The 136,812-nt window shown below is 32.1% G+C and overlaps 6 protein-coding genes, 1 long non-coding RNA gene and 1 pseudogene across 7 annotated transcripts; 6 read left to right on the top strand and 2 right to left on the bottom strand.

Moving 5' to 3' along the window:
• The first annotated feature begins 5,742 nt into the window (after window positions 1–5,742).
• Window positions 5,743–11,472, top strand: LOC134694307 (uncharacterized). Its single transcript, XM_063555313.1, has 2 exons — window positions 5,743–5,820; window positions 9,876–11,472. Exon 2 carries the CDS (start codon window positions 9,895–9,897, stop codon window positions 11,470–11,472), a length of 1,578 nt encoding a protein of 525 aa, XP_063411383.1. The 5' UTR covers window positions 5,743–5,820; window positions 9,876–9,894.
• An 11,568-nt stretch (window positions 11,473–23,040) lies between these two features.
• Window positions 23,041–23,808, top strand: LOC134694306 (uncharacterized). Its single transcript, XM_063555312.1, has one exon. It carries the CDS (start codon window positions 23,041–23,043, stop codon window positions 23,806–23,808), a length of 768 nt encoding a protein of 255 aa, XP_063411382.1.
• A 43,825-nt stretch (window positions 23,809–67,633) lies between these two features.
• On the top strand, window positions 67,634–70,029 carry LOC134694305 (uncharacterized). Its single transcript, XM_063555311.1, has 2 exons — window positions 67,634–67,710; window positions 68,538–70,029. The coding sequence occupies exon 2, from the start codon at window positions 68,539–68,541 to the stop codon at window positions 70,027–70,029; it is 1,491 nt and encodes a 496-aa protein (XP_063411381.1). The 5' UTR covers window positions 67,634–67,710; window position 68,538.
• Window positions 70,030–75,292: 5,263 nt separating this feature from the next.
• Window positions 75,293–78,424, top strand: LOC134695165 (uncharacterized). Its single transcript, XM_063556368.1, has 2 exons — window positions 75,293–75,338; window positions 77,269–78,424. Exon 2 carries the CDS (start codon window positions 77,289–77,291, stop codon window positions 78,348–78,350), a length of 1,062 nt encoding a protein of 353 aa, XP_063412438.1. The 5' UTR covers window positions 75,293–75,338; window positions 77,269–77,288; the 3' UTR covers window positions 78,351–78,424.
• A 3,521-nt stretch (window positions 78,425–81,945) lies between these two features.
• Window positions 81,946–86,273, top strand: LOC134694304 (zinc finger BED domain-containing protein 4-like; annotated as a pseudogene).
• A 3,126-nt stretch (window positions 86,274–89,399) lies between these two features.
• On the top strand, window positions 89,400–92,389 carry LOC134695024 (uncharacterized). Its single transcript, XM_063556160.1, has 2 exons — window positions 89,400–89,482; window positions 90,812–92,389. Exon 2 carries the CDS (start codon window positions 90,833–90,835, stop codon window positions 92,321–92,323), a length of 1,491 nt encoding a protein of 496 aa, XP_063412230.1. The 5' UTR covers window positions 89,400–89,482; window positions 90,812–90,832; the 3' UTR covers window positions 92,324–92,389.
• Window positions 92,390–94,309: 1,920 nt separating this feature from the next.
• LOC134694303 (uncharacterized) lies at window positions 94,310–98,577 on the bottom strand. Its single transcript, XM_063555310.1, has 6 exons — window positions 98,526–98,577; window positions 97,945–97,947; window positions 96,968–97,055; window positions 96,568–96,638; window positions 95,550–95,661; window positions 94,310–94,411 (listed from the first exon to the last, which is right to left on the bottom strand). The coding sequence occupies exons 1-6, from the start codon at window positions 98,575–98,577 to the stop codon at window positions 94,342–94,344; spliced, it is 396 nt and encodes a 131-aa protein (XP_063411380.1). The 3' UTR covers window positions 94,310–94,341.
• A 5,095-nt stretch (window positions 98,578–103,672) lies between these two features.
• Window positions 103,673–108,118, bottom strand: LOC134694604 (uncharacterized). Its single transcript, XR_010102561.1, has 4 exons — window positions 108,058–108,118; window positions 105,363–105,450; window positions 104,069–104,169; window positions 103,673–103,778 (listed from the first exon to the last, which is right to left on the bottom strand). It is a non-coding gene; the product is annotated as an uncharacterized LOC134694604 (long non-coding RNA).
• Window positions 108,119–136,812: the final 28,694 nt, after the last annotated feature.

The following is a 136,812-nucleotide window of genomic DNA, read 5'->3' as shown; positions in this document are numbered from 1 at the left end:
AAACCTGTCCAATCCGAACTCCCACGGGACTTTGCGTTTTGTTCGGTTTACACAGGTGTTCGGATTGTAAAGGTAAACGGAAGTCGACACCAAAATAATGTTGGCATTTACAATTACTGACAAGGGATAATAGGTGTACCAACAGACGATAGTTTATTTTTGTGTTGATTTAGATGTAAATGTTAAAATAAAAGAAGATAAAGATAGACGTATTGCTACATTTTTTTTTACAAATCAAACGCCACTCCGTCAATCACGCTCGTCGTTGGAAGATGTCCGACGTGGGGCGATTTTGCTTTTTATAATTATTTTCTCATCCGTTAATTCACTGACCAATTCAGATTCACAGTCACTGTCAAATGACGATTCCGTAGTTAAATCGGGAACGTCATTGTACACATGAGTTATCGGACTAAACTGGTCACCCGCTGATTGATACTTCGGCACACGATAACAGTGTAACAAAAGCAGGGGTCCAGTTTATTCTCGGTATTTATCGTTGCTAAATAGCCAACGGAAGTCATCGGGAGCATTCGAATCAAATATATACGGCCTCTAAAGGGAATTTAGCAATCAAAATCCATTGAAGTTGTTGTGTTGCACGACTTCTTAATCCGGTGAAAGGCTTTAAAACTATTATTTAATTAAACAGTTTAGCTACAGAATGGCAGTTACGAGTTTTTGGCCTGAATTATTTGAGTAAAGTGCATTTAATTGATCTGAGGGAAAGTTCCTTTCTTGTCATTATCGGCGATGGGGGTACCTGACCAGTTCAAAGTTTCTTTACCATAAAATCACTTTATACATGGACACAGACATGCTAATTAGTTTGTAATAACAACTCACAAGTTCATTAAACCTGAAATACCCTCGGGAATACTCTGACATCCTGTGTTTGTTTAATTAAATCATACAAATAATTAATAATATTGTTTTGTGTTGATTGGTATTGCTCGATTTTGACAGGTAATTTTTAGATACAAATTTAATAACGAGCCTTCAAAAAGCGTTCGGAGTTCTGTGTTGACAGGATTCGGTTTATTCAGGTTACATTTACGTTAATTGATAGGGAAATTTTGTGGGACGGTTTTTATTAAAGTGGGAAATCAATGTAATTCATTGCAACCAATGTAATAAATAAAGAATACTCGCAATTACTGACAACTTATTCAAAGCATGTAACAACTTATAAAACATGTCATCCAAGACTAAATATCAATCCGTTCACATTCAACATTTATTGCATGAAGCGTAAGGACTCATTAACAATCAGAGAGAAAAAACATGACCTTGTGCAAAGCCAAAAAATATGTACATTTAATACATAGAGAATAATACATGGCAAAATCCGTATCATATGTCGTATCATCCCGAGACATCAATATCAGCCCGAGGGCCTTTAGGCCCGAGGGATGATATTGGTCGAGGGTCGAGGGTCACCACAATAAATTACCTTACAATCTGTTGTTTTGAAAATATTTTGTTTATTATTGTATATATTTAAGTGTTTTGTATTTTTTTATAGTTGCATTGAGTGTGCCAAAAAATATGTTGTAAAAACTTGATGTTCGTGACGTCACATACAATATGAAAACTTGATGTACGTGTCGTTACATACCAAACAATGACGTCATTCCAAAAAATTACCTATTTTTAGAAAAAAAATTCTTAAGCAAAAAAAACCCTAAAAAACTGACTTTAGTTAAAAAAAAAAAAAAAAAAAAAAAAGGTATGCGATACGGGTTTTACCATGCGATACGGGGTATGCGATACGGGTTTAGCCATGCGATACGGGGTATGCGATACAGGGTAGGTGATACAGACTGGAAAAAAGAACCTTTATTAGATATACAAAATAGCTGTATTCTGTACTAAATATATGATAAACAGAAATAATAAACATCATACATTGGTTCATATATTTTATCAATACTATTATTTCTGTTAAAGCAATACAACAATTACAGTGGTTCATAAAACACATAAATATGATAATACCATTATACAGATACAGGTATATTTGCCACTAAAAGCTTGATCAATTTTCTATTGAAACTTGGTGCAAGGAAATCTAGTTGGTGCACAGCAAATAATTTGACCTTATAAAAATCAGAAAGATAAATAAATACTAATAGTTAGATATTTAAAAAAAGCTTCCTATTAAACTAGAACTACTGTTCATCAACGAGTTTCACTTGGTGCTAGCCTTAATATAAACTCAGACTTTGCAATACGGAAGACGACGGAGTTAAAGAGTAATCTCCGAATTATCATGTTTATGACCTGAATTATGTTCGTAAAGTTTGGAATAGACATTTACCAATTTCTGTCCGAAGCTAATAGGTTTTATGTCATATTTCTGAATACACAATCTGTAGCTTAGTGTAATATTATTGTGTTTTACCATACAGAACCAGAAAACGTTTTGCATCGACAAAAAAAGGCTATTTAAACTTTTGGCTCCAACTATAAATGACGTGATACACAAGAAAACTCAAAGAAGCTTAATTTTCAATCTGTTTTTTAAAAGTCTTGGAAACACTTGTATATCATCTAAATAGACAACATAAGTTTTCCAGGTTTATCCTGAATTTGTTTTCACCAAGATTATTTCAAAAATAGAAGGGGCATTTCAAAGTCCAAAAGATAAAACGATAAACTGCCCAAGCCTACTTCCAGGATATAAAGAGGCTGTTTTAGAGCGATCTTCTTGAGTAATGGATACCTGATGATATCCAATCTTTAAATTAAGCTTTGAATACCATTTGAATCCTGCTAGATAATCCAAGGTTTCATCTATGTGAGTTATCAAATGTGAATCTAAAATTGTATAAAGATTATACAGACGATAATCAATATAGAAACGAATAGAAACATATTTCGTACGCTCAGTTACTGATAAGGAACACCAGGGGCTTGTGCTAGGTTCCTAAAATGTTATCGTTTTGTTTTTTTCTTATAATTCAATTCGATAAAACCTCTTAAATAAAGGACAAGTCGTTCTTTGAAATACCTCTGGTTCATAAATTTTCTGTTCAGACACTGTTGACGTTTTACAAAGAATGGGTAGGAGCTGTAAGCATTTCATTACTGAATGAGTCGGAACATGTATATATCCCTTATTCAAGTTTAGTTGATACATTGGTTCTAAGGTTGGGAAAATTGATAATTTCAAAATTTAAACTGTGGTTTTTCATAGATTCCAGTCATGTCAAATTCAAAGTTTCAGTTTAAAATGATGCAGAGGGAGCCGTGTCTGTTGTTTCTTTACTTATAGTTCTGGGAATATATCATTGAACCTAATCAGAAAGTTTTTTTTTGTTTATGGAAAGAACAGCATCAATATATCATCTTTTCTCTAGTCTTCTTTAGTCTTCTTTTTATAACAAATGTCTGAAGGAAGTCCGATTTATTTGAAGAAAAAAAAGAAAATAATAATATGATTCGCCAACGTTTAATCCTTGTCAAAGGATATTTTTGTATGTGAGATTACATGAGTGTTCATTTGTTCGTAGTTCTCTTATACGAGACTTGTTTTAGAGAGGGCGTTGTTATAGAAAAAAATTACGGTTTAATTATATAAAAACTACACTTATTCAAATATCATTACAGAAGTGGAAATTTCAATGAACGAAAGCAAAGAAAAATTCACTCGACTTATGAATAAACGCAGCATAGATCCCTGGATCTGAATTTTTTATATACGCCAGACGCGCGTTTCGTCTACAAAAGACTCATCAGCGACACTCTAATCTATTCCTGAGGTAGTAATGCCTTAGTATTTCAAAATTTCAAAAGTTTTGTAAACAAGTAATCTTTATTTTTGGCCATATCGATGCCAACACAGGTCCACACAGAAGTGCTAACTACTATGCATGTGATACCCTCGGGGAATAAAAACTCCAATAGCATTTGCATCGACCGAGTGCCTATAAATAAACGCATCATACTGCAAATCTTTGCTGCATATTGATAAAAAAATCATGTACATACAAAATCGTAATGTCTTTTGTGTCACCAATTATCTGAGTGTTCAATAAAATCTTAAGCATATTACAATTTCCTAAACTATGCATATTTTTACACACCTAATGTATCGAGCACACCAATCTGCTCCGGGTACATGTTCAAACAATACAATTTTCGTGACTATGAACATTCAAAAGTCTATCTGTGCATGCAAAAAAAATAAAGATAACAATTTTTATAAAGTAGGTTTTGTTCTACTTTATTGTATACAATTGTAAGAGAAGGTAATCTCAAATTTTGTATTTGCATGCTTCTCGATTTATTTACATTCAATGTTTACATCAAGATTAGATCTGTATGATTTTGCTAAGAAACTTAATTTCAAATTTGCCAATCTTTGCTGCATATCAATCGATTCCTTAGGAATTCCCCCCGACTTTCTCTATTCTAGCTGTAGGTATATACGATAATTTAGCATGTTCCTGAGAAGAATACAGACATTAAAAAACAGTTGGTACTATAGGCATTCATTCACATAGAAACTTCCTACCACTTTCACACCACGCTTCTATAGCCTGCTGAATTTGTCATTTGCTGCAACAGGAGAAAATTCTGTGTGTGCTTCAAACATTAAGAAGATATAGTTTCCAATTTAAAAAAAAGGCCGTAAACCTATCTTGTGTTTCAATTTTTGCAATTTTTCAACGAAGTATGGAAAATATAGCTTCTATCTAAAACAGTCGAACATCTATTTGGAAAACTAGTATCATGCAGAGTGACCTATGCATGTATATCTGTCTATAAATAAATATTAAATGTGTGTCACAGTTTATAGAAAAAAAAACTATTTCAGAACGTTTCTGGGTCACCTGAGATCACCCCTAGTTTCTGGTGTGGTTCGTATTATTTATTCTTTAGTTTTCTATGCTCTACTATTGTTTGTCTGTTTGTCCTTTTCATTTTTAACCATGGCATTGTCAGTTTATTGTCGATTTATGAGTTTGACTGTCCCTCTGTTATCTTTTGTCCCTCTTTTATTCTAGTTTCTTACCAGATTGTTTTTCGTACGTCGATTAAAGAGCCATCTCTATGTTCATATCATCAACACACCTAACACTTGTTCTTTTGAACAGAAATAGCTAAATCCAAGGAAACTGTGATAAAATGAAATGTGGGCTAATGAACTCATCATAGATACCAGGATAACAATTGTATGTAAATGGTTTTAAATTAGAATCATACAATGTAGAACACATCTACACGCTGTTGTTATTTGTACTGATTAATTATTATTCGTAAGAAATCAATTTTTGTGGATTTCGTTGGTTCAGGTGAAACACAAAATTAAAAATCCAACAAATCACAAATTTTCATTTAGATTTCCTTTGTATGCAGAATTAATAAAACCATGATAATTGATATCCACGAACATGGAAATTTTGCTTAATCCACGACAATAGTTACCCACGAAATTAAAGAATCCGTAGTATGAATGAAAGAGGTTGTGGGAAGTATGTCAATGAGACAAAAGCGTAGCGATAAAGAATATTACTCCATGGTCTATGATGAACTCTTACACACTAACTGTGTCAATTGTCAATATGGTATTAAACATATTGTGTATCACATCCAAAACATCTGTCGGACATGGTTATCGTGTTTTGATATTCACATAATTTTTAATGAAATAAAATGCCGTTGCAGATGTTTAATAAAACACGTGTTCTATTACATAACGAGCTTAATTGGCAGGAAAAATTATTCGTATAAAACGGAAGATAATGGCTGAAACGGTCGCATAAATTTCTTAGGCTTCCATCGATAGCAACTTGCCACCTTTTTAAAACTCAGGTAAGAAATATTTTTACTTATAAACAGCCTTCAGTATTCTTGATCAAATTAGATAAGTACGATTTCGTCTATCACGCTTTTAAGTATCAAATTGGTATTTTTCGTTAAAAGTGAGTTTTACTTAAAAAAATATTTGTAAAACAGGTAACTCATAAGATTTTTCTAAATAAATTCGTTAAGATTAATCTTTCAAAAATCTTTCTTGGTTTTTTTGTTTCATATTGTCGTGTTAACCAACCATTTTTGTTTTTAATATCAATTGATTAAAGTTTGCTATTATATTCATATATAATTTAAAGTGCATCCTTTTTAATATTTTGTTACAAACATGATGTGTTGACCAACCGATTAATGTTTGTCTTGCATGACATCTAACAGCCAATACTTAGTATTCCTTTATTCAAAAATATTGTTGGACACAATTTTACCTAAATCGGAATACCAGATCGATTCTTTTCATAGAATACACATGTTTCTCGCGTAATACATTCAATATAACCGTTTTTTTGTTAATATGATCTGTACATAGATATAGAAAAATTTTGGTGTGAGTGCAAATCAGACATCCAACTAACAATTTATAAAAGTAAACCATTATAGGTCAATGTACGGCCTTCAACACGGAGCCTTGGCTCACACCGAACAAAAAGCTATAAAGGGCCCGAAATAACAAGTGTAAACCCATTCAAACGGGAAAACCAACTTTCTAATCTATATAAAAAAAAAAGAGAAACAAGAAACACGTATAAATTACATAAACAAACGACAATTACTGTACATCAGATTCCTGACTTAGGACAGGTGCAAACATTTGCAGCGGGATTAAACGTTTTGATGGTACCAAAACTTCTCCCTTTTTTTGAAACAATAGCAAAAAATTGCAGCATAGAAAAATATATTTATAGACCTTAGGTCACGATCTATTACAGTTTTATTACATGCAAAACATTTCTTCTTTTATGGAGCTTGTAAGTCAAATAGAATTTCGTTTATTCAGGTATCAATTCATCATTTGCTAATTCAACCGTTTTGTGTGTGTTTCTCACAATAGTAAGAGTCGCTGCGATATAGCATTTGTGTGCTAATGCGGCGTTAAGCAACCAACAATCAATCAATCAATCACAATAGTAAGTCCAGATGCAAGAATTCAATAAGTGTTAAGGTAGATCACAAGTATATATTTTTTGAGACAGATTTTTTTTATAATTTGCCAAAATGAAGATTTTACTATGCTCTTTTCAAAAAATTAATAAAAAGTATGGGTCACCGTGCTATTTTTCAAGCTACGAGTCGTTGAAAATTGCAAAAATTTGGTTAGTTTGTTCATGAAAATACACATTAGTGTGAATGAAAAAAATTCTATGAGATAGAATTTTGAAAAAAATTGTGAGAAGAAAGGTTTCATAATATGCTTTAAGAAAATAAATAGAAAAAATGGTGTCACCGAACTTGTTTTCTTGCTACAAGTAAAAAAAAAATCCCTATTAGACCAGTATAAATTTTGTACTTAAAGAGTTATCTCCCCTGAAAAGCTCATTAGGAAAAAAATGATTTAAAACCAAACAAATTGGTATTTGTTAAAATATTTTGAATTATTCAATTAATTAACAAGTTTTCTTTAAATAGAAAAACATTTTAACCATTGAATTGCATATTTGTCTCCAAATTTGCAGATTTAGGCATTTAACTAGACCGATTTTGTACTGTGATTGTACAATCCAAGATGACGGTATACCATCAATCTACCTTAAATTCTTTTGTTATTCATATGACCACTTAAACATTTAAAACGCTATATGGTTTGGGTTAGTTGAAAATATATGTGATTTAAGATTAAAACTGCATGCAAACATCAGTTACAATTTTCTATGATTTAAACATAGGATAAATATGAATAAATAACCCTTTCAACATAATATGAATTCTTCAATTATTTTGTACTGCTCCTTTTTGTAAAATTATTTGTATGTAAAAGTGTTGGCCAAAGCGGAAGGGCTTCATTATTGAATTAAGCACACAATCAGTACTTTTTATCCTAGAATGGGAACAAAGGTCAAAATTTTAGTACTGTGTGGCATATTTCGCAATATGTATGTGCCCCAAACTTTAAACTATAAATTAAAACTTATGCTAAAATCGCTACTATTCCAACCTTCACTTTACGTCTTCCTCGGAATACAAGGCCGCAGCTTTTTATGTTCATTCTAACTGGTAAAATTCACAAGTTATCTGGGAACTAGTACGTAAACAAAGATAAATATCTACGAAAATTTTATATCTCCACAAAAAATACGTGGTTTCTGAAACATTTTTCTGCTAGGATCATAAAAACACAATTTCTATCATTTCTTTTTATAATTTACCTGTCCATTTTTTTGTGGCAGCTTGTATCGTCATGAATGTTGAATTTCAGAACGATGCAAAAAAATAATATATTGTAGTGAAGCATAGATGTAATCTAATAATTAGAATATAAAAAAAGAATAACTCTTTATTAATTGCATGCGTCCAATGGTGTTTTTTTTTTAGATTTACCTTTATGAAATATTGCAAGCAAAGGATTTATAAGATATAAAAACGTCAAGAGCTATATTATTAAAAAAGAAAAATCACAAAAATACTGAACTCCGAGGAAAATTCCTAATCAAATGGCAAAATTAAAAGTTCAATTACACCAGAAAAAGTGTCATATATTCCTGACCAGGAACAAGCATTAAAAGATTAAATTCCTAAAAATAAAATATGCCTGTTCCAATAAATTAATATATAGTAACAATAGTTGTTTTTGTTCTAACCATTCAGCAAGGTCATATATATATATATTTCCAGAAAATAGAACATTGCAACATATGTATTTTTTTATTAACTTAAGCATGTAAAAGCAGAACATGTTTCAAGGGAACCTGCACTTTTTAGTAGCTTGGTAGAATGACATTCTAGTCCGCAGTTATGTGGTTTCATTAATATTCGTTGGATACAAGTTCCGTAGATTTTATGGATACAAGTAAAGCACGAAATTAAATGTGCGACGAAAAACATATTTGTTATTTATATGGACATATTGATATTTTCTATATGTCTTGGACTTTGGCATAACCACGAAATAAAATATCCACGAGCAAATAAGTTTTTCTTAATCCACGAAAATTGGTACCCAAGAAAAAAAAATAAATCCATAGTATTTATACTATTAATTTGGTTCCAAATTTAGGTATTTTTTCGATTAGAATGTATTACCATTTTTTATTGACATAAGAGGTTTAAGGCGTGTTATGGCGATTATAATAATGTTATGCTCCATAGAAAATGTGTATTTTTTTACTTATTAAGATAGAGCGTTCATATAGAACAAAAGTCACAATGACAAAAGGACTTATAAAAAGTACTTATGGGAAAGAATTAATGAATGTTTGTCAAGATTAGAAATATATATTTATCACATATTTGTCACGGATACGTCATGTTTTGCATAATATCATAACCTCAAAATTGCCCGATGCAAACAAGGGGTTATTAGTTATTATTCCCTGATTCTAAATGACATGACGTCATTGCATCTTTAATGACACTTTTGTGATAAACTGTTTAAGATTTTTACCTGTTGTGTTTCATTAAAATATTATAATTTTTCCCCCTTTTTCTGCAGAACTTAAATATGTGATAAAAAGATTATTAAGATCGGTTAGTAAAAAAATTTCATTATGACTTTTTTTTTTACAAACAGATCTTTCATATGCATATCATGTTATTTAGAACGTGTCTGAAATTGTATTAATAAGTAAAAACACAAAAATACTGAACTCAGCTCAGAAAAATTCAAAAAGGAAAGTCCAAAATCGAAAAGCAAAATCAAAAGTCCAAACACATCAAACGAATGTAAAACAACTGTCATATTCCTGACTTGGTACATGCATTTTCTAATGTAGAAAATGGTGGATTGAACCTGGTTTTATAGCTAGCTAAACCTTATTTATGTTACACTTATTACTTTTTGAAAAAAACATGTTTGAATTATATATATATTCCGGGTGTAACGAGTACTACATGTTTTTCAGGTTTCGTCGAATCTCAAAGATGGCAACATTTTTCGTGTTTACAACTATAGCCTTATTGGCTGGCATAAATGCCTATGGAATGAAAAAGATGCTACCGTCAATGCAAATGATGGACGGTATGGGCGGTAAAGGTGGCATGATGGACATGATGCCAATGAAACCAAAGATGCCAATGGAAATGATGGGCGGTAAAGGTGGTATGATGGACATGATGCCAATGGAAATGATGGGTGGTATGGGCGGCAAAGGTGGCATGATGGACATGATGCCAATGAAACCTGAGATGCCGATGGAAATGATGGGTGGTATGGGCGGTAAAGGTGGCATGATGGAAATGATGAAAATGATGCCAATGATGGAAATGAAGGGCAAAATGATGGCAATGATGAAAATGAAGGAAATGATGGACATGATGAAAATGAAAGAAATGATGGAGATGAAAGGAAAGATGGAAATGATGGACATGATGAAACCTGGTATGCCAATGCCAATGCCCATGATGGACATGATGAAACCTGATATGCCAATGCCAATGGACATGATGAAGCCTGGTATGCCAATGCCAATGCAAATGATGGACATGATGAAGCCTGGTATGCCAATGCCAATGCCAATGATGGACATGATGAAGCCTGGTATGCCAATGCCAATGCCAATGATGGACATGATGAAGCCTGGTATGCCAATGCCAATGCCAATGATGGACATGATGAAGCCTGGTATGCCAATGCCAATGCCAATGATGGACATGATGAAGCCTGGTATGCCAATGCCAATGCCAATGATGGACATGATGAAGCCTGGTATGCCAATGCCAATGCCAATGATGGACATGATGAAGCCTGGTATGCCAATGCCAATGCCAATGATGGACATGATGAAGCCTGGTATGCCAATGCCAATGCCAATGATGGACATGATGAAGCCTGGTATGCCAATGACAATGCCAATGATGAACATGATGAAGCCTGGTATGCCAATGCCAATGCCAATGATGGACATGATGAAGCCTGGTATGCCAATGCCAATGCCAATGATGGACATGATGAAGCCTGGTATGCCAATGCCAATGCCAATGATGGACATGATGAAGCCTGGTATGCCAATGCCAATGCCAATGATGGACATGATGAAGCCTGGTATGCCAATGCCAATGCCAATGATGGACATGATGAAGCCTGGTATGCCAATGCCAATGCCAATGATGGACATGATGAAGCCTGGTATGCCAATGCCAATGCCAATGATGGACATGATGAAGCCTGGAATGCCAATGCCAATGCCAATGATGGACATGATGAAGCCTGGTATGCCAATGCCAATGCCAATGATGAACATGATGAAGCCTGGTATGCCAATGCCAATGCCAATGATGGACATGATGAAGCCTGGTATGCCAATGCCAATGCCAATGATGGACATGATGAAGCCTGGTATGCCAATGCCAATGCCAATGATGGACATGATGAAGCCTGGTATGCCAATGCCAATGCCAATGATGGACATGATGAAGCCTGGTATGCCAATGCAAATGCCAATGATGGACATGATGAAGCCTGGTATGCCAATGCCCATGCCAATGAAGAAAGTATATTAAACAATCGATTTTTAATACTGATGAATATAAACATGTTATATAAATCTGAAACAGTTGTAGATATCGTGCTAATAAATGTATATATCATTCATACTGAGAATTATTTTATTGTTATCAGTTTCTTATTTGTGAAAGGATGAAAAGGAAAAGTTGCTTATATATGAAAATTGTAATTCAGTTTCCTGTCTGCGTGCGCTTAATTTTTCGTAAACAGCTAGAAGCTGTGGTATGATGGCAATTGAGACAACTATTAACACGGACCACAATCGATTAATGACTTTTAAACAGCGGTTTACTTCTGTTGCCTTTATTTATCAAAGTTTCAATGAAATGGATGGAAGCCATAATAGACAAATGGATGCAAGCCATCAAAGTCAACCGTACAGAGTTCGACAATATGAAAAAACTGTACACACAACTATAAAAGATACCAACATGAAACATATATAGCAGTTTAATTGTAAAAGTTTACGACATAATTTATAACATAAAATGGAACGAGAAAAAAACATAACAAACACGAACCAACAACAAGCACTGAACTATAGGCTCCGAATTGCAAAAGGCAATAACGAATATGACGGGGTAACATATTTGAAGAAACCTATCATCTAGTTAGCTTGGATGGCGGTTATAAAGAAGAAGAACAATAACAATCAGCAGAAAAGGCCTAATTCATCAGATAGTATAAAGCCCTCCCTTCCCCCACCCCCAAAAAAGCATAAACACATCACTGACAACAAAACAAACGTACAAATCTACAAATACTCACAGTTTCTGACCGATAATTCAAAGCCAATAATAACTAAAACAAACAAAAAAATCTGTCATCCAAGACTAAATATCAATCAGTACACTATCAACATCTATTGTATGTTGCGTTATGACGTCATTAACAGTCAGATACAAATAACACGTCCTTGTGCCAACAAATAGGTATCTACAAATATATTGGCTCTCAATAAGAATGACTTCAGTATGACCACTAACGAGATTTATTCTGCCGAACTGACTTTAAATAAATCTATTACTAATAATGAACACTGTCCTTTCCTAGATCTTGATATCTATATCTTAACGGGAAGCCTAATACTAAAATGTATGACAAGATGGATGATTTTTCATGTCATATTGTATATTCCTAATTTTTTTATGATGATCATCTTATGGTTTTGACAAATTTTTCAATGCGCTCGTATTTGTAAAAACGTGTTTTCTTTAATCGAAGGTAATATCTATATTATTGAAAACTTATAAAAACAGGGGTTTTGATATTATAAACTAGATTTTATCATCGGTTCAAGGACATCGTTAGTAAATATAAATCAACATGCAGACATCATTAACATTTAGGTATCTCACATCCAATCTTTTAATGTTTATATTCTTTACAAAGGCATTCACCTGTAAAGCTTACCGAACCTTTAAACAGACTTTTTTTGAACATATCTAGTTACGACAGTGTTTTCAGGTCATTAATGATGGCATATATATGTATTTGTTTTTTTTAATTAAATTGGTTGCAATGAATTGCAATGATTTCCCAGTTAAAAAAACCCCGATAATTTCACATGTGAAATAAACGTGGTTATTTCACTCTCTGACGTCATACAACACTAGGCGTTGTCAAGAGGTTGATAACGGCTGATTAAAACAAATTGCGAATGCGTAGAAAAAAACATATAGTTCCTTGGATGTTTTACATTAATTTCTTTAAAAAAAGCAATTTGCCAATGAAATAATAAGAATAACTAATTAAAGAATTCAAATATCGAAAAATAGTCAAATCATGACCGAACAACAATAATAATTAACACATGCGTGAATTAAAGCATTGTTCGGTCACTCGTTAAATATTTTTCTCTATTTGATATTTTCGATTAGTTATTCTATAATTATTAACCCATAGGGTCTTTGCATCGGAAACCCCCTTCCAAAAACACATTTATTTTAAAACCAGTTGTTGACATGATACGGGTTAGGTTCTTAGCATATATTTTACAATACTAAACCCCTATCGAAAGTGAAAGTGTTTGAATTTTATATGATTAAGGGATCATCTTTCAACTAGTTTAATTAAGGTCTGGAACTGGCATGTCAGTAACTGCTAGAAGTCCTGTATTAATTTATGTATCATTGTTAGTTTGCTTCGTTCATTTGTTACTTATTGTGACATAGGACTTGGACTTGTTTTAAATTGAGTATCACTGCATATTGATGTGTATTTATTTATTCTACATTGGCCACATGAATAGGGGGAAGGCTGATATCTCACAAATTATGTTTTACCCCGCTGCGTTTTTTTGCGCCTGTTCTAAGTCAAGGGTCAATGGCCTTTGTTAGTCTTGTATGTTTTTTAAGTTCATTTATAAATGATGGAGTTAAGTATGACGTTCATTTTCACTGAACGAGTACACATTTTATTTAATGGGCATGCAGATGTCCATCTCCAGGTTTGAATTCTGTCGCTGCGTTGAACACCTTTGCTGGCCTTTGGCTGTTACCTACTCTGGTCAGGTTGTTGTCTATTTAACACATTCACCATTTTCCTTCTCGATTTTATTGTCAATGGTTGCTATCAACAATCTAATATTCAATGTAATATCTACCAAAAACGATACACTTACTATTTTTATTTACACATTTATATAAAATAAAGTTAAGCCGAGTGCGTCGACAAGGTACATATAATCTCTTCTTGTTTTATGATGGCACTTTGTGTTATGCTTGCTTTATGAGATAAATAACAACTGGGGACACGGTGGCGAATATGCAATAAAATAAACGGTTCCAATTTTCTTGCACCAAATGCGCATTTCGACAATACATGTCTCTTCAGTGATGCTCGTGGCCAAGACACAGTTTCACATCTATCTAAAAAATGTTCGAATTAAAATGATGATGGATAAGTTTAAACTAATGACTTGCACTACTAAGGAAAACACCATTTTAAGTAATAAAACTTTTATGCCAACTTTGGTTTGATTTCTTATTCAATACCACATGTTATTTTTCACTGCTTCACATGACGTTATTATTGCATAAGTGAATTCATATTCAGAAAGTAAAATATCAAAAGTACCGACCTCCAAGGAAAACTTAATTCATTAAGTCCCTTGTAAGGGGCAAAATCGAAAGCTTCAACACATCAAACGTAGTGAAAACGGCTGTTTTATTTCTGACTTGGTACATATATTATTTATATAGAATGTGGAAAATAAGACCTACTTTTGCAGCTATCTAAGCCTCTCACTTGTATGACAACAACATAACTGGTGGTAGCAAAAGCCAAACCAAGAAAAAAATATTACCTGAAATGGACTAAACAGTAGGGATTAAAAATTTACAAAGACAAATAAAACACTATTACTATAAGCAGTTATAAAATTTTGATGAAATACATCGTCAGTATCCAGAGTCTATATATAAAGACTATTATGTATTATCCGTGAAGTTGGTACTGAATATTTTCAACAACACCCTGCACATAATGTGTTTTCTGATATTTTTTGTTAAAAAAGACGATACGTTCTTTGACATAATACCGGTTCAACAACTTTCTCCTCAGATACTGGTGACGTTTTATCAAGTCGTTTAAATTGCTTTCCTCCTTGTATATAATATTCCATTTGTACAAACATGTATTAAAAATTAAAGATGTAGATGTTTTTTTTGTATTGAGTGGCTATCAGTGTAGTCTAAAACCTACTAACTTCCTATTTCTTTTTTAAAGTCAGAATAATTTTGTATATCACTTAATCATTCATTATGCCACCTTTTTGCCATTTCATTACTGCGAAAATATACTCGGGATAGATATGATAGATTTAATAAAAACAACTATATTTTATTGTACGGCCTTCAACCTGCAACAAAATCAATAATGTTAGTACGTTTTGCAAAGCACTCGTTGAAGAATTTGAAAATAATTCAATCAGAAAAACAACGGTCTGTTTTATAAAAAAAATACAACACACTTTTATTTGCAAATAGAATTAGCTTGTATCATCAGGTCGAGATGAAGCACAATAGTTATTAAAAAAACAGACCGTTTCCCAAAAGTGTTCATTTTAGACATGGTAGATTATTCACAGTTTTTGAGAACAAGTTTGAACATATTAAAAAAAATTACAACTAGTCATATAATGATGTTTATACTTTTGAGATATTATTCAGTACACCACAAAATGAGTCAGTTTGGAGAAGTCCGAGAAAAACCACGAAAGGGTGCAACGACAACATTTAAGTATTATAGTGCATAAATTCTTCCATAATACACTGGATTAAAAATATAGTTTGCTCGAAATTGAGTGAAAGCAACAGCTTCAATATATCAAATTAGCTTAGTTGTTAACTGTTGCTGTAGGAAAAAGATATTCAATTAGTTACATTTATCCGTTATGATCAGCTTAATTTATATTTGATAACATTACCATATATGTTATCAACTTGTTTAACAAACTATCATTAAATGATGCATAATGAATAATGATAAAGTATTATCTTGATGAGTGTTATCAGAGGTATGCGCACACATTCGTTCAATATTACTTCTATGAAAGTATACAGTTGTAGGTTAGAGTGAAGAGGAGTCACCTGTAAAAACGTTTGAAACCGCTGCATTTTATTTACATGTACTAAGTCAGGAGCCTGTTGTTCAATAGTTGTCGCTTGTTTATTTGGTTCATAGTGTGTTTCTTGTTTATCGTTTTTTAGTTTTAAGATTGGACAGTCTGTTTTTGTTTTTACACTAGTCAATTTTTGGAGATTTTAGCTTGCTTTTCAGTGTCAGCCAATGATTACGTGATTAAGACCGTACTAAGACTTATGATAGTTAACTTTTTTATATTTTATACATTATGAATTTGAAGTAGATTTTTCTCATTGACACTTATATGACATCTTTTAAATTATCATAATGATCTTTTGCAATGAAAACTATAAAATTCGTACAAAGGTAGATTGTTGTTTTATCAGAATCACATTTTTTTTATTCTATTAACTCCAAAATTAAGACGTTTAAGGTCAAGGAACAGTCAATGGGCTATGTCGCAGATTTTGCTCAAATTTTGCTTACAATCTTGGCTCGGTGAACAACAACTGACAATCGAAAAAAATAATGCATTTATCTCTTTTATTATCTGAAATATTGCAGATTGATTTCTTTTAATATGGGTGAATATTTGCATAGAAATCACATACAATCGACGAAAAAAACATACAAAATTTGCCTTAAAATCGCCAAATCTTTTATTCTACTCCATAGATTTTTCTTTAAAAACTGTATGTTGTTGACACATACAATTCCGTTATAATGATGCAAAATAAAGATAGGGTCACCGACTTCGTTTGTTGTCTAAATATCATTTTGTCACCTTGTTGGTAGTGAAAAACGTCAAAAATCAACGTTTTACGGCCTGCAACACGGCGACGTTACGATAATTTCGACGATTATAGGTTTTTTTCACAAAGAACACAACATTGAATGATGTGTACCGAAAAAACGATGTCGGTGACCCTATCTTTATTATATATATCTATATATGAATAAAGTAACACACCGGAAGCGCAGGTAGTGCTCATATGACTTCGAATTATTTTTAATTCATATAATATCCACTACGATCTATTCTTAAGAAACTATATTTGTTTCAACGATGGTTGTACACATTATAGTGGAGCGGAGGAGATGCCAATTTCAGAAATTTAAAGTACCTAAATACCTCATGGGATTTTAATAGCTCACTGGAAAGCTGAAATCGTGTAGTGTTTGACTATTTCGACGTCGGCTGATTCTGCCTGAATATTGTTACAACTACATACCTTTTAACAAAAACATAAATCAGTACAAGAAAGACCCTGGTTCTTGCAAACACATGCTGCCTGGCATGCTTTCCCCCCTTACACGGACAAATTAGATCTTATAGAAAGTCTGATGCCATTTGTCCCTCAAAGAAAACTGACTCTAACTTTTCATTTTGCGCCGTTTTCCAACCAAAAGCACATGTGGAGCCATTTTCATTTTGGGTTGGCTAAATATGTCAAAATGGAGCAAGTTGTTCGGTACATTTACTAGACAATTCATATCCCTCTCTGCATATCATTCTGCGAAGAAATCACAACATATATGGAGTCTGGCCGATCGGATCTTTGCAAGTGTTTAAAAGTTTAAGTGCATTTTGACGTCACCACAGACGCCTCCTATCATATTTTTAGTTTTGTAAAGGGTAGGCACTGCATCAGTGAGGATACCTTTTCGTCATAGACTAATGATTTGTCCTGTTTTCGTTCAAACCGTTGTCTGATACTAAATCCGAGTGTTCCATGTAAAACTGAATTTTGGAGTATAGAACGCGTCATGGAGTGACATGCGTTTTTATCGTCAATCGTTCCGTTATTAATCTCAATATTGTCCACACCTCCTTGGAATAAGAAACCACAGTTACCTATACCGAATGGGTCATAACATCCAACTTTTGATATTACAGCTACACTTTTCAAAAACCTCCGAACCTCGTCATACTTGACACCGAAGCCATGTACATTTAAATATTCAATCACACACTCTGATTCGAACTCATGATACAACTGTACTGCAAGATTGAGACAAAATAAAGTAGTTATGCTATTATAATTTGACACAAAGCACTCTGCGAGAGCAGCACATTTTCTTCAAATTTCATGCGAAATATCCATTGACAATTAAGAAAATATTTCAAAAGACTTTTTGTCAAGAAACCAAGTAAAAAAACCTTATCAAACAGGGTGCCACCATTGCTTTTGAGATTTTCAACGTAATTCTTCATTCTGCAAGATAATAATATAAACATTTTCAATATTTTGTCTTAATATTGAAGCTGCTTTATAACGTACATGCATATCGGTTTGTTCGTTAGTTTTGGTGGAGCTACGTATACTTAAGTAGGCTTTTATCTCAAGCATTTCTAAGTCTGCTTGAATATTATTCGCTGCTTTAACAGCGTCTCCAATGGAAATATCGCTAGGAAATACAATGTTAGATTTACCTTGTCCTAATTGAGCAAAAAAATACAGTGTCATCCCTGTAGTGCTTTTCCAGTTAAGCCTTAGTCTTAGAGGAATTACAGTATTAAGTCTCACTTACTTTTTCAGGTAAAACAGACTTGTACATTGTTTATAATGTAACAGTGATGACAATACAAGAGACTTTTGTCACGAATAAGGTCTCTATCTATAATTTCAGCTACTCTTTCAAATGACAAATCATACACAAATTTATCAGCGTGTTTCGGTTTATATGCCAAGTATGTGGTCATACATGCTGCGTGAAACACTGCGTTATTGAGCAAATCATATTGCTCCATTCGATTTATCAAATCAGCGTCTAACAACAGCATCTTTAAGATTGACTAACCTTTCAGCAGAAGAATTTGTATGTAATGTTTTACCCTTTTATGAGACGTATTTTTGTTGCAAATAATACACTTTGATGTATTGTGAACAGTATTTCCAGGCACCAAAGAATTAAAGATACAACGGAATTTATATCTCGTGTTTCTTTTTAAGCTAAGGAACATGATACTGATTTTAAATTCTGCTTACTTATGTAGCTTTTAAAACATGACATATGATACTTAAATACGGGTAGTCCACTTCCTGTATCATTGAATAATTCATTTAGTTTATTTTCCGATCTATGAGTTTGACTGACCCTTTCACCTTCCTTTGTTTTTCACTCTTTCCGTTGACCGTTAACGTTTAATATTGTCATAATGTTTATATCCTTCAACTATTTTGGATTTCTTTTGAAGTTCAGTATTTTTGTGATAATTTAATACCTACATTCTTTGAGGGCATCCTGTGATCTTATTTCAAGCTTTCGTTGTAAAGAAAGAGCAGTGTTTTATTCGTTTTCTTTCGGTTGTACTATTTTGTTATTTTGATAAGAGTACGCTTTATCGTAATTTCATTATGACTTTGTAGTAGTATGATTTACGTGATACTTAGTTTTATACAAGCAGCTTTATAAACGATACCAAACACCCAGGTTAACTATGCATGGTAACTTTATATCTTCTTACCTCAGACTCGGACTTCTCTTGAATTGCATTTTAAATGTACGTATTGTTTTGCGTTTACTTTTCTACATTGGCTAGAGGTATAGGGGGAGGGTTGAGATCTCATAAACTTCTTTAACCCCGCCGCATTTTTTGCGTCTGTCCCAAATCAATAATAAGTAGTATATATTTGTTTAGAGGCCAGCTGAAGGACGCCTCCGGGTGCGGGAAGTTCTCGTTACATTGAAGACCTGTTGGTGACCTTCTGTTGTTGTGTTTCTCTATGGTCGGGTTGTTGTCTCTTTGATACATTCCCCATTTCGATTCTCAATTTTCTATTGCACATAAAATTAAATGACCGAAAAAAGAAGGTCAAATATAATCTGCTGTGGACATCAAGCTCGAGTTAAATAAACCAATGATGATTTGGATGGAACCACAACTATTCAATATTTGTCAGGAATTTGTAGAACATTGTTAACACTGGCACTTATACCATATCTTTCTATATCAATTCACAAGAAAGTTATTACTCCAACTAGAGATGACTTGAGCATTAAAAAATAACGTTTCTGCTTTTATAATCATTGACCATTTTTTGTAAACCCCTATATGATGGCAATTCATTCAGTGTGTACTGGGTCTAGAAAAGTTTGTCATTAACAAAAAGCAGCATTAAAGCTTGTAGTTGTCGACTTACAACACAGAATATTTGGTATGATTGCCGATGAGAGAACTCTCAATACTCTCAATAAGAGACTTAATGACACAGACTGAAACAACTGTAAGTCAACGCACGGCATTCAACAACAAAAATTGTAATTTCTGGGAAAAAATGTGTGAAACTTTCTGTCGTCGATACTTGCATGCTTTAACTTTTATCTTAGTTTACCTTCATCTTCTCAAAAACCTTTACCCGAAGAGAACTATCTAAAAACATCTATATTTAGTTGAGATGTTTTTTGGCAAAGTATTGAAAATGTAAAAAGCTGTGCTTTTACCTATATAGGGATACAAACTAAACAGATCTCTGTATGTCTTTCTTTGCATATAAAACAAATCAAAATTTTAAGGAAATCTCAAAGAGGTAACGTTTAGCATACCATCATTTTTTTACCACATCTTTCTATTAAAGGACCACATTTGTCTTAATAAAAAAAACCCACAATAATTGCCTCTGACACATGGTTAAATTAGAAATTGGGACTTATTATGATGTAGTCGAATTCCACATGATGTACCTCAATAGTTGTATGTAGATACTTACAATTTAAACACCTTTAAACTATGTATTCATTGACGTTCATTAATAAAGGAATCTATGGGAACATGTAGTAGATGTCAATGAACAAAAATACTCAATGAAAAAACATGTTATATTATGAATCCTAACAAGGTAGTTGTATAAATTAGAGTGTTAGTTTTATGATGTTGAAAAGATGTATTGTATGACAAATGTGTGTCAGACATGGCTATCGTGTAATGGCGATCACACAAATTTGATTAAAATATCTGTCCATGCATAATTTTAATAAAACATATGTTTTATTACGTAATAAGCTTGATGAGCAAAAATTATAGATTGCATAAAAAGGCAAATGATTGTTCAAACAATTGCAGATCTTTCTTTGGCTATCCATCGATACTAACTTGCCACCTAGTTAAACCTCAGGTAAGAAAGAAAATTTTAAGACTTCATTATACCATATTCATTAAAAAGATGCGATTTTCGAATAGAAAGAAAATACATAGTAAGTTGGTAAATTATGATAAAAGTATGTTTTTAAAAAGTAGAACATTTTAGGATTAAAGAACATAAGTACATACTGATAACGAATTTAAATTTCTCAAATATATTCTTTAATGTTGTACATGCCACTACAGCATATACAGGGAGAAAACTCTATAAAATTCAGCTGACCGATTTAATCACGTGCTGTTGTAAAGGAAATATTAAGCTTTCAATTAACAATATTAGTTTTTGATAAACTGCTTTATATCCATTCACATTTCTTGATAAAGTCGACTGTGGTCCACGTTTTTTTGAAAATTGTATCTTTTGGCAATGTCCAAACATTTCTATAAATATTAAACGAGCTTATTTATTAGTCAAGGTACTTGATTCCACCTTAAGTCTAGTAATTTGCTCATATTTCATTAAAGTTTCCAAAAAACTTGTCATTTGTTCATGTACAAATAAAGTATCATCCTATCGTCTTTTCTTTATAAAATGATGTGCTGACCATCAAAATTTCTGTAGACAGTTTTTGGCGTGCTTTAAAATGATATTTGATGCTCAATTTGATTCATTTTTATCTTGATATTTGCATACTAATTATCCAATTAATTTGACTAAAGAGTCATGTTACGCTCGTAAAAATTACAATAAAGCAATTAGTATTTTGTAAGTTACCATAATCGATACATACTTTTACAGACGTTTAGTTCACGATCTACATTTATATTTCATTTAAACGACATATATCTTTACTATCCATTTTGGTCTTATACCAACTGACGTATTCAAGTATGAATTTATTTTTGGTTTGATCGTTCCTGATTAAGATAAATAAAAAAACACGAATGTATTCATCTTTGGGTTTGATCTTTCCTAAATGAGTTTAATAAGGAAGAGCACTTCGGATGTACGACGAATTTGATATGATATAATCATAAATTGCAAAAATGTCGGTCTGTTTATGATTTATTGCACAAAGCTTTGTATTTGATTTTCAAAATGAGTATTTACCTACACAATTTACAATTACCAAATAACGTAAAAACTTAATTAATTGATCACTTCAAAACAGCATGATATTTTTATTTGAATATCAAATGAAATTAACACTTTATTGTGCGTTCCCAACGCTTTTCTGGATTTGTCTTTAAGTTAAAAGCTCAAACCCAAATAAGGTCAATTTTGTTGATCGTCGTCTCATTGGCTTTCATACCACATCTTCTTTTTTATAATACAACCATCTGTTACACAAACATATTTTGGAAAATTACCTCTCTTCATTACAACAATCGGCAATCCACGGGTGACTCCGCTACTCCCTTCGAGGTACGGAATGGCCCGAGTTGTGACGAATGTTCATTACATATCATTAGATAATAGATTGAGAGAAAACATATATCTCAAAGGTTAAGCTTATTGTTTAATAAAGAAAACAATGCATGCATTAATGATATAGTACAGTTATAATAAGTTTTGCTTGTTTTCAGGTTTTCTCGACTCTCAAATATGGCTTCATTTTTCGTGCTAACAACTATAGCCATATTGGCTGGCGTTAATGCCTATGGAATGAAAAAGATGCCACCACCAATGGAAATGATGCCAATGAAGCCTATGATGCCAATGGAAATGATGGGCGGTATGGGCGGTAAAGGTGGTATGATGGACATGATGCCAATGGAAATGATGGGCGGTATGGGCGGTAAAGGTGGCATGATGGACATGATGCCAATGATGGAAATGAAGGGTAAAATGATGGAAATGATGAAAATGAAAGAAATGATGGACATGATGAAAATGAAAGAAATGATGGAGATGAAAGGGAAGATGGAAATGATGGGCATGATGAAACCTGATATGCCAATGCCAATGCCAATGGGAATGATGGACATGATGAAACCTGATATGCCAATGCCAATGCCAATGGGAATGATGGACATGATGAAACCTGATATGCCAATGCCAATGCCAATGGGAATGATGAACATGATGAAACCTGATATGCCAATGCCAATGAAAATGATGAAAATGATGGAAATGATGAAACCAGATATGCCAATGCCAATGGGAATGATGGACATGATGAAACCAGATATGCCAATGCCAATGGGAATGATGGACATGATGAAACCAGATATGCCAATGCCAATGGGAATGATGGACATGATGAAACCAGATATGCCAATGCCAATGGGAATAATGGACATGATGAAACCAGACATGCCAATGCCAATGAAAATGATGAAAATGATGGACATGATGAAACCTGATATGCCAATGCCAATGAAAATGATGAAAATGATGGACATGATGAAACCAGATATGCCAATGCCAATGAAAATGATGAAAATGATGGACATGATGAAACCAGATATGCCAATGCCAATGAAAATGAAAATGATGGCAATGATGAAGCCTGATATGCCTATGCCAATGAAGATGATGAAAATGATGGAAATGATGAAACCCGATATGCCTATGCCAATGCCAATGCCAATGGGTATGATGGACATGATGAAACCTGATATGCCAATGCCAATGTCAATGAAGAAAGGAGTATATTAAACAACGAGCTGCCATACTGATGAATATTTACATATTATATAGATCTTAAACAGTTGTAGATAAGTTGCAAATAAATGTATATATCATTCATAACTAAAAATTGTTTACTGTTAGCAGTTACTAACTTGCAAAAGATTGATAAAATTGGCACAAATGTCCTTAAGGGATTGCGGTGATACAGATGCCTGTCTTCTTTTTCTTCATACTTCGTATAACAAACCTATGAAAATAAGGAAATGTGATATAAATCCCAAATCAGACAACTATCCACCAAAATTTAAATAAAGTGAAAGCTAGTTACGTTAGGCAAACGGTCAACCATCAACAATGAGACAAAAATGATACTGTATTGTCAGCTATAAAAGACCCCGACATGAACAATTAAGTTGAAAAATAATGACATACTATCTAACAATACAATTTACGAAAACAAATTGTAACAATATGGGATACAGCAGTCAACTTTGTTTCTTAATCACAAATGTGTCAACACAGAAAAGTAAAAAAGCATATAGAAAAACATATGAATAAAAACAAAAGACTAGAATGCCAAAAAAAAAAATAATCACAGCACAATGAAACAATGGCAGATTGCATAGATACCGAGGCACGCCAAAAGGATTACACATAAATTGACTAAAAAGTATAGATTATCAATTTAATACAAATAAAAGAACACCATAACAAAAATAATGAAGGTGATAAACAACGACATTACATAAAACTATACCATCATGTCGTATTTGTGAAGTTGAAACGGAATATTTATTAATTATAAAACTTTTTGGTATCTTCCGATAAACTTTTCAGAAAAAAGAAAATTACGTTTTTGACAAAAACCTGGTTCATCAACGTTCTTCTCAATTACAATACTTTTCATAAGTCCGACTAGCTGCTACAAGCTTCAAAACATTAATTCAAACATTATAATTAGTTATCAAAGGTCATAAATGTCAACCTTATTTTATAAGTATTATTAATATTTACCGTGAATATATACATACAAAATGATAGTGAATTCACTTGGCAAATGAACGATATAAGGATAAGGCTAAGAAACGAGAAAATACCAGGCTCTGCCGATTTTTTTCCCAGTTTGGGCCGAATCATTATATCGTTGATATGTCAAGTCAATGCATTATTATTGTCTTTATAATGCAATAAAAAAAATGTTTAATGTGGTAATTTAAAAATTGGGAACTTGCACCATTGATAACAAAGGCCTCATATCATGCAGGCGGAGAAATATACAACACAATTTCCGTCTTTTCATATAATATGACAAAATTTGTATAATTAATGGTTTGTGTCCTTTCAGCTCATGTACAAGTAGATATGTTTTTGTTTTTATTTGCAATCAGAGTAGACTTAAACCATTAAATGTTATATTCTCAGTATAATGTTGTCAGTCGTTCAATTAATCATTATGCCAAAAACAGCGTATTTTGCCATTTAATTACTGAGAACAATTTCACTCTTCATACCTACTATGATGTCTATACCAAATAAAATACTTTCCGTTCAATTCTCTTTATTCAGGTACGAAAAGATTAACTACAAAATAAAAGATGAAAAACACTAGATTTTACTATAAAAACTAACACTTTCTGAACTATAATACAATACAAAAGTGCAGCTTTTATAATATTAACGGTAGTAATATACTCTTGTTCTCTATAAAAAAAAGGTAATATTATGAACATTTACGGTAAATTATCAAAATAATTGCCAAATTAGCAAGGTCAAGTTCTATCAGTTTTACATCATTCAAACTCAAAATTAACTTTTAACATGAAAGATAATTTATCTGAAATAAATAACAGAAACATTTCATATTGGTTGACTCTGGTATTCCTTATTTTCATCATAATCAAATATTTTTTAATTTTTTTTTTAATGTTAAACATATTTTATTAACAATCACCTGTTGCATCAACCCTCAGTATCCCAGGGGAGCAACTAAGGGGCCCCCAATTTTTACAGTCTCATTTGTCGGGGAAAAAGCAAATGAGAAAAGAAACCCCCCACTATTAATTATTAACATCAACCTTAAAGTTTATAAATATTATCTATCCTTGTACAAATGTTCATGTACCTGCAATCATTATCGATCTATATATCTATACCTCTCACCATATATAATTATTTGAATAAAGTATGTTTTTTATCTTTAATTATTTCTCACAAAGGCTTCCTGTATTTATTTAGCAGTTTTGATATTATCGTACCTCAAGTCTTTTGTTATGTTAATTTTAATTATATTTAATTTCTGGGCGAGTGATTATTTACCACGTGCGATTCGTTAAAGGATGTGTAGTTCATTCATAAAAAAAAATTGGATTAATGATTATATTTCCAAAAAAGATTTTTCATCAATCACGTTTCGTGCAAATTCCCTGAAAGGGTTCATTAAAGTAAGGGGAAAGTAACTTATCTTAAAATAAAATATCACTAATTAACACAAAAAAAACCAAAAAAAACCAATAGGAAACAATGTTTTTTTGTTCTCAAATTTGGCCGCTAGTCACTTACAAAAAAGAAGATGTGATAGGATTGCCAATGAGACAACCCTCTCAAAGCACCAAATGACACAGATATTACCAACTGTAGGTCCCCGTACTGCCTAAGACAATTACCGAAACCCATGAGGCATAGTCAGCTATAAAAGGCATAGAAATAAGAAATGTAAAAAAAATCAAACGGGACAACTAAATGCCTGCCATATATGTACACAAAATGAATGAACAACAAATATGAAACTCATCAACAAACGACATCCACTCAGCCTCCTGACTAAGGACAGGCACATACATTCAGAATATGACGGCGTTAAACACGGTAGCGGTATTCAAATCCTCTCCCTAACCTGGGACAGAGGTTTAATAGTACATCATAAGAACACTATAAAACTCAGTTGAAAAAGATTTAACTCATCAGATGGAAACATATATGAAAACTACACCGCGTCGACGTGGCCGGGTACTTGTATATTCAACCAACAAAAATACAAAAAATACAGATAGGAGAGTACTCCAAGTTAGGCTTTAATAACTATAATATATTGTACAACCTTAAATTCGAACAAATTCCATACCGTGAAGCACGCTATCCGGCAGAGTAGAACAATTGTTGAACAACATAACCGGGAAAAACTAATGGTTTGTTTTATAAACAAAATAATAAACGACAATTATGCATGACGTACATCACCTAACAACAACCTCTGAATTACAGGCGGCTGATTTGTGATAGGAATGTGTTAATCGATAACATTACCATTTATTGCATGGATACAAATTGTCTGACAAATTAAATTTTAATTGTACATAATGAATCATGATATTGAACTAATTCTTGATCAACACACTTGGAGTAAATAAGTTAGTAATGAGTTTATTGGATATAACCTCATAATTACTTTCAATACCGTACACTCACAAATTCTTCCAAATTTTATTGTTTTATCCGAAAATATATGGGGATATTACTTGATTTTTTTCTGGGTAATTTCACTCGTATACTAAACAGTCGGGGCACTTAGCGAACTCCATAATATTATGGAATTCCGTAATTTTTGTGGAAAATTAAAGTTGTCTCCCTTTGACTAACAGGCTAAATTTAAGATGGGAGATAACTATATTTTGAAACTGATTCTCTAAAAAAAAAAGGGAGACAAATGAAATATATTTATTGTTTTCTTAAATACAATGGAAAAAAATATATAATAACATGAAGGGATGTTACCTCGGTGAAGAGTACTCGCTCGGTAAAACATTTACAAAATGGAAACACAAAACTACATTGTATATCCATTTTATGTATTGTGGGTCGTTGTCTTTTTCATTGTTTTATATATGTAAACTGTATATTATGTATAATGTTTTAAGCCATTGGCTCATATGGGCGTAAAGTGCTTTTCAATAAAGAATTGAAGGACTTATAAACGTAAAACCCTCAACATTATAACAATGGACTAGATAATATGAATTATATACCATATAAATCATAATTAAAAGCTTATTTTATACATGACATACATGTTCTTATTTTATTATGTAAACTGACAATTATCTAATCCAGTAATTAAGTCATATCTATAGAAAGATTATTACTCAAACAACAGTATTACGGGACCGTAAAAAACACATTTTTAAAATAATCAACAAAGGGGTGATGTTTGAACTAACTGATGATCACTGATGACTTTATTAATTTTCTGAGGATCGACATAAGGTGCATTGAATTTGTCTGATCTAAAAGTAGTAACTTGACAACTGTGCCTGGGATGAGGCTAATTCTCAACTGTATTTGTAACTAACAGTCCTGCTGATGAATATATATGCTCTGACGGTATAAATGGTGAGGGAATGACTTAGATTAGCTTAAAGTGTAAGATTTTGAAAACTGATCTTGTTCATGGCATACCTCTGTTTGGGAGAATTTTAAATGAGAGCTAAGCGGAAATATTCGATTCGTATTTTAATTATCGAAAAATATTAGATAGTATAATTGCAGCACATAAATACAACTATTGAAAAATTGTTGATGCAATCACATTGACGTATGCGTATCTGTTTCCATATGTGTGCTATAAATACATTATAATCTGCAGAGATATATAAACTGTGTAATTATAAATCGTCTAAGCTACAAAATATTGTGTTTTATCAATGAAGTGAAATACGATACTAATACATCTGTGTACTGTAAGCTACAGTAACAAGGTATTTGATTTTTAATGGCTCAAGTGCATCAGGAAACCTCATTATAACTAATGATAGTTCAACGATTAGACATTTCTCGAAACATAGATCCCATTGGTACGCTGATCCCTCAAATTGCACTTGCCACTTTAATATATAATATTTTGTGATAAAAGTTTAGAGATTATTAATTTAATCGCCAACTTTGAAAACAGACAACGCATCATAATACACAAGCGTAGATATTAGTTATAAATTATTATTTTTGTTATAACTTTAATTGTTAATATGCTTCTGAAGGAAAACAAACTAATCGACGACACAAAATAAAATAAAACTAAATTAATCATCTGAAAAAGTCTATATAATAGAAAAACACTCGCAACAAATTTATGAGTTTGTTTGAATGTTAAATTCGTTTGATTTTTTTTTTTTCGTATCTTCTAACTTTCACGGACTTCAACGTGAAAGGTTGCTGGAATTTCAATTAAATTTATAATAAATGCTAAAAGCTTGTGAAACACTAGAACTCTTTTCTTCTCTCGTTTGTTTGAATTATATGACTAATGTTATGGCATATTCAACTAAACTGGGAAGCAGCGCTGTATTTTGTTTACGTGCTAATGTACATGTAGATTTAAATAGTCAACAAAACTAAATATGACTCCGCGAGCACCACAGTCTTTCCTCTGACATATAATACAGGGGCGGATCTAGCCATATTAAAAGGGGGGTCCCAACTCAGGACAAAAGGGGGGGTCCAACTATATGTTCCCATTCAAATGCATTGATCGGCCAAAAAGAGGAGGGTTCAAACACCCGGAACCCCCCCCCCCCCCCCCTGGATCCGCTAATGTAATAGTTCTTATTAATTGCCTCGAAAAATATCACTCATACGAAAGATGTCTATGCCAGCACGAAACTGACGGGTCGGTTTGAACATGACATGACACATTTAATTGTATTGCAATACATGTATTGTAATCTTTCTTTTAACATAAGCAGTATTGTTCATATGTTCAACTAATTTATTAAACTTTTCTAGGAGTTTTTGCTTAATTTTATTCTAATAATACGGTAGAGAATTAATATTTCCTGCAGGAAAAAAAATGAGTAACAAGTCGACCTTCAATATTATTGCATTCATCACACAAAAGAACTACAAACAAGCTGTCCTAAGTCAGGATCATGTAATTCAGTGGTTGTCGTTTGTTGATGTATTGAACATTTGTTTTTCGTTCATTTTTGTACGTAATTTAGGTTTGCATTGTTTTATATTTGTCATTTCGGAACCTATTATAGCTGACTATGTGGTATGGTTTTTGCTCATTGTTGAAGACCGTACGGTGACCTATAATTGTTAGTTTCTATGTCATTTGGTCTCTTGTGGAGAGTTGTCTCATTGGCAATCATACAACATATTTTTTATAAGATAAAGTTTAGTTCATGATTTCTGAAATCTTTCAACATCAAGAATCACTTACACAATGAAAATTGTTTTTCTTGAACTTGAGGTGAGTGATATTTTCCCCATATCGAAGTCCTAACTAATATTTCATGTCGAGTATTTAGCATTGCATACTGAAAGAGAAAAAAAAAGGAATATTGCAGCTAGACAAAGTCTTTCAATTTTATTTATTCATTCATTGTCTGCACTGTAATGAAAAATTCGAATTACCTCTATTTTCACTACTGTCCCGGAATATTGTGCGAGTTAAAACAACACAAAAAAACGCCAGTTTAATAATAACTGGAGGCTCAAAATAGCCTGTGTTGCTCATCTTGGTCTATATTATATTTGACAAAGACACACTTCAACATTGTAGACGAGAAAAGTATTAATGACAAAAACAGATATGTTTTTTTTTATCTTATATTGGCGGTCATTTAAGTCTGTTCAGTTTCTCTCATTTATATCTTATTTAGGACTAAATGCTAAAGTTTCAGAGATATAAATCAAACACTGCATCCCCGCTTATTTACTATTTAGCCATTCTGCCATCTTGGTTGATGTTTGGTCAATGGATACATTTTTTTGAACTAGATACCCTAGGGATTGTTTATGCAAAGTTTGTTTTAATTTGGACAAGTGGTTTCAGAGGAGAATTTTTTGGCAAAGGATTACCGAAATGTAAGACAAATTGTGGGAAATTAACTGTATAAGGCAATAACTACTTTTTGTAGACCTTGTTTTGCTGAAAAAGTTTGCTGTCAACAGTTTTTCTTCATGCATGGTAATATTCAGGATGATAGCCAAAAACTGCAAAATTTTCTTTCAACTATCAGTTCAAGGGGAAACAACACAACAACGGGTTGTCTAATGCATTGGCAGATAACTTTTGACTGAACGAACATAAGATTTGCTATAAATGCTTTAGTTTCAGAGATTTATACGCCAAAAACTGCATTTTACCCTGATGTTCTATGTTTAGCGATGACTGCTATCTCGGTGCACAAGCGTGGTCATATGCATCGGAATTATTTTTTTTATCTACATACCCTACATGTAATAATGATTTAGGCCGAAATTGGTTTTATTTGGCCCAGCAGATTCAGAATGGAATATCTTTGTAAAAGCTATCAGACGACAACGACGGACGAAGGACGACAATTGATGAGAAAAGTTTAATAAATAATCTCACTTTGTCACTTTTGGCCTGGTGAGCTTAAAAGGAGATATTGGCAATTTTTAAATTTTATATACACAGTTATACATATTTTCTTGGATTGAAAAAAAAAACAAACTAATCATAATGCATCTCGTTTGAATTGTTTTATCATTTGTAATTTCTGCTTTCATATAGCAGACTATACTGCACGAATTTTTACTCATAGTTGAAATTCTTATCATGACCTTTATAGATATATGAAGATAACATATGATTGCCAATATGAGACAACTCTCCATTAAAGTCATATTTTTTAAAGATAAACCATTGAAGGTCATAGTACAGTCTTATATGTACCATTTACTAGTTTTCGGGATCTTGAGTTGATTAAGAAAGCATGAAACTAAAAAGAAGACTCAATTTATGTGTCAGTGGCAACTCAGGCGCGGATCCAGAGGGGGGAGGGGGTCCGGGGGTTGGAACCCCCCTTTTTGTTGGACGATCAATGCATTTAAATGGGGACATGTAATTGGACCCCCCCTTTTTGTCCTGGGTTAGGACCCCCTCCCCCTTTTTAAAATGGCTGGATCCGCCCCTGCAACTATTTTATACCCTTTGATAATTTGATTCACTTCATGTCAAACCCCCTTTTAAAAAGTCACACTTACAATTTTGGAATGTCTTGTTATTGCCTGAACGCTGTAGTTTACGTTCGGAGCACTCAGACTCCTACGGATCGGAGAGTTTGGACAAGCACCCCGACAGTTAGGTGCGTCCCTTAACATTCGGGAAGTCTCAATCAATCTTGTCTAGTCGAATTACAATCGTTATTATGTCGTGACAAATTCTCTAGTATCGCGATGATCAAAATCGTAACAATGATCTGTGACTAAGAATTTCATTATCCCAGGAATTGATCACCTTAGCCGTATTTGGCACAACTTTTTGGAATTGTTGGTCCTCAATGCTCTTCTTCTTTGTACTTGTTTGGCTTTATAACTATTTGGAACTGAACGATACTGATCAGTCTTATGTAGACGAAACGCGCGTCTGCCTTAAAAAACTATAATCCTTGTGTCTTTGATAACTATTTTCTGGACAGTGTCATGTGGAACGGGCATGATCTAGAAAGATTTACCATTGCTGTTTTTTTTGCCGATTGAGTCCAGATTGCATCCCGAATGCGAACAGTCCAAGATACGACTGAGTCAAGCATGCCGTCTAATGACGGAAATTGATATATGAGATTTGGAAATTTTCAAAACTTTGTATTACAATGACGCACTGGGTCAGTTTATTAAGCGTGCTAGTTCACAAGGCAAATATAGAAAAAAGAAGAAATGGTATGATTGCCAATGCATCAACTCTTCACAAACGACCAAAATGGCACAGAAATTACCAACTATAGGTCAACATACCGCAAAGTCAGCTATAAAAGACCCCAAAATGATAATGTAAAACAATTTAAACGAGAAAAATAACGGCCTAATTTATGTACCAAAAAATGAAAGAAAAACAAATATGTAACAGAAACAAACGACAGCCACTGAATTACAGGCTCCTGATTTGGGAGAGACACATACATACTGAATGTGGCGGGGTCAAACATGTTTGCGTGATCGCAACCCACTCCATTACATGAAACAGTGGTGTAATAGTACAACATAAGAACGATCTATAAAAATCAGTTGAAATTCTTAACTCGACAGATGATTAAAGATACAAATACTACATGAAAATACATGTGGACGTGTCCGGGTACTTGTACATCCCAAACAAAACCAAATAGACACTAAGTACAAATATGAGAGAACTCACAGTAAGCCTAATAAACTCATCGTAGATACAAGGATTTAAATTTTGTATTTGAGCCAGACGCGCGTTTCGTCTACAAAAGGCTCATCAGTGATGATCGAATAAAGTTCGAAATTGAAGAGTTTCTACTCGAATACATTATTCTGACTCCTGGCAGACAAGATTTTCTTTTACACCTGTCAAGCAGAAAAGCAGCAAATACTGATTTTCAATTGATATGTTTGATCAGGCACAAGTCTTAATTCACGATCTTTTTTTCCCATGAATCTATAACTTTGAGAATAAATCTTGGTAGAGCTAAACAATTAATTTTTTGTGAGAGATGCATTCATCTGTTTACTTTTCTGTTGTTTTTTTTTGTAGGTGTTTTTTTACTCAGTATTTAATGTTGTTTTGTGTACTCTTTGTCTTTTTGTAGTTTTAATACATTTCAGTACTAGGGTTTATGTCCGTTGTCATGGGCAGCCTTTTCGTGGGTGTGTTACATGCGATTCGTTTTTCGTGCAGTTTTGCATCATTCAGACATTTGAATGTGTCCTTGTCGAGCTGAAACAATCACAATAGCCGCCTTTCGAACGTGTCTTAAAATATTCTTGTGTTACCTATTCTAAGATCGGTTCCGGACTTCTTTTTACTTTGCATATTGCTGTGTGTTTGTTGATTCCACATAGGATGGATGTATACATGGAAGGGGGGGTCAGATTTCACTAAACAAGTTATATATAAATTGAGGTCTAGCAGGATGGCAACAGTGCAGGCGATTGGGTGTCCCGGCGAGGGAAGAACAAACAATTTGCGAAAGCAAGTTTACAGATCTAACATTGTTGGGTTGATGTTTAGACGAGTTATATATATATAATTATATATATTTATACGAGTCTAAATTGAAAACTACGTTCAAACCTATGATTGCGTTGGATAAAAACCGCAATTTTTATACTCGTGCATGTAAACCAAATTTCGTTGTAGAAGGGTCTAAACCCAGCACAAACAACATTTTCCAAAAGACCAAAATAGTGAAAAGGTATATTTAAACAAAACTCATTTGACTAACAGGTCGAACAACTGATGTTCTTTAACCCTGCTGACTGCCATTATATATATATACATGCCGCATTTGTGCGGCTATTCTAAGTCGGGATTCTCTGGCCTATGTTAGTTTTTAGTATGGTTTTTTTTTACTACTTATTTTGGTTCCTTTATATGTTTCGGAGATTTTTTTTTTTATTAAATTTCATATTTGCTGAACTTGGATACAAACATACTGTTTAGATGCAAGCAAAACCTCACTTGTGGGATTTCCCCACTGTGTTGAAGACCAATTGGTGCCTGTGCTGTTTTCTGCTCTTTGGACGGGTTACTGTCTCTTTGACACATTCCCAATTTTCATTCCCAATTTTAAGTTCTAAAGTTTCCAATGAGAATAATGTCATGCTTTATACTATTATAATATTGATAGACATTATATTTGTTAATATCTAAATGGTCAGAGTCAGAATTATTTCACAACAATTAAAATCGTGATGTTTAAACTCCATACAGTTGCATAAAGGACCTACATGTTGTACTTATGATTTATCTGTTCTTGTCTTGAACATGTTCGAAATATTTGTGACTGGACGTAAAGAAAATAACAATCAATTACAGCGAATCAGTTAAAAGTAATATGTAGTAATATAATAATGTTTTAGAAAAAAATGTATAAAGCTAGTATACTAAAATGAAACTCGCATTTTATAACGTCCAACACATGCATTTCTTCTTTAGTATAGCGGATAATTATTTCGACAGGAAATCGCAATTGTTGACAGTCTAGTTGGAGCGTTTGTCTGAGATTTATTATCGGAACTCCCAGCCTGTTTATTCTAATTAGCAACAAGCCTAACTTTAACATTCCTATCTTGTTTGATAATCACATTTGATTGTTTCAACAACGCGCCTTTTTCTATCTGCGGTAAATATTGGTGAACTTTGACATATATTTTCAAGGTTGTACAAAATATGTTGTTTTAAAATGCTACACAATAAATTTGCAATGAAACCTAACATGACGTATACTTGAGAGGCGGATCCAGCCATTTAAAAAAAGGGGGGTCCAACATATGTCCCAATTCAAATGCAATAATAGTTTTAAAAAAAGGGGGGTTCAACCCCTAGAACCTCACCCACCTCCACTCCGGAACCCCCAAACTGTAGTAAAATTTTAATTTACAAATCTACAAAAGTTACTTGCCTGAAAATTGTTTTCCATTTTGTTTATAAAACTTGAGGAAGTCATAAAATTGAGAAAGGAAATGGGGAATTTGTCAAAGAGACAACTACCCGACCATAGAAAAGACAACAGCAGAAGGTCACCAACATGTCTTCAACGTAGCGAGAAATTCCCGTACCTGGTCCTGGTCCCTATTAAACAAATATATACTAGTTCAGTGATAATGAACGCCATACTAAACTCCAAATTGTACACAAGAAACTAAAATTAAAAATAATACAAGACTAACAAAGGCCAGAGGCTGCTGACTTGGGACAGGCGCAAAAATGTGCGGGGGTAAACATGTTTATGTTTATAACATACATGTATGTACATGTTTATATAAAATCTGCTATTTTCGGTCGTTAAATTATTTATAAAAGATACGTTTGGCGTTACAGAAAAGAGGGATGATTTCTACCTTCAATTTTCTTAACCCCTATACGAAAATCCGTCAAATCATTTTCACCTTAATATCTCATCTTTTACCTCTTCTCTTCATCCAGTTCCATATCCCTTGACCCCAACTGCCCGCCCGCTAACCCCCGCTTCCCTTCCCATGTTCCTTTACCTCTGTCCGTCTCTCAGGAAATAACGGGTTATGTGGGATCGCTTCATTTTTAAGTGATACATGTATGTGTTTACCATAAATATGTGTCTTTTAAAAGGTGTGTGGGTTCCCTAGATAATTATTTACCAAACTGTAACTTGTACAATGTAAATGTGTTCTTAGTGTAATATTTGTATGTTCCCCTAACAGAACACTTCAATGGTAAAAATTGGCACATTTTACTTAAAAACCATTTAATATAAAATCTTCAAAGAAACATTTTATTCAATGTTAAGTTGATGTGTTTTCCTATATGCAAATTAATATATGTTCCTCCCAATATTGTTTCGCTAAATAATAATTTTATTATGTGTTCCACATGGAATATTTCACTAAATGATGTATTTGTAATTCTTGTTTGATATTTTTTATTCATCTTGTTTTGGTAATCAGTTTTTCTATTTATATAGTATACATATATATATAGGAAGATGTGGCATGTGCTAGTGCCAATGAGACAACTCTCTATCCAAGTATCAATTTATAAAAGTAAACCATTATAGGTCAAGGTACGACCTTCAACACGGAGCCTTAGCTAACACCGGACAACAAGCTACAAAGTGTCCTAAAAATTACTAGTGTTAAACCATACAAACAGGAACGGTCTTGTTTTTTTTTTGTTTTTTTTGGGGGGGAGGGGGGGGGATTGACAGTCAAATGATAAAATCTGAGTCAAAACGTAGCGGAACTTTAGCCTTGTTTTTATTTACTTGATGTATATTCAACCCATTGTCCTTTAACTATCTATTTTCTAGACGAAAAGGTAACATTAAAAAAAAAATGTCACTCTCTCGGCCATGTGATAGATTAAATTAACACCCTCGTATCAGCCATCAAAATATTGCATTTTCGTATGAAGTATAATTCATTTTTTGTCGTTCACCAATTAAATCATAAGTCAGGCTGTTTGTTAACTTGTTTGAATTGTTTTACCTATCATTTCGAGGCTTTGTAACTGATTTTGCAGTTTGGTATATTTTTATTAGTGAAGGCCGTACGGTGACCTTAAGTTGTTAATTTTTGTGTCACTTGGTCTGTTGTGAAAAATTGACTCATTGATTACAATATCACATCTTTCTTTAAATTATGTTAATTACGCGAGCAAAGATTTAATGCATTACACGACGGTTCCCCAATGAATAGCCTTCATCTATAGATATATATATGGTTAGGAATCTGATATGCTACTGTGTAACAGTAATTGTAATATTTTCAAAAGTACACAAAGTCATCATGGTCACATGCAGTTGTTATAATACTAATTTGATTGAAAACCTTATACATATTTTTCTTAAAAAATTACAAGTTTAGAAAATTTAAATAAAAGATGATCTAGTCTTAAGGTGATATTAGTGTCTTCCTCCATCTTGGATTGTAAAAAACAGAGAACCAAAGATCTAGATTTTCCATCAAGATAGCAAAATTTGATGCAGGAATTCAGATATTTAATGTGAATTTTCATTTATAAGAGCCAATTTATAAGAATAGAACTTATAAATATTAATATTTTTGAAAATGTTAACTATTTTGGCTTGTTTTTGGTTTTTTTTAATTGGCATTTTAGGGGGAGGTATCTCTAAAACAGAGCATTTTCTGAAGGATTCATGGAATTTTCCTATTTTGTATTTTAGCCGGAAAAAAGTACGGTGACCCTATCTTGTCTTTTGATATTCTCAAAGCAGTGTCTGAAAACTATATTTTCCTGAAGTATTTAATAATTCTATTGTTTAGTTTCTAATCACAAAATGGTGTTTTTTTCTGTATAATCCATACAAAATGTGTCATTTTTTCCCGTCCTGTAGCTTGAGAAAATGCGCGTTGACTTATCATTTTTATTATATTTTTCGACATGTATCAATAGATACTAAGTTTTGGCAAAGTAACGAACAAATTCTATCATTTCTATTTAGACTCCCATACCACCTTAAGTATTTTCTAGACTGATTTAACTCATTTCTGTACAATAGTTAGTACAATCAGGGAGAATCCATGAAATGTGAAAAGGGAGTGTAAATCCCAAAAAGGCAATTCATACTGGCGAGAGGAGCTAGGTGAAGGACTACTTTATCCTTTAGATACATATAACTGTGAGAACCATACTATTTTCTGTCTATTTCGATGAAAGGAGGGGGTTAAAATCTTGCACACGCCCTATCATAGATCGCCACTGGCAATGACAAGACTCGATTCTTTTATGATTAAGTGGTAAAAGATATGACATGGGTATAATCTGTTCTAATCTTCATAAGTAGAGTTTGAATATTGATTATATTTGTTAGTAAGACTAAACATCGTGGTTTCGTCCTTGAATCAAAGTACCTAGTATGCTTATTTTTAGACTGGACTTTAAGTACACGTATTGACGACTATTAAACCCATGCTGATCTTAAGGTGCACAGTTATCTTTGATTTCAAAACCTTTCTGTTTGAACCCGTCTTTGTTTTCTTGATACATTACACTAACAATAAACGAAATTTAACTTTTCAACTTATTAACCAAAATCGAGTGGTGTTATGGTGGGAGAGGACTGACATGTAAGAATGGTATACCAAAGACTAACATAGATATAAAATAACTACTGAAAGAAGTCCATTATTAATAATAAATTACGTCTTGTGTGCATAGAGGAGCTTTGATACTACAGTTTATAAAAAAAAATATTACATGTAATTAGTCACTTGATATAAACAAGCTTCAATCGATTTATATATACTAGTCAACAAAGGAAACGATTTGATTGGACTCCAGTGGCAAATAGTTCATGAATGGTTCCGGACGAACACAAGAAACAATACAAGGCAATGTATATCATTGAATTGGATACACTGTAATAAGGAAAATAATAGGCCAATTGGTCCTATATTTACAAAGTGTTATGTTCTTATTAAAACTATTGAAGACTAATACGCGATTTCTGTTGTTGCGATAATTGATATTTCAAAAATCTTATTTACACCAAAAAAATTCATGAATCGATTTTGAACTGAAAACTTCAAACTTAATGAAAGTAATGAAGTACTGAACATCGGATGACTCAAGTTCTTGTGGTTGGTCAAAAAAAAAGATCACACCTCTGTACATTTGCTATACCTGAAACTGAGTTTAATGTACAGAGTATATTTTTTTCTGAGACAAGTTCTTGCGCGGATGATGAATACATGACAGGAAATTCAACCGCACCGTAATAACTATGATATTGTTTAGATACAAATCAGTATACCTGGGACTTTTATACTAATATAATAAACGTCACAGAGTATGCACTGGTTTGTTGTTATTTTATTATTAATATAACAGTTACATGTACAGTCCTTGGATGGTGTAAACTTCCCACTAACACCATACACCATACACCATACAGCATTACACCATACACCATACACCTTGTACCATTACACCATACACGTTACACCTTTGCACCATACACCTTACACATTACAGCATGCACCATTCCCCATCATCTATCTACACGATCCGAAATTTCCCATAATGCAATTAAATTTCAAATATTAAGATTATTATTATTGTTTATGTTTACAATTCGAAAAAATAAAATAAAAAGAAATTCGTTTCAACCAATGAGATGTCGTACACCATCATTCACACAATTCCCGATCGCACGTTACACAATCACACCATTCCTCAAACACCATTACACCATTCCCCTTACACCATACACCACAGCACCATACACCTTACACCATTACACCATTACACCAGTACACTATACAATTTTTTTGGAAAGTTTACACCATCCAAGGGCTGTATATATAATTTCCACATTATTTATGTATATGCCTGTCCCAAGTCAGGAGCCTGTAATTCAGTGGTTGTCGTTTGTTCAAGTGTTACAAATTTGTCTTTCGTTCATTTTTTAAACATAAATAAGGCCGTTAGTTTTCTCGTTTGAATTGTTTTACATTGTCTTATCGGGGCCTTTTATAGCTGACTACGCGGTATGGGCTTTGCTCATTGTTGAAGGCCTTACGGTGACCTATAGTTGTTAATGTTTGTGTCATTTTGGTCTTTTGTGGATAGTTGTCTCATTGGCAATCATACCATGCACATCTTCTTTTTTTATATTTCATCCATTTGTATATCAATATATTCTACTATGCTTTTAATAGTGCAGTGTAAGTGCATGGTGGACACTCTTTTGTAAGAAATCGATTTTTCTGAAAGATTAGATATGAGAAGCCATTCATATTTTCCCGCAAAACAATACAGAGTTACCGGTCCTTACCGGGAGTGTCGTAAAACGTTTTTGAGATATTCTTCCGCAAGCTTTAACACAATTTACAACTTCAAAAGTTTAATGTTTTGCATGTTATTTTCTGTAATAAAGCACTAGCATGAATTTTATTAAATGGCGTGCATATATATTTCCAATTTCCTTACTATTTCCTATACATGTCCTAAGATTATAAATATAAGGCGATGTTGTATGATTGTCAATGAGACAACTTTCCACCAAAGTTCATATTAAGTAGATGTTAGCAATAAGAGGTAACGTTACGGTACGACCTTCAACAATGACAAAAGCCGATACCTTAAAGTCGATTATGAAAGGCCACGACATAAATAAAAAGTGAAACAATTAAATTGAGAAAAATAACGGCATAATTCACAAATCAATTGGGAAAAACAAAAATTAATGACATGAACCATTACAACCACTAAATTGCAGGTTCTATACAAAAGACAGGCGCATACATAATGTGGCGGGTTTAAACATGTTTTTAGCGCTCAGCCTTCTAACACATGAACAAACTATAGAAGCCAGTTGAAAATGGCTTATCTCATCAGATCGATACAAACAGAAAAAAAAACTAACTAAAACATAGACCGGACGTGACAGAGTATTTATACATCTCTTACAACAAAATATAAAAAGTAGAGACCTAAGACTATATATATTGATGTTTCAACTCATGATGGGGTTCAACTTGATTTCTTAGACTTAGCCTTTTGAATATATGTTTTGGCTACAACAGTGAACTAATGGAAGAAATAAATGTCTAAAAAAAAAACGAATGATATAAACATACAACAAAAGTGCCTATAAGTTTAACATAGAAAAGTATACGACGTATAATTGATTTTAAGACCTAGAAATATTTTCCAGTTAACAAACACATATACATAAGTACGTGTACGTACAATTGAAATTAAAATGAGATTTAAAGAATAAATTATCGAAGAATCCAAAAAGAAAAATATTCAACGAGTGACCGAACAACACATGAATTTGCTAATGCACGCAGCCTATTTGAAATCTTTGATTAGTTATTCTTTTTATTACATTGGCAAATGGCTTTTGTTAAGTAGAAAGGGTAAGAAACTAACATGTATATATCTAAATGAGATTTAAATTTTACACACATTATTTGATAAGAAGATACCAAGTCAATAGCTGATAAAGAAATTAAAAAAACAAATGGCACACATACAGGTGAACTCGTTTGGACCCTGCAAGATGATTGACCAAAAGGAAAAATGTAAATCCTATAATGCACTGGTCATTAGTCATTTCTTTACATGCATGTCTTCTTTCATAATCATAACAGACTAAATGCACTGATCCAGGGTTTTGTGTTTGAAGGCTCTACCAATGTTAGGAGTTAAAGAACCATATTTTACCCCAAAAAATGGATGTAGTCTAATCTATGAAATATATTCATTTCTTAAAAAAAATGGGGTGGGTAGTAGTATAGTACTTGAACGACTCCAGCGCACCCCCTCCAAAAAAAAAAAAAAATTTGACCCCCAAAAAATTACCCTCATTTCAAGTAAAAGAGCCCTAAATTTTCATAAAAAAGCAAAAAAACACCCCAAAAAACACCAAATTTTCTTACTCCCAAAAAATTTTTTTTTTAACTTTGGAAAAAACGTTATTAAAAACACCCAAAAAACAACAAAAAAATTCCAAAAAAAATAAATAAAAAAAACCGGGAGAACAGGCGAAGAAAGAATTCTGTGGGATTTAAGAGAAAAATAAAATCAATTTTTACTTTTAAAAATGAAAGAAAAGCAAGCGAGCGGAGCGAGATACACTCCGGTTATCCTTAAAAAATGGAAGCGAACTGTTCCCCTTAAAAAATGGAAGCGAACGATTCCCTTTATGAATTACCAAAATATCCCCATTGTGCTATTATATGTGGACAAACAGGATGTGGAAAAACAGAGTTTGTTCTTGATTTATTAGAAGGAGAATATAGTGGAGTTTTCAAATATATAGTCATACTTTGTCCAACCATCCAATGGAACAAAGCATACAAAAATCGTGAATGGATTGATGATGTTAGAAAACCAAAAACAAAAAATCTAATAATTGTTAATCCTATTGTTGAAGTGAGAGAAGCGAACGGTTCCCTTAATGAAGAAGAGAAGCTACAAGAACTACTAAGAATGTTCTTTAAAAAATATGCTGGTCATCCAACATTATATATCATTGATGACTGCAGTGCAACAAAAGAACTAACAAAGAAAAAAGATATGCTGTCCGAGCTTGCATTTTCAGGAAGACATGCGGAACAATCAGTGTGGGTCATTTCACAGAGATACAACTCTGTTTTAAAAGATTTAAGAGAACAAACAAAATGGTTATGCATGTTCTACACAAAAGATAGAGATAGTTTTGATAATTGCCTAAGAGAAAATGATGTTATTCCTACTTTGGAAGAAAGACAAAGAATAAAGGAAGAACTTAAAAAAAAGAAACATCGTAAATTAATATTAAAGACAGATCAACCTACTGATTATTGGTTACTTAATTGATTTTTTTAGCAATTCTCAAGTAATGCTTAAGTAATGCTTAAGTAATGCTTAAGTAATGCTTAAGTAATTCTTAAGTAATTTAACCAAAATAAGTAATTCTTAAGTAATTTAACCAAAATAAGCAAAATAATGCTTAAGTAATTTAACCAAAATAAGCAATAAAAAAAAGCAATGCTGTTGGAAATACTAACAATTGCAACAAACACTGCAGTCTTATCATTAGTTGGATATGTTGTATTTAATTTTTTTAAAGTTAAAAATAAATTATATCCGTTTTTTGAAACGTATAAAATGAATGCTGAAGAATTATTAAGCGAGCAAATTGTGGAAAACATAAATATTGATGATGAAGCGAGCGAAGTGAACGGTTCCCTTCAAGAAAAAAAACGCGAAAGATTATCATCCGTTGTTGCTGGTGGGAGTAGTAAACAATATCTGGGTAAAGAATTACAACTGTCAGATATTGATAAAATGACAACAGAACAAATAAACAAACTATACTGTAAATATGAAGCAAGATTGGGAGCTAGTATGACCAAGACATTAGGAAACTCTTTTATAAATTTATATGTCATGGGTGTATCAAAGTTTTTCAAAGTTGTTAATCCACCAATTTTAATACAAGACTTAAAGGAAGATCCTTTTATCAATAATGCTTTAACTAATACATGTTGTGAACTGTACTATAGATATGGAATGTATCTTGCTCCTTTTACTGCAATATTAACAACAGCAAGACATATTGAACCACTCGCTTCGCTCGATTTCCGAAAAAAAGATGAAAATAATGACATAAAAAATGATGAATGAAAATCCTGAACAAAAAGAAGTATTTAAAAAACCCAAACCAAAAGACCCAAAAAGAGTAGCTGCTGGTAAGAAAGGTGCAGAAGTAAGAATAAGAAATGCAGAATTGAGAAAAAAAGAAGTGGAAAAATTAAAAAAAGAAAATTCAAAAATCAAACAAATAACAAAAGATTCTGATACAGAAACAGATTATGAATCAAACGAACATATCCCTTCTGTCGAGAAACACTCCAGTTCCCTAGTTGATTACAAATTTGTACTTTTTCCTATAAGTATTGTTGGATTGGGATTGTTTTTTTACAACCAAAGTAAGAAACCAGAAAGAATGATTAAAGAAATAACAAAACCAGAAAAACAAAAGAAAGAAATTGATCCTTTTGAATTTAATTAAATTTAGTACATTAAAATGACAACTCAAAAAGACGGAAAACAAATAGCAAATATGTTATATCATGCTGGAGTGGAAACATTGTTAACAGTTGGATATGCAGAAATAGGTAAAAAGGTATTAAGGAGGCCAGCACCAAAAGTGGATTTTAATATAAATGATGTTGTAATGTTATCCATTGATATATTACTTGCGATAGCAACAAAAGATATGTTGATTAAGCAAGGTATTATACCTGCTGATATTATGAAGTAATTTTTGTTTTTATAAAATGGCAAGTGCTTTAACAATGATGCTTGGTGGGGCAATAACAAATGCTTTTGCATTTTCAGGGAGTAATTATTTATTTTCACATATGGGTAGTAATGCAAATGAAGAGAAAATAAGACATGATAAAGCTATAGAAAAATTAGAAAAAGCACAATCCGAATGGAATAAAAAAAGAATACAAAGATTAGATTTTATAAATGAACAATTACAAAAGGAACATCATGCGGTTCAGACTTTTGATGATGTTAACCAGGCAATGAAACTATACTATCGTGTCACGAATAAAAAATTAACTTCATTATCACCTAAACCTACATTAAGTGATTTTTATACTCCATCAGAAGACCAGAAAAATAGAGAGATTGCATTTGTTGTTGGTGGTATGACATTAACTGGTTTTATTGTTTGGAAATTAAAATAAATTAAAATCCAAAAGGTTGAGTATCTATTCCATTATCTAAAATATATCTTTTGTCGTCGAATGAAGACATACTTATTTTATTTACTTCATTAACAAACATTTTGTGTTTGCTCGAGTTCATTGTACACATTTTATTCATTTTGGTTTTATTATTGAACAAACAATCTTTATAATCATCAAATTTAATATCTTTATTTATTGTAGTTTTTCCAATTCCTTTTAATTTTTTTTCTTCACTTAAACACATTGTGTCTGTTAATGTAAAAGAATATGCTTTACTTTTTAAATAAACTATTTCATTCATAATTTTCCCATTAAGTTCATCTTTAAATTTACCAATTACTTTTTTATTTTTTTCTGAATATAAAGGGTGATCTTTTGGATAACCAGACGTATCAAGTTCATCTATCATTTCTTCCATGTCTTTAAAAATATCTTTGGTTTTTACACTCAAAATCATACTATCAGTATCACTTGCAACTAATTCATTCTTTTCCCATAATTCATTAACAACATCATAATAAAAGCTATACATCAATTGTTTTGAGTAATCCAATATAGCTTGTCCTAAATAAATAGGTTTATTAAATTTAACAGAAGCAACATTATTTTCAATTGCAACAAAGTTATCATTAAATATTATTGAGTCTTTAAAATTTGGTTTTTTTATATATTTTTTTACTTCTTCTTTGTTTGTTAATAATTTTATTTCACTTCTTCCTCTGATATTTTCTAATGTTTTACCATAGAAACTATTGTTCATCAGTTTCCAAAGATCTTTTTCAAAATCTGATTTTGCTTTAGTTCTTTGTTCTGTATTGAAATTTATGTATTTTGCTAACCAATTTGATTCTTTAAATGAAATTGTTCTGTAAACTTTTGTTACCTTTATTCCAAGTTTTATATATTCTTTTAAAATGCTATCGTGAATTATATATTTTTTTTTATCTCTCAATGTTAAAAATAATTTTTCTTCATTACCTAATGGTTTGTCTCCCAATAGATTTAATTGGTAATCAGATAATTCTTCTTTTTTTATTTTCATCTTTTCTGGTGCTAAAGGATATTTATATGTTTTCTTTTTACATTTTTCTGTGTATTTTAAATCACATTCAATTAAACATCCTCTTCCTTTTGGAATTTCTTTATAATATTTTAAATCTTTTTCCCATTTAAAATCTCCTGTAGGAAGTTTTTGTGACATAGCCCATCCATATAAATTATTTGCATCTAGATACAACAAATAATTTTTTTCAAAAAATTTATTTAAATCTTTTCCTTCTTTTAATCTTTTTAAACACTCTTTTTTTTCATGTTCATCTATTATTCTATAATCTTTATCATAATTTGAAGTATATTTGTTGAAGGCTTTTACATGTCTAGGACCTAATACTCCAGAAAATCCTCCTCTTATTCCTTTCTCAAACATTTGTAACATATCAACATCAGTTAATAATTCTAGTTTTACTCCAGTAAATTTTAACCCGCATTGCCAAGTCAATCCCGGAGCAGAATAACAATAGCATGGATCTATTTTATGGTTTTCTAAAAAGAAATTTCTAAATTTTTCGAATGCATCGGCTAAGATAAGAACATCAGTTTTTAGATATAAATTATGATAGTCTAATAAAGTTTTACAATTATAATGTTCCCAGACTCTTTGTGCATGTTTGTACTCTTCTTTTGTAATTGTTTCTTTTTTTAATTTAGAATAAAATTTTTCTATTTCAGGAAGTTTTTTATCTTCAAATTTTTTTATAGAATCTATGTATTCATATGGATAGAATCCTTTTTGTTTTAAATGAGCTATATTACCTTTAAACTCTTTTTCTAAAATAGGAAACTCATCCATTGATTTGGCAATATCTGATAAGCCTTTTAACATAAATCTATATGAATCTAGGAATCTTAATTTTTTATAATTTGATCCATAATCTATAGAAATATAATTTTCTGAGTTTTTAGAAAGAAGTTTTACTTTATTATATTCATCTTCATATTTCATTAATTCTTCGATTAAAAAGTGGAAATCATAATTTGATCCATTATGAAAGAACACGGGTATTAATTTTGTTGCTTTACCTTCTTTTGTGTTACACGATTGACACGCTGCTCCTCTATATTTACCTGAAAGATGATTATGTTCTCTTACTTTTTCGCTTTCTTTAAATTCTTCTCCACAAATATAACATCCGGTTGCTTCTTGAAATTCATCTTCTTCATGATTATTTAATATTGGTTTTTTTCTTTTCGTTAAGGTAGATCTTATAAGTTATTTCTTTGTATATCTTCATTACTTTTTCCACATATTTTTCTACTGCATCATCACCAACATAAGAAAAGTATTGTGGTTTATATATTTCTGGATAATCAGAATGAACATAAATACCATAACTATTTATTTCTTGTTTACTTATTGGTTTTATATAAGATTTATTAGGATCTGGAGTACAGGATTGTATAGGAATATTATATGCTTCGAAATCAGAGTAGATAACAAATGGTAATTTATTTTTAAAATGATGATTATTGAATTTAAGAATATTTTTTCCTGGTTTTGGCATTATGGTTTTACAATGTTTGTTATCATAACATATTTTTTTATGTTTTATTAGTGTTTCTTCTCTTTGAAATCCTTGCAAACAGTTTCTACATATAAACGATTTATTTCTATTCTTATCACACATAAAACTATTTAAATTTTTAATTAGACAATAATGAGTATTTTCGTTACTTTCAATGTATAAGAGATCAATTACGTTTTTACTTTCTACATTTGATATATAAACTGGATGTAAAGATTGTTTATTTGTTTGATCCTCTAAAGCAAATACATTTATACTTAGATTATTTTGTTTCTCTACTTTTGGGATATCTTTTATTGAAACAGGATATTCAATTCCTTTCATGTTGATTTCATTTTCATATTCTTTATATTTTGTTACTCTTTGTTTGTCTTTATTGGTTGGAAATAAACTTGCTAATATTGACCAAAGAAAACACTTATTATCCTTTTTATTTTGGACATTAATAATATTACTTGATTTAAATTGAAGGGGAAAATAAGACGAAGCTCTTTGATATTCATATTTATATAGTTTTACTTTTACACTTTTGATACCATCGAAAACAAAACCAGATCCTCTTTCTTGAAATTTATCTACCCAAGCTTTAAATTTATCTAACAAATTATTGTAAAATGTAGATAAATTGTTTTGTGTTAGGACAACTTCAACAGGATGAGAGTAATGACTTTCTATTCTATCAAATGCCATAGGAGTTGTAAATTCACTTGTTATTATTATCTTTATTTTTAAAGGAAATTGATTAATAACTATTTTATCTTTTAATAAGTTTATGTATTTAGTTGCATTGATTTCTTCTATATCATCAATAGTAGTTTCAGTAATAAGATCTTTAAAGGATTTTTTAGATCCCATTTTGTAATATTTAATTTTTAATTATATTATTTTCTTGGATATAAATTCCAATAAAAAGGATTTCTTTCCATAAATTCTTTAAAAGCTTTTTTATATTTTTCTTTGTTATTTTGATAATGATTTTGTTTTGAAGGTTTTAAACATTCTTTACATGCAGATTTAACTCCCAGTGGTTTGTCTTTTGCTTTGTAATATTCACTTAGTAACTTGTATTCATTACATTTTAAACAATGTTTTCTTTCATCCATTTTTTAAGAAAACATTTTAGTTACTTCAAAATGTCTAAAACAAATCTAACAAATAAATTAGCAGATGAATTACATCATAGAGTTATAAAATCTTTTCCTAAAAGACGTGTTTATGTTCATTCAATAGATCAAACATGGGCAGTTGATTTGATAGATATACAACAATATTCAAAACATAATAAACACTATAAATATTTATTAGCAGTTATAGATGTTTTTAGTAAATATGGTTGGTTGATTCCATTGAAAAATAAAACAGGAGTAGCAGTGAGTGAAGCATTTAAAACATTATTTAAAGAAAGAAAACCAATATATATTTGGTCAGATAAAGGATCCGAATTTTATAATCGACAAGTAAAAGAATTGTTAAAAGATAATAACATAAAGTTATATTCAACTGAGAATGAAGAAAAATCCAGTGTAGTGGAACGATGGATAGGAACAATGAAACAACATATGTATAAATACTTTACTGCTAATGAAACTTTAAAATATTATGATATATTAGATAAATTAGTTAAAAATTATAATAATACAGTACATTCTTCAATTAAAATGACACCTGTTGAAGCAAGTAAATTAAAAAATGAATTAACAGTGTATAAAAATTTATATCCAGAAAAAGAAGAGAAAATTAAAAAAGCTAAATTCAAAGTCGGAGATAGAGTAAGAATAACAAAAAAAAAGGGTAAATTTGAAAAGGGTTATACTACTCGTTGGACCAAAGAAATATTTGTAATTGAAAAAGTTTTAAATACAATTCCTTTTACTTATAAAATAATTGATTTAAAAGGCGAAGAAATAACAGGTTCTTTCTATGAACAAGAATTAATGATGACTAAGTTTTAGATCTCTAGGTAGATTTAAAATCCATTGAATAAATCCATTAAATCTTAAATGTCTGTTTTGCATAGCAAACAGTAATTACTGGTTTGAATAGTTGAAACGTTGTGAATTTGATATTTAAATCTAACTACAGTCAATTGTAATATTATATATATTAATAAAAGAACAAATTCAATAATATCGACAAAATGTAAGAAACATACTTGAATTCGTTTGTTAAATCATGCATCAAACTAATTAACTGCGTCAGTAAAAGTTTAATAGTTGTAAACAAAATTCTCAGGTAAAATTTACAATAACCTGTAGTTAAGTAAGTATTTACTGCATCTAAGGAGTTGTTTACTGCATCTAAGGAGTTGTTTACTGTAACTAAGTAAGTGTTCATTGTAACTAAGGAGATGTTTACTGTATCCAAGCAAACTGTTTATATTTAATTCAATAGGATATGACTTTTAAATAAACTAAATCGATCATTGTAAATATTTACAGGTAACAAAGTGCGGTTTTTAATTAAATTTGCCATTTAATATTGCTACAGTAACTTCAAAATGGAATCTGAATTGAGAAGATGTTATTTAATTAAAGTGTCGGATGAATTAGAAAAACTTGAAACATTATTAGTGAAACGTAATAATACGATAAATATACAAGATATGGATATAAACAGCATAAAAAAGGAAATTGAATATTTAACCGAGAGAATAAATAAAACTAAGGAAGATTTTGGTGACAGAAACAAGAGACGGATTTGGCTTCGATTAACAAGACAAAAAGTTAGTGCAAAGACTAAGCTTAAAAAATTCATAACAAAAAGAACCTGTGAGAATGAAGAAAAGACTATATTGGAAATAAAGAAAAGTGATTTAATTTCTGAACAGATTAGGATAACAGAACTTGTTCGTCAAGACAGTAATTCCTAGTAATTAACTTCTTTAAATCTTCCATCTTCAAAATTAATTTGTGCATCTTGTATAACAAACAGATAAACATTTATTAATTTATTTGCTCCTGCTGTTTTAGTTATTTGGATAGTAATACCTTCAGAAGCATTTTCAATTCTTCTACCTGAACCGTGTAATGAGTTGTCATCTGTTGAACGTAAATCTAACCATAATGCATAATTAGTTGTAAGATATTTTTCTAATGTTGTATAGGATAAATTTAAATCCTTTAAAACTTCTTCTGTTGTTTTATTTCTTTTTGAATTTAAAGCAAAGAATTTATTTATTTCATCCCATTGTTGATATGCTTTCATTCCTTGACTGTATAGTTGATTTGGAACACCTTCTATTGTCATTTCTACTTTTGTTATGTTAGGATTATAATAAGTTTCGGTACTTGTTCTTTCAGGATCTTCGAACAACATTAGAATTCCTTTCATACTTCTAGCTGGAACATTTAAATTTATATTCCACAATGTATCAGATTTGTTTTTGGTTATTTTTCTATGTCTTAGTATTCTATCGTACAAAATAACCATCTTACCATTAACTTGTTGTCTTATCTGTCTTGCTAATTCTGCATCAGTAACCATATCAAATTCTAAACAAATGTTTTTGATTGTATAACTTGCAGATGTATCTGTTGATTTAATAACATTGCTATAATTATTAAATGTAAGTTCATATTCAAGTCTATCACCAAGACCTGCTTGATAAAAAGGCATATGAGTTTCTAATAGTTCAAAATCAAGTGGGATACAAAATCTTGCACCATATGCAGTTGCAATTGCTTCATCCCCTATGTTTGATGCTTTATCATCCGCACCAACTCTGTGTTTTAACATGTTTGTTTCACCAATTCCTTGGTATGCCATATTTAAACGTTCAGATGTAGATTTCCATAAATCAACATAACAATGATAAATATCACTATCATCAATTGACATAATTTCATTTCCACTTATACGAATTGTTGTTTTTTTAACTATTGTTCTTCCTATGTTTTGATATATAGTTGCATTGTCGTCTGTAGATGCGAGTTCTATTTCAAATGCCAATCTGGTTGTTCCAGGAACAATAACATCATTATTGCTTAGATTGGGGAATCTCACTAATAGCTGTTGATTTTGATCAATAGTTGAAGGATTATTTGTTATTGATACACTTTGACGAATACCTTTCACACCACGGGGTTCTCTTATTTTTCTGTAAGGATTTAATTTGTTTCCGTATGCCGACATTTTTAAGGATTAAATTTGTTATAAAAATAATTCAATTATCACTGATACTAGAGTATTGATACATGTAGAATTATCACTCTCACTAACAAACCCTATAATATCTCCAGCCTTAACTTCAAAAGGTGTATAAAAGTTATGATAACTGTGTGTGTCACCATTACTTAAACTTATTCCGTAACTATATGTCTTATAATTATTAACAGTTATCATAACATCTATATTATCTGAGTTTGTTCTTAAACTTACTAAACTAATACCCAATATTTGTCCTGGAAAGTTCATTACATAATAACCACCACCACCATCACCAAAATTAAACTTTTGTCTTGCATGTATTGAACCATCAATTCCAGCATTTATACTTATTAATTTTTTGTCTGGTTTATTTTTAATATTACTAACTATATTTTCAACATTTAAAACTCTGATGGTTAGGGCAGCGACACTCCGGCGTAAATCTCTATCCTTAGTATCCATTGTTTGAAGCTCACTCTTCATATTTAATATTTCCTTTTTTATTTCCGATGTATCTACGTTTTTTTTTTTGACACCAAGTATGCTCATTTTATTAAATAAATTATATAACTTCTAAAACACAATTAATTGGTAAATGATTAATTATCTTGTTATTATTTTCATCTCTTATTTCTAATTTCAATTCTGTTATAACATCATTTACTAAACACTTATATTCCGGATGCTCAAATCTCGCTGTTATAACTTCACCAAACTCTTTATTCTCGACTGGAATAACAGCCAATAATGTACTTGGCTTACCATCAAGATAATTATGAGAAGTGCTAACTTGTTCCAAATGGATATATAATGATTTATGGATAGCAAAATCCACAAATTTGTTTCCATAATGTAATTCATTAGGTTCGAATTTACGTTTATTATTAAATCCTAACATATTTCCCAAACCCTTACTTATCTTTAACTCAGTAGTAGTGTTTAATGAAGCGATACCATTTGCTTCATTTACGGATAATACAATATTTTCTTTTTGAAATTCATCCACTATTTGTTGAAAACTATAATAACCATTCATAATCCTTTGTTGTTCCTCTCCGGTTTTTGTTATAAACCCATGATAAACATTATACCAACCTATACTGTATCTTATAAATTTCAAACCAATACGTTTATTTCCATTTCTGTTATTTATGTATTGTTCTAAGTTTATTGTATTATCAATATTTGAAATAGTATGAAACATTTTTAATATAAAAAAATGATAACAAAAGAATTTAAATATAATCCTAATGTTTCATATAATCCAGGTATTAAATATTCTGAAAAAGATCATCAATTAAAAACAAATCTTGTAAATCAAACAATATTTGTAAATCAAAAAGAGAACTTTAAAACATCTTTTCCTGATTTATTTCAAAACTATCAAAACCCATCAATACACACTAACGAACCATGGAATGCCTGGATTCATTCTTCATTTGATTGGTGGCAATGTCAGTTAAATTTTGCAGTTTGGTGTGCAAGTACAGGATGTGGTGTTTCTTATAATGATCATATACAAAATACTTCAAATCTTACAAAGTCTTTTTATATGTTTCATTTATATTATTGCATTGCAAGAATTTTAAAAGAACTTAAATCACCTTTACCAACAGATTCTTCTTTCTGTTATTACAAGAACCCATATGACAAAGCTGCATATCAGAAATTATGTGATGAATTTAATATTTCTCCAAATACAAATTGGAGACAAAAACTAGAATCATCATGTCAAGGATTAGGAAGTTTTGAGCAATATTATAAACCAAGTGGAGAATATAGACAAAGAAATAAAATTAAAGGACCTTTCTTTAGTACTCATGATACTATTAAGCATGAAAAAGATATAAGTATGGCTTGGACTACTTTTATTTTAGATAATGGGAATGGATTTACACAATCTGGTGTTGAACGTATTAATGAAAGTATTAAAATTTATGTATGGGCTTTGTTAGGTGCACAATCACAAACAAAAACAGAAATTTTAAAAGTAGGAACAGGATTTGATGCACAAAAACAATTCTTAGCAAATGTACAAGATGTAATAAATAGTCCTATCGATTTACCCACCCAGATATCGAATTATGAAAATGTTTTAAAATATGCAAGAAGTAAAGTTGATTATGCTTATGGACTTGGTTTATATATGTCTCCCAGTGATATGGTTTTACAAATTGGAAGTATTGTTGGTTATAATAATAAAATTATAATTGCAACAGAAAATCAAACACTTGGGTTAAATGATGATTTAAATAATAAAAATTTTGATCATGTTGATTTTAAACCAAAAGAACCTGTAAAACCACAAGAACCTATAAAACCTGAAAAGCCTGAAGAACCAAAAATAGATCCAATAAAAAAAATTGAACATGAAGATCATGAAGATAATAAACAAGCAATAATATTTGTAAGTATTGTAATAGGATTTACAGCACTTTATTTTTTCAAATAATCTCTAGCAGCAGTAAACAATAAACTAACAACTAAAATAAGCAATGCCCATAAGTTGTTTGCAAACCAATTTACTACGTCTTTTGTTGCAGACAATAACCAAGAAACAATAGAACCTATAATACCTGGTAATGCAGCTGCTAATTTTCCTGCAAGAAAAGATAATAATTTTCCAAGATTTTTTAATTGTTTTTTTATCCAGTCTTGTACACCACCACCTTTTGATGGAGGAGAAGGAGAAGGAGAAGGAGAACCAGTAAATACTTCAACAATAACACCAATAATCATTCCAAAAGCAGTTAAAACACTAACTATTGTTATTCCTTGTTCTCTGAATAATGTTCTTATTCTTTCACCTAATGTTTTGTCTTCGTTTAACATTTTATGTATTGTTTGTTTAAATCTGTTTACTTGACTACGTAGTTTTTCTTTATTAATATTAATTACTTCTAGTCTTGCACTTCTCTCAGATTCTAACTCTCTTATTCGACTACTTATTCTATTTATTTGAAATTCATCATTGTCTTCTTTAGCTTGTTCTAATTTGGCGTTTTCTTTTGCTAAGTCTTTATTTGTTTCATTCAGTTTTGCTAATTCATTTGCAATCTCTTCTTTTACTGATGTCATTGCACTGATTATACCATCCATCTCTCTTTTTGTCATATCTGTTTGTGTTTCTTCATTTATGAAAGATGTTCCTTGTTCAATAAATGAAGTTTCTATTTCTTTCACATGTGTTTCTTCATTACTTGCTATTTCTAATAATTCTTGTCCTTCTTGTTGTGTAGATATTTCTTGTAATGGAATTTCTATATTATCGAGTTCACGAATTGGTGCTTTTATCTTTTTTTGAAAATCTTGAAACACTGATCTACCTTCTTTTAAATAATCAGATGTTTTATAATCATCTACACCTAAAACATCCCTGACAAAATTAACACCGTATTCTTTTTGAAGAGTGCTAAATTTATAAAACTTTAATACTCCTTTTTGGTAATATGTTAATGCAATATCATTACCTTTTTCATCTTTTACATATAAGATTTGTCTTTCATTATGATCTTCCCTAACAAAAAAACCTACTTCATTACGTGTAGTTTCACCATTTTTTTTATAAAATTGTTTAATCATTTTTTTTGTAGTTTCTTTTTTACGAATTTTAGCTTCATTTTCTGATAAATCTCTTGATTTTTCAAATTCCTTATTTATATTATTTTGAAACTCTTCATCATCTTGAAAAGACGTTTCTTCTTCTTCATAATCATCATCATAATCATTATTTTTTAACTCAGGATTATCAAACTCATAACCTCCTTCAGCCATTTTATTCATCTAAAATATTAGATAATAAACAATAAAAAGAACCTGTTAAAAACAACTTAAGATAAAAATAATTAAATTTTTTATTTAACATTATTTTTACATTTTCTACTAATTTTTCTTTTGTTTCTTCATCCATTTATTTAATTAAAAATTGATTCATAGTTTGGTGGATTTCCCACGTTCACATAGTGGTGATTTTCAACTAAAGTTATTTTGTTTATAAAAATTATAGATTTTCCATTTTTTTTTTTATTTCATTTCTTACTCTATTTTCTGTTTCTTCTATAATTTTTCTTCTTTCATCTTCTGGTAAACTTTTTGAAGTTTTTAAATTTGCCATTTTTAAATTTTTTTTCATCTCATTAAATTTTTCTAGTTCTTCTAAAATAAGTTTAAATTCTTCTTCACTTATTTTATTGTCAGTTAAAGATCTAGAAATTAAATCTTTAATACTATTTAATTTACACTCTGCTAAAGTTTTTATTTCATAATGTTTTTTAGCTTTTGAAGTAAGCTTTCTTCTTATTAATTTTATTACACCCCCAACACTACCGCATGCGACTGCTGTAATCTGTAATGGTAATAAAATAGGAATAGCAATACCTATACCTGCAGAAATAACTGATGCTGAAATTAAAGTTGTATCTATTCCATCTGTAAAGTTTACTCCTCTTTTATATTTTTTATATAAAGAATTTCTTTTGTCTCTTTCATTTTTTAAAGAATTTTCTATTTCTGAAATTTTTTGTAATCTATAGTTTTGTCCATCTTCTATAGGTAATTCTGGATATAAATTAGGAGCTGTAGGTTGTTTCATTTTTTAAAGTAAAAATTGATTTTTTTATTTTTCTCTTAAATCCCACAGAATTCTTTCTCTGTCAGTTCTCCCGGTTTTTTTATTTATTTTTTTTTTGGAATTTTTTTGTTGTTTTTTGGGTGTTTTTATTGTTGGTTTTTTTTTCATAAAAAAGTATTACAACGGAATCTATTCACAACACAAAATAATAGAATGAATAAACACCTACAGATGATTTTCTTGTGAAATACTCCAATCTCTCCACTGTCAATAAACGTTTGCTATATGTTTACATCACCCAGGCAACATGTTGTCATCAATAATGTTTTATACAGAATCGATCGTTGCTATTGAATTAACTATAGAAAGTTGTGAAAAGATCCTTTGATCATCGGTTTAATGTAATGCTATTGATTTGTATGCTTAGTTTCAATAAAAAGCTGCTTATGAAAAGCAATTGAAGTTGTAGTCGTATTGATCCGTTTTATTACTAGACTATATTGATAAAATTAATTAAAAATCAAGGTTGGGGCGCACTGGGGAAATTATTTTTTCTCTTAAATCCCACAGAATTCTTTCTTCGCCTGTTCTCCCGGTTTTTTTTATTTATTTTTTTTGGAATTTTTTTGTTGTTTTTTGGGTGTTTTTAATAACGTTTTTTTCCAAAGTAAAAAAAAAATTTTTTTGGGAGTAAGAAAATTTGGTGTTTTTTGGGGTGTTTTTTTGCTTTTTTATGAAAATTTAGGGCTCTTTTACTTGAAATGAGGGTAATTTTTTGGGGGTCAAATTTTTTTTTTTTTTTGGAGGGGGTGCGCTGGAGTCGTTCAAGTACTATACTACTGTGGGTTGAAATTGAAGAAAAAAAAATAATAAGCAACTGCGCATCCAATTTAGCATTTCAAGCATGTCAGTCATTGTGATTACAGTTTCTAAAACATATCATTTATTCATTTTTTTTTCTAATATATTTTTCGGTGTTAAAGAAGTTATCTAGTCCTCCCCTGATTGCTCCGTATAAAAACATTTTGGGGGAAAACACAGATACATTGGATTTGACAGTTTGACACCACCATTTAATTGTTTTTGTGCTGCTACTCGTTACTGGACACGTTACTAGGATAACCTTGGGGTGATATGTATAAAACTACTTATCCGACGGATTTGTTTCTACATGTCCTACGATAAATAAATAATACCATAAGATCTGTCCTACTAAAAAGCGCTTGGGAACGCCCGAGAGCGCCCGAGAAAAGAAAAAAAAAGCCCGGGAGAATAAGTGATTTCCTGAATGAAAAAAAAAACATTACGTGCTTCACCCGTATAAATGGGGATATTTACGATGCTAAATCTAAAGTGTGTAGATAGTGTTGTTGCACTTTTACATTTTAGATTTAAAAATTGTATATAAGTTGGTAAATATAAGTATATAGAAGAATTATGAACGATATTGTCCTCGATCAAAACGTATATTTAGTTAGTTTAAAAAAAATCAGTGCCCGAGGTCTAATATTCGCAACTGCATGGTGAATACTTGCATGTTCAATTACTTTTACCGTTCTTAAATAATGTGCAACTCTTTTAATTTTATAAAATTAATATTAATCTGGAAAATTTGAGAAACGTATCTGTCGGTGTTTAACGATTTATAAATCTTCAGTATAAACTGTGATCCATTATTATCTTTTCGAAATAGTATTCATATATTATTGTTAAAATCGAAACATTCATCTCTATATATTTTCCCCGGGCGCTGCCGACGCTTTTTAGTAGGACCCGATTAGATATCTTAACTTAAGTAGTTTTAAATTATTGAAAAACAATAGTTACTAGTTTTAAATAGTTTGAAGGAGTATGATTGAATTTAAGTAGAGTAGAACTCGTTTTTATAGTTTTACTTTTAATTTTGCAAGTTAAATTAATCTAATCGTTATTTTTCAGTACAATATGAATTATGTTGAAACAAAGTTACAATTTCTTTTAAAACTAACAGTATTTTTTAAATAGTTTATTACAGTGTAGAAAGTTGAACGTTAATCTTAACGGGATTCCTAAATATTATGACACATTCAGTAGGTCAGTCTAGTCATTAAGAGTTCAAATAATAGTCGTCTGCAAATGCAGCTGGTGGATATTTAATTACATTGTTTTTATCATCTCTGGGAATCAGGTTAACTTAGTGTGAAATTTTCTGTCTAATGTTGCAGACGTAAACAGTTCGCTTTTATTACAGCGAAAACAATGTTGTGAAATTATAATAAATGTTGTAAATATTGGATAAAAAAATTAGTTATAAGCAAACATTCGATGTCACTGCTTTAGAGGAGATAATACTTTTGCAAATTTAAACGTGAAATTACAAAAAATCCTAATGCAATTGTTATAAAATATATCATATAACAAGTACTATGAGAAAAATATAAAAATATTCATAACTGTCATACAAGCGCGGAATATAGTTTCAATTGGGAGATATATTCTCCGTAACACATGCGAATATCAACCAGAATACAGGTGCGCCTATACATGCGATTTCTTTATAATAAATAACTAGAGGCTCTAAAGTACGAAGCCCTGTTGGTCTCACACATATTATAAAGTGTCTTTTAAAGATATAGAGTCTAGCGCTAGAGATGTAAAGTCTAGCGCTGGATATGTGAAGTCCAGCGCTGGATATGTAAAGTCCAGCGCTGAAGATGTAATGTCTAGCGCTGGAGATGTAAAGTCCAGCGCTGGAGATCATCTAAAGTATAGCGCTGAATATGTAAGGTCAAGCGCTGAAGATGTAAAGTCTAGCGCTGGGGATGTAAAGTCTAGCACTGGAGATGTGTAAAATCTAGCGCTGGAGATATGCAAAGTCTAGCGCTGGAGATGTAAAGTCAAGCGCTGCAGATGTAAAACCAAGCGCTGGAGATGTAAAGTCTAGCGCTGAAGATGTACTATCAAGCGCTGGAGATGTAAAGTTAAGCGCTGGAGATCTAGATGTTAAGTCAAGCGCTGGAGATATAAAGTATAGCGCTGGAGATGTAAAGTCAAGCGCTGGAAATGTAAACTCCAGCGCTGGAGATGTAAAGTCCAGCGCTGGAGATCTAAAGCCCAGCGCTGGATATGTAAAATCAAGCGCTGTAGATGTAAAGTCTAGCGCTGGGGATGTAAAGTCTAGCGCTGGAGATGTGTAATATCTAACGCTAGAGATATGCAAAGTCTAGCGCTCAAGATGTAAAGTCAAGCGCTGGAGATGTAAAATCAAGCGCTGGAGATGTAAAGTTAAACGCTGGAGATCTAGATGTAAAGTCAAGCGCTGGAGATATAAAGTCTAGCGCTGGAGATGTAAAGTCAAGCGCTGGAAATGTAAAGTCCAGCGCTGGAAATGTAAAGTCCAGCGCTGGAAATGTAAAGTCCAGCGCTGAAGATGTAAAGTCTAGCGCTGAAGATATAATAAAATTAACGGTATCAATTTTCTTGCACCAGATGCGCATTTCGACAATACATGTATCTTCAGTGATGCTCGTGGCCAAAATATTTGAAATCCAAAGCTTATAAAAAAGACGAAGAACTATAACCTAAAAGGTCCAAAAAGTATAGCCAAACTCGTGAAAGGAATCCGAGCTTTGCATGAGGGAGATACATTCCTTAATTTTTAACAATTTCTATAATTTTGTAACAGCAAATTTTAATAAAACATAAAAAATCCGTATTTTCATGCCAGTACCGAAGTACTGGCTACTGGGCTGGTGATACCCTCGGGGACTAATAGTCCACCATAACTCACGCTTAATTTCATTAACATGTCTATTTTTGAGTTGATATTTCGAATTTGATTATCCAGTTACTGCTGATATATTCCATCAGCCGAACCGAGCAATGGGTAATATAAAAGAATTCAGAAAATAGCATGGGATATCTCATAATAATCGATGAAAGCCATCTCCTGGAGAAAGCACGTGTATACGTAACTCTGACTGTCAAAGTCCTCATTGTTTAAGATGCTCATAACAGCATCCATTTGTATTTGATTATTTCCAAATGATCAAATTATGGTTCTGGTTAGTTAAAAAGAGACATTTTACCCCTATGTTCTATTTTTAGCCGTGGCGGCCATCTTGGTTGGTTCTCCCCTTATTCTATCTGTGTACAAGGTTTAGTCACCATGTAACCTCAAGATTACAAAAATTTCTATAGAAATCACAAATAAAAAAATAATGGTGTTTTGAAATACCCAAGACATATGTTTATGACACATAAATAGTTTTACTGCAATAAAATGTAGGATTAATTGCCTACAACGGTCAAATTCAAGGGAATATTTTTTAAGACCTACTTTCGTATGCAACCGGATGTGACATACCATGATTTGTGGTATTACACCTAAAGAAGACCTTTTTGTTCAATAAACTGAATGTGACTTTTTACCTTTGTAATACTGGTTATTTTAAGCTTTTCTGTCAAGTTTTGTCATAATCAGTTCAATAGTTTGAGAAAAATCTAGTATATTGAAAGACGACATCTTCAGCGATTCGAGCTAAATTTCTTCGACAAATCCAAACCAAGCCGCATCAAGATAGAATAGAGTGTGGACCAATAAATAATCAAATATCTATCTTATCTGCCTACAAACAGTTGAAAATGATACACAAGATGATTTTAAGAAGATAAAATACCACTTATAAACCTCTTTGTCTTCTTTATAAGGTATCTTTGGGTCAATTTATACCTCTCATTTCCTCAAAATTTCAACTTTTCAGGCCAATAAATAAAAATATTGGGGTAACTTTCACTCATGTATGGTAGAAATGTTATAAGAAATGAGTGATTGAAGCATTTAAGCAAAATGAACAATCCATATAAAAGTTAACTGTCTCCATTGAGGTTTCAATAAGTCCTTACGTAAAAATTAAATTTACGCCGTGTTCCAAAGAGGGACATAAAAGGCTTCTCTTTTAGTGAATAACTTGTCGTTTCAAAATTAAAAATAATTTCATCTACTTATAACTATATACTTATTTAAGTATTACCTAGGAAAATGTTATATCATAGCAAAATATAAGAAATAAGGAGAAAAAGCCCACCCCCCTCCAAAAAGATAAATATATGCACATAGTATTGCTTGTTCTGTCAACTGAATATTCATGGTACAGTCCTATTTCAAGACAATTTTCTCATAAAATGTGTTTTGGAGACTCAATCCACTCAGAATATTTCATTTTTTGTATTATTTCCCTTAAATAGCAAGAAATTTAAACACATGAGATTACTCACAAGGCCATAGGTGCATGTACAGCTTCCCATATTAGGTGTAATACCACCATTGATTTTCCCCTATTAGTCTTTGTTAAATTTGCACTTTTTTAAAAATTGTGCAGAATTTATCTTTGTTTCAAATAAAGAAATACTTGGCATGAGTAAATTTTTATCCTGTCCAGTTCTATAAAAGAAGTTTCACATAACATTTCATTGCATATAAGAAAATAACCATAATTGGAAGTTAACCAATCAAATTTCTCCCCTTATTCTATCTGTGTACAAGGTTAAGTCACCATGTAACCTCAAGATTACAAAATTTTCTATAGAAATCACAAATAAAAAAATAATGGTGTTTTGAAATACCCAAGACATATGTTTATGACAAAGAAATAGTTTTACTGCAATAAAATGTAGGATTAATTGCCTACAACGGTCAAATTCAAGGGAATATTTTTTTAGACCTACTTTCGTATGCAACCGGATGTGACATACCATGATTTGGTGGTATTACACCTTCATGAGTAAGATATAGTGATTTTTGTTGGTTGATGGGTAGAGTAACGTAATTTGTGTCAGTCAACGCCCATTGAATCTCAATTCCCTGAACTCATCATCCCAGTAAAAATAATGAGCAGACAATGCATGTACCTGCTCAACATGTGAGTAAAATCGAGCGAAAAGTATCATCGATGAGGCCATACGAGATTAAAGGGGACAATACAAGGAAATGATACCCCATCAGTTCACCAAATAATAAATGAAAATGAAAATGAAACGATTTATGAATATAAATATCTATAAGATGTATCACTTGGACGCATTTATGCCATGTATTCATATTCAACTCTTACCTTTTATTGGAACTTATATAGGGCCTTTGACTATACAAGTTCAAAAACGCTCTTTTTAAATTCTCATTTGTTCAGATTTTTGTGTATGTTAACCAGAAGTTAATTTTCATTTATGATTGACTCCAATTAAACTTATCTTTAACAGATTTAGCATTGTCTCTGAATTATTGCAAGAGTTCGTTTTATGTTCATGGATTGGTGAGTTTAGTACATTGTCATACTACGGTTGCCTTTATTTGTCTCAGAATGAACCGGCACTAAAAAACTATAGGAAGAAACTATTGAACTAAACAAATCTTTGTGTAGTGAGATAGAACGGATCTTTTATTTGTGCAGGTAACCCTCCCATGTCGACTAAGAAAAAGAATATTTGGTATGATTGCCAATAAGACAATCTAAGTGGAAGTGAAGTCAAAGATACCAGGACTAAATTTAGTATATACGCCAGACGCGCGTTTCGTCTACAAAAAACTCATCAGTGACGCTGGAATCCGAAAAAATAAAAAAGGCCCAAAAAATTACGAAGTTGAAGAGCATTGAGGACCAAAATTTCTCAAAGTTTTGCAAATACAGCTAAGGTAATCTATGCCCGAAATGCATGTACACATTTATAGAAGAAAGGCAAACGAAACCAAACTAAAAAAGACAGAGACAAACACAACGTAAAACAATGTATGACTGAGCATAACAAACTCAAAAGAGATAAAGACAGGGATGTTTTCAGGTGCGCCAAAAGGGTTAGCGTGGCCTGCTCTACATATGGTACCCCTCGCGTTGCTCATGTCAGTACAAACCCAGAAATAAGGTGATGTATTTGTAGTTTTTGGAACAATTCGCATTTATCTGTAAAACGTATAGTACATGAACATAACGGTTAACCAACACATTATGGCGTCCGATTACGATGGGATGATTGCAACTTCAACACTTGAAACTCTTGGTTGAACTGATTTATCAATAGCATAAGACATCAAATTTTGATTTTCAACGTTCGATATAGTCTGAACAAATTAAGACTATTCAAGTCATTTATAGTCTTTCAGTCTATTTTAAGATAAATCCACTGTTATATCTTTGTTTATCAAAATAAACACAAATGCGAGTTAAATTTTAGCGCTGATTCAGTCAAATCACCTTTGAAACATTTAGATAGTGTCCCTTTATTCAAAGAGGAATTTCCGCTAAAAACGAAATTAACAAAATGTGCCTCAGTTGACAGTTGATAAAAAAAAATGAAAAAGGTGTCTTTTTTAACAATCAGATAGGTAAGTTCATTTTAGGAAATCATATTCAAAGAAGAATTTTATGATTGTAGCTTTTTAAATCCAAAGTCTAATGAATATTTTGGATAGCATATGACGAATTAAAGCTCAAGAAAAATATATTCATTAATTTTGTGTACTAGTTTTTGGTAATTTTTCAAACTTGCACAAATTTTGGTATCACGTTGTTAAAAAATGTAAATACTTGAATATTTCCTTAAAAATCAGTTAAAAATCAATATGCCGAGAATTAACACACAGTTAACATGGTACAAGATGTTGAAAATAAAGATATATATATAACTTTATTTCCTCTATTATAGAGATTTGGTGTACATGAAATATATAAATTACAAAATTACAAAAAACAAAGAATTAAAGTCACTGTTTAAAGTTAATATGAGAAAAAATGAGCACTGTTTATAATATCGATAACGGACACATCTTCTATCGATTGTAGAAATCTCTGCAGATTTTTTCAACGTGACGAACACAAGTCTTAGAGAAAAAAGTTAATTCATCGTTTTCTAATTCATATGACGTATTGCAAGAGAGAATTGTTGTTGTGAATTCATGTGCCGAAAGACTGTCCATAAAAACACTGAACTGAATGGGATTAATGTTAATAATGTCTTGCCATAAATCATCTCTTTTGTCTTGAATAAAATCACAGGATACTAGTAAGTGTTCAACGATATTCAGGAAGAACTTTCCACATTTGTCGCAAAGTAAATGTCCATCTTCATAACGTACTATAGAACATAAGTCAATAACATACTTGGCGGAGGCACGAAGTTCGGGAAACTGTTTCGCAATTGTCCATGCTTTATGCGGTTTGATTGCAGAATGAATACGTCTAAACATATAAAAGTCATTATCGCATGAAATTCGGTAAGACCACCATGTTTCTTCACTTGCGTTTATATTCTGATTTACAATAACTGACCAAAGTTTTTTTGATGGGAAAGAACCAGTATTTGCAAAATTGACAATATAATCTGTAATGTTATATTTTTCGGCTGCTTTATAGATGTCAGGTATAAAACCAAGTTGTTCTGGAACACATTTATGTTTGAATTCCATAAGTCTGCTTATCATTATTCGTTTTGGTAACGCAGAAGACTTTAACCTACACAGTCTACCAAAAAATAAAAGTTTACATCTGTTGATAATGCTTTCAACTGAAAACCAACCTAGAAGACTTGTACATTTATCAGAACGGGTTCGTTTTGGAAGTCCTTGAATGATTTTACACACAAATCTGTGAGATCTTTCTAACATTCCGCTAAAAACGAAATTAACAAAATGTGCCTCAGTTGACAGTTGATAAAAAAAAATGAAAAAGGTGTCTTTTTTAACAATCAGATAGGTAAGTTCATTTTAGGAAATCATATTCAAAGAAGAATTTTATGATTGTAGCTTTTTAAATCCAAAGTCTAATGAATATTTTGGATAGCATATGACGAATTAAAGCTCAAGAAAAATATATTCATTAATTTTGTGTACTAGTTTTTGGTAATTTTTCAAACTTGCACAAATTTTGGTATCACGTTGTTAAAAAATGTAAATACTTGAATATTTCCTTAAAAATCAGTTAAAAATCAATATGCCGAGAATTAACACACAGTTAACATGGTACAAGATGTTGAAAATAAAGATATAAAAATGCGGACTTTACAATACAAATATTTTATTATTTCAAACTGCGGTTGAAACATAGAATAAAAGTCAGTGGTATTACCCCTATAAGAATTGGCCATATATTATTATTTTATTATTATTATTATTATTATTATTACAATTTTTCTATAGCGCTAAATCTAAAACAATATTACTCAAAGCGCTTTACATCACATGTTAAACGAAATATACGCAGACAGTGATAAAAATATAAAACATGAACACACAAAATAAATATTTAAGTGTTAAAACTTTTCTAGATAAAAGGATTAATAATGTGGAAATTTTTACAAAAAAAGTGGAATATATATATCAGTGAATCAAAATAAAAAAAAAACGAGTAAAAATTATACTGAATAAAGTTGGTAAAATAAATAGCCAAAAAAGTTTAAAAAAAGGATGCTATTACAAATTATCAAATATAAGTTAAAAATTTGAAAACGTTTTCAAAAGATGAAAAAGGAATATTACCATGTAAAAATATAATTACTGAAATGAAAAATATATGTGCTACTAAAAAACATACAATGTACATATTATAAATGAAACATATCTCCAGTTAAAAGAAAGGTTCGATAAATCAAAAGCAGGCTAACGTCTATGGCACGATGTATAACAGAAACGAATTTAAGGGATTAAAAGTGCTTGTCGAAAAAAGTGAGTTTTTAAGTTCTTTTTGAATCCAGGCACCGACTTTGCATTTTGAAGTTTTTTTGGTAATGCATTCCAAAGGATGGCCGCTGCTTGGTCAAATCTTCTATTGCCGTAGGTTTTGGTTCGCACAATAGGAGTTACGAGTGCTAAGTTGTTTTCAGACCTGAATGATCTTGATGACCTTTATAAATTTACATAGGTACATGTACATTCCTATCATAAAGACAATGCTTCAGAAGAACAACTGTAAACGACACCACATTGTCACCATCTCGAATCGTTTGTTATAAAACCAGGATCAATCCACTATTTTCTACATTTAAAAATATCTATACCAAGTCAGGAATATGGCAGTTGTTTGTCATTCGTTTGATGTCATTTTGCCATTTGATTGGGGACTTTCAGTATTTTTGTCATTTTACTGTTTACATGATTCGATATGTCTGTGTCGCAACTTACTAGCGACATATTTACGGAGACATAGATCTTAGAATCTTATAGCGACTGTGTTTTCCGGCAATAGGATTATGTATAGTTTGTTCGTGATTTTTTATAAAAAAATGATCTGTACTATAATGGACTTTATTAAACAAAACATATGGAACGTTGGAAAACCAGCACATATATTCCTGATTTGGTTCAATGATATTGTGAAGATAATGATGGATTAAGCCTGCTTTTATAAAATTGAGAATTGAAATTGAGAATGTGTCAAAGGGACAACGACCCGACCATAAGCAGGAAACAGTCGAATGGGTCTTCGTTGTAGCAAGACAATCCCGCACCCAGAGGCGTGCTTCAGCTTGTCCCTAAACAAAAATATGTACTGTTTTAGGGTGAAAATGAACGTCATATTAAACTCCGGTATATTTCAAAGAAAATATTAAAAAAATCATACACGACTAATAAAGGCATGATGCTCCTGACTTGGAACAGGCGAAACAATGTTTTAGGGAGATTTCAACCCGCCCCTATATATATATAGCCAATGTTGGAAGCAATACGCACAGTTAAAACGTTTAAAAGAATTCCGAGTTCGATGTTAGAATAGGTCAAAAAAGAAACTAAACAAATGGCAATGATACGAAAATTTACAAAGGACTACTAACAGGTACTGCCATAAAATACTAAATCTACCATTTGTATACAACTTGTTTAAAGTTCTGTTACATTCATTCAATTCAAAATAATTGAATCAATTGAACAGAACTATACAAAACTTTTATTAAAAATCTATTGGGTGAACAATTGGAAGTGACACAATGATAAAGGTTGAGACTTTGAAAATTTAGTTCAACCCGTCCACCTTTTTATGTACCTGTTCTAATTCTCAAACTTCGTTGTTAATCGTATATTACATCTTCATGGTAATGTTTTGCGTTTAAGTTTTTAGAAACGTGTTTTAATGGCAGATGCGTGATTAAATCTGTTAAATCGTTTGATATTATTAGATTTAAAGCATACATTATATAAGCATTCGATTACATCGGTAAACAAGATAATAAAGAACGTACACAAAAAGGCGTAGTGTAGTATTTTCATATTCAATTGAGATACGTGTATATGTAGCATACGCACTAGCTTATAAAAACATATTATCCATTGCTACATGATGAAAAGAAGAGGAGAAAAATAATGGACACGCTATCACCAAAGCTGTGCTCATATACTAATTGTCCCTGTTTATTTGGTTAGGTACCAAACATCAAAAGCGACAGTTACAATCTCTGAACAATACGAATCATTGTTTTCAATACATGTCTTTATACTTCTCTGAAACAAAGACGTTTGGTGCATGGACCACAACCCCTTTTTCCTTATTATTGTTCATAAATTACACTATTTGATGTTTTCGTACGAAAATAGAATGATAGTAGTTTGCATAGGTTATGTATTTTGTTCGTAAAACAAATATCTCGTATGAAGGACCAGAAAAGTAAACATAACTTTAATAGTTACAATACATTTGTAATGACACACCTACTGTAATACACATAAATTGATAAGCGACCGAGCCTTAGAATATCTTTGATTTCTCGTTTTATCAACATAAACACTTATTTCTTTGATTTCTTTTTTTGAACATAGACACGATAATTCGATTTAAATGTTAGCGCCGATTCAGTCAAATCAACTTTTGTTCATTTAGATAGTCTCCCTTTAATCATATGGGGATTCCCATTTAAAACGAAAGTGATCTATATGTGCCTTGGTTGATATCAAACAAAAGTCACAATTTTGTTTGAAAACAATCTGGATGGGTAAGTTAAAACAAGCAAATTATAATCAAAATACAAAAGTAAACACTTCTAATGATAAAGATAACTATATAAATTATTTGTTAGTGTCGGTAACCAAGGAAATAAGGTAAGTTTGTCATGATTATTTGTAAACTACATGCAAAGGCGTATTGTAGAATTTTTATATTTAATTGAGAAACGTGTACATATAGTATACGGATCTTTTCATTGCTGCACTATGATGTAAAAAAGTTCAAATACACGATTGCACTAAAAAGGTGTGCTTATATACCAATGTTTCCTTTCGATTTGCTTAGTTACCTAACTTCAAACGTGACAGCGTCAATCTCTTATCAATATAACTCGAGGTTTTTAGTAATTTTAATTTCTTGAAATTTCTATGAAACAAAAGTGATTTGTGTATGGGAACCTCTCCCTTTTTATTCTTATAATTGTTCATTAATTTCACAATTTGATGTTTTCTCACGATATTAAATGACAGTAGTTTGCATATTTCTATATCATGCATTTCAAATTTTCCAAAAGACTTTAGACTTTAGTTTTATTCCCGTCCCAACCCCAAATTCATGAGATATATTTTTTATGTCACACACCCACCATCGTAGGTAATTGATGAAATTTTTGTACTCTCTAATTGTGTTACATGTACTTATCTGAAATAGTAACAAATGCGCCTTTTTTCTTAAAAACAATACTTTTAGACATTACATTTATTTTTTTGCCAAAAAATTGTCATTAGCGGATAAGAAGGAAAATGTGCTCAAATTATTTCTTTGGAAACATTTCCATCAGATGAATATTGCATACGCTATGTTTTTCTATTACAGAATGGCGGACAGTACACATTTTGAATTGTCCAAAAACTGTGAGAATCATCCAGATCAAAATGTTGTAAAGTACTGCTGTCAACATGACAAGCTTATCTGCGATTCATGTCTTCCAGTATCACATCAGAATTGCAAGTCTATCATTTCGATTGAAAAAGCTGCTAAAGGCGTGAAAGATGGAACCGCTATTTATGATCTAGAGGGAAGGATGTCCAACCTATGTCAGGTTACAGAGAACATAAGTAGTAAAAGGGAGACAACACTTGTAGATTTAGAAAAAAATCGAAACAAAATCAAGAAAAGGGTGTCGGAAATCAAACAGAACATTTTTGCTCATTTAGATAGGTTAGAAGCGGAGCTGCATAGAGACATTGATTCTAAGTATAAAATATGTATTGAGATGATGTCACGAAACCAAAATAGCATCCAATCGAGCTTAGACTCACTGTCTACATGGAAAAGTGATCTTAAATCACTGAAGCAACATTCATCAGAAATCTATTTATTCCAAGTAATAAAATTTCTAGATGCGAAAACATACCAGAAAGAATTGGAAATCAGAGAAATCCAAACAGCTACTATTCCGATACTTACATATAATCCGTCAGAGTTCGAGTCGAACATTAGTGAACTAATCCCAGACTTCGGTACAATAACGGTAGAAAATGTGCAAATTCAAATGCCTTTACTAGATATTGATCAACAAGGTCAATTTCTGGTTAGGGACGAGAGAAAGTTATCACTGAAACATTCATTCCCGACCAAGAAATTTGGTAACGGATTATATATCAAAAGTGGATGCTTTATTCCTGATGATAGATTACTACTTTGTCGATACACGGATAAACAACTTTTTGTTTGTAAACTTGATGGATCAAAATCTAGCATGATTGATTTGGATAATGAAATATTCAGTATATGCTTATATGACAAAACCCACGCTGTAATATCTGTTGGTGAAGCAGGTATCCAGATCATCGACCTGACATCATTGAAGCCTGGTAGGAGAATTAAAGTTAAAGGAAACTGTAGCGGAATCACCAGTGTAAAGGATAAGATCTGGGTAAACAATAAACCTTACACTCTAACAATTGTGGATATCGATGGTAAAGTTCTTAAAGTAGTACGAACAACATTTAATCCTTGGGAAATCTGTGCCAATCAAGATGGTGATGTCTATTGTACTGACAAAGAAAGTGATAAAGTATATGTCGTTACATCGGATGGAAAAGAACGTGAGATATACAACAGTCCTGACATGAGAACGGTTGCTGATGTTGTAGCTGTAGATGACCGTGGTGATGTGTATGTAGCAGGATGTGTATCAAACAACATACATAGAATATCTAATGATGGACAGAAAAATGACATTGTCTTGTCAGCAGACGATGGTATCTTTGAACCGACCGGTTTATCTTACAACAATGAAACAAAAGAACTGTTCGTCCTAAACAACAGACATAAATCTATCAACATTTATAAAACACAATGAACACTGGCTAAGGAAATGACTGTAAGAAATAACCCATTCTATATTCTAATGAAATCTTGATATATGAGAATTATATATAACCTAGTTTTCAGATGTTGGCTGAACTTTTCCAGATAAAACTTAAACTGACAAAAAGAACCTCACCAAAATAATCTTATAATATTTTATAAAAGTATTTAATATCTAAATCTGAAGTCTAATGTATGTATGACCTTGTTACTAAAAATGACGAATTAAAACATCTAGATAAATATTGAAACTAGTTGTAAGTTATTTTTCCCACTTGCACACAGAGCAAAAGAAGACCATTGTTATGGATAGATTTGCATATATTGGTCACGCATTAAATTTCAGTTCATGATTCAAATTGTGAGTCAGTTATTTGGGACTTTATATTTCGACCAAATATGTTAAAAAAATACTTGAATGGTTTGTTATGGAATGTAGTTTAAAAATTGTATACAGGGATTTGTTTTATATTAAAGATTGATTTATTCCACCTAACGGATTTTTATTGTCCAAACGCCTTCTCGTGAACGTATACCCTGCATATATGTTGTACATATCTTTTTACACTGCAAGTATCGCGCATGTTACTGTGTGAAAATACGGCCAGTGTCATAATTTAGTTAATTTGAAATCGTTATCACGATAATGTAACTAGTAATAACGACTTAGTAATTCGTCATAATGAATTGGTAATTTCTTATAGCCACTTACTAGCTACAATGTAGGTATCATGACAAAGTAAAATTATTTTTAATACAGCAATGTTAAACCACTAATTCGGGTAATTTGTGAAGGTTGGGACCTGCTTAAAACGATTAAACCCGTTACAGTTCTTTGTACCTGTCCTATGTCAAGTATCTGATGTTCAGTGGTTGTCGTTTGTTGATGTGGTTTATTAGAGTTTATCGTTTCTCGTTTTTCAAGTCGATTAGACTTTTCGTTTTATGTTTGATGGTTTTGCACTAGTCAGTTTTGAGTCCTTTTATATCTTGCTGATCGGTGTGAGCCAATGCTCCGTATTGAAGGCCGTATCTATAATGGTTTAATTTATACTTATTGGGACTTGCTTGGAGAGTTATATCATTGGCACTCCTATCACATCTTCTTATATATAGATATCGATGAAACGTGACACTAGTTTCCTAGAATATTAATGTACTAAAACTAATGTCGTCCCCTTCTTGAAAGATGAAAGGGTTTCGTTGTCCTAATACACATGAAAATATCGATATTTAAAAATTCATTCTGCTATATAGTAATAGTATCATTGTTGAGAGTTCTAGCTGCAACCATTGAACTTATTCACCTTGTCATGAGTGTTTTTGTTTGACATGTTTGACATTTACTAGAAGATGTAAATAAAGGTAACGGTAGTATAACACTATTAGAAAGTCATAAATCGATTGAGAAAAAAACCAAATCCCGGTTTCAATCTAAAATTGGGGGAAACACATCAACTATTAGAAAACATTTCGGTTTGACTTTCATTTATCTAACACAGATAAATTGGTTCCAGCTACCTAAGTCATAGTTAATGTATGACTAATTTTGCTAGTATTCAGGTTTCGATCATTATACAACTAGTTACGTTTTTACGTAATTACACATCACTTACTTTGAAATGTTTAGGTTAGAACGTTCCTGGTGAAGGTTAATCCAGAAAGATGCTTCAGAAGCAAGAAACTACTGTTACTTTCGTTTATTGATATTTCTCTTTTTCAATATACATGTAGATAAATTTAAACACTACTACAGTCTTTCCATGGATACTCTGCTCCATACTCACAAATGAATTGAAGAAATATATCTCGATAATTACTTAGCCTTGAATCCGTCAAAGTTGTACGTATATCTTTACCTGACTGATTCGGCAATGTCGTCACCATACATCGGATTGTACGAAAAACTTGGTTGCTCAAGATTGAGAATCGGAGACCCGCCTTTTGTCTACTCCTGGTTTAAAATAATCCCATACTTTTGAGGTTTTGTCGTTTGAGGATGATATGTTACTTCTCAGTTAATACTTTGGCAAGCAACCTTCTGTTTGTTCACTTAATGGATCGAACTGAAACGTTTGTTGTATTCATCACAATATGTTACCTTATATGACAAAACCCATGCTGTAGTATCTGCTGGTGGTACAGGTATCCAGATCATCGACCTGACAACATTGAAGCCTGGAAGGATAATTTTGTAAATTTTAAAATGATTAAGTATTTCGGCTGAAAAACGGAAATTTGTAAAATGTATTATATGTGCTATCTAAACTATATAATTATATCTAAATCGAATTGCTAACACAAGTAAACGAATAAAGATATGTAACAACCATAGTGGTTTCAACAACTAGATTTTAAAAGACCATTAAGTTTTTTTTCATCCTTCAATCAAGAGCATCCTAACGGGGTTTCAGATTATGCAATTACTTGGTTTTCTTATATTGACTATTTGATTACCAAACCAAATATTTCATGATTAGTGCTGTGATGACATCAATCATTTGTATTTACTTTAACTAGACTATCTTTACACGTGCATCGAATCTTAGTACCGCCTACAATATTGAGTGACAGATTAAATATATATTGTATTTTGAGGATTTCTAGTAGTTGTTATAATCATGTCATAGTGTAAAGTATTAGAATTTACATGGATTTAGTTATCAGTCATTAAGAAACTAGATAATATAACAATGTGATCATTACAAATATCTCTGGCTGTATTTCGTTTTATCTTGCTTCATAACAAAAATGTTGGTTATGTGATTATTTTAGTGAAATATTCGGTATTCTGTTATTTGTTTTTTTAACACCCCCATAAGAGGCCTTAATCTATAGCGGTAAATTCATCACTTTTTAGAAAATCTGATTGTTGTCAATTAAGATCTGTTTAGTCATTTGTTTTTACTTGTAGACAACAACATCATACTTAATTGTTTGAAAAGCATCTTATAAAAACTAGATTGATTTTAGGCAAAGTGAATATGACTCAACAATTTTATCCAGACTTTCACATTATTTTCAGATAGTACTTGGTTTCTTGGCACAGAAGAACATGCCCAATGATTCAGAGATTTGACGTCATTTGAATAAGCTACCTATTTTTTTCGAAGATAAACGTAGTGTCCTTTTCTTTTTAAATGTTTTGGGTAGATATTTATTTTATGCCGTAAACGCCACTCTGGACCTGTCTTGTTCTAATAATTTATAGAACGACGTTAAGGTTCAAAGGGGCTCTGGTTCATTCAAATTCGTTATTTTTTTTATTATACCTCTTTAATTTTATTGATAGTTTACTTATTCCGTTTATGCGAAGATAATAGACTTTTTATTGTGTTTTCTGGTTATTGAGCGTTGTACTCAACATCATAGAGCTTATAATAACAATACAGTATATTTCAACATGTTCAATGGTTCTTTAAATCACGTAAAAATATGGATACTAAAATATGTTAATTGCAAAAAGACAGGCGAAATATAACAAAGTGATATTCAAATTCATATTACTGAAATAAAATTGAGAATGGAAATGGGGAATGTATCAAAGACACAACAACCCAACCATAGAAAAAACAACAGCAGAAGGTCACCAACAGGTCTTCAATGTAACGAGAAATTCCTGCACCCGGAGGCGTCCTTCAGCTGGCCCCTTAACAAATATATACTAGTTCAGTGATAATCAACGCCATACAAATTTCCAAATTGTTCACAAGAAACTAAAATAAAAAAAATTCAAGACTAACAAGGACCAGAGGCTCCTGAATTGGGACAGGCGCAAAAATGCGGAGGGGTTAACAATGTTTATGAAAGCCTACCAAAACTAGTAACATAACACAATGAGGAAAAGTAAAGACTGAGCAAAACAAACCCAACCAAAATACACCAGTGTATAGGGAATATATCTAGATATATATTTTCACCAGCCCATTAGTCAACACTTCGGTGTTGACCTAAATATCAATACTGTGGTCATATTTATAAATTTCCTGTTAATAAAACTTTGAACTTCCGAAAAACTAAGGATTTTCTTATCCCAGGTATAGATTACCTTAGCCGTTTTTGGCACAACTTTTTAGAATTTTGGGTCTCAAATGCTCTTCAACTTTGTACTTGTTTGGCTTTATAAATACTTTGATATGAGCGTCACTGATGAGTCTTATGTAGACGAAAGGCGCGTCTGGCGTTCTAAATTATAATCCTGGTACCTTTGGTAACTATTCAGTTATATTAGGGGATGAAGAACCAGGCAATTCGTATGTAACCCTAAGACATCAAATTTCCGTTTAGCTATTTCACCCTGAAACTTGACTAAGTGGAGTACAAGGAGATTAAATCACGTTTTTGATAACAAAGTATATTACCAGAATAAACAAATTGGATGTTTTTTTCGACAAAATATTAAAAGAATACACATTTATGATTTACCTGCAATAGATAAAGATAAACCAAAATATCTCTACACGTCATTGACGGATGTTTTCTATACATATAACAATTGTTGATATAAAAAAGTCTTTAAATAGATAACGTTGCGCAAACCAGTAAATTTTGATCATGTTCACCACATCGTTCTATTGCGTAGTAGAGATCAACATTTGTCTTTAACTAATAAACGACTACATACACTACCACAATAGTTACTTTGTAGAAATCAAAAATGGTGAAATCAATGGCAACAGAGAATTATGTGTTATTGTGATGTGTGTCGGAGGCTACATGTAGTACCGCAATAATTGCTCTTTCGATATTCTTAGATTAAAAATGGTTAAATCCATTGCAACAGATAAGTATTATGATTTTGGTCAAATGTTACATGCAGTACCGCATAATTTATTCTTAAGGCATCATTATATCAGAAATAGTACATCCATAGAAACGTAGACTTATAATAATGTATTTCGGATGGCTTTGAATATTGATAATAACCATTATAACACTTTTTCACTTTGTAACCATTTGGCGTATGCATGAAGAATCCTTAAAAGATGTCAATGGAAAAAAAGTAATATTATGTATTCTAACAATATAGTTGTGTAAATTAGAGTGTTAATTCAATGATGTTGAACAGATGTATTATATGACAAATATGTGTCAGACATGGCTATCGTGTAATGACGATCACATAATTTAGATGAAAATAAATTTCCATGCATATTTTTGATAAAACATATGTTCTATTACGTAATTAGCTTAATTAGCAAAAATAATTGATCTTATAAATAGGCAAATGCTGATTGAAATAATCGCAGATCCTTCTTTGGCTATCCATCGATACAATCCTGTCATCTAGTTAAACCTCAGGTAAGAAAGACATCTTTTTTTTTACAATATAAATAAGGCCGTTAGTTTTCTCGTTTGAATTGTTTTACATTGTCTTATCGGGGCCTTTTATAGCTGACTGTATGGGCTTTGCTCATTGTTGAATGCCGTACGGTGACCTATAGTTGTTAATGTCTGTGTCATTTTGGTCTCTTGTGGACAGTTGTCTCATTGGCAATAATACCACATCTTCTTTTTTTTTATATTAACTAATTATCAGCGTTTAGTATATTAGATATCCAAGAAAGATGTGAGTTTCACATGGAAAGCAAATAAGGGTTAAGTTGGTATATTTTGAAGTAAAATCTAAAAAAGATAGATATAGTTTGATTAAAGAAAATATTGAAACACTGATAAAGCATTTAGATTCTAAAATGTATTCTTTAATGTTGTACATACCAATCAATATTTACAGGGATATAACTGTATAGTATACAGCTGTGCGATTTATTCAAGTTTTATTGTGAAGCTTCCCAATAATCCAAATTAGTGTTTGATAAACTGCTATACATATCACCCATTGTGATTTTTCCGATAACATGTGAGGTTCAAGGTTTTTTAAACCTGAATTTATTTATGTCAAAGTGTCAAAGTAAATATTTTGTCAACATTCTATAAATATTCAACAAACTAATTTTTAAAATCAAGGTATTGGGTACCACCTTTAGACTAGCTTTTTGCGCATATTTTATAAAAGTTTGCAAAAGACTTATCATTTGTTTATATAAACATCCTTTTCGTTTTCTTTATACAAATGGTGTGTCGACAACCAAAATTCCTACGACATTTTTTAACGTTTTAAGTGAAATTTGATGCTTTAAGTTTAATTCAACCCTATCTGTATATTTTGCGTGCTAATTATGAAATTTTATTTGACTTGTCATGTTACTCGCTTTATACATACAAAAACATCGTGTATGTTGTCTGATATCATTATCCTTACATGCAGTAATAGAGGTTTAGTTCACGATCTATTACATGTACAGTAAATATCAGATACACGACTTATTCTTTAAGTATCCTTTTTGGTTTTATACCAATGCATGTATTCATGTATCAATTCATATTTGGGTTTGATCTGATCTGATTAAAATATTTAAGTAATGTTAGAAGGGCACATCGGATACACCAGTGTAATAACTAGCAAACTCTTATTTCATTATATAATTATGCATTATTTGCAAAAAGTGAAATCACAAAAATACCGAACTTAGAGGAGAATCAATTCGAAAAGTCCATAATCACATGGCAAAATCAAATAACAAAACGCATCAAAAACGAATGGACAAGGACTGTCATATTCCTGACTTGGTACAGGCATTTTCAAATGTAGAAAATGGTGGATTAAACCTGGTTCTATAGAGCTAACCCTCTCACTTCAATTATCTTTCTCTTGATTTAATCATATTTCTGGATAAATGCTAGACGTTTCATTATTAATTGCACAAAGACGTTTGTATATGATTTTCAACATGGTTATTTACTTTAACAATTTACAATTACTAAACCAACGAGTAAACATAAATAACTGACCACTTCAACATAATGTGAGATCTTTATTAGAATATTAAATGAAAATATCACTATATCAATGTTTGTGCGTTTTAGAAGCATTTCTCAGTCTACATTCATGAGAAATGCATAAACCCAAAACACATCAAGGACAGTCTAAAAAGTAAAATAGCAAGTACCGAACTCCGAGGAAAATTCAAAACGAAAAGTCTCTAAACATATGGCAAAATCAACAGAAGAAACATATCAAACGAGTGTATAACAACTTTCACATTCCTGACAGGCATTTTGCTAAAATTAAATAAGGTGTGGAATTTTATCAAAATTTTAAGCTAATTACCAGGACGATTGTTTGATTATTCATACATTTTAGTGATAAAGACTAATACTTGTTTTTAAGGTTTCGTCAAATCACAAAATATGGCTTCATTTTTCGTGCTAACAACTGTAGCCATATTGGCTGGCGTTAATGCCTATGGAATGAAAAAGATGCCACCACCAATGGAAATGATGCCAATGAAGCCTATGATGCCAATGGAAATGATGCCAATGGAAATGATGGGCGGTATGGGCGGTAAAGGTGGCATGATGGACATGATGCCAATGGAAATGATGCCAATGAAGCCTGATATGCCAATGGAAATGATGGGCGGTATGGGCGGCAAAGGTGGCATGATGGAAATGATGAAAATGAAAGAAATGATGGACATGATGAAAATGAAAGATATGATGAAAATGAAAGAAATGATGGAGATGAAAGGAAAGATGGAAATGATGCCAAAAATGATGGAAATGATGCCAATGAAAATGATGGAAATGATGAAGCCAGATATGCCAATGCCAATGGGAATGATGGAGATGATGAAACCTGAAATGCCAATGCCAATGATGATGATGGACATGATGAAACCTGACATGCCAATGCCAATGGAAATGATGAAAATGATGGAAATGATGAAACCTGATATGCCAATGCCAATGGAAATGATGAAAATGATGGACATGATGAAACCTGATATGCCAATGCCAATGAAAATGAAAATGATGGAAATGATGAAGCCTGATATGCCAATGCCAATGAAAATGATGAAAATGATGGACATGATGAAACCAGATATGCCAATGCCAATGAAAATGATGGACATGATGAAACCAGATATGCCCATGCCAATGAAAATGAAAATGATGGAAATGATGAAGCCTGATATGCCAATGCCAATGCCAATGGGAATGATGGACATGATGAAACCAGATATGCCAATGCCAATGCCAATGATGGAAATGATGAAACCTGACATGCCAATGCCAATGAAAATGATGAAAATGATGGACATGATGAAACCAGATATGCCAATGCCAATGCCAATGCCAATGATGGACATGATGAAACCTAATATGCCAATGCCAATGAAAATGATGAAAATGATGGACATGATGAAACCTGATATGCCAATGCCAATGCCTATGAAGAAAGGATACTAAAACACGATATACATACTGATGAATATTTACATATTATATAAATTTAAACAAAAAAGTAGTCTTCAAATTGCAAAATAAAGTACATATCATTAAAAATAAAGTTTTATTACATTTACTACATACTACGTATGAATGACAAATTCGAAAAGTCGCACAAATTGAAATGAAAATATTCAAATTACCTGACTGATATTGTAATCATCTTCCAGTAGAAGGTCACTTATTTATATGAGCAGCAGAAGCTTCAGATAAGTGCCACACATTTGTGAAAAATGTTCAACAAAAGAGAGGTATATATTGATCACTTACATTTTGAAAATATAAAACCAAGATGTGTTATGATTATCAATGCGACAACTCTTCAGAAGAAATCAAATGACACAAAAACAGCTACAGGTCACTTAAGGTCCGTCAACAATGAGCAAAGACCATGAAGTTAATGTTGGTGTCCTTCACATGCACTATTTTCTTTACTGTGGTTTGCCTTTTTTGCCATCCTTTCGTTTGCTGTTCTTCGAATTATGTTGTTTATATGTCCAGCAATATATATCTTCCATACAGAGACTCTTACAAAACCAACAAAATTTTAGAGAGGTTAAAACACATCAAACATTTACCCAATTTCTGTTTTGGAAAACCACTGTCAGAGAAATTACTTGGTGCAGGCATTTTTTCTAAAATCAAGTGGTTCATTGATTATAAGTAAGAAAGTCTGGTATGAGTGCCAATGAGTTCACTACACTTCTGATTCACATCAATGTATAGAAAATTAACAATAAATTATAGGGGTTACTGTACGGACCTCAACACGGATCATCGTCTCAAACCAAACTGTAACCTATATAGTGTCCTTAAATGAGAAACGGTCTCATCTATATAAAAATGACTGTGAAAGTAATTTAATAACCCTATTACCCCATTACCCTAGTGTCGACTACATTGACTATCCGCAAACTAACATTTTAAAGAATGAGTCACACTTTTGAACATCAACAACAATAGAACATAAAACAATATTACAATGACGGAATGTATAAGCACTGAGACACGTCAAAAATATACCACCAAAAGAACAGACTAAACACTAAAAATTCATCTACTTTCTGATCAGAACACTGCTGACGTTTTACAGAGTCAGAGTAGTTGCTGCATGCTCTTGAATAACGAATAAGATTGGAAAGGTATATCCCATATGCAGATGAAGTTGTTTATTCTAGTTAAAAACACGATACACTTAATACCTAGTCTTACGTTAACTCGAAATGGAGCGAGACAAGTTGCCTCAACAAGGAACGCATATCCGGCTACAAGTTATATAAAAACTAAAAGCTGTTGTAAATTAGCCAATGCGACATTTATAAAGCAGTGTTTATTTGATTTTCACGATAGTAACTATACATCGCTGTAAAGAACTCAACAACGATCAAAATCTATACTGTATAGCAAGGGTAACATCGGTCCAAATGAAAAAAGCCATCGACCTGTTCAATGAACAAGCAATTAAGTAAAAATAGATATGATAGACAGTTACAAACAAAAACACTTAGTTACCCGCTTCTAACTTGTGGCAGGCATGGGACGATTGTTACTTGATTGAACACGTTTGCGACCGTTCTAACCTTTCCAAAACTGGTACATCAGTGTTTTAGTACATCATAAGAACAACTGTACATTTTTTAATAGGCTTTGATCATCGGACGGACACAGGTTATAGAAACAGTTAATAAAAATTCCGAAGACAGAAAGTACCAGTATAAGTCTAAATTGTTTTCAATTATTGAGAGTTAGTTTCATTAGTTTTAGCAAATATTTAAAAAATAATTTCAAAACAACAACAAAAAAAAAAAAAAAAAAAGAACAATCAAAACTCATCCAATAATTTTAGTAAGCTATTAAAGACCCTGAAATGACAAATGTAAAAAAATTCAAACGAGAAAACTAACAGCCTAATTTAAGTACAAATAAAAAAAAATAAATATATAAAACACCATCAAACGACAACCACAAAATTACAGACTCCTGACTTGGGACAGACACATATATTTAAAATGTGGACGGGTTAAACATGTTAGCGGGATTCCAACCTTTAACCGTACCTGGGACAGTGGCGTTACATTACATCAAAAGAACGAACTGTAACGAACTGTAAAATCAGTTGAAAAGGCTTAATTCATCAGATGGATACAAATAGAAATACTACACAGAGTGAAAATGTCAATGTTGTATTGATAACCCTTTAAATAAGTTTATTAAAATTATCGATAAGTCTACATGGATCGCATTAAAATCTTTGACCTAAAAAAAAACATCATTGTGATATCATGATTTTAAAAAGTTTGCTAGAGGTACAGTCATTGTTCGAAACAAAATATGTGTTTCTATGAAAGAAGTAAGGTGTTCCTGGTAACATAGTGCTTGGCTTAATAATTCATCAGTATTACATCTATAGAACAAATCAAGTTTAAGTTGCACAGAATTGTGTCAAACTAAAAGCTTAAAAAAATAAAACCAAAACAGTACCTGTTTTTGAAAAGGGGGACGAAAGATACAATAAGGACAATCGAGCTCACAAACCGAAAACAAACCGACATAGCCATGGCTCAAAAAGAAACACGACAAACAACAGTACACAAAAAACAACATAGAAAAATAATGACTGAACAACACGAACCCCATCAAAACAAGGGGTGATATCTAGGAGCAGAAGGTAAAGCCAATCCTGTTTCACATGTTGCACCCTTCGTATTGCTGACGTTATTATAAACCAAGTAAAAAGTCAAATCGGTAGTTTACTGGTATTGTAGTTACGACATTGGGAACATATCCGATATCATTTCATATCAATTTTGAGATATATACTCCGTTTGCAGACATTGCTAGAAATGGAAATATCACAGTTTGGAAGCTTAAAATAATCTCTTTTGTCGTAGTTTTTGTCTTTAACCGACTTTCATTGTCTTGATGTAAGTCAAGATATGAGGCAGACTTAATTGTACCGGTTGTATCTTTAATGTATTGTTCCATTGAATAAATGCGTTTAACATTGTCACAACATTTTAAATATTCAGTGAGAGAACATCATCTACAAACATAAACAAAGTAAAATGTAAAGACTGTTTTTTTTGTCTAAGTTTCTTCATGGCGTCAGCATCATAAGAATACAGGAACAAGTCAGTAAAGACAGGGGCACAGTTCGTTTCAATGGGACTGCCGATAGTCTGTTGAAAAACACGTCCTCCCAACGTAACAAAAATGTTGTCAATAAAGAACTCATGCATCCTGCTAATGTCAGTTTCAGAGATTTTTTGTTAGAATAAGAGTAATTATTTACAATGTATGATTGCCCCTCCCTTATACAAGATACTTGTGCAGGATCTGCTTTCCCTTCCGGAGCAGTTGAGATCATCCCTACTTTTTGGAGGGGTTCATGTTGCTTATTCTTGTTTCTATGCTGTGTCATGTGTACTATTGTTTGTCTGTTTGTCTTTTTCGTTTTAGCCATGGCGTTGACAGTTTATTTTCGATTTATGAGTTTTGCTGTCCCTCTGGTATATCTTTCGTGCCTCTTTTATATTTTCGTTGACCAGACTTTACTATGAAACCTAGCAACTATTTTAATTTGCCTCCAGTGTGAGATGGGCAAAATTTGTGTAAAATGTAGAAAATATAAATGTTTTAACATACTGTTAACAGGGTAAATGTCGTGGCAGTTTTCGCGGTGAGAGTTGGAACTCTAAAATAAAAAGAACACGAATTTTTCAAGGAAATCTGATATTTAAAAAAACAACCCATACATGAATGTATTTCGATATCAAAACATTATATTATGTTAGTCATAACTAATTAAGGATGTATTCTTCTGACTTTTCAGTCTCGTTCAGTCTCATTGAAATCTCGTTCTTGAATTATTTCCAAATCATGTGATAGAAGTGGAAAATATCAATGAATTTTAAAAATATTATAATCAAACATAAATCTGTGAAAACATTTTGTATTTACAATGAATGGTTTTTGAGTAATCCAGTTTTCAAATTTTGCGTCCAATCAAGTAAGTATTTTTAGCCAAAATTTTGAGAAAATGGGTGAGGGATACAAAAAATGATTTTACAAGAATGATGTACATCCCATATCATTTTGGTCTTTTCTAGTTTCTTAGATATGTATTTTGTCAATCATTTATAACAAAAAAGTTAAAATAATATGCATTTTGTTCTGAAAAGGGAGAAAAATCACAAAAATACAAATTTGACAGCAAGGTAAATTTTACACAAAAAAGTGTCAAAATATGATAAAACTTTCTTATATTAACACCTACCTATAGTTTTTGTTAGAAAAAAATATTCAGATTGGTCCACTTCATCTTTATAGAAAGTATGAAAAAAAGTTTAATTGTGGAACTGTGATTTGTTTCACGATAATAGCCCAAAAATAGATAAAAATCGATGAAAAATGGGAAAATCATCAAAATTGGGCATTTTCAAAGGGCTGTAGCAAAAAAAGAAGTGCACCACCATATGATTTTTTCTTCGCCAATTATTTTGTTACAGTGTTATGATCCCAAAAATCAGGCTTAGAAAAAAAGTTTAATGCTAGAAATTTTTGGCTCCTCAGAGGTGTACATCCTTAAAGATGACATAACGGATATGGATAAATTATCAAATGTTTTTCCAGCTATATAAATGACACTTGTCAATCAGTTAAAAATGATTATCCAGTGTATCTGCTGCCCTGGTCAATCAGATTAAAATATTAACTAATAAGCATTAATTATGTCGTCATTCATTCACTCTTGATTATGTCATTCCACTTTGTTTATGTGATTGTATTTTTACTAGCAAAATTTGATAACAGTTTTAACTGTGAACATGGTGAACCGACAGAAATATTTATTGATTGGTTTTATCATTTGATTTAAATACATTTATTAAAACAGTTTACAGTTAATAAATCATTGCAGAAAAATATTTACGACACCGGCTGGGACAGCGCGAATTCAAAACGGCGTGAAACTTGATTTTTTTGGTGTACCATGAAAAAAAGGATAGAGTATTATGGCAAGATGAAAGAGGTTTAGATTGTATGTACTCTAAAATGATCCTTTGGATTTTTTAGTATCCACATCTGTTTCACGTAATCTCTAGAATAGTCTCTAGAATAGTCAGTTTACAAAAAAATTAAATCCCGGCTTTGATTTCTGTAAGATGTTCATAATTTGAAAGACGTTCCGTGGAGACCCAGAAATATGCTTGTAGGGACATTTATGTAGCTTAGGTATCCAATACAGTGATGGAAGATCCAGGTTTCATCTTTGGTTGAAATTCCAAAGAAACATAGAACATACATATGGTTGTCACGGATTTTCCCGTTAGTAAGTGTCTTGGTGAATATGTTGCGTCCCAAATGAATTCCCAATACATAATATATGTACTAAGCAGTTTGTGTAATGTGATTTACACACACAAACGAAATTGTTTGGTGCTTTATCTGTGCTAACAAAAGTGTTTTGCAATATTTGGGTCTTTAAAGACTGACGTAGCATGAATATTGATAGACCCAATTAGTTTCTGATTTGTATCTCACACCCCACACCCTAAATCCATTCGGAAAGAATATCAACTTCTTCTTTCTTGCGTTTCAGCCATCGCCTGGAATCCGACCGTGCGAAGGCTGTATAGCCAGTCAAGGTCGTTAATCACTTCCATCATCATTGCCTGACATGTTCTTCTACTGAATCGATCAGTACTTTGTTGTTACTGTGAATTCATTTATTTTCGTAGGTATCATTTTTTCGTGGATTGCTGAAAAGGTGCATATTCGTGGATATCTGATTTCGTGGATTTGACAATCTCTGTATACAAAGCCTATTAAAAAAAATGTCATTCGTTGAATATTTGAAATCATGGTTCACTTGTACCCATAAAACCCACCACAATTGGTATCCAACGAACAGGCCTGGGGTAATGGTAATTTGTAATTGTAATGCATTGTAATATTACCTTTTTCTTATGTAATGCAAAGTAATTTGTCCTGTCTGTGTTGTTAATTCACCTAATTAATATCAAAATGTTTTTATTGATTGCAATCAAATCTTCTAAACTTACAGTTTTCCTTACAGAGCCCTTAGGCATTTAACAAGATAATCCTTTAATGACATATTTATTATATCCCTTTGAAATCACTCTATGATGTGTTAATGATTAAGTGATCAATGTTAGAAACAAAATTATATGACAATTAATTTATTTTTCAGAGAAAACACAGAGAAGTGCTAGAAATTAATGCAACAGAAAACATTTTCAGCTAAATTAACAAAATTTATCAACCAACATCCAGCAACAAATACCATAGTAATGATGTGAAGCAGAAAATGTCAACTGATGCGCTAATAATGTTTATTGCGGGGAATATTTTACCATTGTCAATTGTGGACAGTCCAAACTTAAGAGATTTTGTTGAGAGATTAGACCCGAAATACCAAGTGCCAAGTAGAAAACATCTGTCAACAAAACTCTTAGTTGAAAAAGCCAGTGAAGTCCAGAATAATTTGAAGGAAAAAATGTCATTAGCTAAAAGACTGTAAATTTGACAATTGACCTTTGGTCAAACAGGCAAATGAGAGCATTTATGGGGATAACAGGACATTTCATTCAAGACTGGACAGCTCATTCTGTTATGCTTTCATGTAAACGCTTTAAAGGGAAACATACGGCAGAAAGTATTCGTTACGAGTATGAAGAAACTCTAGCAGTATTTGAAATTGCTGACAAGATATGCACAATTGTTACAGATAATGCCTCAAACATGGTGAAAGCATTTAAAACATCTTTGCCAGGATTTGAGGACACAACAGATGATGGTGACAGTGGTAATGATAAACCAGAAGATATAGATTTTTTTGATGAAAATGAAGATGAATTCGAACATTTACCAAAACACTCCAGGTGCTATGCCCATACGCTTCAATTGGTTATAAAGGATGGCTTAAAAGACTGTACATCGCATATGTGTACTGTCATTGCAAAGGCATCCAAAATTGTCAATTTTGTTAGGAGATCAATTCATGCAAGTGAAATGTTAGAAAGTGAAAATAAGTTACAGGCTGCAAATGCTACGAGATGGAATTCCCAACTAACCATGATCAGGTCTATTTTGAAAATTTTAGAAGAGAAACTAAACAAAGTTGAAAGTCCAGTTAAATTGTCAAGTTATGAGAGGAAAATTCTTCATGAATTAAGCTTAATTCTTGATCCATTTGAATATGTGACACTATTGGTACAAAACAATGTAAGTGCAAGTCTTACAATTCCTGTAACTCTGGGTCTGAAACACAAAGTGAATCAGCTGTCAAATGTGTACAACAATAAGATGGTGACAACATTGAAGAGCTCAATAGAAACCAGACTGACTCAGTTTGAGGAGGACAATGACTTTATTTTGGCTGCTATACTGGATCCCAGATTTAAACTTAGATGGAGTGAGCGTGAAAAGGTTGCCACTTATACAGTATTACTGAAAAACATGACGAGTGCTCTTGATTCACATCTAGGGGATACTTTTGATCAAGAAGATGGATGTTCACCACCACATAAGAAACTTAAAAGTGACTTTTTCAGTTTCATGCCTCCTACTACTCCATCTAAGAGTAGACACAGGTCTGGTTCAGTACATGATGTTGACATTTACTTGTCTGAGCCATGTGAAGAAATGTCAATCAATCCACTGGAATACTGGAAGTCAAATTCAGTGCGCCTTTCTTCTTTGGCTAATACAGCTATCAAGTATTTAGCTATTCCCTCAACATCAGCTCCTGTAGAAAGACTTTTTAGTATTGCTGGAAAGGTGTACAGACCTGATCGCTATTCTCTTAATGACAGCACCTTTGAAACATTTATGATGATAAAGTGCAATGGACATGTTCATTAACCAACCAGTATTTGTCTATATATGTCAATAACACTGTAAATATATATGTACATGTAATATTTATCAATTTCGTATAAAAATCTGTTTTTGACATGTTTTTAGTTTTTATATGGAAAAAGTAATGTGTAATTTAATGCATTACACAGGCAAAGTAATAGTAATGTAATGCATTATATGTTAGAAAAAATGTAATTGTAATTGTAATTGTAATGGAAGAATCACAAAGTAATTGTAATGTAATGCATTACATTGCAATGTAATGGCCCCAGGCCTGCCAACGAATAAAGTGAAGTTTATCCTAGATCATCATCTTTGATTTTGTTGACATCATTATCAGGTTCTGTATTAAAATATACGAAGAATGACTCTGACGACACGAATACCCTAGGTGAAGCTTTGTATTAAAAAAGGGAACTCTAGAACGGTATATGACGCATGACCAAAATTCATTCCCTGTCGGCTATCTATGGTTCTCAGCATTTTCAAGTTACAAAGGGAAATAACTCATGAACGATTCTTGACTTTCTACCTGACTTCGTACTCTGTCTTCTAGGCCTGTTTCATAAATTTGTGTATGAGTTTTATTACGTATGCATTAGGCAATCTTTAGCTTGAGTGAGTAAACGAAAGACAGACGAACATACTATAATGACGAACAGAAGAACGGACAAACAAACTTGAAGTTCAAAGGTAACAATTTAGGCCTCTTTGCATATGGCGTGGAAATACACTCTGGTTCATTAAACAAAAAACTTCAATAAGAAATTCAATCTCTATTAGCATATATATTTGTGATCTCATTGCATTTCATATAAACACACACATTGTAGAAAACTTTACAAAATACGTATTTCGGTAACCAATCATTGTGTTTTCCTCGGTTTTAGTTTGTAACCCAGATTTGTTTTTTTTTCTTCATTCAATTAATGACTTTCGAACAGCGGTATACTACTGCTGCCTTTATCTATACAAGTATATTAATAATACTAACAAACAAGGTCAATCATTTTGTCGTCCTTCATATTATGACAATATGCAGAAAGTATTGATTACGATCAAATGATACTGAAATGTTGTTAATTGAAAAAGCTCGAGTTCAATACACAAATAACGACTTTTCTGTATATATATAATCAAGGCTTTTTCAACTGATTTTTATAGTTCGTTCAAATAGTATACTGTTAAGCCTCTTTTCCATGTTAAGGGAGGGTTGGGATCCCACTGACATGTTTCATCCCACTATATTGTCGTTTGTTGCTGTGTAACATATTTGTTTGTTCATTATTTTGTACTTAAATTATGCCGTTAGTTTTCTCGTGTGAATTGTTTGTACATTTGTCATTTCTGGGCTTCCTATAGCTAACTATTCGGTGTGGGATTTGCTCATTGTTGAAGGCCGTATGGTGACCTTTAGTTGTTAATGTTAATTTCTTGTTTCTTGTAATTATTTGTGTACTGTCCCGAGAGTGTTTTATAATAATTATAAGCAAAGATTGACGATTGCTTGTCCAGATGCATTTGTATCGACACGAAGGGTGTTTGCGACCTTATGTTTAAGTCATAAAACTTTGCTTAGTGCTGGAAGCACAAAAATCATGCTCAAAACATGAAATCCAGCAGTCTTACCAGATCGTCACATACTTTTGATTCATTCTTATTCGTGGTATACCAATTTTCGTGGCTTGCGAGGGTCACAGCGAATTAAGAATTTAAGAATTTAAGAATTCAACGAAGAATTATCCCGATTAATATGTTTGGTTTATTCCCGGTTATGTTATACAGTTGTATAGTGTTACCTCACGAAAAACATTGCAATATAATACGTGTTTTTCTTGAAAGAAATATGAAAGCATTTCGATTTAATTAATAATAAAAAAAAATAAATATATATGATATCAGAGATAATTTATTGAAACTGTTCACGGAAAATAACTGCAAGTTGTTAATTACCGTGTGTTTATTAATGTAAATTGGTATACAACGAATACAATTAATCCGCATTATGTGACGACAATCTGGTAAGAAATTAAAATTTTGCGATACAGGAAAGTTCTTTATTAATTATTTTCTTTAATATATATTGACTGAAGGTCTATTTTGAAGGAATAATAAAATTGTAATAAAAGCATTCAAGTATCGATGACAAAGTCGCAAACATCCTTCGTGTCAATACAAATAAAAATGCATCCAGACAACCACCCGTTGGTTCACTGTGATAAACCATCAATAGGATTGCGTACGGGGACATTGCCCGTAGGTAATATTGTTTATGACAGGAACATCTATTTTCACACCTTTTACATATATGACTGTTTATTAAACATGTACCATGATTAGAGAAATAAGCTCATAATATGTCAATCATAGAGTTGAATGTCTCCGACAAAAAATATAAATTGTAAAACAAACAAAACATTAGTTGTCTTTGTCGCCGATTGTTATCGAAGTTTTCAATAAACACTTTCACAAAGAATGACCAATCGATGATTTTGACATTTCAAAACTTTTTCAATGATTAAACCAAGGAGGTTATATGACCTCCTAAATCAAACTGCAAATCACGAATTACGTATCTGAAATATTGTTTTTTATAATCAGCGATCCACGAATTTACGTACTACACGAAACGTCTATTTTTTTCTATCCACTAAAATAAGTACCCACGAAAATAAATGAATCCACAGTATACAAAAAAGTCACACTTTTCTTTCAGCAATAAATGCTAACATGTACTACCACAATATCTACTCTTCAGATAAAAAATGTCGTAAAATCATTTACAAAAGCGGTGAATAATCGAATGGCGCTAATGTAGGTATTTACATCATATTTACAGTATGTATAAATTTAGATGTGGGAAATATGTCACTCAAATTTAAAAGAAATGAAAAACATGTAACATATGAACCCTAACATCACAGATGTATCAATTGAAGTGTTCATTTTATGATGTGTAAAAAAACTATGTATTACACATGTATCATTTGACAAAAAAGGTGTTAGACATATCTTTCGTGAATTTGCTATTACATAATTTTGATGAAAATAAAATTCGTGGACTATTTTTAATAAAACATATGTTTTATTACATAATGAGCTTGATTAGCAGAATATATGAATTATATAAATAGACAAGTGATGGCTGAAACGATCGCAGAACTTTCCTTGGCTTTCCATCGATACCTACCTGCCTCCTAGTTAAAACTCAGGTAAGAAACTTGCTTTTTTTCATTTTCAGCCTTAAGTATCCAACATAAATTAGGTGGGCGCAACTATCAAAAAATCAAATGGGTATTACTTTGGAATTGATGTCTTCAAAAAGAAAATACAAAAAACAAATTTTAACTTTAATTCAATACAACTTTTTAGAAAATGCCAAAAAATAAACGAAATAAAATACTGCTTTTTCATTATTAACCTTAGGTATATATCGACAAGAAATCAAATACATATAACTTTGAAATATGTCTTCAAAAAAGAAATACAAAAATAAATCTATTTCAAAACAAAGTTTTTAGAAAATGCCAAAAAAATAAAGGAAATAAAAGACAGCTTTTTCATTATCAGCCTTTAGTATACAACATAAATTTAATGGGCGCAAATGTCGGCTAGAAATCAAATAGGTATTACTTTGGAATATGTCTTCAAAAAGAAAATACAAAAAAACAATTTTAATTCAAACCAACTTTTTAGAAAATGCCGAAATAACATACTGCTTTTTTCATTAGCAGCCTTCAGTATTCAACATAAATTTAATGTTTTTAGAAAAAGCCAAAAAATAAAAGAAATAAAAATACAGCTTCTGCATTACATTTGTATCTATAACATTCTGTTCAAATATATAGAGATATCCACTAAAAGGGACATACTATTTGCAGCATAAAGAAGACAGTTTATTAACTGAAAGCAATAAATATTCCAAAAAGAAAGTCAAGTTTTTTAAATTTGATAGAATAAATTCTTTTATGTCATATCTACCTTTTTTAGAAAATATTCCATACAATTAAATTTCAGTTTAGCGGGTTGATAATATCACAATCGGTAATGATGTTAAATCTTTAACAATCATGTCTTCATTCAATTAATTAGAACGGTATATAACATACAAACGGCTATCACTCAAATTCACTATATAAGCTTTAAGGGGATACCCAACACTTTGACTAAAATATATTTAGCGGGTATAATTTTCATTCAGTAATAACAGTATATTTACTTTTCCTTTTGGCCAACAATTTAACATTTTAAGAAATTTAAACCACACAATTTAACGACGGGTATTTTCAACTACCAACTGTGGTATTTTGAAGCCAATCTGAAAAAAGGCTTTTGCATTCATGCCACAATTCAATTTTGTATAGGGTTACAGAGTTGACAATATTAAGTATGAATTCCAATTTATAGCGACAACCGAGTCGTCATACAACTGCAATTTCAGTTTAAAAAATATATATGCATAGGCTTATTATTTAGAGCAGTGGCCTTGATATATTGTATTCATTGTATGTCAGTTATAACGAATACTATTTATTTTTCAGGTTTCGTCGAATCTCAAAAACATGGCAACATTTTTCGTGCTTACAACTGTAGCCTTATTGGCTGGCGTGAACGCATATGGCATGAAAAAGATGATGGGAGGTATGGGCGGCAAAGGTGGCATGATGGACATGATGCCAATGAAGCCTATGATGCCAATGGAAATGATGGGCGGTATGGGCGGTAAAGGTGGCATGATGGACATGATGCCAATGAAGCCTGAGATGCCGATGGAAATGATGGGCGGTATGGGCGGCAAAGGTGGCATGATGGACATGATGCCAATGAAGCCTATGATGCCAATGGAAATGATGCCAATGAAGCCTGATATGCCAATGGAAATGATGGGCGGTATGGGCGGTAAAGGTGGCATGATGGACATGATGCCAATGAAACCTATGATGCCAATGGAAATGATGGGCGGTATGGGCGCTAAAGGTGGTATGATGGACATGATGCCAATGAAGCCTGAGATGCCGATGGAAATGATGGGCGGTATGGGCGGTAAAGGTGGTATGATGGACATGATGCCAATGAAGCCTATGATGCCAATGGAAATGATGCCAATGAAGCCTGATATGCCAATGGAAATGATGGGCGGTATGGGCGGCAAAGGTGGCATGATGGAAATGATGAAAATGAAAGAAATGATGGACATGATGAAAATGAAAGAAATGATGGAGATGAAAGGGAAGATGGAAATGATGCCAAAAATGATGGAAATGATGCCAATGAAAATGATGGAAATGATGAAACCTGATATGCCAATGCCAATGGGAATGATGGACATGATGAAACCGGACATGCCAATGCCAATGAAAATGAAAATGATGGAAATGATGAAACCTGACATGCCAATGCCAATGAAAATGAAAATGATGGAAATGATGAAACCTGATATGCCAATGCCAATGCCAATGGGTATGATGGACATGATGAAACCTGACATGCCAATGCCAATGCCAATGGGTATGATGGACATGATGAAACCTGATATGCCAATGCCAATGAAAATGAAAATGATGGAAATGATGAAACCTGATATGCCAATGCCAATGCCAATGGGTATGATGGACATGATGAAACCTGGTATGCCAATGCCAATGCCAATGGGTATGATGGACATGATGAAACCTGATATGCCAATGCCAATGAAAATGAAAATGATGGAAATGATGAAACCTGATATGCCAATGCCAATGCCAATGGGTATGATGGACATGATGAAACCTGATATGCCAATGCCAATGCCAATGGGTATGATGGACATGATGAAACCTGATATGCCAATGCCAATGAAAATGAAAATGATGGAAATGATGAAACCTGATATGCCAATGCCAATGAAAATGAAAATGATGGAAATGATGAAACCTGATATGCCAATGCCAATGAAAATGAAAATGATGGACATGATGAAACCTGATATGCCAATGCCAATGCCAATGGGAATGATGGGCATGATGAAGCCTGGTATGCCAATGCCAATGCCAATGAAGAAAGGAGTATATTAAACAAACGTTTTGCGTAGTACTGATGAATATTTACATATTATATAAATCTTAAACAGTTGTAGAAAAATTCCAAATAAATGCATATCAAATTAAACATTCATATCCGATTTGTGTTTACTCTTGTCTTTATCGTTATTTTGAAAATTAAAAATAAATATTAAAGCTTTTTCGCCTGAGCAGATTAAATTCCATTAATTGGCACATTAACCTATTACGATTGTTTAGGTTGCTCTTCAAAATCTAAAAACATCTTACATACAACCAACTCATCATAGATACCAGGATTAAAATTTTATATTCACGCCAGACGCGCGTTTCGTCTACAATAGACTCATCAGCGACACTTGAATCAAAGCATTTTAAACGGCCAAATAAGTACGAAGTTGAAGATCATTGAGGACCAAAACAAGTGGGATGTTTAACACTCAAGGAGCTTAGCCCACCATTTAGTTATTGAACAAAAATTCCTGTAAAAGTTTTTGAGTATATCAGTTGTTATCGTTTTCTTTTCGTTAGTTGATTTGGTATCACGTTTGATTTCGTTTAATTTTTATTGGATATCATATTTAAAAATTTACTAAGGTGTCAGTAATATTTGTTATTATCTACCTAGTCAGTTTATCAAAGAAACGGTAAAAGATTTGGACAAGCGTTTGTTTTTGGCTTTTCAGAATTCGTCTTTCCTCTCACATGTTTTTTGTTCGCTACCCTTTAAATTATTTCTTTTTACACACTGATGCAGCGTAAAGCAATCAACAATCAATCAACTTATCTCTTACTCTACTTAAAAAGGTATGTGAAAAATACAGAACTTCAAATCAAATTCAAATAGGAGAAGACCACAAACACTGACAAATTGAAACAATAACAAAGAGGGGCGAAAGATAGCAGAGAGACAGTCAAACTCATACATAAAAAAAACCCCTGACTTACAAAGAAAAAGACAAACAGACAAATGATAATACATAAGACGCAACATAAAAAAACTAAAGACCAACCAACACGAACCCCATTAAAAACTTGGGGTGATCCCACGTGCTGTGAAAGGGTAAGCACATCCTGCTCCATACGTGGCAAATTGAAACCCTATCAATCGACACACTCAATGTGTCTAAATGTGTATACGGATGTTCTTATTTGTTGGATTGTGCCAAGGAAAAATAAGGCTTTAGGGTGTTCGCTTCACTTGTTTAAGAATGTTTGCCAGATATTAGGAATTCTCTGGTTTTATCCATGTAGTGCCATTAACAATTTTTTGCCCATTAACCCCTACTTTTCTTTCTAGAATTTGATTACATATACAATGTAGTTCAAAATGTTATCTTTGAAATTGACATTTTTTCATCACTTTTGAGGCAAAAAAGATGCCAATGTTAAATGTATTCAAGACAAGACCAACCGAATTAGACTATTTACCAGGTTTGTATTAACCTGAGCAATCATGTAGAGCAGGATCTGCTTACCCTTCCGGAGCACCTGAGATCACCTCTCAGTATTTGGTAAGAGTTGTGTTGCTTAGTCTTTAGTTTTCTGTGTTGTGTCTTGTGTACTATTATTTGTCTATATGTCCTTTTTATTTTTAAGCCATGGCGTTATCAACTTATTTTCGATTGATGAATTTGACTGTCCCTCTAGTATCTTTCATCCCTTTGTTTATGTATGTTGTTTTGATTTTGTAGTTTTATTGTTGTCCTGTGATATATGTTTTGCACAGATTTTAACGCCTGATTTCAATTTTTGTATAGCTAGTATATGTCTTTTTGGAGTGCTTTCTCAATTTTGTTAATACAGGAATTCATTAACAACTGTCAATTCACAAGTAGGAGTATAAGCTAACTATAAAACAGGATTAACCTACCATTTTCGTCGGACAATGACTGTTAAAAGTTAGGAATATGGTAGTTGTGAACATTAAAATCACAAAACTCCGAGCGAAATTCAAAACGGAAAGTTCCTAATCAAAAGCTCAAACACATAAAATAAAAGGTGTTTTATTGATAGACAATTCATTCTCTTCTTTATTTTTGGCATGTGACTTTCTCACCATTCACATACCACAAGGCATGGCATCCTCCACAATATACCGGACTGAAAAATATATTATGTTGTGATGTTATGCTATTGTTTCAGAAAAAGGAAGAAGGTTTGGATCCATTAAAACGTTTAATCCCGCTGCAAATGTTTCCACCTGTCCTAAGTCAGGAATCTGATGTACAGTAGTTGTCGTTTATTTATGTAATATATACGTGTTTCTCGTTTCTCGTTTTGTTTATATAGATTAGACCGTTGGTTTTCCCATTTGAATGGTTTTCCACTAGTAATTTTGGGGCCCTTTATAGCTTGTTGTTCGGTGTGAGCCAAGGCTCCGTATTGAAGGCCGTACTTTAACCTATAATGGTTTACTTTTGAAATTGTTATTTGGATGGAGTGTTGTCTCATTGGCACTCAAACCACATCTTCCTATATCTATTAACAGATTTTGTATCAACCTGGCACATATATTTGCTCACCTTTTCTAGAGAACATGATAGCACCTCTGGTTTTTGGTGGGAGTCTTGTTGCTCAGACATAAGTTTTCTTTGTTGTGTTTTTTTTCAGTTTTGTTTTGATCTTTTTTGTTTTAGCGTAGTTTTTTTATTTTTTCAATTATGAATTTGAATGTCCCTTGTAGTATATTTCGCCTCTCTTTTATTTATTAGTAATTCCAAATCCATATTAAAGCATGTCTTTCCAACTCATGCTTTATGTCAATTTTTTGATACATGAAATGAATTGGAATGCTTAAACAGTGCAATTTTCTAAGAACTTATTTTTGGTTCTGTTTTAGTAATTAAAGCATTTAGAGAAAAGAAAACAAAACAAAACCAGTATTTTTAGTAAACTGTTGCAAACAATATATCTAAATAAACTTTCAAAAATGTTGAGTATATATATTTATTTTGTTTACTACGTTATAATACACGAGCTCACATGCGCGTCCTATATATTGGTTTATGCATAAACATGGAGCCATGAGATAATCTACGGCAATCCTTCAGTTTTGAAAACAATGCACAATTGTCGCTTTTACCAAATTCTAACTTGAATGATATAATGTTTTTTTCTTTTTTTTGGGGGGTGGGGGGTTGGGGTAATATAACAATTAAGTGTGCTTTGGGGATTTGTACATGAGTTTTAATTCTACCGAAAATGTGAAATCTTAATGTAAGAACAGTTTATGACTTACCAACATTTGGCGTTTGGATGGCCTGTACAGCTTTGTCCTTCACATGGATTTCTCTTACATGGCACTGGAAATACTCCTGGTAAACAATCATTGCTACCTGGACAATGGAATTCTACACAAAATAAATTACCGACTTTTCTAAATTTATTATAAAACAACATTAATATTAAAATTATATTCAGAATAGTTATGGTATATTTGATTATATATTCATCTAGGTTTAAATTAAGCTCCCATGAATTTTTTCTGTTTTTTATTTGATGCTTGATAGTCTGAAAATTTAACAGACACTTTTGCATTTATTCCATGTTAATAGAACACGAAATTTTCGTGTACTGTCTGTCTCTATTAGTCAATGGTTATCGATTGAATCTGTCTGTCATATTGTTGTTTTTTCTTTAGTTTATTTGTTACTTATCAAACCATTGGTGTTCTCGATAGAAATTGTTCATACTTTTACAATATTGGATCCCTTTTCAGTACATTTTCTCACTCAACGTCACAGTTAACATGCTAACAGTAAACCAACATTGCTAACATGAACGTCATTGTACCCTACTAGATGGCAAACATAATTCCGAGTAATAAAAGTTTGACTATGTGCATATGCATTCATTCGGAGATTTCTTCCGAAAAAACCTGCACCAAGACAAGATTATAAAAATGGTTCTTATTGCGTTCCGTTTGTTGATAAAACCGAGCATTTTGTCTATTTGTTTTGATTATACATCGTTGTCAATTAAATAGAATGGCATGCGACTGTCATACAAGTAAGAGAGTTAGCTAGCTATAAATCCGAATTTTATTCACGATTCTATACTTAAGAAAATGCCTATACTAAGTCAGGAATATGACAGTTGTTGTCCATTTGTTTGATGTTTTTGAGCTTTTGATTTTCCAATTTGATAAGGGACTTTCTGTTGTCAATTTCCACGGAGTTCAGTATTTTTGTGATTTAACTTTTTATAGATCTACATTGATCGGTATTTTTATTGATACTTTTTTTTATATATCTTACCACACCGTTTCGTGACGTCCATTCCGTTTTCATACCATAGACGACTACATGCACCACCACAATAGTTGTTTCTTGGAAAAGAAAAAAATACCATGTAAATGATTAAATCTTTGTCAACAGAGGAACGGTTAATGTGAGTCAAATAACCTTAAATGGTCATGCATTATTATATAATCATAATTTCATTACGTTTTATAGTGATAATAATTGTCCTTAACAAACACCAGAATTTAAACTTATAATTGTTGTTAATATATACATATATAATGGTTAGGATAAAACTGCATAAAATGCATACACTACGTTTCTTATTATGTACCATAGCATCTCAAATTTCTTTCTGGAGAATCAATTTCACTTTTAATTTTGTGCTTGAAACAATGTATACTCTGGTAGGTACCTGCATACTGCTCCTTCAAACTGATGTCCTCGACATGGGGTTCCTTGACACCGATACAAAATCACTCCTTCCGGACATACTTTGCAACCTAAAATAATTTAATTTGGATGTAACGAGTATTTTGATTGGCTGACAATGTTTTGTTCGTCAGCTAATATACATTGTTTAGTCAATTTAACGGAGAAGTTATCAACGTCTTTTCACGTATTCTCGGACTTAACATGGGGTTTAGAATTAAAATATAATCAATGACTTTAAACATTTTTTCCCGTCTATTCGAAATAACATAAAAAATGTGTTGCACACTTTGAAATGACCCTCTACGCGAGTTATTCAGTGTGCATCCTATTTTTTATAAGATTTCTTCATAGACAGAAACATATTACAGTTATTCCTTAAATAACTTTATGATCGATATTATTTACAAAAAGGATTTTACTGTCTTTTTTTAATTTAATGAGTCGAATAGTTTCCTGTTGAGAAATAATTTGAGCATTTTAACCGTATTGTTACGTTTTTTTTTCCACGAAAAGATGTTTTTCTGTTACACTGTAACGTTAAGAATAACAAAATAACAAATAACCTTCAGTGTCATATTATTGAAATACAATTTTTCCAAAAAAAAATTCGAAAAATGGGAGGCATTTCTTATGATACTTTACTTATATTTAGAAATAAGTTGCCATATAAAGAAAATATTTTTTTCATATTTTGTAAATAGATTCGTTCTGACCTTAGCTGAATAAATAGAGAAAATAAAACGTCATTCTGATTTGAATCTAAATATATAACTCTCTGAAAATATTTTGCTGACCTGTTCCTATCTATTGAATGAATTATCTTCAAAATGAATGTTCATTTGAAAAGAAAGCAAATAAAATCTTCAAAAAGGCTTTTGAAATTTTCTTAAAAAAAAAGCTCCTTTACCGACGTGCTACACGATATGTAGATGATGCATACATTTTGAAATGACTTACCATCTGCAATAAAAGTAAGCTAGAAAACCAACAAGGAAATTGTAAGACGACACAAAGTTCAATATTGATAACATTATGATAAAACGTACAATGTATTTTGGATGTGTAGAAATCAAATCAAATCAAATATATTTTATTTCCTAATCAAAGTGTCCTCATATGCATATCAATTACAACATATAAATCATAGTAGACAACATATATACATGTTTAGAAACAATATGAAATTAAACATTATAACATGAATCATATAAAAACAAAAGAACAGTACATATAAACGACACTGTCAGTTATGCAAAAGAAAGATAACTCTTCACCAGATATTATTATTGAAACCTGTATTAATTTTTACTTGACAATATTATTTCTCACTTCTAAGTTTGAAGTCAAATATTTGCATAAATTTTTACTAAAATCATTATCATCATTTGTCATAATCCATATAAATAGGTTTTGCGAATTAAGTATTCTTAGTTTTGGATATTCCATAAATAAATAATCAAGTAAAATGGTTCTTGAAGTTACATATAATGGACATTCCAACAAAAAATGGAGTTCATCCTCAGTCACACTCAAATTACAATACTGACAAAGTCTTTCACATCGTGGAACATTCTCTAATGTACCTGACATGTTTACCCTGCGTTCATGACGACCAGTTTCAACGCTTAATTTGTGATTACTTTATCTAAATGTAGTAAGAATTTGACAATTGCCATTATTTATAGATGGTAGATAGGTTTCTTTACCAAATGAGAATGTGAATTTAAAATAAGTACTCAATTTACCTTTATCCTGTAAATAAGAATCTCTGGTTACTTTACAAGTGTCAAGAAAACTATTTCGGAGACATTATTTAAGTGATTTTTTTAAATTTATATTTACTTTGGGTTTTACAATTAGCCAAATTAAAGTTTAACGTTTCCCCATAAAAGAGTATATTAATGTACCAGGAATTATTACCTTTGTTTAAACTATGCAAATGCGTATACTCCTAATATGCATTATTCAGCAGGTTTGATGGGGAATTCTCAAGTCTGTGCCAATGCATGAAGACATCTCTATGTAAAGAGGATAACTTCCTAGTTCTGTAAGAACTCCTATATTAGTGTACAATTTAGTAAAACCAAGGATATATTTACAAAATTTATGGTTAAGTTTTTCAGACTCCCAGTCCTTAAATCTATCAAAGAGAGATGCTGATTTTCTCTCGGGGTTATATTAATAGTAGATTTAATACAATGATCAAATAGATGAAGAAAAGTACCAATACTAGGACTTGAGGATTTCAAGTCCCTATAGAACTTTAAACAGGCTTTAAGACTTTTTCTAATAAAGTTGTTTTCTAGCCTCAGTTAATTTACCAGTATTTTGAATTATAACATTATAAGACCCAAGTATTTGTATTGCTTTAGATAGTCTATTTTTTCCTCCCCTATATGGAAGTGATCTTTTATCAAATGTTCATTATTATTAAATATAACTATTTTAGTTTTTTGGGAGTTGACTTCAAAACACCATTCGTTACAATAGTTATATAAAATATCAAATTTGTCTTGAAGACCTGCTTTAGATTCTGAAAAAATGACCTGGTCATCAGTATATAGTAGGCATGAATATAGTAAACGTGATATTTATCTACGTGATCAAATGACTAACATTTAATGTAAACAAAATTTTGTAACATACTGTATCTTAACATGGAGACAAGTTTTCAAACAAGTTAATTTTAATCAGCGTAGTGTATTTTTCCAAGAACATTAAACTTGTTCTTGTACATATACGAGAAAACCTAAAATTAACCTTCTTTAGATAACGTAGTTTTCAAAATTAACATACACAATGCTATACACATGTGTCCATCGTCTAAATGGTGTATTCGGCATAAGTCCTGTCCATATACAGTTGATATGAGTGCAAATGAAGTAAAACTCCTTACTAGTATGACAATTGTTTATACTTTCGTTTTAATCAACATTTTAAGTCAGTCATCCAAAACAATATAATTGCGAAACAATAATTCTGACCTAGTATCCAAATCGGTGCAAACATACATATAATATATGCATCACAACTGAACTAAAACACAAACCAAACATACAATTCATTCTGACAAAGTCGCAAATAAAACAAAGTGTTTGTAGCTGGTAATAAATACATAACGGCATATTGTCTTTCCCAAAAAAGTAAATAACTGTCTGAGTTAAAGTATGAAATCTCAAATATATAACAATTAGAGTCTTGCATATGAAACCTAACATATTTGAACAATGAAAGTCAGGTATATGAAACATGAAATATATAGACAATAACTGTAAAGTGTCTTTCCATATTAGTTGTATTGGAACAAAGCTTACAAATAAGTGTTATTCGAATTTAACCTAGTTCAAGTACATATACCACTGATATTTAAAGACAACTATTGTCTTTATTTAACAAACCGACCGTGCAAGGGCTGTATAGCCAGTCAAGGTCGTTAAAAACTTCCATTTGTTGTGTATTTAACAACGAAATTTTATATAATTTTTGCTTTGTAAACAAACTCACATTCATTGCATTCATTTTCTATTTTAAAAAAATAGTTTTAGTTTATTTTAGCTTTGAGGCCCGCGTAGTTACAGTCTGCCAAATTTAAGCACCACCGAAATATAACTGGCAATATTTTTTTTAACTATTGCAAAAAATATTAATGATTGGTATTATGAATTACCTTTTAGAAAATTCATTACGACCAAAAAGATTGAACTCCGATAACTCTGTCAAGCAACCTTTTATCAAAGATCATCTGCGCGTTTACAAATACACTGTTTCTCTAGGTGGTCGTAGAAGTGTTAGTACATTGGTCTGTCGACTTAATAGAGGCAAACGAAGAGTAAGTCGTGGTGTATAGAGACCTCTACCTAAAAGCAGGCACTCTACCGTCAGGTTTAAATGGGATAATTACAACCTATGCTTGAACATAAGAACCTGCAAAAACACTCATTGGTCAGATGGGAGTCAGTATCCTTTACTGCCAGTAGACGCCATAATACGAATTTCGCGGGGAAAATAACGGCCTATGACCAAAAACAATGTTTGCACAAGGACTGCATTCAGTGCTGGTGATGTTCCCGTACGGGGTTGCTTCTTATACCGAAATAAGCTGGGTATATTCATAGCTTTCCTATGTTCTCAAGTATTCATGTTAATGGTTAATGCAATACTGATAGTTCCGTAGTTTGAAAATCATTTTAAACTACTAAAACCAACTGACATCGATTATGAGAAAAACATCAATTCAGTTGAGCATCTATCAGTAACTTAAGATAGTACTTGTTGAAAACGGATTAAAAAATTTTTTTTTCTCTTTTTTCAAGATTTATTTTTCATGATTTTTTTTTACATATAAGTATTTTTGTCTGGCAAATCTTGAGAATCCACGAAGATAACTTGATGATGCCATACGCATCATTTAATAACAATTATTGAATTATAGCGTAACATTTATTATACTTTTTCAAAGGTTAATGGTTTGAACACTCAAAAAGGGCATACATGAAACAATGCCACGAACACGTTTCAAGTGGTGGTTTACGAAAGCAACGTATCTAACAGAAGTGTACCTTTATATTTTCCCTTTATTTTTATATATAAAATTTTTTCGATATGCATTTTTTTAAAGACTTATTTAATTTCGGAAAATGGATTTTTTCAGGATAAACCAGAACGTGTCCCCAGTACACGAATGTCCCACTCGTACTATCATTTTCTATGTTCATTGAACCGTGAAATTAGGATAAAAACTCTAATGTGGCATTAAAAGTAGAGAGATAATATCATAGGGAACATGTGTACTAAGTTTGAAGTCGATCTGAATTCGATTTCATCAAAAACTCAATTGACCAAAAACGTTAGCCTGAAGCGGGACACACGGACGGACGGACACGCAGACCAGAAAGCATAAAGTCCCTCCACTATAGTAGGTTGGGCAAAAAAATAGACATCCGTGTAATAATTGGAATGTAAAACTTACCACTTTCAATCGTTAAAATGTGAGAAGTCTCTGTACTGTCATTTCTAAAGACACTATAGATATGCAAAACCTTTAGGAGACATTAGGAAGCACGATAGTTTCTGTTTTAACACATCTTACAATATTAAATAGTAATAAACTATTATATTGAGAAGTCCAATAGAATCTAATGATCTGCACAACAGACTATGTAGGGCAAGTTATCCACATTCAATTCAAACACCAAAGAACAGAGTTATTCATGCTATCATAAACAGCTGTTTTGATTATAAAAACAACAACAAAAAAACGCTGTTCCTTAAATTGATGCTATAAACTTAAGACTTAAGAATTCAAGTTCTGAGTATTGTGCACCAGCGTATTTTTTTCCAATTCTTTATCTTTTCCGTTTTGGAATATCTTTTCACAGATGATACGTTTCCAAAGTCGTAACTACAATCCGCCGTTCAGGATCTGCTTACCCTTCCGGAGCACCTGAGATCAACCCCAGTTTTTGTAGGGGTAGTGTAGTATAGTGTTTAGGTTTCTATGTTGTGCCTTGTGAACTATTGTTTTTCTGGTGTTGTGAGTTTAATTTTGATCTTTGAATTTAAATAGCGCTCTAGTATCTTTCAGTCCTCTTTTATAATAATTTAGAATTGTTGGCAATGGAGAGCGGTTTATTGCATCTATTAACTCTTAACATGTTGTGATAATCAAGGTAAACTATTCAAACAAAAGAAGGGGAAAATGAGGTTTGCAAAAACAGTATGGAAAGCGTGTTTCATCAATAACCTTTTATATATCTCCAGACTTGTATCAGCTATTTGTGTGTCTGTTTTATATGCATCAGCGGCGATCATTTAATTGAGCATACTATGTTGCAATTATGCACACATCGATCAGTGTTTTCGTAATAAAAACAAAGAAACATGTTGTCAAATCTTACTGAGTTTTATTATCAAACAATACACTTTCTTCTTTATTATTAGCAACTGACTTCATCATCATTTACAAACCATATAGTATGACATCCATTACAATACAAAGGACTGAAAAAGACAATAACGTTATTAGTATCTTAACTAAATGTATGAGGTAGGACCTTTTTACATTTCTGGAGCTACAGACTTACTTTTTACTGTATAAGTTGTTGGAACATTGAAAAATGAAACACTAATATGATATGCTAAATGAGATTTTTTTTCTATCTGCACGATACAATTGTATGACATATTTTCTGTTTGGCGTACACATTGTATTGTACATTGTTAGATACATTTTATCTGGCACATATTATCAAAGTCAACCTGATGGGTACTATATTTTGATTGATACATTATAATGTAACCGTAATGTAATCAATTTATCAATTAAAAGAGAGACAAAAGGAAGCGAACATGATTTGCCTCGTCTATCAACCAGTCATGATCACAGTGTCCAATTATCGCTTGTGCAATATTAAAATTTGGATAAGAGTTTATATGTTTGAAGCATTGAATGTTTTTTTTTAATTTAAACACATATGTGGTTGCTAGCTGAAGGACGCCTACTGGTGCGGGAGTTTCTCGCTACATTGAAAACCCCTGGGTGGCCTTCGGCTGTTGTCTGCTCTATGGTCGGGTTGTTGTCCCTTTGACACACTCCCCATTTCCTTTCTAATTTTTTTATTGTACATGTTTTTTGAAGGCAAAAGATATATTTTTCTTTAATAATAAGATTGTCACTTACCAGCATTGAGCATTGGGATGGTTACTACAGGTTGCCCCATCACATGGATTTACGAAACATGGCGTATGAAGTCCTCCTGAACATAAATTGCTAGGTGGACATTGGAAGTTTTCTACAGAAAAAAACATTACCGACAGGTTATTAACTATTTATATTGTAATTATAAATTTTGATCCTGAAGTTGTCGTATATTTGATTGTTTAAACATCTATTAGTTCATATCAGGCTCCGAAAAGTTTATAATATTTTTCTATTGCTTCATTATCAGAACTTTACCACAAAAACTAAAGTGCATTTCATTTCACATATCTTTTGTTGTATATTAAGTAGAAATCATTATTCAGTTACTTTATCCTGTTCTATATACTTATTGATTCAATATTGGTATACTTGGCGACTCACGTGTCTTATCCAATACGTTATCCTTACTCTCACATTTCTTGGTCACATCACTACCACCTTCATTGTACCATAGTCTATTACAACCGCCGCAGTAATTTGGCCTTAAAATAGACATATACAGGTATCCACAAACATACTGACATTTAAAATGTTCACCAAAGTCCCAGGTTAGGGGGAGGGTTGGGATCCCGCTAACATGTTTAACCTCGCCATATTCTTTATGTATGTGCCTGTCCCAAGTCAGGAGCCTGTAATTCAGTGGCTGTCGTTTGTTTATATGTTACACATTTGTTTTTCGTTAAATTTTTTACGTTTGAATTGTTTTATATTGTCTTATCGTGAGCTTTGCTCATTGTTGAAGGCCGAACGATGACCTATAGTTGATAATGTTTGTGTCATTTTGGTCTTTTGTGGATAGTTGTCTCATTGGAATTCATACCACATCTTCTTTTTTATACCATATATCGAAACCTTGATATATCAAATTGTTATCAATAATGTCTCGTACAACTTAATAATCTCGTTAACAAACATACAAAAAAAAGTAAATAAGCCATATTATAAATATATATAATGGATAAAGCATGATCAACTTATCATGAAATGTTTATACTATGTTAGGATATTTTAACACTACATAATGTCAAACACATATCGTGTAAATCATATGTCCTTGTTTCTCTATTATCAGACAGAACTATTCATTTCTAGTTTTATGTGATTAAAAATTCAAAACGTAAATAAAATATGAAAGCGATTAATTAATGTTTGTATACTTTTTTATACAGTACATTTATATATTTATATAACGAGCAAACTGCCATTCTATAATATGTATTGATTTTAGACTTAACAAATACGTCTATGATCATGTAAATCGTTTTAGGTTTGTTTTCCAAATTTTCCAAATTTCATTTAAATTTTATTTGCTGGACATGTTGAATCTTTAGTTGGAAAAATGAGATGATTGATACGAGTTCAAACTTATCGTCTTATCTTAAAGGTACGTGTGATTTTTTCTACTTCATTATACATGTTAAAATAAAATGAAATTGATTTGATATTTTGAGTTTTAGCGACACTTTAAAGCACCGCTTTTGGGCTATTTCATGGAGGCAAGTTTTTATTGGTGAAGAAAGCCAGTGTTCCGGAGAAAAAAAAGACCTTTGATAGGAAAACAAAATGAAAATAACACTTGATACATCGTATGCGTGTAAGGCGATATCGGGTGTTAATACTTTATCTAATTGACTTTTTGTTCTCTTCAATTTCGATCTTTTTTTTATATAAATACCTGCATTTAGCACCCTTGCACTTCCGTCCTCGGCATGGGTTTACCAAGCACTTAGAGTTCTTGATTCCTTTATAACATCTCCTACAGCCTAACAGTTTAAATATTTTATATGGCAGAAGAGCAATTTAGTCATAAATTATAAATTAACATGCTCAAAATATTTAATTAAGAATCGAGTACCTTGTATTGCTGATAAATGTTATATGAAATTACTTTCTCAGAAATCCATAAATCAGCCTAGGGTAACACATTTGAATTTGAGAATACATTACAAAAATGTTAGCCGATTTGACATGTCTGGTATTTATAGTTTTTTTTTAAAATCTTTTAATTGTATTCAATCAAAGTGTTCATGATATCGATATAGTCAAAATGCAAATTGTTCTTCAATGTCATCACTTCGACAGAAAATGAAACCAAAAAAAGTGGCGGTTATTTTTTTCTTTTTGAATATTCCATCCCCGAAACTTCGCCTGCAATGATCAATACCGGATGTCACTAATACATTAGAATAACCACTATTGGTTCTGAAGTACCAGAGTGCAACATCGGTTGCTGTAAGATTCAAATAGTAAGAAATAGTGTCAGATGTAAAATTACTAAATTTCGAACTGCAAGACAAATGTAAATCGGTATATTCCTTATCAGATGGCAACATTAAAAGTTCAAACACTTAAACACGTCGAACGATTGAAAGAATTGTAATATTCCTGACTTAGTACAGGGCTTGTATTTATTTTAAGACATATACAATGACTTCTAGTTAAACTTGCAAAATGAGGATCACGAAGACGCTTGAAAACTATTATAGTGCAGGAATACACTACAGTGTTGACATGAATTATCATTGATATGGTTATGTTTAAGAATTAAATTTTACAACACTTTCAATTTTTGAAATACTAAAACTTTCTACCTCAGGAATGGATTACCTTGGCTGTATTTAGCAAACCTTTAAGGTATGTTTGATCCGCAATGTTCTTCAACTTCGTACTTTATTCGGCCTTTCTAACTTTTGTTATTCGAGCGTCACTGATGGGTCTTTTGTAAACAAAACGCACGTCTGGTGTAATACAAAATGTTATCCTTGTATCTATGATGAGTTTATTTGTGATCCCCTTTATCTAGTAAATCACGTGATAATGTCTGGTAGGGACATAACTCGAAAGTGGTGTATTAAAAGGCAGCGAAAAGATAATTACATCAAAAATACAATACACAAAAAGACTTAAGATTGAGATACACAATCGCACCCATAAATCCTTGGCTTATCTCAGAAATTGTGATATTTGTTATTACCGCACCTGAGTTTTTGTTGGGGTTCCTGTCGCTTAGTCTGAAGTTTTCTTTGTTTTGTCATATGTACATGTATATTTGCTGTTTGTCAGTTTATTTTCTATCTATGAGTTCGAATGTCCCTCTGGTAACTTTCGCCCCGCATATATATCATTTCAATGATTGTTTATGGTTAGATTATGTATTAAGCCCGTCAATAGAAAAACATCTATGTACAAATTCTTTCGTATAAGTTATTATTATTGCTTACTAACCCATTACCTTTAAACATATACCTTATATTGCATATGAATGACACCAACGATATATTTTAACTCATAAGTCGGAAAGAAACTGACAATGAAAGAAAAAAAGAGCAACAAACAAGCAAAAGTAAACAAGGGACAATAAAGACAAAACTTTATTTTGGCAACTCGAACCAAATCAAAATATTTGCTGAATTCGGGTGCATAGAAGGGTAAGCAGATCATGCTCCAAATAACTTAATATACGGTGCAGTCCGATGTATCCGCGCACCTACGACTTATGAATGCACTTTATTTAACTGATAAAACCAAGAATTGGATAATATTGTGTGAACACATTCAAAACATACTTTTATTTCATAAAATGATCTGTTTGTATGGTTTCGACCTCAAGATTTTGTGTAATGTGTGTCCAAAATTAGGGAAACCCCTGTTCTGAGAGTTCCTCCAATATCCGGTGATTTCGCGCATGCCATCCAAAAAATGCTTATTTAAAACAAGGAAAAGATTTTTCGCTACGAAATATAGCTGAATTTGAACCAAGCACACTGCCAAGGATGCAGAGCAAACATTATTTAAATCTGATATCAATTTGACTTTAAAAAAACAAGTTTTATCTGATGATGTCATGTTTTTTATGGAAATTGGCCAAATATTGTAAATCACGGGATTGCAATTATTATTTGACTCTTGAACTTATCGTTTTCATTCTTTTTTATCCCTTCAGAATGCTTAAACAATAGCACAAACAATTTAATTTGTGTTACTATATTGATATAACGAAATCAACTAATGCGCGGGTTATCACCGGCCTCGCGGACACCGGGGACTCCACTGTATGTATGCTACATATATGTTGTCAAATTGAAGTATGCGCAGCATTTACTTTTATACGTAGAAATGTTTTTCTGAATACGATACTTAATTAATTTCATATATAACTCACAACTATAATAAATAGACAAAACACTATATAAGTATAATACGATCTGCCCCTCATAAATAGCCGTCTACTCACCTTCTGTTAGTTGGATTGGTCATATTCAACTCTCAGTGAACAAATAAATAATTCAGGTCGAGATAGCAGTCATCAAATTATGTTTGCAAATTAATTATTAGACATAAAGGTTTGATAAGACATGTAAAAGACATACCTTCTAGTTCTGTAACAACCAAAAGCAGCAGGATTGAAAACAATATTACATGCTTCATTATATAAACATACGTCTTACTCAACTACGGATTCTGTTCATACAAAATGTCAGGCAACATCTGCTGTGATTTTAAGTAATGCTAATCGCATATGTATTGCTTGAACTATAATTTATTAATACTTCCTCACAAAAAATTAATTCCTTGATACGAATAGAGATAAAATATGCGGAATAACTAGAGAATAAATTCCCCGACTAATTTTACCTGTATTATACCTATTGAAAAGAACCGAAAGATATGTAAAAACAGTGACATGTCCAAATAAAAATGACTTATGTGTGTTTTTTAAACGTCTTGCCATGTTAAATATGATAACGTTCTTATGTTCTCACTTATGACTAAATCAGTATTACAATAAGGACGCGTGTTATATCAATTACCTTTAAGAAATCATATCTTCAAATTTTTTATTAGCTATATTTTTTTCTGTTTTATATGCATCAGCGGCGCTAATTTAGTGTAGCATTATTTGTTGCAATTAAGCACACATCTATCAACGTTGTCAGCACATTGTTGTTTGAAATAAGAAACAAGATCTATGTTGTCAAATCTTACTGAGTTTTATTTTACAACAATAAACGTTCTTCTTTATTATGTGCAATTGACTACCAACCCATTCACATACCATGTATGATGACATCCACCACAATACGAAGCACTGAAAAAGACAATTACGTAATTGATATCTTAACTTTTTATCTGAGGGCATACGATACAGTTACAGGGGAGGTAACGACGTTGCATACATAAAATCTTTTTTTTCTTGACGTCAAACTGTGACTTATCAAGGAAAAACGCATTATTCGACTAATTTGTATCATTCAAATTGATCTAAATTGAAAACGAATTCATGGACCCCTCCATTTTATAATTACGTATGAAGATTATTTGTACTAATTTTGGTTAAAAAAAAGGCAATAGAGGTATATTTTTTATTACATATTTGATTTTATCAGGTAAAAAATACCATATATGCAAATTTTCATAAAAATTTCAATATGGGATAAAAACTGTATTTTTTGCTCTTAATGTTGTCATTTCAATGTTATATTTCACCTTTTTATAATAGGGGAGGTTTGGCTAGCCACAAAACCAGGTTCAAACCACAAATTTGTCTTAAAATTTCTGTACCAAGTCAGGAACATTGCCAATTTTATATTATAGTTCATTACTGTGTATATTGCATTTTATTGTAGTGTTTTTTGTTGTGTCGTTGTTCTCCACCTATATTTGATGCGTTTCCTTCAGTTTTAGTTTGTAACCCGGATTTGGGTTTTCCTCAATCGGGTTATTAATTTCAATTAGCGGTATACTACTGTTGACTTTATATAACTTTTCACGTGGTGTAGGATCTCTTTGCATTTCTGGAGCTAATGATATAACATCAAGTTTTCGGTGTAGTTCCTGTCACTCAGTCGTTGTTTTGTCTGTGTGCTGTTTTGTGTATATGTTGTTCTTTGCTTTTCATTTTGCTATGATGTTTTCTGGTTATTTATGACTTGTGTCTTTAGTGTTCGTTGTTTTGTCTGTGTGCTGTTTTGTGTATATGTTGTTCTTTGCTTTTCATTTTGCTATGATGTTTTCTGGTTATTTGTGACTTGTGTCTTTAGTGTTCGTTGTTTTGTCTGTGTGCTGTTTTGTGTATATGTTGTTCTTTCCTTTTCATTTTGCTATGATGTTTTCTGGTTATTTGTGACTTGTGTCTTTAGTGTTCGTTGTTTTGTCTGTGTGCTGTTTTGTGTATATGTTGTTCTTTCCTTTTCATTTTGCTATGATGTTTTCTGGTTATTTGTGACTTGTGTCTTTAGTGTTCGTTGTTTTGTCTGTGTGCTGTTTTGTGTATATGTTGTTCTTTCCTTTTCATTTTGCTATGATGTTTTCTGGTTATTTGTGACTTGTGTCTTTAGTGTTCGTTGTTTTGTCTGTGTGCTGTTTTGTGTATATGTTGTTCTTTGCTTTTCATTTTGCTATGATGTTTTCTGGTTATTTGTGACTTGTGTCTTTAGTGTTCGTTGTTTTGTCTGTGTGCTGTTTTGTGTATATGTTGTTCTTTCCTTTTCATTTTGCTATGATGTTTTCTGGTTATTTGTGACTTGTGTCTTTAGTGTTCGTTGTTTTGTCTGTGTGCTGTTTTGTGTATATGTTGTTCTTTGCTTTTCATTTTGCTATGATGTTTTCTGGTTATTTGTGACTTGTGTCTTTAGTGTTCGTTGTTTTGTCTGTGTGCTGTTTTGTGTATATGTTGTTCTTTGCTTTTCATTTTGCTATGATGTTTTCTGGTTATTTGTGACTTGTGTCTTTAGTGTTCGTTGTTTTGTCTGTGTGCTGTTTTGTGTATATGTTGTTCTTTGCTTTTCATTTTGCTATGATGTTTTCTGGTTATTTGTGACTTGTGTCTTTAGTGTTCGTTGTTTTGTCTGTGTGCTGTTTTGTGTATATGTTGTTCTTTCCTTTTCATTTTGCTATGATGTTTTCTGGTTATTTGTGACTTGTGTCTTTAGTGTTCATTGTTTTGTCTGTGTGCTGTTTTGTGTATATGTTGTTCTTTCCTTTTCATTTTGCTATGATGTTTTCTGGTTATTTGTGACTTGTGTCTTTAGTGTTCGTTGTTTTGTCTGTGTGCTGTTTTGTGTATATGTTGTTCTTTCCTTTTCATTTTGCTATGATGTTTTCTGGTTATTTGTGACTTGTGTCTTTAGTGTTCGTTGTTTTGTCTGTGTGCTGTTTTGTGTATATGTTGTTCTTTCCTTTTCATTTTGCTATGATGTTTTCTGGTTATTTGTGACTTGTGTCTTTAGTGTTCGTTGTTTTGTCTGTGTGCTGTTTTGTGTATATGTTGTTCTTTCCTTTTCATTTTGCTATGATGTTTTCTGGTTATTTGTGACTTGTGTCTTTAGTGTTCGTTGTTTTGTCTGTGTGCTGTTTTGTGTATATGTTGTTCTTTGCTTTTCATTTTGCTATGATGTTTTCTGGTTATTTGTGACTTGTGTCTTTAGTGTTCGTTGTTTTGTCTGTGTGCTGTTTTGTGTATATGTTGTTCTTTGCTTTTCATTTTGCTATGATGTTTTCTGGTTATTTGTGACTTGTGTCTTTAGTGTTCGTTGTTTTGTCTGTGTGCTGTTTTGTGTATATGTTGTTCTTTGCTTTTCATTTTGCTATGATGTTTTCTGGTTATTTGTGACTTGTGTCTTTAGTGTTCGTTGTTTTGTCTGTGTGCTGTTTTGTGTATATGTTGTTCTTTCCTTTTCATTTTGCTATGATGTTTTCTGGTTATTTGTGACTTGTGTCTTTAGTGTTCGTTGTTTTGTCTGTGTGCTGTTTTGTGTATATGTTGTTCTTTGCTTTTCATTTTGCTATGATGTTTTCTGGTTATTTGTGACTTGTGTCTTTAGTGTTCGTTGTTTTGTCTGTGTGCTGTTTTGTGTATATGTTGTTCTTTGCTTTTCATTTTGCTATGATGTTTTCTGGTTATTTGTGACTTGTGTCTTTAGTGTTCGTTGTTTTGTCTGTGTGCTGTTTTGTGTATATGTTGTTCTTTCCTTTTCATTTTGCTATGATGTTTTCTGGTTATTTGTGACTTGTGTCTTTAGTGTTCGTTGTTTTGTCTGTGTGCTGTTTTGTGTATATGTTGTTCTTTCCTTTTCATTTTGCTATGATGTTTTCTGGTTATTTGTGACTTGTGTCTTTAGTGTTCGTTGTTTTGTCTGTGTGCTGTTTTGTGTATATGTTGTTCTTTCCTTTTCATTTTGCTATGATGTTTTCTGGTTATTTGTGACTTGTGTCTTTAAATGTCCCTTTTGGTATCATTTGCTCCTCTTTCGTTCATATTTAATTTCAAATCCTAGTTAGAGCATGTCTTTACCACAATTGTTATTAGTCAAATTGATTTAAGACATTAAATACAAGGTTAAATAAGCATAGTATTACACATAGTTAAAATTTAACTGTTTTAGTCGTTGAAGCATTGAACAAATGAAAACAACACTATGATATGTTAAATGAGAAGTATTCTCTATCAACATGATGATCTTTTGTGCCATATTTACTTGCATACATACAAATTGTAGTGTATAGTGTTACGTTCATCATGTTTATAGATCGACATATAGAAGTGTAGGTGATTTATCTCGTCAATCCGCCAGATGCGATTACAGTGTACGATTCTCGCTTGTGCAATATTCTTAATTGGATGTAAATTTACATGTTTTAAACAATAGATCTGTTATTTATTAAACAATGTGAGACAAATATATGTATTTAGGGGTATATTGTACATGTGTTGTGAACGCAACAAAAAGTTCCATTATAATGTTACACAAGATTTTCACTTACCAACAATCAGCATTGGGATGGTTTGTACAGCTATTTACATCACATGGATTTGCAAAACACGGCGTGATAGTTCCTAAACACTTGAAACTTGGACATTCGAATTCTACAGTAAAAATATTAGCGACTGGTTATTAACTATTCGTATTATGGTGAGAAGATTTGATCCCCAAGTAAGCATATATTTTTGATTTGATAAACATTATTGGTTCATTGCAGTCTCCAATGAATCGATAATATAATGATTTTCTATTACTTGATTATCAGAACTTTTAATTCAAAAACCAATGCATTTCATTCCAAATAACTTTTGTTTTTTATCAAGTAGAAATCAATATAAAGCTACTTCAACCCTCCTATATAATTATTGAATTAATATTGGATGATAAAAAACTCACGTTTCTTCTTCAATAAATTTTCCTCACATTTTTTGGTCACATCACTACCACTTTCATTGTACCATAGTCTATTACAACCACCACAGTAGTTTGGTCTTGAAAATAGACATATAAATATATATATATGTAAACATAAACTGACATTTCAAAATGTCCACTATATACATGATATATTGGAACCCCGATGTATCACGTTGTTACCAATTATGTCTGAGACACCCCAAATATGTCGTAATCAAACAAACAAATAAAATAAAAAAGTAGAAAAGCCATATCATATAATAGATAAAGCGTGATCATCATATCATGATATATATATATTAATGTAAATTATTTGAGGATAGTTAAACATTATATCATGTCAAACACCCATCCTGTGAATCATTTGCCGCTGTTTTGGCTTTCATCAGACAGAATAATCCACTTCTCAATTGAAAATTTAAAATGTACTTATGAATATTTTAGTGATTCATTTATGTTTTATATATGATTTGTATGATGAATTTATAGTTTGAAACATGGGACGATTGATACGAGTTCACATATATCGTATTATCGTAAAGTATATGCTCCTTTTAATAATATCAAAATAAGATTGATTTAATATTTTGCGTTTTAACGACATGTTCAAACACCGCTTTCGACATATTTCATGGCGGCAAGTTTTTTTTGGTCGAGGACGCCGATCTTTGATAAGAAAACAAAATGAATATAAAACTTGATAAATTGTATTCGTGTAAGGCGATATCAGTTGGTAGCTCTTGATCTTATTGCCTTTAATTTCCCTAAAATTTCGATCCTTTTTATATTAATAATATTACCTGCATTTAGCATCCTTGCACTTCTGTCCTCTGCATGGATTTACCAAGCACTTATACTTCTTGATTCCTTTATGGCATCTCCTGCAGCCTAAAAATAAGTCAAATATAATATTATATAACGAAGAGCAATTAAGTAGCAAATTATGAGCATGCTCAAAATATTATATCAACTTTATTTTACGAATATCTTGTTTTGCTTATATGAAATCACTTTCTCTTTTTAAAATCATTAAACCAGCCAAAGCTTACAAATTTGAATTCAAAAATACTCTCCGAAATAATTTAAGCATCCTTTTATCCCTTTTGATATTTTAGTGTATGCACTAATCAATTACCGAGTGTCATAAGAATAATAAGCACTTTTGATTCAAGCGTTCATGTACCAGAGTGCAACTTCGGCTGCTGTAAGATTCGAATAACTAGGAACATAGTCGGAAGTATAATTACAAAGCTATTGAACTCTAACATGTGCAAGACAACAAATTATCGGAAAATTCCTTTACAGATGCCTAAATGCAAAAGTTCAAAGACTTCAAACGAATGAAAAAAATGTCATCTTCCCGACTTAGTGCAGGGACTTGTATTTATCTTTTTATATAAAATGATTTCTAGTTTACACTGCAAAATGACGATCACGAATTCAAGACGCCTGATGAACTATTATTGTGCTGGAAACCACATAACTCCCTTCATCTTATAAATGACCTTATAATGTTGTGCGGTATTGACGAACTATTTTCGTGAGGGACATTACTCGAAATAGGTGTATTAAAACATGGTAAAATTCATGTTCTTAACACCTAGTGTTGTTGGTGTTTAACCCGTCTGCATTGACGATCGACTGCATGTAGACAAAACATGATTTAAACTACATGTAAACATTGAGTTTTATCAATAAGAACGTAATTGTGTTTTGTTTACTTGTGAATTACACTTACACAGCTCCGAATTTAGGTCAATGTGAGCACGGCTTTAAAGTTTTCAAAGAAATTATTAGAAATCAAGTTTTAATACGAAAATATAATAAACATACCTTCTAGTTCTGTAACAACAAAAAATAGCAGAATTGAAAACAATATTACATGCTTCATTATATAAACATACGTCTTACTCAATTACGGATTCTGTTCATACAAAATTTCGGGCAACATATGCTGTGATTTTAAGTAATGCTAATCGCATATATGTATTGCTTAAAACTATAATTTATTAATATTTCCTTATAATAATTACTCGATATGAATTAGAGATGAAATATGCGGAATAACCGGATAAGAAATTTCCCTAACTAATTTTGCTTGTACCCATTGAAAAGAAGCAAAATATATGTTAAGTCAGTGACATGTCCAAACATGAATGACTTATGTTATATCTAAACGTCCTGAAATGTTAAATATGATAATGTTCTTATGTTAATGGCCGACTTAATTCTTGTTGACAATGCAAACTTTCTTCAACATGTTTTGTGTTATTCCGTTGAATCACACGGTTAAACAAATTGTTTGTTTTTTTGTTTTTATAACTGAGAAGAATAAAAAGTTTCGCATATAATACATTCTATGAAAGTGAATTCAGAACAGTAAACCATCATGACATATGTTCTTTACCGGTAAAGTAAAGTACTTGCTTTTTGAAATGAAGTATGTAATCTCAAATACATCACAATCGAAGTCATGTATATTAAATCTCAAATATATAACGATACAGTTCAAGCATACCTTTCCCGAATGTTTTTAAACGATTAAAGTCATGTATATGAAACCCGAATTATAAAAATAATAACTGTTTAACAATAGAACGCGACGCAAACGTTCAGTTGATTTTTAAAGTTTTGAAGTTGTATGTACCACCTTAAGCGTTATATATTTAAGATATCCTATAATGACTTTAAGCATAATATATGTCATAATAATAATTGTTAATTTCTGTGTCATTTTGGTCTCTTGTGAACGGTTGTCTCATTGACAATCATACCTCATCTTTTTTTTTTATAAATATAGCGTACCATTAGGCAAATGTAAGGTATGTGTTTTCATACTGTTTGTATACATAGATTCACATTTTTGGGGGGCTCGTTGCTGTGGTTGAAAAGAGAGACGGATGATGCAAAAAACTTCAAACTCATTAGTCGATGTCAAATGGATCATGTAAACCCTTTGAAACAAATAAAGACATTGAAAACTAAAGACTGAGCAATAAAACCCCACAGAATATTAAGGGTGATCTCAAACTTAATGAGACAAATAGAGAAATAAAAAACAGAAAACTCAATAACTATAATAACAATGATGTAAACATTCGTATGAAAGTAGCTTCGTAGTATAGGTTAACAAACGACTATTTATAATTGTCAAAAGTTAACTTTAAAATATACTGCTTTCAATATAACGAGCAATCCGATAATTGTGCCTTAATATTGAACTAATAACTCAATATCAATTACACTATGGGTAATAGATCAATGTTGCTGTCACTTTCAGTCATTTTGATAACTCCATGAGCTTATATACTTGTAAGGTATTTGGCTTTCTAAATATTTTGTTTATTTAAAACGTCGTACCTTTGATCTGCTCACTGATATAAGCAACCAAGCTTATAATGCATGCTTCAGTATGAAAAAGAAACAAAAGAAAATGTTTACATATAGGGTAGCTAGATGTTTTTCATCAGATGCATGAAGAGTGACAAAAATAGATACCAAACAGAAATCCAAAACTACAAAGTAACAATTAAATGTTATAAACATTACTGTAGTTTACTTCATCTAAAACTTTATCTTCAGAGATGCACGTGGTCAAATGATTTTGAAATATAAAAACTTAGTTCTGGCATTGAAAAGATTAGCAAACCTAAAGCTACCTTTATGATGTAAATTCCATATTACGCTTTTCCTTTGTCTTTATATATTACGTCCTTTCTGGTCTCAAATATAATAACAGATATTGACAGGAAAAAAAAGAAAAGAGAAGGCTAATGTGTGATGAAATTAACTTAAAAAAAAGGCAAATAATAGAAAATAACTGCTACCAATTCATGATTTGTTTAATATTTGATCCTATATGTTACGAAAACAATACTGTTTTTACGAACGATATCATCCCTTTTTGTTACATCGTATCAGTTGCCCGTTCTGAAACCATAGAGCTTTACATCCGCCACAATATGATGGGCTGAAAATGAACAATGAAATTCAGTTAGTTTGTTTAGGTTTTTGTTTTAGTAAAGAAGACATGACTTTGAAAACTTTTTGTATTTTTTCAATATGCCTCAATTTGGCTGCAGAGTTATGTCACCTTTGATACGTGAAACTGTTTGAAATCTTGTATACGATTTGAGTTGATTTTTGGTGTCCAGAAAAAACCAGGAAAGCTGACAACACTAGCCAATTAAGCTAAGAGTCGGGGCATCTGTAGCGTGACCTTTCATACGGGAAACTTTACACGAAGACATCAGTACATTTTTATTTATTTACATTCTTTTTATAATCATTTATGTATTCGATATTTTTTGTAGTTCTATTGAACGTAAAGGCGTTGATCATAGTGCATTATGTATTAAGAGCGGATGCGATTCATACTTAACATAAACACTCTATCAACGCTTTTAGAGTCCTATAAATACAAAAGAATCATTCAATTTACTTAATTGCATTTTTATGCTGCAACCATAACAATTTGCCTAAAGTTATTATATCATTTTTTGTTTGGTTTTCTTTTCTTCTATGGACACGAGTAATGTTTTCACGGGAAGCTCGGGTTGTCATTATCTTTGCATTGATTTTGAATTTCGAAATACCTTCCGATTGATGTCATTTAATAAAAGGTACAGATTCTAATGATATAGAACCCCTATTTCATAGGTTATTGCTTTTTATGTTAAATTCTGCAATTTCAAGTATAAGTGGATACTTTGTCTTAAGTTCAAATAAAAAGTAAAATTACAAAAATACTGAACTTAGAGGAAAATCAATTCGGAAAGTCCATAATCACATGTCAAAATCAAATAGTAAGTGGCAGTTATTTTATGCCAAAACTATACAGTATCCTGACTTGTGTTGCAAAAATCAACACACCGTTAATTGCATATTCCAGCGGACTGGTTCCCCGAAGTTTGATAGTACAACAACAGGAACTTCTAATATGAACAACAGGTCAAATGTGCCCTTCTATCAAAATTGCATACATTTCTTAGTTATTCAAATAAATATTTCAACAACGGGTCTTCAATGACCCCAAGTCCCTAAGCTTTCATTTGATACCACAATTAACCAAATATACCGGCTATAGCTTTGCGTAGGAACTATTATGTTTTTGATATGTTCTACTTTCTTGTATGTTCTTTCCGACTGGGCCTGAATTAGTGGTTCTTTACCTAATGAAACGTACATGTTTACATGTAAGGTCATTATCATTGAATGCACATCATGTTCATGAAAGTATTAAAAAAAACATTATTTATTATTATTATTCATTTATATTCTTACCAGCATTTTGCATTTGGATGACTTTGACAAGATGATACATCACATGGATTAGTTTTACATTGGACAACACTCTCTCCTGGTGCACAAATCGTTGACCCTGGACACTGGAACGTAGATCCACACTTACATTCTATAAAAAAGATATGTGTACTTTAAATCAACCCAACTAAGGTAGAATATAAAATTTTAACAGAAAATCGAAAAATATATATGTTTGTTTCTGAAATATTTTTTTTCGAATATTCTATTGATTTCAAATTAAAAAAAATTATGATTTGAAAACAAATTAAAGAATTTTTTTACCGATTCTATATTCCCTAACTTAAAAAGAACTCATTAGTTTGAAATTGAAACATTATATTTTCGATTTTCAGCAATAGTTTAGCTATAGCATGTGTAAGTCAATAAACACAATTGCATGGACTAAATGTACCGTTATCTGCGACATGACCTAGTTACTGTACCACATTTCCAGGAAAAAACAAATGAATGATTTACACAAATCAGATTTATCTTCATCAGGAACGCTCAAAGATTTGAAATCCGAAGATGTATAAGTACCGAAACCGTTGAAGGCTATATAAAAAAAAATCCTAAAGTAAAAGCAAAATTCATCTAAAGTCAACTTTGCCTGAAGGAGTTGAAACCTTAGTTTCTTAAAATTTTCAAAATGTATACACGGACAATTCTAGCAAAAGTTTTTAAATCATGTCAATATCGAAGTAATGACTACTGAGCTGATGATACCCTCGGGGACTGATAGTCCACCAGCAGAGGTATCGACCCAGTGATTTAACAAATTGAACACAACATGTTTAATAATTCGCTGAATTCTAAAATCTGTGGTATTTTCACTTTAAAATGTGTCATGATGTTGTCTAGTAGATGCATTTCTTAAAAAAAACCAACGAGATCTTGTTTAAGTTGTAGCATACAGATTTGATTTATGGTTAAAAGATAATTTCTATAAATTGTATGAAATAATGACTGCAAGCGATTGTAGGAATGAGATACTTAATTGATTGCGTTTCGGAACTGCCTGGATACATGTTCTTAGCGTCAACAATATCAAATGTTGTAAATCATCATCAACACCTAGAATTCGATAGAATATCAAACATGGGTAATAATCCATGGTTAAGTAAAATCATTGTCTATTTGTTCTGGTGTGTCCCAAAAATCTAATTACATGTACATTGGGTAATTGAACGACACGTTCCTAGTTCTCAAATAGCAATTTTCAAAATTATATCAAATACATACCACATCTTTTTGTTACATCAGTTATATCATAGTCGATTGCAACCGCCGCAGTAATTTGCCCTTAAAATTAAGGTATACATGTATTTTAAAACAGAAATCAATAAAGTGAGGAAATACTTTAATAACCCTCACATATCTTAAACATTATATATCAAGTTTTTACACATAGTGTTCAGTGATCCACACATTTAGCCGTTATCCAATTGTTAAACAAAAAGCACGTTAAATGAAAACCTGAGATCACCCCAAGATTGTGCTGGGGTTCGTGTTGCTTATTGTTTAGTTTTATATGTTGTGTCATGTGTACTATTGTTTGCCTGTTTTTTGTTTTGTTTTTTATTTTTAGCCATGGCGTTGTTAGTTTATTTTCGATTTGTGAGTTTGACTGTCCCTCTGGTATCCTTCGTCCATCTTTTATGTTATTTCAACATTATATACTAGTAGTGTCCTTCATATATCTTATTATCTCTTTTATCTCATGTCTTTACTTTATGTGCAAAGTTGTTTCTACTTTAAAAAAAGAAATAGAACAGTTTTCGCTATTTTCAATCTAATTTGGAGTATGGTCATTAAGGTCTAAGGTTTTGGCCAAAGGAAATAAAATATTTGATAACCATTTCAAAATGGCACATAATGTTTAGAAATGCATAGGGTAAAGGTGTAACACCACTAATTCGGGCCCGGCCAGAAAACACATACCAGAAAGTAAGTAGTACATATTTAACACAAAATAGTTCATACGCATGGACATAACTTTCAAAATATTTAGAACATTTTATCAATTTTGGTATCAAATGAAAGCTGCATGACTTGTGATAGAACAATTTTTGACTGATAAATTTGAATAATAAAAAAATGGCATGAAATTTAAAAAGGAGGGTACATTTTGCCTTTTTGTCAGATCGGAAGTACCTGTTTTGGTACATCCGAAGTTCTGGGAACCAGTTCTTTCTTATATGCAATGTAAGGTATGTTGATTTTTTCAGTACAGGACACCAGAATGTGTTGCTTTGACATGCAATGATTGCCACTTTATTTTAACTTAAAATAAAAGAGGTGTGCCTGCTTGAAACGGAGGATTTTAACATAGAAAGCAATGGGACCATGAATTAGTGGTATACTTCCTATTACAGAGAATCACCAGAAATCCAATTTTTAAAAGTTGTACCTATTCCAATAAAAATAGGTCAAATATGATGTTAGTAATCATGTCTAATCATTTTTTTGGGGTCAACAGTTCTGCTTATGGGAAATTTAAGCTCTTAAATTGGCATACTCAAGTGTGTTAGCCTTTATGGTCATACACCATGCATGCAGTAAAGAATTGACGCAAAGTTCTTATTTTTGCATTTTTTCTCATTAAAATCAATAAAACATATATTTTATGACTTGTATATAGAAGCTTTATTGAAATATTGGCATAATCTCATCAAATATAAAGTTATTTCTTGGGTGCGCACATATTATTTCAATATATGTCAATCTAAAATATACTTAAAATTTGAAGAAAAACAAGAAAATCACGAAATTTAACAAAATATGAAAATCAGGTAATAATTTGTTGCAATGGTTACTTGTTGGATGTCAAATTTGTTTCGTTTTTCTTTGTATTTGATACCTTAGTCAAGTTTTCAGTAGTTTAGGAAGATGTATGAGAACTTTCAAAATTGCAGTAATTTTGGGGCCAAATAAGGCCATTATTGTCCTACTCCTTCCTAAATGTTAGATACATGAAAATTGGTAAAATTGTTCTAATATTCATTCAGTGCTAATCCAAGGTCAATAGCCGCTAGTTTGTAAATAAATTTGAAAGATACTTACGATACATGAAAATAACAGTTTTGTTCCATGCGAAATAGATTGATTTTTGTCAGTATACTTATAGCCTAATTATATTTATAAAGCCAAACAAGTACATAGTTGAAGAGCACATTGAAATATTTGAACTATAAGGATTAATAAGTACCGAAACAGATTAAGGGCTAGATGAGCGCAAAAGGGCATAATTATTAATTTAAACCAACTCCATTTGAGGTCATGTTTGGCTGAATGTTTATCTTTTGTCAAGTTTTTAAGATCGATTTAACATTTTGATATTTTCCCATTTTGTCATGCAGTGTGGGTTATGTATATTCATCGAGTTCTATCGCTAATATAAGCACTGGTATGCATTTTCATAGCGGTCCTTTTTAAAAGGTGGTGGAAGCAATAGTGCCTAGAGAAAACCACTGACCTTGGGTAGAAAACTTACAATCCTGGTCGATAAAAATTTTTCTCTAACTCTATGGAAATGTATCCCTTTCCGAACCCATTGTATAAAAAAATTTAATCAACGTGTGGTTGCTGGTGATCTCAAAAGATCATTGGATGATTTTGAGGGTCATGACCTTTTTAGCTAACTGGATGAATCAAAATACGATAACAGGTGTTAATGAAATTGACAACTTCGTGCAATGTGAAAGGCACTCGAAGGGGATTTTCGGTTAACAAAAAAAGAAAATGTCTTTTTAATCATTAGAGAAACAGATTCTTATATAGTTACTCGTGGATTATCGGATTTATCCAATCTCGATAGTTAAATTATAAATTTTAATAATCCACTGGTATCAATGTAAGAATCTATATTAGTCGATTGCACCAACTACACGCCGGATATTTATCACTATATAAGTGCTGAATAGAGGCATCAATGACGTAAATACAGCTTCTCCTTTTTGCAAGTCTCTAAATGCACGATAAGGCATACAATAAAAACATTTTTTCTTAATTTGTCTCGATGACGATGTTTTTTTACGACCTTGACTGTCTGTACAGACCGTTGCTTTTTGTTTCGTCTTAAACAAGATATATTCTATATTTCAAATAACAGCATCTAATACTTTTCATGTAGTTTTTTAATGTATAGTTTCTTCAAGTGTACAGATTATTCGAATAGTGGGGAATTCATTTGTTTGCAGGATTAGAATAAACTAGTAACAAAACTGGTATTGTTCATTGATATCAAATCTAATGCATTGAGTCTGTATTTATTGATTTATCTTTAACAATTAAATTGAGTTTGTTGTAAACATTTTGTTATAACATTTCATTTACATTTCTTGGTCATGTTGAATTGTTATTTTTGCCCAATATACCCAGTTGTGTATTTGTCTAAAACAGGGTACAAAGATATCAGAGGGACATTCAAACTCATAGACAGACACATATAAGAACACAAGATGAAACATAGAAAACTAAAAAGTTAGCAAATGACCCCATTAAACATTTTGGGTGATCTCAAGTGCTCTGCAAGGGTAAACAGATCCTGCTGCACATGTCTAAAGCACTATAGTCTAGAAAAATTATATCTTGTGCTTTTAATGTCTTATCTGTTTTGATATAATATTTATTACCTGCATCGAGCACCCTTGCACTTATGTCCTCGACATGGATTGACAATGCACGTTACCTTAGCGATTCCTCTCGGGCATCTCCTGCAGCCTTGAAATAATTTTATAGTATATATATTCAATGAAAAGAAGTAAATTTAGATGGTCTTAATTATGAATACAAACGCTTAGAATATTTAACAACTGAAAATTAAGCAATATCTGAGTTTGCTATCAAATTAACACGCTTTCTTACAGAAAAAAAAAGTAAAATCACAAAAATACTGAACTTAGTGGAAAATCACTCCGGAAAGTCCATAATCACATGGCAAAATCATATAACAAAATGCATCAAAAAGGAATGGACAAGAACTGTCATATTTCTGACTTGGTACAGGCATTTTCAAATGTAGAAAATGGTGGATTAAATAAGCCTAAGACGACAGGTGACAATTTATCAGTTAATGCACCCCAATTTAGTTGATAAGATTTTGACACAACTGTAATTTCATCTATTTTGACAATTCCTTGAATTGTATATATGTTGAAGCGTGCAATGTATTGCCATATTTTGTATTTGTATTGTATTGTCATTACTTTGATGACTTGTTAGCGAACGATAATAAAACATAAAAAGGGGACAGTTTTCTTGTTCTCCTTATATATCATATTCCTAAATCTATGCTTGCAATGACGAGGTAGTACTAGTTAAATGGGCACTATTAACTATTTAGGATTACCAATGTAAATTCTGATTGAAACACGTGTCCGTTTGCAAAGAAACCTTTACGCAGACGTGATATCATATCAGTGTATATTTGTTGTTATGTTGATTATTGTTTTTTTTTAAATTCAAGTAATGTAAACTGACAACTCCTTCAAAAGTGTAGTCATATCGTTATCTATCAATCATTTTCACACAGTAGTAAGATCTTTGAATTTTGACTTAATCGGTTCTTATATTTATTTGTTCTTATAAATAGCATATATGCACCTATATAACTAATATATAACTTATAACTGAATGCTATATGTATGCTCTGTTGTTACGTTAGTGTATAGTGTAAATCAACAATAATACCGAACTCCAAAGGATAATTCAAATCAGAAAATCTTTTTTTGTCAAATGACAAAATCGGAACTCATTACACATCAATCGAATGGAGGTCAATTGTCATGTTTCTGACATTTCCTTACGTAGAAAATGGCGGATTTTATCAGTTTTAATATCTCATTTACCTCTCACTTGTATTCAAGTTGCATAACAATCTATTATATAATATTGAAATGAGACAATTTGTATACCCATCATCCACTATTATTTTATTGCAAAACATAACTAATTTTCAAAAACATTTAATAAAACAAAATGTATCATCAAATAAAACACTTGTCACGCATACTTTTACTAAAACAAATTGCCGCTTTACCACCAGATGCGAGTTTGAGTGGCAATATTTAATTTTCACTGAACAAATGAATATTGCACGTGGAAAGTGCAATTATGTAATTGAATTTCACAGAAATATTAAGACAGCTATTAACCATGTTAACGTTTTACAAAATGTTTTGTATGTACACAATATATAGCTTTTGAAATAGAAAAAAAAATGATTATAAACATACCTTCTGTAACAACATTAAAAAGCAGAAGTGAAATAAATAATACGCGTTTTAACATCTTTTCACGTCTTACTCCACTGCCAAAACTTGTGCTTTCAAATTTCAGGCAACATATGCTGTGTTTTATGCAATGCTAATGGCGTAATTTTGCATAGAACTATAATGTATTTATTTTTTTCATATAGAAAAACTAAGTACACGTTATGTATTAGAAACAAATTGTACAGAAATACAGGATACTAATTCTCGAACTAATCTCTACTTTTATGATAACAATTCGAAAGCCAATATAGATATGCTAAGTCACTGACATGTCAAAGCATGCATAGTTTATATTGTATTCAAACATCTAGACATACTAGACGGTTTAATACTAGTATGTTAATCACCAACCTAATTATTTTTGACAATGCAATCTTAATGCTACATTTTTTTTTATGTAATTCGATTGAATCACACGGTTGAACAAATTGTTTGTATTTCTTTTACATCTGAATAGTTCAGCAGAATAAAATGTTTCACGTATATATATATATGCAAATTTACAGATCTAACATTGTTGGGTTGATGTTTAGACGAGTTGTATATACATTATGTACACAGCCATGTATCACCATCATTGATGGCGATCCGATGGATACATCTGTTGTAGGGTTGTCACTGACTCAGACGTACTTATGAATATAATTATTTTCTGTGACTGTATCTTACATTAATTTGTAGGATCCTTTACTATAGATAATTTAGCTGATCTGTAACAATAACATCTTCATGCCTTATATATCATGTACTGTAGTACGCCGCTAGATTAAAACTGACGTGGAAAGGTAACATATGCCCACCGAAAGCTCTTTTTTTGAGAGCCCAGGTGGTCGTGTGGTCTAGCGGGACGGCTGCAGTGCAGGCGATTTGGTGTCACGATATCACAGTAGCATGGGTTCGAATCCCTGCGAGGGAAGAACCAAAAATTTGCGAAAGCAAATTTACAGATCTAACATTGTTGGGTTGATGTTTAGACGAGTTGTATATACATTATGTACACAGCCATGTATCACCATCATTGATGGCGATCCGATGGATACATCTGTTGTAGGGTTGTCACTGACTCAGACGTACTTATGAATATAATTATTTTCTGTGACTGTATCTTACATTAATTTGTAGGATCCTTTACTATAGATAATTAGCTGATCTGTAACAATAACATCTTCATGCCTTATATATCATGTACTGTAGTACGCCGCTAGATTAAAACTGACGTGGAAAGGTAACATATGCCCACCGAAAGCTCTTTTTTTGAGAGCCCAGGTGGTCGTGTGGTCTAGCGGGACGGCTGCAGTGCAGGCGATTTGGTGTCACGATATCACAGTAGCATGGGTTCGAATCCCTGCGAGGGAAGAACCAAAAATTTGCGAAAGCAAATTAACAGATCTAACATTGTTCATTTGTTGTTGGGTTGATGTTTAGACGAGTTGTATATACATTATGTACACAGCCATGTATCACCATCATTGATGGCGATCCGATGGATACATCTGTTGTAGGGTTGTCCCTGACTCAGACGTACTTATGAATATAATTATTTTCTGTGACTGTATCTTACATTAATTTGTAGGATCCTTTACTATAGATAATTTAGCTGATCTGTAACAATAACATCTTCATGCCTTATATATCATGTACTGTAGTACGCCGCTAGATTAAAACTGACGTGGAAAGGTAACATATGCCCACCGAAAGCTCTTTTTTTGAGAGCCCAGGTGGTCGTGTGGTCTAGCGGGACGGCTGCAGTGCAGGCGATTTGGTGTCACGATATCACAGTAGCATGGGTTCGAATCCCTGCGAGGGAAGAACCAAAAATTTGCGAAAGCAAATTTACAGATCTAACATTGTTGGGTTGATGTTTAGACGAGTTGTATATACATTATGTACACAGCCATGTATCACCATCATTGATGGCGATCCGATGGATACATCTGTTGTAGGGTTGTCACTGACTCAGACGTACTTATGAATATAATTATTTTCTGTGACTGTATCTTACATTAATTTGTAGGATCCTTTACTATAGATAATTTAGCTGATCTGTAACAATAACATCTTCATGCCTTATATATCATGTACTGTAGTACGCCGCTAGATTAAAACTGACGTGGAAAGGTAACATATGCCCACCGAAAGCTCTTTTTTTGAGAGCCCAGGTGGTCGTGTGGTCTAGCGGGACGGCTGCAGTGCAGGCGATTTGGTGTCACGATATCACAGTAGCATGGGTTCGAATCCCTGCGAGGGAAGAACCAAAAATTTGCGAAAGCAAATTTACAGATCTAACATTGTTGGGTTGATGTTTAGACGAGTTGTATATACATTATGTACACAGCCATGTATCACCATCATTGATGGCGATCCGATGGATACATCTGTTGTAGGGTTGTCACTGACTCAGACGTACTTATGAATATAATTATTTTCTGTGACTGTATCTTACATTAATTTGTAGGATCCTTTACTATAGATAATTTAGCTGATCTGTAACAATAACATCTTCATGCCTTATATATCATGTACTGTAGTACGCCGCTAGATTAAAACTGACGTGGAAAGGTAACATATGGCCACCGAAAGCTCTTTTTTTGAGAGCCCAGGTGGTCGTGTGGTCTAGCGGGACGGCTGCAGTGCAGGCGATTTGGTGTCACGATATCACAGTAGCATGGGTTCGAATCCCTGCGAGGGAAGAACCAAAAATTTGCGAAAGCAAATTTACAGATCTAACATTGTTGGGTTGATGTTTAGACGAGTTGTATATACATTATGTACACAGCCATGTATCACCATCATTGATGGCGATCCGATGGATACATCTGTTGTAGGGTTGTCACTGACTCAGACGTACTTATGAATATAATTATTTTCTGTGACTGTATCTTACATTAATTTGTAGGATCCTTTACTATAGATAATTTAGCTGATCTGTAACAATAACATCTTCATGCCTTATATATCATGTACTGTAGTACGCCGCTAGATTAAAACTGACGTGGAAAGGTAACATATGCCCACCGAAAGCTCTTTTTTTGAGAGCCCAGGTGGTCGTGTGGTCTAGCGGGACGGCTGCAGTGCAGGCGATTTGGTGTCACGATATCACAGTAGCATGGGTTCGAATCCCTGCGAGGGAAGAACCAAAAATTTGCGAAAGCAAATTTACAGATCTAACATTGTTGGGTTGATGTTTAGACGAGTTGTATATACATTATGTACACAGCCATGTATCACCATCATTGATGGCGATCCGATGGATACATCTGTTGTAGGGTTGTCACTGACTCAGACGTACTTATGAATATAATTATTTTCTGTGACTGTATCTTACATTAATTTGTAGGATCCTTTACTATAGATAATTTAGCTGATCTGTAACAATAACATCTTCATGCCTTATATATCATGTACTGTAGTACGCCGCTAGATTAAAACTGACGTGGAAAGGTAACATATGGCCACCGAAAGCTCTTTTTTTGAGAGCCCAGGTGGTCGTGTGGTCTAGCGGGACGGCTGCAGTGCAGGCGATTTGGTGTCACGATATCACAGTAGCATGGGTTCGAATCCCTGCGAGGGAAGAACCAAAAATTTGCGAAAGCAAATTTACAGATCTAACATTGTTGGGTTGATGTTTAGACGAGTTGTATATACATTATGTACACAGCCATGTATCACCATCATTGATGGCGATCCGATGGATACATCTGTTGTAGGGTTGTCACTGACTCAGACGTACTTATGTATATATATATATATACGAGTCTAAATTGAAAACTACGTTCAAACCTATGTCTGCGTTGGATAAAAACCGCAATTTTTATACGTGTGCATGTCAAACAAATTTCGTTGTAGAAGGGTCTAAAAACAGCACAAACAACATTTTCCAAAAGACCAAAAGAGTGAAAAAGTATATTTAAACAAAACGCATTTGACTAACAGGTCGAACAACTGATGTTCTTTAACCCTGATGACTGCCATTGGCGATTGCCAAATAAAATTGATCACAAGATGTAACAAAATGGATCTTAATATAAATTAAATACGTCATAGAAAAAAAAATGTTAACTTGTGGACAGGATATTGTGCCACAAACATTCGGTGTCAATATTTCTTTAGTACACCATATCCGGATTTCGACAATAAATGTCTCTTCAGTGATGTTAGGGATCGAAACGGTATTTGGAAGGCCATATACAAAGTACCCTCATTTTTAGAGAAAGTACCCTCATCTTTAGATTAACTCTTTGATTTTAAGAGTCAATATATAGGATGAACGGATCATATAAACCGGAGGGAAAATATGATACATGCCCAAACAAAAAATATAAACGAGTCTTAATTGAAAACTACGTTCAAACCTATGTCTGCGTTGGATAAAAACCGCAATTTTTATACGTGTGCATGTCAAACAAATTTCGTTGTAGAAGGGTCTAAAAACAGCACAAACAACATTTTCATGTGTATTATATTCTCTAACAAAAACTCCTTTGAAGGATCAAACTACAGTTGTTATGAGTTCTAAACTCTTTTTAAACTTAAAAACTTCTGATTTTCAACTGTTTTACATAGTCCTAAAACTGATTAAATATTTTCTTAGATAAAACTAAGTTCTAAGCTCTAAGCTAAATTTTAGAATATTCTGATATTAAATTATTTATATTGTCCTAGAACTAGCAGAATATATTCTAGAATAAAACGGTGCACGATATGTTCTAACAAAGACCATTTTAAACGCCTCGATATGCATATCCAACAGACTTAAATTTTCATTGTTTCAATCGTTGAACAAAACTGTAGTGTATCGTTACTAGTGCTCTTGCATACTAAATTATAATCCTGGTACCTTTGACAACAATTTTCACCACTTGGTCGATGCCACGGCTGGTGGACGTTTCGTCATCGAGGGTATCATCAGGCCAGTTGTCAGCACTTCGGTGTTGACATGCATATCAATTACATGGTAATTTTTATAAATTTCCTGTTAAAAAACTTTGAATTTTCGAAAAACTAAAGATTTTCTAATCCCAGGAATAGATTACCTTAGCCGTATTTGGCACAACTCTTTGGAATTTTTGGTCCTCAATGCTCTTCAACTTTGTACTTGTTTGGCTTTATAAAAAAATATAACTTTTTGTGAAATGAGTGTCTCTGATGGGTCTTATGTAGACGAAACGCGTGTGCAATAGCACTAATTTGTTTGTTCATTGCATAAGTTTTCTCAAAATAAATGCAAAGGTTTTTTACGCACTCAGCATCACTTACAATGTTTCCACAAAAAATTGAATTCAAGTTTGAAAGGTCCTTTACTCGTTTTTTTTCCAGTAAATACTATCAGTTCCGTTTTATCCTCGTTTAATTTTAGCATGTTCGAGCATATCCACTTGCTGATATCAGCTACGCAGGCCTAAATTCGCTTTGATATGTTCGTCCAATTATCTAGTGGCTTGAACACGATATAAAATGTGAGTCGTCTGCATAACAGTGAAAACTCATGTTGTAGCGTTGACATATTTCGTCAATTGCTCTTGAGAAAATGCAATAAAGTTTTGGTCTCAGGATCGATCCTTGAGAAACACTAAAAAGTAGACGAATTTAATTTGAAAGAACAGAACCAAAAGCGATTCGTCGAGTCCGCATCCTGAGATAAAACTTCAACCAACTAATTGTTGTACCAGTTATCCCACAAGATTATTCTACTCGCTTTATCAGAATAGGATTATCTATAACATCGAAAGCAGCCGATAGGTCTTGCATTAGGTAAAACGGCACAACAGTCGTGATCAAGTGCAACAGTGATGTCATTATGTACACGAAGTAATGCTGTCTCGGTCGAATGACACGCACGGTAGGCTGATTGTACATTGTCGTGAAGAGAGTTTGTCGTCTGATGGTTTTCAAGGCGGGTCTCAACAACCTTTTCAACTACTTTGGATACAAACGGAAGCTTCGAAACGGATCTATATTTTTTCAATACCTCTTTGTCGAGACCGGCCTTTTTCAAGAGTGGTCGAACAACTGTCTCCTTGAAAGATGGTGGTACACAACACTATTCGAGTGACAAGTTTACTATCTCGGTGATGACGGCAGCCAAACTGTTCAAACACTGTTTAAATATCTTTGTCGGAAGTGGATCTGATTCGCAAGTTTGTGTTGGAGCTTTCAATATTTTTTTACGAACTTCCTGTACAGATGCAGGTGTATAGAAGGTGAGTGGTTGGCCTTCCAATTTTTTTATCGTAATTGAATTTTCCATTCTCATATGCAGACGATTAATTCACTGAATTTAAAATAATATGTTTTTCAGTCATGCATGTGGCAAAAATAATGATTCAATTGATATTGTCGTTTGTTTAAGGAATTATGTTCATCCAGCATACATTTTATCGTGTTTTGCCATGAAGCTACAGAAAAAGTAGGCGAGAGAGGCAGAACTAATGCAACAAAAAACAAAACGTCCTGAATAGCCCACTCGTGATTGGTTTAACTCAAATTGTCATATTGGATTGATAGCATTAATCTTAAACATATTCAAATAATAAATGTTTTAAAATAAACATTTTACGATGCACGGACATGATAACATGTATTAGCATTTCATATATGTTCTAGTCTAGACGCCATCTTCTTAGCGATGTTGTGACCTCCCAAGACTGCGACGGTGATAATAGCCCAATCTAAATACGAATCTCGATATAAAAATAGCATACACGTGCAATTTTATTATTCTACGTTTGTTGAATTTCATATCATAGGTTTAAAATAATTTAATCATCATTTTCATCAAATTGAAATAAAAAGAAAACTTCCACTGATTTATAATTTTACTAAATTACTTCCAATAATGATCGTTTTATAGATATAGCTTGTAGATAATGCCCTTCAATGGTGAAAAGTAAATAAAATGTTTTACCTTTATCATTTTAAACAACATTCGTTCTGGTAGCAATCTGAATCCAAACTAAAACATCAAATCATCAAAATTGATAGCAGACAAAAACTATGCAAAGAATTGTTATTTGGATGGAGAATTATATCATTGACACTCGCATCACATCTTCCTATATCTAAAGCTTAAAACAAAAACACAAAAACTTCAGTGTTTGTCGTTGGTTCATGTCTTTCATATCTATTTTTCGTAAATCGGTTTGTTTCATATTAGGCTGATAGTTTTCTCAAATGAATTGTTTCAATTTTTTCCTTGTCAGTGCTTTTTTTTTTATAGCAGACTATACTGTATTTAGTTTCACTTTGCAAAAGCCGTGCAGCTACCTATAATTGCCTCAATCTACCTATAATTGCCTCAATCCAATTCATTTGAACTTTGGTAGAGAGTTATCTCATATCACATCGCCTTATTTATATTGATAAAAAAATAACTCCTTCTAATTACATCTATTTAAAATTTAAATCTTTAATCCTTCATAATTCGAAATATATTCTTAATAAATGCATTGTATTCTTCAAACTGAGATCAACCCCTAGGCCTTCTATTACATTTTACTGGTTTCCCGTCCAAAAACCACAGAGCCTTGCATCCTCCACAATATGACGGACTGAAAGTAAACAAAGATATATCATTTTACATTGAAACGTTATATCAAAATAATTTAATTTTTGATGTAACACGTCTTCTGATTGGCTGACGTCGTTTTGTTTATCATATCTTAGACACAAATTGTTTTTCATGATTTACGCCGGTTTTAAATGGAATTTAGAATTAAATTTTAAGAAATAAGTGTAATATTTTGTCAGTCTATTCGGAATAACAAACAAAGCAAATACGGTACACACTGTTTAATAACCCGCTATGTGGATTATTCAGTGTGCAACACATTTTTGATGTTATTTCTTCATAGACAAAAAAATGTAACAGTCATTCCTTAAGGTAATATGAATTTTACAAAGTTATTATTACATTCCTTTTTCAACTTGGTGCATGCTGTTCAACCCTATCACGCAATATTGTTTAAATAGACGGTATAAGAAGACATCATTGTATTTACTTGATAACATTCTTTTTTAATATGATTTATTTAAGACTGCAGTTCTTATAATAACATTTCTATGCTACAAACATTAAACTACAGTTTCCGTCTTTCTTAGTTTGATTTCTTATAAAATGATTGAAGAATTTCACAGGAAGCTCATGCTTTTATAATTGTTGCAGAGCATGGGTTAATACAATTTAGAAATGAAAAGCCTTTCGAATGTTGTCAACCCCCAAAAAAGTTGGAAAGTAAGTATACTCTAATTATGATTGATAAGTGATGATTTTTTTTAAAGATGGAAATCGATTAATCATTAATTTTCATACCAAAGTTTTGTATTTGGATGGCCAGGACAAGATGACTCATTACACGGATTAGTTTTACATGAATAAGTAATTTTGCCTGTTGTCAGCAAATCAAACCAAACAACTTATATATTTATCATTGATTAATCATCAAATTCTTGAAAGTATTGAACAAAATAATTTTCTACTTTTCATACCAGCATATTGCTTTTGGATACTTCCGGCACTTTGCCAAATCGCACGGATTAACTAAACATTTATGGATCTCTGCGGGGTTACACTTCGTTGAACTTGGGCACTCGAACGTTGAACACTTACATTCTACAAAAAAAGGAAAAGACATCAAAGAAGGTATGCTATTTCAATCAAAGGGAAAATCCTCAATATTAGTTTAAGACACTAATAATGCCACCTCAATCTTTACAGTAATTTTCTTTTTTAACTGTACTTTTAATTAGTAAGGCTTGATTTTGGCACAGTTGTTTTTTGGATAAAGAAAACTCTTACCAATCCAATTGGAAGAAGATTCTACACCTATCATATATTGATTGACTAAAGAAAAACATGTGAATTTCATTTTTTTCTCGCCTTATAGGTATATATATGCTGCATGTGCTTAACCAATGTCAAGAGCCGGTGCACTGGTTCACTTGTTGTCGTTTGTGCATATCTGTTATATTCGTGTTTCGTTAAAAAATTGTTTCAGCTTAGGCTGGTAATTTTCTCAGTTGAGTTGTTTCAAATATTTCAAGCTGGACCCTTTTAAAGTCGATTGTTTGGCATGTATTATTCTCACGAATGAAGGCCGTATGGTTGCCTATCATTGCTTACATCACTTCATTTCTTATTGGTTATCATACCATCTCCTTTTTATATTTTACCTAAACACGTTGAATATTTTAAGATAATTTAACATGTAAGAATGAGCTTTCAGTACCTGGGGGTACTTCAAGATCGGTACTCTGTGTCTTTCATCATTAAAATATAACTGGTTAGGGCTTAATTCAAAAATTGATTAAATGAGCTATATTAAACTGCTTTATACAGGTTTTTTTCGTATATTGTGCTGTTACACCAGAGTTATATACTGGCTTTTTCAAGCCAGGTGGTTTCAATTCAGTGGATGTCGATGGTTACTTTCTGTCATTTTGGGGTTATTTTTACTCTTGTGTAAAAGAAGTTTTCGTTTGAACTGTTTACATTTTTCAAGGTCCATGCCTTATAAACTAGTACCTGATAATACGATATGAGTATTTGCTTATTGTGGAAAACAGCACGAGCCACTGTAGTCGTTGTTCACGCCATTTGGGCTACTAGTTTGACGCTCCACATGTACACTGATCGAGGTATATACATATCGGAGTTTAAGGAAAAGATAAAAAAAAAATAATACATGCTAATGAAGTAGAAGATACTTATACTTTTGAAGAGAATATTGAAAAAAATGTTGAACGGACAGACTTACGGACGGACAGGACAGACAGGATGATTGTAATATGATACAATATTTTGTCAATTTATGTATCTTAAATGTTAGTGAGAAGGAAGTCTGGATTACAATGGGGTAATCCTTACTTGTTAAAACAGTTAATACTATAAAGAATAACAATTGCATGCCTACTTGATATTGTTACAATATCGAGTCACAAGGATAATGAAAACTGTGAAACATAATGTTATAATATTGAGCTTTTAGATACAGAGAAACAAGGAGAACAAATCAAATTAATTATGCCAAAAAAATGTATCATCAAATGAAAACAAGTGTTGCTAGAATACTAATATATGCACATAAAACACAACATATATGTAATATTTGTCGCTGGATATTAGACATACATCAGTCTCATAATTATCATCATAATCAAAGCTTGAGTCATAAACTTCGTCGTGTGTATTATAGCTTGAGGCTTCTTCGTCGTACGATTAAGCTTGAGGCTAAATTTCATCTGAAATTTCAGCCAATTTATAACAAAAACTTATTGTACGCATGCATCTCTTTGCTACATAGGTTTTTGTTAATGTCACATAAATCTTAACCTACCTACAAAAGTAGAAATTAAACAAGCTGTAAAAAAGTTGAAGTCAGGAAAGGCAGCAGGCCCGGACAATATTCCACCAGAAGCCCTAAAGGCCAATCCAGACCTAACAGCTAACCTCTTATATAAACTTTTCCGTGATATATGGCAGCAAGAAGAAATGCCTCAGGAATGGAACGAGGGCCACCTGATAAAACTGCCAAAGAAAGGCAACCTTAAAAAATTCAAAAATTACAGAGGAATTGCATTATTATCAGTGGCAGCAAAGGTACTGAATATAATTCTCCTTATACGACTTCTAAAGGCTATATATAGACGAAAAACTCCGTGAACAGCAAGCCGGATTTAGGAAAGACCGATCATGCATAGATCAGATAGCCACACTACGCATAATAATTGAACAGTCCTTAGAGTGGAACACCTCGTTACTGATAAACGTCGTTGACTTCGAAAAGGCATTCGACAGCTTGGACAGAGAAACCCTTTGGAACATCATGGCACATTATGGAATACCACAACCTTTCATAAACATCATCAGAAACTCCTATAACAACATGAAATACAGAGTTATACATGAAGGCAAGCTCAGTGAGAGCTTTGATGTTAAAACTGGAGTAAAACAAGGCTGCATGCTATCACCTTTTCTTTTTCTCTTGGCAATAGACTACATTATGAAAGAAGCAACTGAAGGGAAAAGAAATGGAATCCAATGGACAATGTGGCAACAACTAGAAGACTTGGATTTTGCAGATGATATAGCCCTGATATCCAGTACACAACAACAAATGCAAGAAAAAACAACCCTTCTCTCTTCAACATCTATAAAGCTTGGACTCAAACCAAACGAAGAAAAAACAAAAGTTATGAAGATCAACAGCAAAAGTAAACAACCAATAAAGATGAACAACACCAACATAGAAGAACTAGAGGAGTTTACTTATCTAGGAAGCATTGTCAATATAGAAGGAGGTACATACGCTGATGTAAAAAAGCAAGAATCAACAAAGCCAGAGTCATCTTTAACATTCTAGGGAAAGTATGGAGTGCCAAAAACATCTCAAGAAGCACAAAAATGAAAATTTTCAATTCCAACGTTAAATCAGTGCTCTTGTATGGATCAGAGACATGGAGAACAACCAAAACAATGTTGTCTAGACTCCAAAGGTTCATCAACTACTGCCTAAGAAGAATCATGAACATCAGATGGTTCGATAAAGTAAGAAATGAAGACATATGGAAAAGAGCTGGACAAGAACCCATTGACATCCAAATGAAGAAAACAAAATGGATTTGGATAGGCCACACACTGCGAAAACCAGCAAGCAGCATTACAAGACAGGCACTTAAGTGGAACCCTCAAGGAAAAAGAAACCGAGGACGATCAAGAAACACCTGGCGTAGGGACACAGAATCGGAAATAAAACAGCAAGGACACACCTGGAACACACTAGAAAAGCTTGCCCAAAATCGAGTTAGATGGAGGGAGTTCGTCAATGGCCTATGCTCCACGGAGGAGCCAAGGGCCTAAGTAAGTAAGTGAATTAAGGCCAATAGAGATAAAAAAAAAAGTATGTTTTTCAAATGATCACTATCTTAAAAACAACAACAATTAATAATCTCGTCTAGAATATTAATCACATATTTCGTACTGTTTAACAACTGTCGCAGGTAGGTTGACCAGCTAACATGTTTAACCCCGCCACATAACGTATGGATGTGACTGTCTCAAGTCAGTAGCTTGTAATTTAGTGGTTATCGTGCAGTTACTATGCTTTTGTTCATTTTAATTAGGACGTTAGATTTATTGTTTTAGTTGTTTTACATTTGTCATTCTGTGACCTCTTAGAGCTGACTATGCGGTATGGTTTTACTCATGGTTAAAGGCTGTATGGTGACCTATAGTTATTAATTTCTGTGTCATTTGGTCTCTTGTGAAGAGTTGTGAAGAGTATAGATAACGTGGAAATGTGAGATTTTAAAAACTATTTGGGATCAAAGGGAGAGAGGAGTATCCCCTCTACCCCTGTATTTTCGAATACAG

The sequence above is a fragment of the Mytilus trossulus genome, chromosome 13 (assembly GCF_036588685.1).
Source record: "Mytilus trossulus isolate FHL-02 chromosome 13, PNRI_Mtr1.1.1.hap1, whole genome shotgun sequence".
Taxonomy (NCBI): domain Eukaryota; kingdom Metazoa; phylum Mollusca; class Bivalvia; order Mytilida; family Mytilidae; genus Mytilus; species Mytilus trossulus.
The sequence above is the reverse complement of the archived record's forward strand: the minus strand, read 5'-3'. Positions and strand labels throughout refer to the sequence as shown.

Excerpts from the sequence above, each read along its gene's own strand:
- LOC134694303 (XM_063555310.1), bottom strand. The coding sequence starts at position 98,577 with ATGTCAGGTACATTAGAGAATGTTCCACGATGTGAAAGACTTTGTCAG. Across the intron at positions 95,662-96,567 it reads GGACGTCACGAAACGGTGTG|AATTCCATTGTCCAGGTAGC; the intron begins GTAAGATATATA and ends TATTTTGTGTAG. Across the intron at positions 94,412-95,549 it reads CATCCAAACGCCAAATGTTG|TCCGGTATATTGTGGAGGAT; the intron begins GTAAGTCATAAA and ends TATATTTTTCAG.
- LOC134694305 (XM_063555311.1), top strand. The coding sequence starts at position 68,539 with ATGGCGGACAGTACACATTTTGAATTGTCCAAAAACTGTGAGAATCAT.
- LOC134694306 (XM_063555312.1), top strand. The coding sequence starts at position 23,041 with ATGAAAGAAATGATGGAGATGAAAGGGAAGATGGAAATGATGGGCATG.
- LOC134695024 (XM_063556160.1), top strand. The coding sequence starts at position 90,833 with ATGGCAACATTTTTCGTGCTTACAACTGTAGCCTTATTGGCTGGCGTG.
- LOC134695165 (XM_063556368.1), top strand. The coding sequence starts at position 77,289 with ATGGCTTCATTTTTCGTGCTAACAACTGTAGCCATATTGGCTGGCGTT.
- LOC134694307 (XM_063555313.1), top strand. The coding sequence starts at position 9,895 with ATGGCAACATTTTTCGTGTTTACAACTATAGCCTTATTGGCTGGCATA.